At 39.7% G+C, this 142,098-nt stretch overlaps 1 protein-coding gene across 3 annotated transcripts; it reads left to right on the forward strand.

Moving 5' to 3' along the window:
- Window positions 1-15,737: 15,737 nt before the first annotated feature.
- LOC122809384 (immunity-related GTPase family Q protein-like) lies at window positions 15,738-121,602 on the forward strand. 3 transcript variants are annotated; one of them, XM_044080843.1, is made up of 4 exons: window positions 15,738-15,818; window positions 46,571-47,223; window positions 75,535-76,185; window positions 119,225-121,602. In XM_044080843.1, exons 2-4 carry the CDS (start codon window positions 46,574-46,576, stop codon window positions 120,417-120,419), a joined length of 2,496 nt encoding a protein of 831 aa, XP_043936778.1. In that variant the 5' UTR covers window positions 15,738-15,818; window positions 46,571-46,573; the 3' UTR covers window positions 120,420-121,602. The 3 variants fall into 3 exon arrangements, with proteins under 3 accessions (XP_043936778.1, XP_043936779.1, XP_043936777.1); XM_044080844.1 differs by lacking the exon at window positions 15,738-15,818 and adding an exon at window positions 15,826-15,923; XM_044080842.1 differs by lacking the exon at window positions 15,738-15,818 and adding an exon at window positions 39,773-39,858.
- The last annotated feature ends 20,496 nt before the right edge of the window (window positions 121,603-142,098 follow it).

Below are 142,098 nucleotides of genomic sequence, written 5' to 3' on the forward strand. Positions count from 1 at the left end.
GATTGGTATCTGTCAGAAAGGTAACTAGAGAACCAATTTAGGGTTGGGGTGAGACACCTAGGTAATTAAGTTTAGAGAGTAAAATGGGGTGAGAAATTGTATCAAATGCCTTTGAAAGGTTGCGGAAGAGTGAACAGGCGATCAGACCTGAATCGCATGCTCAGTTTACTGTATCCAAAAAGGAGATGAGGGCTGTATTTGTGCTATGGCCTGGTCTAAAGCCATGTTGGGTAGGGATGAGTAGGTAGAGATGGGGGAGAGAATGGCTATTGGCTGGAAGTTTGAGATGTCGGAATTTTTGCCACCTTTGTGCAGAGGCAGAATGTAAGCTTATTTCCAGATATTGGGTACGTAAGACTCTTGGATTGATCTATTCATTAGTATACTAATGGGGTATGCTATGGAATCAGCAGTTATTTTTAGGAATTCAGCAGGTAGGTTGTCAGGAGCACAGGAGCAGGGTTTGAGTTTATGAAGCAGCTTCTTTATGGTGCTTGTGCGTATGGGACTAAGAGAAAAAGATGGTGGTGGGGATGGCTTCGAATAAGTAGTACATTGGTCTGGTGAGTTTAGGTTTGAAGAGGGGAAAGTAGTGGTCAGCTTCGCAATGGTGTCAATAAAATATGTGTTGAAGCAAGAGGCTATATCTGAGGGTGTTTTATCAGGGTATGGGCAGGGATTGGAGTTAGACCCTGGTTAAATAAGAAAATGTATTGTTCCCCAGAATTTCTGATCGTTTAGTCTATGCTGGTTTTGTAGCTTATGGTGATAGTGTTTTTTATGTTTCATAACCTGTCTTTTGGCTTGATTACGTAGTTGTTTGTATTGTACCAGGTCAGCTGGGTTTTTGTGTTTTTGCCATGTTCTCCAAGCTTTTTCTCTAGAGGACATGATTTGCTTTGTGGGTTTTGTGAGCCAAGTTGCGTGGTTAGTCTTGACTCTCTTTATTCTGGGTGGTGCTACCTCATCTAGGTTTTTGAGAAATGTTGAATTAAATAATTCAACTGCTTCATGTAGGGGAAAGTTATGTAATGGAGTCCAGTTAGTATGATATAAGATTTCATTTAGTGGCTCTGGAGAGAAATTGGACAGGTCTCTTATTAGTTTTAAGTGATGATTACCGGTCGTTGAAGTAGTTTTGGAGATGGCGAAGGTAGGTGGTCACTGATAGTGTTTGATAAAGTTGCAAAAGTGGAGAATTTATTTGGGTCAGACACAAGGATCCAATCTAAGGATGAGCCTTGTTTCATTTGATTGTTGGGCCTGGTTATATCAGAAATTAGTTGTGTGTAATTGTATAGGTTGATATTTGTTTGGAGGTTTTGACTAGTAATATTTGTCCAATTTATATTTACATCCCCTAGTATGATAGTTTCATTTTGAATATGTTTGGATGACCAGGCTAGAATCTCTTCTAGAATGGGAATGTTATCACCTGGGGGAATGTATAAAACTATGATGCATAGGGTTTTGTGGTTATTTAGGTTTAATATTGTAACTAAGAGTTCAGCAGGGAAGAAATGTGGAATGGGTTTTGAGTAGGGAACTATTGTATAGCTACTTGGGTATATTAAGGCAACACCACCCGCCCTTTTTGTGTGGTCTGTCGTTTCTAAGGCATGAATAGTTGGGGGGTAGGAATTCTGTATTATTTATGCATGGCTTCAGCCATGTCTCTATCATAGCTGTGAAATCAGGTCTGTTTAGGTGTAACCATGCATGGAAGTGGGGAATTTTGTTTCTAATGCTTTGTATATTAATGGTAGTAAAGTTTAGAGATTTGGTGGGATTTGGTTGGTATTTTTCTTCCTGCTTACTATCTAATATTGTTCTCTGCATATGACAGTCAAACAGCATGTCCTTGTATTTTAAATCCAGTATGTTCAGTGCCAGTGTCAGGCTTTCACCACTCTTTATCTTAAAGGATACTTCTACACATCAGTCTTTATCATTCCACCTCTAGTGCTCCTACTAGTCTGAAAGATATTTCCCACCTGTGTTCTACGTATTTCTGTGTAGAATTTCACTGTCCTGTCTAGAGTCTTTGAGATGTGATTTCTCAGCCAGTCATCTAACATCTTTTGTTAGATTATGTGTCCTTTTTAATTGTATTTGACGCTATCCTTGCTTTAATTCTCACTCTCTCTTTTGTAGTATACATCCTGTAGAAATGAATACAGTGTTCCTAGTGGGAGTTTCAAAAGCAAGTAATGAAGTAACAGTATCAGATGATAACTGAGTATCTGACATTGTGAAAGATGCCATAAATGCTGTCACCATCAATACTTTGGGGGACACTAATTCACTTACACCTAATAATATAAAGTAGAGACTAAAATCTTCTCCTATTCTATGTTATTAATGTTGACTCACATGTAAGTAAATGATACGAATGTCACTAGATCAGTGAAAGTGACAATGGATGGATAAAAGCCATATCACATTCACTGTTTGCTGAGGTACCCTTCCCACAACATTCTGTAATAACCTCAACTTAAGTCTAAGAGCATGAAAGGAGCCCTCACCATTTCAAAAGAAAAGAAACTTGTTACCTCAGTTGCAGAATAATGGTACTGCAGTTGGTAATATTAATAATGTTCTAAAATACAGTGATCATTACTAGAAGCTTCAAGCAACTTTTTAAATAGGTTTTGTTGTTAACATTTAAAACAATTCTCTCATAATTACCTTTTGACTTTATCTGAAAAGCACTATGGAAATATAAGTAATGCCCTAGCAAGACATGTTTTTATTCATAATATGGATAGTCATAGGCTGTGAAAAAAACTTGAAAACATATTTATGTACTCAGTCATGTTAAGTCAATGAATGCAAAAGTGCCTTAATGTAAAGAAGAAGAGGTAACAGGTTGTGAAGTGGCATCATTTTGAATTTGGGCACTATCACAAACAGGTTTAGGAAAGAAAGATCCAGAAATAGTCTGCAATCATTTTCTATCTTTGGCACTAGGAAAATCTTTGAATAAAACCTTTTCCCCACCTGTGAAGGAAGAACTGATTCTATCACTCCTTGGGACAGCACATGATGAAGAACAGGTGGAAACAAAAGCATCTGGTCTGCAGAATGAGGAATGACCCTCTGGAAAGGAGAAATTTCCTTCCACTGCCATCTGTAACCCCTATGAATGATTTTCAGAACCCATTTGACTGTAACAATCTGTTGCCAAACAGAAAAATGGTGATCAAGACTTTCTGGAAGAGAAACGGGGCCATGGTGGGAGGAGGTCACAAGATCTCTTGAACAGTCATTTAGACTTGTTGGACTGTCCTTGGTTTGGGGGGAGGGGGTTGAGATTTCTTTTTGGAACCTCCTTGCCACTTCTTAAACGTCTGTTTACCTGGATTCTGTTGAGGCTGTTTATTCTATTTTTACTAAAACTGGATGAGGAGAAAGAAAACCCCTTGGACAATTTGGAAAAGGAGGGCTAAAGATTCCCTATATCGGCGTTCCTCTTTCTTCACACTTTGTGATCACCTCCACAGCAGAGTGGCCAAACACTAAATTTCTATCCAAGGAAGAAGTTTTTACATCACCCGGGAGTTTTTGAGAATGCAGCCAAACAAACATTCTTAAAACAGTACCAGTGGCCATAGTCCTGGAAGAAGTATTAACAGAGTCATATACACACACACACACAGCAAACAATGAGTAGTGACTTGTGCAAGAGAAGAAACTAAGTTATTTAAAGCAGATTTTTTACAAGAAGAAACAGTAGATAAATTATTCCTCATACTTCCACAATTTGTCAAAACAAACTTTAACGTAATGAGCCTGACAATTTAAAATTCTGAAAATCAAAGTTGCAGAAATGTACACCTTTTTTCTATACCTGTCAATAATTTTCCCATCCTTATTAGAAAGAGTAGGATTGGAATTAACTAAGTGCTTTGCAGCAGTGGAGTCAACTATGGCTATACGTGCTGAGTCAGATTTGGGAATAGTGTCTAAAAATTTAAAAGACTGATGAACTTTATACATCATATCAATATTTTTTAGGAACAGCTGGCTGACTATCAGGAAAATTGCAGACAGTAAGACACACATCCTCTAAAGCAGACAGAACAGACAGAACAGGAGGAATGGGTGTAGGTTCTAGAAAATCTTAATGTAACAAATCATACTATTTTCTGAAGTACTAAGAAACCTCAGTGTTCTCCCACTGAAAACATTTGGACATTCTAGCAACAGTCTCAGTGAAAGAGAAACCCCCAGAGGGAGAATCAGAAAACGAACTGTCCTGTGAGTCTGACTCAGTAGTCTGAGGACAAAATCCTGACTTCATCCTTGTATCTTCAAGGTTTAGATTCAGAATCTTGAATCTCATCAGGGAAAGATGAATCCCTCTTTCTTTTACCAGAAACTACTTTACAAGAAGAATCAATAGAATAAATTAAACCCTGAGCAAGGAAGCAACACAAAGGTAAATGGCAAAAATGGATTAAATATAGAGAAGGCAAGAACTGAAACAGAAAAAGAGAACGGCAGGAAAGGGAGAATGAAGAAAAGAAAAGTAGAGTAGATAAGAGAATTACAAGCATGCTAAGGAAAAATGTGATCGCTCAAAAAAGAAAGTGAGGAACTGATATAAAAAGGAAGGGGAGGGTACTGTGGAAAGTAAAAAACAATAAGAGTAATCGAGTGTATATGGGATGAAGAAAAGTGGGTATATATAAATAATTTGCAGGGCGTGAACATATGAATGTGAACACATGAACATATGCTCAAGAAGAGAAAATTTCAGTGATACATGGAGGATATAAGGGTAAAATAGGAAAAATACTTATAAAATAATAGGTGGGACGAGAGCTGATTATAATACAATATAAGGGACTCCATGTGAATGAGCAAACAGGAACAAAGTACTAATGGAATGGAAATATAAACAATAGGACTGGAAAAAAAGTAATTGTAAAAGGCTAAACTGTCACGAAAATCATGCATGTGCTATACAGAATCTAGCCTGCTGTTTGTTAAAAAAATATATAATGTTAATCTATCATGACAGTTTAGCCTTTTTAGGTTGTAACTTTTTAATGCACAGTGTTTTTTTTCACAAACTGAAATATAAACACAATTTCTCCACAGAAAATATGTCTCAGTTAGTTTACATTACCTTTAAACTTACAGGGGAAAAAAGTGTTCCATTTAAAAGAACAGTCCACAGGCTTGAGACAGTCCATTAAAACACAACATTCCTAGGTTCATAGGTTCATAGGTTCATACTAGGCTATCTGCCCTAGGGCATTTATAAGCCTAGCCAGAATGTGTTTGGCTTTCGCCACCCATTTTAAATTTATTTTGCTATGCCCTTTTTCGAGGTTAGTATACTGTGCCTCTATCTAACAGTGACACAGAAGTGATACCCGGGGTAAACCTACGATCTCCCATCCACTCATCAAGATTCCTCTTGAAGAGAGTCAATGAGGGACTCTGCCTAACCTGGACTGGGATTTTATTCCAGAGTGAAGGGAGCCTCTGGGTTATGAATCTGTCCCTCCAGCATGTCCTATTTATTTCAGTGCTGAGGTTCAAGTCTCTCGGTAGCGTAGCTCGATGGGATTTGGATTTTCTGAGGTGCAGCATGTCCATTAATTCGGGTTGGACATGGCTTTATACGTCAGGCACAGATCTCCTCTGAACAGGCGGTATGCCACTGAGTAGAGCTGGAGTTTCTTTAACCGGGCAGCATATGGCATCTGTTTGAGCCCTTTGATCCTCTTGGTGAGGTACTTTTGGGGTCTTTCCAGTTGCTGCAGGTGTCTGGTAAGGTACATCCCAAAAGGGGCATTGTACTCAATTATGGGCCTGATGAGGGATGAGTAAAGAGGCACGATGACCTCCCTGATCTAGATGTGAATCCCTTCATGATTAGGTGGGCTATATAAAATGTTTTTCTAACCACTTTGGCCACGTGGTTGTCAAATGAGAGATTGCTATCAACTTGGGTCCCCAGGTCCCTAATTACTTCTTCTGTACTTAATGGATTTCCACCTATGTGGTAATTTGTGGGCACTTTGTTTTGCCAAAGGGGATGACTATACACTTTTGGCATTTAGCTTGAGGCCATGGCTCTGGCACCAGTTGTCTGTTTCTATGAGGCCCTTTTGGAGGATGCTTGTGTCGGCTGGAGAGTCGATTATGGCACCCAGTTTGCAGTCATCTGCGAACTTGGTCAGCCACAGTCCTTCCGTGTTGGCCTGTACCTCCGAGAAATATATACCGAACAAGAGAGGTCCCAGGACTGAGCCTTGTGGGACACCACTTGTAACTGGTTTGGAGTCTGACATGGCTCCAGCAATTCTAACCATGTGGGTTCTGTCCTTGAGCCAGTTTGCAATCCATCTAGTGACATAGGGGTTTATATTTAAGCTGGTGAGCTTATCTATAATGCCAGTGGGGTATTGTATCAAAGGCTTTTGCGAGGTCCAGGTAGGCTGTGTGGACCACCTTCCCCTCGTCAATGGCCTTGGTGACTGTTTCAAAGAAATCAACCAGGTTTAAGAGGCAGGATCTGCCCTTAACAAAGCCGAACTGGGTAGGATCCAGTGTTTGTAGGTCCCCAATATCTTTATTTATGAGGTCCATGATGATCCTTTCCATAGCTTTGCAGACCAAGCTAGTCAGGCTTATGGGGCGATAGTTTCCAGGATCCGTTGAGGCACCACCTTTATGGAGAGGGACCACTGTTGCTGTACGCCACTCTTTGGGCACATATCCTGTAGTAAGGCTATCTTTAAAATAACTTTCCTGAAAAAAATAATAAGACTATAATAAATGTAATAGAATTTAAGTTTTTGTTCTCCAAAGGGAACTTATGTGCCTGGAAAAGGAAAACAGAAGCCAAATGTCAATCCTCAAATGCCTGAGAGAAGTGCAATGTTTGGCAGCAGTAAAGCTCTGAAGGGCTCTGCACTCAGATGTGTTTTTTAGTCAGCTCAGCTCAAGCTGCCTGATGGTTTGGACATGTTTAAGGTGCCCTGGACCTTTGGAAGCTGGCTAGCTGTTATATCCTTGTCAGGATATAACCCATATAGTAAGGCTACTGCAGCAGTGATCAATGTGAAGAATATAACAAGATAAGGAAAGGCAGACAACAGAATGGAGACTGAAGAGAAAACAAAACAAGGTAAAATACTGGACACAAATCGCAAGGTAGATGGAATAAAAGGTTGGGTCACATAACAGAGGAATACCAATTAGAGAGACATTTACAATGGGAATATTTTGGTATAGTAAACACATATAAAAACATACAGAAAAAACTGTAACAGAGAAGGAAACACTGTGATTCATATAAGCAATAGATCTTAGGGATTGTTAAGAGTAATAAAGACATGGTTACGTTTAGGGGAGAATATGTGGAAGGTAAAACAAAGGAGAAAGTTGGAAAGAGAAATAAAGAAACAAATAAGGCAATAAGAATGAGATAAACTCATATAACTCACAAAAGTAGGAATGAAGGCCTGTTGATTTAAAATATCCTTCTTACATAAATATTTTTATACACTAGAAAGACTAGCAAAACACTAGAATTAGAAGAAATAATTAAAAAAAAAATGATGGATGAAATAGAAAAAGCAGAGAGTGAAAAAGCAGGGTAAATGAGAAGGAAGCAACACAAAGGTAAATGGCAAAAATGGATTAAATATAGAGAAGGCAAGAACTGAAACAGAAAAAGAGAACGGCAGGAAAGGGAGAATGAAGAAAAGAAAAGTAGAGTAGATAAGAGAATTACAAGCATGCTAAGGAAAAATGTGATCGCTCAAAAAAGAAAGCGAGGAACTGATATAAAAAGGAAGGGGAGGGTAGTGTGGAAAGTAAAAAACAATAAGAGTAATCGAGTGTATATGGGATGAAGAAAAGTGGGTATATATAAATAATTTGCAGGGCGTGAACATATGAATGTGAACACATGAACATATGCTCAAGAAGAGAAAATTTCAGTGATACATGGAGGATATAAGGGTAAAATAGGAAAAATACTTATAAAATAATAGGTGGGACGAGAACTGATTATAATACAATATAAGGGCCTCCATGTGAATGAGCAAACAGGAACAAAGTACTAATGGAATGGAAATATAAACAATAGGACTGGAAAAAAAGTAATTGTAAAAGGCTAAACTGTCACGAAAATCATGCATGTGCTATACAGACTCTAGCCTGCTGTTTGTTAAAAAAAAAATATAATGTTAATCTATCGTGACAGTTTAGCCTTTTTAGGTTGTAACTTTTTAATGCACAGTGTTTGAGCTTAACTAGACACATACTGAGTATTAGTGGCAGATATACTACATGTTTATATTGGCTCCAATGTTATAATATTCATCAATTTTAAATGGGGTCCTGTTTACACTTTTTTTTTCCTTGGGTTTGCAGACCTGAACAAATATCACTGCTGTGAGCATGAGCAGCTGTTTTTTTTCCACGACCACAATAAATCATTTCAAAACTTTTCCCACCTTTAATGTGAGCTATAACCTGTACAATTCAATTGAAAAACAAACAAATCTGTTAGGGGAAAAACATAAAAAATTAGAATAAGCTGGTTGCATAAGTGTGCACACCCTTAAACTAATACTTTGTTGAAGCAACTTTTGATTTAATTACAGCATTCAGTCTTCTTGGGTACACACCTGCCATTAATTAAACAGATCCCAAATAAAGTTCAGCTGTCCTGGTAGGATTTTCCTGACATTTACTCAGTTGCCTGCTACAGCAAAGGCCATGGTTTGCAGAGAGCTTACAAAGTATGAAAGGGATCTCATTGTTGAAACGTATCAGTCAGGAGAAATGTACAAAAAAATTTCTACAGCATTGGATATACCATGGAACACAGTGAAGACAGTCATCAAAAAATGGAGAAAATATGGGACAACAGTAACATTGCAAAGAACTAGGCATCCCTCCAAAATTGATGAAAAGGCAAGATGAAAATTAGTCAGGGAGTCTGCCAAGACACCTACAACAACACTGAAGGAGCTGCAAAAATTTCTGGCAAGTACAAATTGTGTACTACATGTGACAATAATCTCTTGTATTCTCCATATGTCTAGACTATGGGGTAGGGTTGGAAGACAAAGCCTTTTCTTACACAGAAAAACATCCAGACCCATCTAAAATTTGCAAAACAATACATCGTCTCCAAAATGCATGTGGGAAAATGTGTTATGGTTTGATGAGACCAAGGTTGAACTTTTTGGCCACAATTCCAAAAGGTATGTTTGGTGCAAAAACAACACTTCGCATCACAAAAAGAACACCATCACCACGGTGAAGCATGGTGGTGGAAGTATTATGCTTTGAAGTTGCTTTTCTTCACTTAGTCAAGGTGAAGGGAATTATGAACAGTTTTAAATACCATTCACTTTTGGCTCAAAACCTTCAGGCATCTGCTAGAAAGCAGAAGATGAAGAGGAATTTCACCTCTCAACACGACAATGACCTCAAGCATACATCCACATCAACAAAAGAATGGCTTCACCAGAAGAAAATTAAAGTTTTGGAATGGCCCAGCCAGAGCCCAGACCAAAATCCAATAGTAAATCTGTGGGGTGACCTGAAGAGGGCTGTGCACAAGAGATACCCTTGCAATCTGACAGATTTGGAGCACTTTTGCAAGGAAGAGTGGGCAAAAATTGCCAAGTCAAGATGTGCCATGCTGATAGACTCCTACCCAAGAAGACTGAATGCTGTAATTAAATCAAAAGGTGCTTCAACAAAGTATTAGTTTAAGGGCATGCACAGTTATGCAACCAGCTTATTGTATGCTTTTTATTTTTTATATTTTTCCCCTAACAGATTTGTTTGCTTTTCAATTGAATTGTACAGGTTATAGGTCACATTAAAAGTGGGAAAAGTTTTGAAATGATTTATTGTGGACTCATTTTTTTAATATCACATAAAATTGGCATTTTAAAAGGGTTGTGTACACTTTTTATATCTACTATGTATATACATATATATATATATATATATATATATATATATATATATATATATATATATATATATATATATATATATATTCTCAAGTGTTTGGTAGTTTTTATTTAGGATTTGTTTTTTGTAGTACATTTTCTTAAGTAATATGCATTGTTTTTAGCCCAACAAAATGTAGTGTTATATATTGTTATTTAACGTTTAATTTTTAGTTGCTTTTCCCACTTGACACACAAACCTGAAGAAGTTCTAATACATGAAAGTGATCTATGTTAAAAATGTTTCTGCATGTTGGTAGAAAAGATTTCTAAGGAATTTTGAAGACTTGTGTTAACTTTTTCCTTTTTTTTAATACTACAATGAAATGCTTTCAAAAAGTTTTAGCAATTATTAATGTGAAATTTTTAGTCTAATTTTAGTTTAGTTTAGATTAGTTTAGTTTAGTTTAGTTTAGTTTAGTTTAGTTTAGTTTAGTTTAGTTTAAAGGGACAATCCCAGTGTTGGAAATTCGGGTCCACGTTAAAGCTCACAAAAGCAACACCCACTTTAACTACGTCATGTTTAATTCCACCCACAGTGTCAACTTACTGAGAATATCCTGTAAATCAGCAGTTCCTCTCCACTTTTAGTTCCCTGTGTGAACTACAGTTTGGTTCTGTGTTCCTATTAGATTTAAAATAGCCATGCATTTGAAAGTTTACTACTTTTGTCCTGCCCTTTTCTGCACCATCCTTTTTATTCATATCCTCTCGTATGAAGTACTGCCATTACCAACTTCTAAATTATCCTGAGACGTCTGTGTTTTTTTTCTTTGCCGATATTGCCTGTAACCTGTTTTATTACATAAATGGGTAAAGTTGTAAGTAAAAGAGTATACCTTTACCAAGCAGTTAAAATGAATAATACCAGAACAAATGCTAACAAAGTAGCAGCGATCAAGTATACTTAAAATCACTGGCGTGTTTCTGTGTAATTTTGCCATGACAACGCTTGCAGGTCAAACCACGGAGGCAAGGACTAGCTAGTGTATTAACTCTTATAAAAAAAATAAGTCTGAAGCATTGTTATCAGCAAGTTAATGTACCAGTGTTTTAGTGCATCTAACTTCTCAACTTCTATGCTACACAATTTCAGATAAAGCCAGAAATACTTAACGTGAGAAAAGGTCTAAACTCTGTCAGTTTTTAAACAATAGTCCAATTCACTTAAAACTGTTACATTGGGTTTTGCTTCAACTTACTCTTTATGAGCAACAAGACAAGTGAAAGTCTATTATCTGGCATAATACCAGAAAAAAATCAAACATTTAGAAGGGCTTGGTAAATGTTAAAATGAAGATGCAAAAATCTGGATAACTTTTGGGAGAAACAGCTTTAATTAGTTACCGTTACCACAATCGCATTAACTTAAACAGATGCTCCAGAAAACAGCACTCCTGAGGAGTGGCAACCTCTGAGAGACATATCTGTCTCTCCAGCAGGTCCTATTTATGTCACAGGCCAGGTTAAGCTTCCTGGGACAAGTGACCCTTATCCCATTTATCTTGTGGATGTGCAGCATTTCTGTTAGGTGTGGGTATGAGATTGTTGTGTAGGCCAGACACAGACCTCCTCTAAGTAGTCTGTATACTACTGAGTACAGTGACAGTGTCTTCAGTCTGTCAATGTATGACGTGGTGGAGACCATGTCATTTTCTTAGTTAGACATCTCTGAGGTCTCTCAAGTGGCTGCAGGTGCCAGCTAAGGTACATACAAAGGGAGCATTGTACTTGAGTATTGGCCTGATGAGGGGTGAGTACAGGGGAGTTATGACCTGTTTCACTCTTGAGGCAATGCCTTTGCTAATGATGTGAGCAACATAGAATGCCTTTCTCACCATAGTAGACACACTGTGGTCAAAGTTTAGGCTACAGTCAACTTGTTTTCCCAATTCTCTCACTACAGAGTTGTTAATGTAGGGTATATTTATTTATATGATAGCCTGCAGGGATATGATTTTTACAGAATGGGATAATGCATTTTTTAGCACTGAGTTTGAGTCCACAGCTTTGGCACCAATCATTCATTTGTGTAAATCCCTCTTGAAGTATACTACATTGTTTGGGGATTAAATGATTGCACCTAATTTGCTGTCATCAGCAAACTTAGTCAGCCACAGCTGGTCTATTTTGGCATGACCTTCTGAGAAGTATATTCCAAACAATAGAGGGTCCAGCACTGAACCTTGTGGAACTACACTGCTGACAGGTCTGCTGGCCAAGGTAAAGTCCCCAACTTTGACTAAGTATGATCTGAAGGAGAGCCAGTTAGCGACCCACCTGACAACATAAGGGTTGATATTCAACTGGTAGAGTTTATCAATGATGTCCGAATGTGGGACTGTGTCGAAGGCCTTTGTTTATTTAAGGTAGGCTGTATGCACAATTTCCTTTTTTATGGCTCTAGGGATGTTTTTGAAGAAGTCTACCAGGTTTAACAGCCATGACCTGTCTTTGACAAAACCAAAATTGTCGGATCAAGGGTTTGGAGATCACCTATGTCCTTATTTATAGGGTCCATGATGATTTGTTCCATGGCCTTACAGATAAGGCTAGTTAAGCTTATGGGTCTGTAGTTTCTGTTGTTTGAGTCACACTTTTAATATTCTTGTCAAGTGGCATATGACAAATGGAAAAAAAAAATCTTACTGGTAAAACTAGCAATAAAGGGTCAGTGACACGAATGCTGTTAGGAGCATACAAATACCTCCAGCATGCCAGTGTAGGAGTGTGTGCATGTATAGATCCACCAACACACCACATATATAGGTGTGGGTACGTCTATATATACATAAGAAAAGACACACACAAATTCATAGACAGATTTGTGTGTGTGTGTGTGTGTGTGTGTGTGTGTGTGTGTGTGTGTGTGTGTGTGTGTGTGTGTGTGTGTGTGTGTGTGTGTGTGTGTAGTGGATCTATGATGACATAAAGATATACAGCAAATACATTTTAAACAAAGCAATGCATATGATAAACACATAATGACACATGACAAATGTATTTAGTTATTTAAATTATCTCTTTCCATCTTGATAAGGGGTAAGTGGTCTCATCAACACAGCCATCTGAGTCACAAAACAAGCAAGTTTGAGAAAAGTTATGAGAATTCCAGTATTAACAGTGAAAGTATACCACTAAAACAATTAGGTGCACTGCATACAAAGTTTTAATAAAATACATGCATTGCTACATATCCAGCATATACAAATTTGACAGACATTCAGGAATGCATTGAATTGCAAGCCGGTCAGTAAGACATAGCAAGGCAATGGTTTTACAACCACATGAATATAAACTTCAGTTACATATTGCATGCATACTTATGCGCACACATAGGGAAATATAGAGACTACATTTGCCTCAACTTTCAAATGGTGACTGCAGTCAAATATTCAGGGACAGAATGAAAGATCCAAACAGTTTATTGTAGCGCAGGGAAAAAAAAATTGAGTTGGATAGAATCACTATTATACAGACAGTTGCTGTGTGATTCCTGAAAGGTGTCAGCTAATGGGAAAATACTTTTAGTAAAAGTAACAAGATTCAGTTTCAGTGTTGTCTGACATTATTCTTATTGAAATGTTATGAGATTATATTCTTCTATTAGGACATTTGCAACTCAGTGGGTTTGTTTCCAAGAATCCAAATGTTCAAAGCAATGCTATCTGTGAACTGAGGGTAAACTATTGTATAAATATATGTCGGCATGAGTACATGCACTAATAAGCAACACTATTGCTGAACATATGAAAAATAATGATCTGTAAAGGGAAAGAAAAGCATGTTGCAACAAGCATGAAAAAAAAATACAATTGCCCAGTCTGGGATAATCATTCCACTAAGTTTTACAAAAATAAGCGCATCCTAAAGATGTAATTTCAGTGCTGCAAAGGATGCAGAATTGAGTGTGACTAGATCAACTAATCTAATAGCCTATGGACGGGGGAAGGGAAATACAAAAGAACAAACAGTAAAGTCTTAGCATTTCCTAATAACAACCAAACCACACTGAAGTTTGTGACATCTATCCTACAGTATGCCAACAACCTTCTTTGAAAATCCTACCTCTGTGTAAATATATGACTTACACTGCACTAAAAGATAAACAAAGTACTCTAGCAAGTAACTGATATTAGAAACAAAATAATGCTCCTTTGAAAGTATTGCATTACTGCTGTGTTTCCTATAGTAGCAGCAGCAGTAGTTAGGTCATTAAATGCCTGAAAGGCTACTTTTCTCAATGGGTAAATGCACAGATTAAACTAATGAATGGGAGACATTGAGACTGTCGTCAGTAGAACTGCAATTTGAGATGGAATTTGGCTAACACCTTCCTTCGCAATCTTCCCCCAACCCCCTCAGCCAAAAGTGAGCATGCTCAGCAAGGCAAACCCAAAATGTAAACAAAGGCTGAATCAAAACAAAAAATCCCTGGGATTGTCCCTTTAACATATCCTGGAATCACAGAGCTTGAAGTAGGGCAGCACTGTGTCAAATATCACACTGGTGTATGGGGGAAGGGGTCTTTAGCAAGTAAACATGTTAATTATCTTTTACAACACATATTTCACTCCCATGCTTGGAATGATGAATTTCTACACTTTGTTTTTTCATCTACTGTTTGGATCGCTTGTTTGTGTGTTTTTTATAAAGAAGATTCGACTTGAACTAGCTTGGGCTTCCCTACTTTCATTAGTGGATTTTTACTGTGGAAAGTTTTTAAAGAAAGTATTTCTACCACAGTATGGTTTTTATTAGGCTCCTGAACTCTACGGAATCAGATCTTCCACACACGGAAGTTTCCTCATATGTTTAAGGAACAATCAAGCAAGTTTGTATGTAAAGTGGAAGAAAAGAAGAGAATAGAAGAACACAGATACCAGAAGGGAATCTACAAAGTCAGCAATAACCAGAGGTCAGCACTGAGCTTGGATACTACCGCTGTATACTACCACTGTAAGGCAGAAACCTAAACCATTGAGCCAATATACTCCCCATTATCTTCAATGACAGTGATGTCAGCTTTTTTATGGGAGTCCAGTGGGTGGCACTGTGGTGTAAAAATTAGAATTGCATTCTCTTAATATGTTACATCTGCACATGAGATAAGTCTAATTGTTCACTACACTGAACAGCTGATAAAAGCTCAAAAAGTGCTTCTAGTGATCAATGTAAAATAAGACTTCTGCTCATTTAAACAAACCAACAAACAAAAATGATGAAGTAATATTTTAAACATCCTTTAACTTCTGAGATGTGGAAAGAAAGATTGCAATGTTGTATAGCAGATGAAAACAACAAACCATGTTTTGCAATTAACTGTATGCCCTGGTTGCCCACTGCATGACTATGGCCAAGTCATTTAATTTATCTGGCACTATTTCGTAGAGATCAGATATAAAAGCTGATAATTAGACCTGTAACCCTGGGAGCTAATGAGAGCTGTAGCCCTGGGATGAAATATATCACTCTTCAATCACATGCTATATAGCTGTAAGTGCTCCAGTATTTCAGGGTCATAGCACAGGTTAGCATGACCATTTGAAAAGTTAAACAAAACCGTTTATTTTTGCTCTCACATCCTAAATGATAAGGAGACTACTGAATCTCTTTCAGAGTCTATACAGCTAAGAAAAGTAAATTATTAAATGAATACATCTAAGTGTGACAGAGAACACAGTCATAACATAAAGTGGTTAACTATAGTGTTATCCCTTTAAGGGGTGGAGTCAACACAGAGCAAGGAACTCATCTTGAAGTGTAGCAATCACTGGTGCAGACAACAACTGAACAAGGCAGAGAGCTGTTATACTGGTAAGAAAGGCAGTATTACTTAAAAGGCTTCAGACGCAGTTGTTTATATTCTGCTTCAGGAAAAACGATGGTCATGTAGCACTCCTTTGTGGCATATTGTTGATAGTAAGTAGGCATATTTTAGAAGAAAGGTATTGTTAAGAAGGAAGGCAGTGTTTTTCTGTGAAGTTGAAACTGCATGGAGAGCTCTTTTATTTGCATATGTTGAATTGTTTTGGAACGCTGACGGTAGGCCTTTTGATTGCACTCTGGTTTTATATATGCTGTCATTCCATCCCTGTTATTCTTTGCTCAGAGAAGTGGCCTTTAGTGTATGTAGTACATTACCAGGCCCTGCTACTAATCTGTAGAACTACACGATCATGTAGAAGGTTTGCTTTATTATGGATTAGTTTAAATTTCCTGGCAACAAACACTCACACATTTGAAGGAAGGAAAGTCATAATGGGTTCTGTTTACCATTGTTTTCGTAAACTGAGAAGTGAGCTGGTGTCTAAGGTGTTAGTGTAAGAGTTGTTTCCCATATTGTAAAGAAAGGGATTTTTAATTAATGAAAAAGATTGATTAATAAAGCAGGGCTGTATTCTCCTGGATTATATGTACATTAATGTGCCTGGAAGAAGGAAAGTATAACATCTATCTCATTTATCCATAAATGTGTGAAGTGCAATAATTTAAGATGACCGATTTTTGTACCAGACTTTATAGTTTGATATTCATAATGAGGATTTGTAATTGTAATTTAACATTATTAGAGTGTAGACATGTTTTTCAGGGAGGGGTATACATTGTTTCGGGTTCACAACTCCTACAAGTTATTTTGTTTGTAAATTTGTAGTGCCTCACATACTATAATATCCACTGTTCTGCATTGTGCTGGTGTTATAAATGCTGTGACAAATCATGGAACCCTGTGCCACACAAAATCAGGAAGTACATCCTGTATCTCAGAATGCAGCACTGTGTCACATGCACTTTAATGGAATATGTAAATTTTTAATCTCATAAGAATCATAGACCATTAAACATAGATGGTATATCACATGTTATTGCTAATAGTCAAAAATATGACCTTATTTTACAGATCAATATGGTATGCCTCTCATGAAATGATAGAGCTATCTGTACTCCAATTACCCTGTTTGCTGTCTGGATTTTCTTTCACCCTGTTGTGCTCAAAAGACATCACCAAAGCAGTGTATCCAGAGTTGCTTCTCACACCCTGTCAACCAAACAGCCCTTATCAAAGAGGGATTTCTCCCATCCCCACCCAGCATATCTTCCATCAGGGTATATAGTGCATTTCCCCACTTATGTCATACCTTAAACAAGTGATATACTGCTGTTTCCTCTATGCCGACCATGTGTCTCAAGAAACTAAAAAACACTGATAAACTCCCAACATCCATTTTGTTTTTTGAAGCATCCAAGTAATACAGATTAGTAAGTTACCACTACCCAAAAAAAATATTCTATTATAAAAGATGACCTAAGTTTAATAAAAAAACTTCTGTCACTTTGGCTTACCAGCTAAAGTGAAAATGTACATTATTTTTAAAATCATTTCATAGATTCATAGGTGTTTACTAGGCTAACAACCACAAGGGACTTTTTAAGCCTAGCCATGCATCCTAAGTCTCTGACAAGTTCTGGTACCCTAGATAAGTGTAAGTAGGGGCTTGGGAGATGAGACTTTTACAAGCAGAGGCCTGGGAGATGAACCATTTACAGGTTGCCTGTGTCCATTAGAGACATAGGTGCCAAACCATGGATGAATTTCCTGTTACCCATCCAATTGTCCAAGTTACATTTGAATTGGGTTAGGGAGGAACTCTGCTTCATATGGATGGGGAGCCTATTCTAGAGATGGGGTAGTCTCTGGGATACATACCTACCTCTCCAACAGGTCCAATGTATATCACAGGCAGGGCTTTAGTCTTTAGAATGAGTCATTCTGGTGCTGTTTGTTTAGTGGATATGCAGGAGGTCCATCACAGTGGGGTCTGACAATGCCCTGTACGCCAGGCATAGTTCACCCCTCAACAGCCTGTAGGAGATAGAGTACAGGGATAGGGCCTTGAGGTGGTCTGCATAGGACATTTAAGTTGCTCTCTGTATTCTTTTAGTGAAGAACTTCTGTGGACGTTCCAATTGTTGGAAATGCCTGGTTAGGTACATGCCAAAGTGAGCATTGTACTTAGTGATAGGTCTGATGAATGCTGAATACAGTAGAACAATGGCTACCTTGGTTCCTTTACTAAACCATACAGATATATAATTGATGCTCTTCTTATTGATCACTGCTGCAGTAGCCTTAACTATTTGGGTTATGTCCTGCCAAGGATATAACAACTTACCAGCTTCCAAAGCTACAGGACACCTTCCGCCAAGGATCTAACAAGTTACCAGCTTCTAAAGCTACAGGGCACCTTCCACACAGCGAAACTGTCGAACAGCGTGAGATGAGGTGACTTCTCCTTCTTCTTTCAGCTTTTCCCAGTTAGAGGTCGCCCCAGCAGAACACCAGTCCGCAGAACGATTGGTAGTAGAGTTTTACAGTTTCAAGTTGCCAGCCCAGCGCCCAACCTTCCACAGAAGGCACACACATCCACAAACTCACATCTAGGGAAAATTTAGACTGTCCAATCCACCTACAGCATGTCTTTGGGATGTGGGAGGAAACTGGAGCACCCACAGGAAACCCATGCAACCGCAGGGAGGACATGCAGACTCCACACAGAAGGCACCCCAGCCGAGAATCGAACTGGAAAACCTCTTGCTGTAAGGCAGCAATGCTAACTGCTGCACCACCACTGCAACCCCTTGAGATGAGCTGACTAAAAGACAGGTTTGAGCACAAAGCCTTAAAAGCTTTATTGCTGCAGAAGAGCATGCTCCTCTGAGGCTTTTGAGGATCAGTGGTTGGCTTGTTGCTTTCCTTTGTTAGGCAGATAAGTTTCCCTTGGGGAAAAACTTCCATTTTTTTTTTTTTATATTTACTAATGTTTTATTACTTTCCTCTTCATGAAGGTTATTTTAAATTTAAATTGTTGTGTTTTAGCAGTCTATCTCAAGACTGTAACATGCTTTTCAGGGAGCACTCATTTTTTTCTGTCTGTTTTAAAGTAGTGTAAACTAAATGGTAACATATTTTCTGTGGAGAAATTGTGTTTACTTTTCCATTGTGGGGCTGCCATAATGTTTGAAAGTGATTTTTACTGTTTTTTTGTTCTGTCAAAAAAGTAACTTCCGTGGACCATAGTTTTACCGGCATTTGCTGCTTGTCTTCCCCAGGAAAGAGGCACCATTTTCGGCTTCACCGTGAAGCAGGTTGTCAGTCCCACTGTTGATCCTTTTTGCAGCCACAAAAAGAAGAAGTTAAGCAAACAGCCTTTGTCACCCCAGCAGGCTAGCAAATTTCCTTAGCCCCAGGTGGGAGACTCTGCTGTGGCCGTTTGTTGTATCTCAGACCACTTATCTTTTACCCCCAATTCCTTCTGGTGTATCACCCACAGCTACTATGGACTGGGGGTTACCACATCCTCTGCAGTTGTTGGAGTCCCCTCAGTGGGCAAGTGAGAGCCACTTTTGTCGATCCAGGGAGAGGGATCAAGGAAAGTTTCCCTGTTTATATCAGAATGATATACCCATTCCTGGGGAAGTAGCGTCTTCCATTAATAACATGGTTGGCCCCATTTTGCCTGTCAAAAAGAGTCAGAAAACCAAACCTGTATCTACTCCTTTTCCAGTTTTTTGTATAGGAGTAGTTTACTGGGACTGGCTCGAGGTTTAATTTAGGCTATCAATTCCTCTTGTAGAGTAGTTTCCGGTAACAGAGGGGTGTCTCTCTTCCTGAAGAGATTCAAGATTTTGGACCTAAACAGGAAGAAGACGCAGGGACAATTCAAGGTTTTGTACTAGGATTTCTGATTCAGACTGATTCAGAAGAGAAGTCGTTTCTGATTCTTCCTCTGGGGTGTCCTGTTTCTCTGATGCTATTGCTAGAGTGTCCCAGTGTTTTCAATGGGAGTACACCGATGTTTCTCAGTCCCTCAGAAAGTAGTATGAGTTGTTACAGAAGGACTTTCCAGAACCTACATCTATTCTTCTTGTCCTGTGTGTTTTAGAGGATGTGTGTGTTACTGCCTACAATTTTCCTGATAGCCAGCTGTCCCTAAAAGGCAGCTAAATGTATAGTTTCTCAGTCTTTTAAATGTTTATATACTATTTCCAAACATGGCCCAGCAGCTGTAGCCTTAGTTGACTCCACTGCTGCTAAGCATTTAGTTAATTCCAATCATACTTTAATAAGTGTGCTAAATTTATTGATAGTTATGGGGTGAAAAGTAAATACTTCTGCAACTTTGAATTTCAGAATTTTAAATTGTCAGGCTCATATGTTAAAGTTTGTTCTGACGGATTGTGGAAGTTTGAGGAATGTTTTGTCTGCACTTTCTTCTTGTGAAGAACAACTACTTTAAATAACTTACTTTCTTCTAATGCACAAGTCACTACTCATTGTTTGCAGTGTGTATATGATTTACTTGATACTTCCTCCAGGGCTGTGACCACTGGTACTGGTTTAAGGAAGTTTGCTTGGCTGCATTCTCAGAATCTCCTAGATGATTTAAAAAATGACATTTTAATTTCTCCCTTACGCAGAGATTTTGTGCTTGGACCCTCTGCTGCAGAAGTGATCAAAAATGTGATGAAAGGGACAATCTTATCTAGGATATCTCTAATTTTCAGCCTTCCTTTTCCAAATTGTCCAAGGGATTTTATTTCTCCTCATCCAATTATGGCAAAAAAACAGAACAAATAATCTCAACAGAATTCTAACAGATGTTTAAGAAGTAACAAGGGTGTTCCAAAAAAAAAAGTGTCAACCTCCCTTTGACAGTCCAACACATCTGAATGACTATTCAAGAGGTCTTGTGACCCCATCCCACCCTGGCCCCTATTCTCTTCCAGAAAGTCTGAGTCTCCATTTTTCTTTTTGACAACAAATTGTTTCAGACAATTGGGTTCTGAACATCATTCATCAGGGTTACAGATGGCAGTGGTAGGAAATTCCTTCTTTCTAGGGGGTCATTCCTCATCCTGTAGATCAGACTTTTTTGTTTCCTTGTGTTCTTCATCACATGCTGTCCCAAGGAATAATAGAAAAGTCCCTCCTTCCCAGGTGAGGAAGGGGTTTTATTCAAGGATATTAGTGCCAAAAATATGGTAACACTATACTTAAAAGATGCATACCATCACATCCCTATTCATCTAGACTTCAGGGATCGTTTAAGGTTTTCTGTATCTGAATCACATTATCAGTTCTCTGTCTTACCCTTTGGACTATCCACTGCATCAAGAAAGTGTCTGGCTCCAATTATAGCTCACTGCAGGCTACAGGGTATCCACAGTTTTCCATAGTTAGACAACTTACTTATCTTTGCAGAGTCTTTTTTCAAAATGCCAGTAGTCTCTCTTGGGTAAGAGATCTCGTGCACCAGCTGGAATTCCAAGAGAACAATCAAAAGTCTTGATTCCCTTACACAGGATTGTGTTCCTGGGATGTCACCTAGACACGTCAGTTCAAACAGCCTTTCTTCCACAGGAAAATTAGATCTGTTTCTAAGGTTTTTCACTTAGACTTCGATCACTGCAAGGGAATACCTTAGGATTTTGGGTCGAGTAGCACCTATGATTCTCATGATACCTCTGGCAAGACACTACCTGAGAAAGATACAGTGGTGTCTGAAATCTGTTTGGTCCCAGCATCAACACCATTTATCTTTTTAGATCCCAGTACTGGGGTTTGTCAGAAGAGAAATATTTTGCTGGAGACAACAGATATCCTTTCAGTCCAGATCTCCCCTTCTCCATCCCCGCTCCAAAGCAGTCAAGTCACCACAGATGCTTCAGACTTTGCTTGCGGATCAGTTTTCTGAATGATGAAATTGCAGGGGAGTGTAGGACACCAAGGACAGATGCAAGCACATAAATACATGCCCCTTAGCCTTTTAGCACACAAAATCTGGCCAAAGCCTGACATAATGGGGGGACAAAGGCCCCAAAATAGAAACAAATTGCAAATATTGCTCTTTATTTGTTTATGTATGTATGTATGTATGTAACATTTGTTTACTAGGGAAGTCTGACTTGGAACAAAGCCAATTTTCAGCAGAGGCCCAGGGGAAAACATTCCAGACACGTCTTTGAAACATGGGAGGAAACCGGAGCACCCAGAGGAAACCCACACGAATGCAGGGAGGACATGCAGACTCCACAATGAAGGCACCCGAGCTGAAAATCAAACCAGACAACCTCTTGTTGTGAGGCGACAATGCTACTGCTGCACCACTGTGACATCCATAAATTTAGAAAGTTGCTAGAGTAACAGAATTTCTGTTAGCATGCAGTTTTCTAAAGGATATGACATTTGAAACTTGAATTTATGTCATTATTTAGTGACTTCAAATTAGATCATCTCAGTAATTTGCCAGAAAACCACAAATCGTATGAGGAAAAAATCTGGATGTTCTGCAGAAATCTGGACAGGTTAGAGGTATGCTTAAATATCAAGGAGATGCTTGCCCTGATCAAGACACTCAACTCTCTGAACCAGCTTTGGTTCCCCGGGACCCCTTCAAGGGATTACAGGCAGTACCACAGTCATGTGGTACATCAACAAGCAAAGGGGAAACAGGTTGAACCACCTATGAAGACTAGCCATGTTAGCTTGGGTATAGCTTCACAGCACAGTCTCACTCTACAGGCATCCTACATTCTGTCAGAGCAAACTTGTGTGTCAGACACGCTGAGCAGGACCAGGACAGACCCTCACAAATGGTAACTAGATTGGGGGTCTTCCAGGATTTTATCTCTGTGGAGTTCTTAAAGTGTAGATCTCTTTGGGTCCTGTCTGAACACTCAACTGGCAAAATTCTGTCCCATGACTCCATGCAAGAAGGCCTGGAAGACCATTGCATTTTCTTTTCTTTGGACAGGAATGTTTCTGTATGTCTTTTCCCCCTTTCCACAAATATCCAACATATTTCTGAAGATTCCCCCAAGATCATTGTGGTGACTCCTTCTTGCCCAGGCAACAGTGGCCCTCCCTTCTTTTGGAAATGGCCAGAGGCAATTACCACAAGCTTCCTCACAGAATGGATTTACTCACAGAAGAACAGGAGTGCTTTATACACCCTGACATCAAACATAATTTGGGTGACACAGTGGTGCAGCAGTTGGCGTCATTGACTCACTGCAAGAGGTTGGTTCCCCAGTTCAGTTCTTGGCTGGGGTGCCTTCTGTGTGGAGTCTGCATTTCCTCCCTGCATTCATGTGGGTTTCCTTCATGTGCTCTGGTTTCCTCCCACATTCTAAAGACATGCGTCTGGAGCATTTCTCCCCGGGCCTCCACTGAAAATGAGCTCTGTCCCAGTTGGACTTTCCCCGTAAACAAATGTTAAATAAATACATTTTCAGTTGACTACTTGGATGATAGTGTCTTAATTCCTTTGAGGCACCTGTTTTCTCAGGATGTGCAGCAGGTACTAATGGAGACAAGAAAGCCTGCTACTAGAAAATCATACATTTGCAAATGGAAAAGGTACCAAAAAATAACCAGCACCCATTCAGAGCTAGTTGTTGTCTGGTTTTACACTATTTGTGTGAGTTACTATCCTACAGCCTTTCCTTTTCCTCTGTCAAGGTTTATTTATTGGCCATTTCAGCATGTCTGCCCATGTCTCTTCTTTCAAGGCAGTCTCATGACAGAATGTTCTTGAAAGGGGTTTTGCATAAGAGACTTCCATGTAGACTGATGGCTCCTCCTTGGAATCTTAATTTTGTGTTAGAGAAGCTAACACTTGTTCCATTTGAACCGAATAGTCTGGCTGACATGAGGTTCTTAACATGAAAAACAATTTTACTGATTGTTCTGACCGCTGGAAGAAGGGCATCTGAGTTGCAAGCTCTTATGGTGAGTCAACCCTACCTCATTTAACACAGGAACAGTTTCTTTGAGAACCAATCCTTCTTTTATGCCTAAAGTAGTATCTGAGTTTACTTTCAGCCACACTATCCATCTTCCCATTTTCTTTCCTGAACCTAAAAATGAGGCAGAAAGGGTACTCATTACCTTTTATGTCCACAGTCAACACACGTGCTATCATGACAGAATTAAATCTTTCAGATCTTCAGATTCATAGGATTATAGGATCATAAGAAGTTACTAGGCTAGTTGCCCTGAGGTCCTTACAAGCCTAACCAAGAATTTAGCACATGTTCTGACAAGTCAGCACTCAATGCCGCTGTCCAGCAGGGACACAGGTGGAATCCCAGGGGTGTATTTTCTGTTCCCTGTCTAGTTATCCAGGTTGCGTTTAAAAAGGATTAATAAGGTACTCTGCTTGACGTGAAAAGGGAGTCTGTTCCACAGAAGGGGGAGTCTCTGGGACACAAATCTGTCCCGACAACAAGTCCTATTGATGTCACAGACCAAGCTGAGGTCACGCATGTGGGTTATTCAAGCGGAGCTTGACATGCAGATATGCAGCAGTCCCATCAAGACAGGGTCAGAGATTGCTTTGTATGCCAGACAGAGATCACCTCTGAGGAGTCTGTATGAGGCTAAAGGCCCTGTTCCTCTACTCAGTCTATCTGTGTAGGGTAGATGTCTGAGAACCCGGATTCTCCTGGTGAGAAACCTCTGTGGTCTCTCCAGCTGCTGCATGTGCATTGTAATGTGAATGCCAAAAAGGACATTGTACTCAGTAATGGGTCTTATAAGGGAAGAATACAGGGGTGTTATGACCTCCTTGTCCCTGGATGAGATACTGTTACTAATGAGGTGGGCCATGTAGAAAGCTTTCCATACAACGGAGGCATTATGGTGGTCAAAAGTCAGTTTGTTATCAACCTGGGTGCCCAAGTCCCTCACGACTGATTGCGTGCTTAGGACCTTGTTATTAATGGGATAATTTATGGGGACGTCACTCTCCCCAAAGAGGATGATAATGTATTTTTTTTGGCATTCAGTTTGAGGCCATGTTTCTGGCTCCAGTCGTTTGTTTGGGTGAGGCCCTCTTGGAGGATGTCCACATCACTAGGGGAATTGATGACAGCACCCATCTTGCAGTCATCTGCAAAATTGGTCAGCCATAGCCCACTGGTTTTGGCCTGCACCTCAGAAAAGTATATCCTAAACAACAGAGGCCCCAAGACCGATCCCTGGGGTACACAGCTCGTCATCGCCCTATTTTGACTAGCTTAATTGTTCATTTCTTGTGAAGGTAAATAGAAGGGACAGCCTGTGTCAAAATAGACTATTTCCAAATGTTCTCCAGAAAATGCATATTGATGCAAAACTTATTGCTATTACCTTTTGTTATAGTCACCATAACAAATCTATTCCAGGTAGGATCAAGGCCCAATGTACCAGCGCCTTGACTTCATCTATGGATTTTTGGAAAGGGTTGGATTCCTGAAGTGTTCTACAAGCTGCTAGTTGGTCCTCTGTACTTATTTTTACAAAGCACTATAAGCTTGATTCCTTCTCTAGGTCTATATCAAGTTTTGCTAGGACCATTCTCCATAGGCTCCTGGACCCTTCTCCTTCCTCCTCCCAAATATAGTTAGCTATGGTAATCTACTCATGGGATCCGTACAGATGCTCGACTGCATCTTTCACCGAATCCCAATTTGGTGAGCATACTTGCACGAAAGTGCTGTTCACCGAAGCAGCACTTTCGCATAAGTATGCTTGTTGTTCCGGTCGTACTACGGTGCGGTAAGGGAAAATTCCCTTTTCCCCACTGTAGTGCGACCTCGGAGTGAGAATATTAAAGTGGGGGGGTGCAGCCTCCCACATGGGGGGGTGCAGGGGGGCTTGCCCCCTGCATTCAAGTAGATTTTGTTTTTTTTGTTTTTTTTAACATACTTTAACGAAAGCGCTTTTTCGATGAAAGCGCTTTCGTTAAAGTGTGTTCGGTGGTAATGGATTCGGGCTTTTGATCTTTCAATCAAAGTCCTAGATCCCTACTCATATGTCTTAGGCTACTGCAGCAGTGATCAGTATGAAGAACAAAGTACAGTTAAACTTACCCTAACAGTAGATGTTCAGATGATCAGTGCTTCAGGAGCTGCTTCCTCACTCCGCCCTCCCTTGTTTTTTATGCCAAGGTATGGACATTTATTTATTTTTTTTTTGTTATTCTTAGCATTGTCCTTTCAGGGTTCAGCCTCCCTCTCTCTGCTGGCAGGAAAGCTCTGACAGTTTGGGAGCATGGACAGTTCTTAAAGTTTTGAAAGCTGTCCAGCTATTGTATCTTTGGCAGGATATAACCCATATAGCTAAGGATACTGCAGCAGTGATCATTCGAACATCTACTGTTAAGGTAAGTTCAACTTAACACAGCTGTACTATTTTAAGCTTAACAATATTTTCCTTTCCCAGTTTTTGAATTTTTATTTACTTATTTGTTTATCTTCATATTTTTCATATTTATTTTCATTTATCTATTCCATTTATTAACCAGGCTAGCTCAATTGAGCAACAGTCCATTTTCAGCAGAGGCCTGAGGAGAAAATGCAGGATGGATAGAGCACATAGTACATAATACAGTTTAGGATCAAGTATAACAATACATAGTGAGCATATGTAACAGACAGATACATTATACAGGGTGCATAGTAAAGTACAGAGTACATTTTGGTTCAAATAGGTACGCATAGTACATTTAGGAATTGGGCAAATATTCATCTTGTAAGTGATTTAAGAGTACAAAAACTATGATAGGCAGCAAAGCTGGGTAGTATTTTCTATTTGAATTGAATTTTATAGTAGGTCTCAATTAAGCATAACTCTAGTAGCATATTTTTCTAGGTGCAAGCTGCAGTCTTATATGACATTGACATCTGATAACTTCCTATACAGATGTGGTGTTTTCACACCGACATAGAATGTGTGGCACATCATTTTTTTACACCTCTGATTGGGGGGGGGTTGAGAAATATAACAGCCTGTTCTCTAAATCACCAATCATGTTTATCATACAGTGTTACCTGTGCAGTGTTTTGATGCACTATACTACACCATCCCACATCACTGTGTACCACACATAAAATAGTGTGAAAACAGCGCAGTATTTTAAGTATAGTATCTTTATATACTAATAGAGTATTCTCAGCTCCATACCACAAAGTAACTGTAACATATGCCCATATGTCTATCTGTTAAGTATACAAATGAGGCTTGTCAGCTTTTTCAGGTATCTGTATAGTTGCATACTATGCTATACTTACTCTTGTGACATGCTGTATCATATAGCACAATACAATACTATCTGTATAGTTCTGCTCTCCATACCATACCAACCCATTCAAGGCCATACCACAAATACCACTGTATGTTATATCACCATTACAGTGCATATGTAGATAGATACTACTAGAGGAATAAGGTCTATTTCATCTGTCCAGTTATTACAGCTAGCATCCTACTCTCTCATTCCACCTGTTTCTTCATTTCTGTCTTTTGGACAGTGTAGTGGCTTAGTGCAAAGAGAAAAGATCTTTGTCTTGCATCTTCAAGGTCTAGGGTTCCATTCTAATTACTTGTCACTAACTGTGTGTGTGTGTGTGTGTGTGTGTGTGTGTGTGTGTGTGTGTGTGTGTGTGTGTGTGTGTGTGTGTGTGTGTGTGTGTGTGTGTGTGCCTGTTGCATTTAACCATGCTCTGCTTATGACCTCTGGCCTGGCTTGTAGCTGTAAAAACTTCAGAAGGACCAGTTCACTTCTCCAATTAACAGGCAAATGGATGAACAAACACAGAAATAAAAATTCTCAGTCTGTCTTAAATAAGTCAATGGATATGTTCTGACCTCTCCCCCTTCCAGAAGCTAGTTCCAGCTATCCACAGCCCTTTACAAGAAGGGTTTTCATACATATGAACAAAAGCTACTCCCTTCTAGATGTAGATAATGTCCTCTCCTTTACAGTTTTGTGAAACCATATCATGTCATCTGCAGTAAATTAAAAACCCAGGTTGTCTAGCATCTCCTCATACACCATTCCCTTTATTTAAGTAGCCAACCTGTTAGACGCTTCCTATTCATGCTCTGTCAGTTTTGTTTGTGCACCTTTTCCTGTATGGTCACCACAAATGGACATAGTACTTCAGTTGTAAATTCACCAGTGGTTTCTAGCATCAATTCTCTGTCCCAGGAGTCTATTAATTTTGTTATACACCCCAACATTCCTTTGGCCTTGTGTATTACTTCTTTGATTTGTCCTGGTGACTCACTGCCACAGTGACTATTACCCCCAGTTCTTCTTTTCTGGCCAGTAGACTGAACTCTGATTGCCTCATATCTCATGCTAATTTTCTGGATTATTGCTTTCCAGATTGGAACATCTTGCATATGCTGATATCAGAAATCATGCGCCATTTCTCAGCTCATGTTGTGTGCCCTAAAATTACTTTTCATGCTACCTTCTCATCCTGCACTGTTAACCCTCAGTCTGATGTCATCCACACATAGGTTCAATCTGTTCTTCACCTTTATGCTTATGTCTGACACACAAATACTGAAAAGAGCAGGTCCACCCACATTACAGAACAATTCATGTCCTTTTCTTTACATAGCAAATTCCTTCCCATCATAGGTTCATAGGTAGGTACTAGGCTATTGGCCCTAGGGCCTATATAAGCCTAGCCAAACAGTACCCTGGCTTTTGCCACCCAAGAAAATTATTTTCCTGTGCCCCTGTCAAGCAGAGCCACAGAAGTGATCACCAGGGTGAATTTCCTATCTCCCATCCAATCATCAAGATTTTTCTTGAAGAGTGCTAATGAGGAGCTTTGTTTGATACAGATAGGTAGTTTGTTCCAGAATATGGGAAGCCTCTGGGACAGGAATCTATCCCTCTAGCATGTTCTGTTTATTGTGGTGTCAAGGTATAGGTCCCTAGAGCGTGTATCTCAGAGGGATTGGGATTTCTTTAACTGGAGCATGTCCTACAGCTCTGGGTTTGACATAGCTTTATATGTTAGGCAGAGATTGCCTCTGAGTAGGCGATATGCGACAGAGTAAAGCTGGAGTTTTTTGAGACTGTCTGCGTAGGGCATCTGTTTGAGGCCGGTAATCCTCTTTGTGAGGTATTTCTGCGGCCTTTCCAGTTGTTGTAGATGTCTTGTGAGGTACAAACCAAAAGGGGCGTTGTACTCTATAATGGGTCTATTGAGTGATGAGTAGAGGGGAACAATGACCTCTTTTTTCCTGGATGAGAAACCTTTTGTGATGAGGTGTGCCATGTAGAAGGATTTCCTGACTACTGTGGTGATGTGATTATCAAAGGAGAGACTACTGTCCACCTGTGTCCCAAGGTCTCTTATCCACACTTTCAGTGTTAAGTAGACTACTGCCTATGTGGTAGTTCATGGGTACAGAGTTTTTACCAAAAGGGATGACAATGCACTTTTTGGCATTAATCTTGAGGCCATGGCTTTGACACCAGGCATCTGTCTCAGTGAGGCCCTTTTGTAGGATGTCCACATCGTTAGGAGTTTTGATTATGGCTCCTAGTTTGCAGTAATCTGCGAACTTCGTTAGCCAAAGACATTCTGTGTTAGCCTGTACTTCAAAGAAGTAGATACCAAACAGGAGAGGACCTAGGACTGAACCCTGTGGTACTCCACTTGTCACTGGTCTGAAGTTGGATTTAGAGTCTGCTGCTTTCACAGTGTGGGTTCTGTCAGTGAGCCAGTTGGCAACCCATCTTGTGACATAGGGATTTATACCTAGTTTAGTGAGTTTATCTATAATTCCAGAGTGGGGGATGGTGTCGAAAGCCTTGGCAAGATCTAGATAGGCTGTGTGAACCACCTTACCCTCATCTACGGCTTTGGTGACCGCTTCAAAGAAGTCTGTCAGGTTTAGGAGACATGATCTGCATTTTACAAACCCGGACTGGGTAGGGTCTAGAGTTTGGAGATTATCAATGTCATTGTTTATAAGTTCCATGATGCCATAGCCTTGCAGACCAGGCTCATCAGGCTAATGTGGCGGTAGTTCCCAGGGTCCGTGGTGGCTCCCCCTTTGTGGAGTGGGATAACCGTTGCTGTGCGCCATTCAGTGGGCACAAAGCCTGAGGTGAGGCTATGATTGAACATGGTACTTAGGTGGGGTGCCAGTTCGTTCTGATTTGATCTAACTTCCAGACATTTCTCTATCACATGTATCAGTCTTTCTCTGACCCAGTCCCATAACTTCCCATTAGCCTTCTGAGTAGAATGAAAATTAAAGCCTTGCTGAAATTCAGGTAAACTATATCTGTCAGATTACCCTCTGCTGACCTACTCTATAATCTAGTTGTAGAACTGGATCATTGCATGTTAGTTTGACACATTTTTGCAGTCACAAAACGTAGTTTTCTTTCAAATAATTAGTTAGCCTTTCCCTCAAAATCTGCTGTATGCTTTTCCCACTACTGAGGTCTAGGTAGCTAGTCTGTAATGCCCAAGGATGCTTTCACAGTCCCTTCGTTATGTAAGGGCACCATGGTGGCTTGTACCTCTCCAGAGTTCCTTTCAGAAATATTCTAAATGTTCCAGGGATCTTTTATTCATAGATTCATAGGTGTGTACTAGGCTAATGGCTCTGGGGCCTTTACAAGCCTAGTCCAAAGAAGTGCCCTGGCATTGTGCTGCCCGTCGTTAGTTCCCAGTGCCTCTATCAATTAGAGCCACTGGAGTGATTGCCAGGGTGAATTTTCTATTTCCCATCCACTGATCAAGACTTCTGTTGAAGAGGGCTAGTGAGCTGTTCTGCTTGACTTGTATGGGATGTCTATTCCAGAGCATGGGCAGTCTCTGGGTTATGAACCTGTCCCTCCAGCATGTTCTGTTGATTGTGGTAATGAGGTTGAGGTCTCTGGAGCGTGTGGTGCAGAGGGATTGGGATTTCATTAGATGTAGCATTTCTAACAGAGCTGGGTCAGGCATGGCTTTGTAAGTCAAGCAGAGATGGCCTCTTAGTAGATGATATGAGACATAGAATAGCTGGAGTTTTTTAAGTCTGTCCATATAGGACACATGTTTAAGGCCTAGGATACTCTTTGTGGGGTACTTTTGTGGCCTCTCCAGCTGTTGCACGTGTCTAGTGAGGTACATGCCAAATGGGGCATTATACTCTAATAAGGGAAGAGTAGAGAGAAATGATGACCTCTTTCTTCCTGGATGCAAAATCCTTGGTAATGAGATGTGCCACACAGAAGGACTTTCTGACCACAGTGGCAATGAGATGGTCGAAGGAGAGGTTTCTGTCAACCTGTGTCCTCAGATCTCTTATAACACCTTCAGTGTTTAGTGGGGTCCCATCGAAGTGGTAATAGGTGGGAACTGAGTTTTTCCCAAAGGGGATGATGACACATTTTTTGGCATTAAGCTTAAGGCCATGGTTTCGACACCAGTCATTGGTCTCAGTCAGGCCTTTCTGTAGGATGTCTGCATCACTTGGGGAGTTAATAATGGCTCCTAGCTTGCAGTTGTCTGCAAATTTGGTCAGCCAGAGTCCCTCTGTGTTGGCCTGGACTTCTGGGAAGTAGATGCCAAACAGGAGAGGACCCAGAACCGATCCCTGTCAGGCTCCACTCGTGACTGGTCGGCAGTCTGACTTGGAGTTCGCTACTTTCACACTGTGGGTTCTATCAGTGAGCCAATTTGCAACCCACCTAACGATACAGGGGTTGATGCCTAGTTTGGTGAGTTTATCAATAATTCCTGAGTGAGGAACGGTATCAAAGGCCTTGGCCAGATTGAGGTAGGCTGTATGAATTGCCTTACCTTCATCCGCCGCTCTGGTGACTGACTCAACAAAGTCAACCAGGTTGAGCAGGCATGATCTACCTTTCACAAAACTAAATTGCGTGAGATCAAGAGTTTGGAGATTCCCTATATCCTTGTTAATTAGGTCCATGATGATGCGCTCCATAGCCTTACATATCAGACTCATTAGGCTAATGGGGCGATAATTTCCAGGGTCTGTAGTCGCTCCTCCTTTATGGAGAGGGATTGGTAGGGACAAAGCCTGAGGTGAGGCTGTGAGTAAACAGAGCACACAGATGTGGTGCCAGTTCACTTCATAATTCATGTAGAACACAGCCAGGGATATTGTTGGGTCACGTGGAAGCTGTATTCTTTGCCTTAGACAATGCAGCTTTAACCTGTGCTGCAGTAATGCAGGGTGCCTGGCATTCTTCCGGTATTGAGATTGGTCCTTTGGGGGTGGTTAAAGTTGGCACTGAATCTGTCGGTCAGTATGTTGGCAATATCTGTTGGCTCAGTATAGGATGTACCATTGTGCAGTAACTCAAAGCAAATCTGGATATTGCCATGGAGATTCTTGATATAACTAAAGAAGGCTCTGTGGTTGTTTTTAGTGTCTGTCGCAGTTCTGCCTTCATAGCTGGCTTTGGACGTTTTGATGAGAGATCTCAACTTTTTGTTGAGGCTAATAAGGGAATTTTTCCAGTCTTGAGACTTCACCTTTTTCTGCAACAGTTTCTTCCTTCTGTTGTAGAGTTTATTAATGGCAGGGGACCAACAGACTGACTTCCTTTTTTTGTAGGAGAGCATCTTGGTTCTGTTGGGTATTGCTAATTCCATGCATTTATGTATGTGTTCATACAGTGCATTGGTGTATGATTTGGCAGTCATGAATCTGTTTTCCATTGGCATGGGTGCCGTGAAGTAGCCACTTCTGTTTTTAGGAGTCCAAAGTCAGCTTTGGAGAAGTTTTTCATGGTGGATACCTTTGCGGGGGTTGTGAGTGAGATGTGGATTTCCGTGGTGATTAGTTTGTGGTCGGATCTAACCAGGGAGGAATTGACTATTGGTGTACAGCAATGGTTGCCCACATTAGTAATAACCAGGTCAAGGATGTTGCTTCCTCTAGTGGGGGTAGGAATGAGCTTGTCCAGGGCATTGGAACTGATGAATTCCAGGAAGAGTTGGGCCAGTGCATTGGTGCTTGAGTAGTTTTCCCAGTTGATGGAGGGGTATTTGAAGTCTCCTAGTATGAGAGTGTCGGGTTGGACCTTGATAGATTCCAGGGTGCTTAGGAACGTAGAGTGACATGGCTGGGGACCTATAGCAGGCTATGTCCTGGATTGCAGTCTTACCCAATGTTAGTTGTACCTGAAGTATCTCAGATGCATTATGCTGGGCAACTAGTCTAGAGGTGTGCATATCCTTTATGAATATGGAGACACCACTGCCTTTGGAGCTTCAGTCCATGTTTCAGGGCATAAAGGTGTGGAATGAGTTATAGCCTGGTAGTGCAGGGATGCTTTCTGCCACTTTAAACCAGGTCTCCATTACAGCACAAATGTTGATGTTCTCCATTTTGAGGAGTGCTTTGAGCAAGTGCATCTTGAGATTTAGACTTCTAGCGTTGAGCAGCATGACCCTCAGACTGCATTTATTTATAGCTCTTACAGTGGTAATTTGGTCCTTGGAACACCGCCTAAAAAAGGCACTATAGGGGTGGCAAGAGCATTAGCCAGTACCTGGAAACCCAGGGGTGACAGATGCACGCCACCTCTGGCAAAGCATCGAGGTCTGTCAATCATGTCATCCCAGAAACTTAGCCAATTGTTGAAGTCAATAATTTTTTGTTTGTACTGCTGTATCATTCTGGGTGACATTAGAATACTGCTCAGGGCTAGTGTCGTACCCACCTGGGCCACATAATCCGAGAGCTCCACCGTTTCTTTTTTCATGTAGTCCAGGAAGGTGCATCTTAGGTCATTCACACCCACATGGACAATGACAGAGTCATACTTGTACTTGTTGTGGAGTGACCTGAGTGCATGTGTTATGTGTCAGATTCTGGCACCTGATAGAGAGCTGACTGTTACCTTCTCCTTATTCAACCTAGTGAGTGGGACATCTGTGTGTCTCACTATTGAGTCACCTATGATTAGAGTATTGGGCAAGGTGTTTAGCCTTAGGGGCTTAGGTTGAGGGGCACACTGTGGAGGTGAGCTATGTGTTCTGTGGTTTGTGCTGTGTTGAGAAGATCCTTCAGCAACAAACCTGTCAACACGTAGTGCATGAAGTAGGGAGAAAGCCAAAAACAGTGGGGAGACAATGGCCCAAAACTAGAGACAGATTTTAAATACTGTTTTTATAAACTTAGAAATTTGCTAGAATCTCATGTTTTTGAATTAGCATGCATTTTCTGAAGGATATGAAGTCTGCATCTTAAACATCTCACTATTCAGTGACCCCAGTCTTCAATGATTTGCAAGAATCCCACACATTTTATGAAGAACAGACCAAAAATATGACACAAAAATCTGTACAGTCTATGAACTTCTGCACGTTTGAGAGGAATGCTCAGCACCCCCTGGACACTTCAGCGTTCTGAGATTTTGAAACTTGTGCTACGATATCCTACATATACTGTGTTATACCACACTTTCATGTATTAATTCCTATGTTTAGATAGATTGCACACATACACTTTGTTTTGAAGTCTGTCTGTGATCATTCCATTATTTTGGGAAGTTGCTATTAAGCACTGTTTCCAGCTCCCTTTTATTAACTCATGGTTAATCCCTATTAACCATGAGGACTACTCCACCTCTGCAAGATTCTTGTCCACAATGGATCTCTTGATTATCTCATACCCATTCAAGTTCATTTTAGTTCTACGGTTGCCAAGATGTGAATGTTTGGTCTTTTCATCTCATTCTTAATTACATCGTTTACCTTGATTCATAGGTATTACATTCCAAATTCCAGTGGTTTATATTTCTTTGTAGCACTGAACTTTCCTTTCATGTGTGAACAGCTTGGCAGAGGGGCATCCTTTTAGCTTTCATCCAACCATGTCATAAATATTAGCACTTCTCGTACTTGTCATCTGCTGTTCCCCCAGTAGTACATTGGATATCTTCAGACCTGGGGGGGGGGGGGGTTCATCATCTAGTGCCAGTATGATGTCTATAGGTGCTTTTGTCCTTAAAGTTTTCTTGGTAAAAGTATTGGAATGGACTGCCAGTATCTTCTCCACTAGACCACATTTGGCCTAAACTCTGCCATGGCCTGTCCATATTGGGTGTCCATACATGTTGTAGCTCATAACTTCCCTGAGATACACAAGCTGTTTCACCATGACAAGTCAATAATAAAGAAGGACTTTTGGCTGTTATCATTCCATGCCATGTTATACCATAACATACTATGTCATCTCTTACATATATCATGTATACTATCTGTAATGTACTGTGCCATGCTATATCACACCATAGATATCATACAGTGCCATATCACCTAGCATATTATTTGCTTGTTCTACTATATTGTATCAGACAGTTAGTATCACAGCAGACCACATCATGTCACGTCATGCCATCTTCCTCAATACAGAAAAGTCAAGAGGCCATCATGTTGTGTTTGTTTAATTGTTTTCCACATTTTTACCAGCTTTCAATATTTTCACATTATATCACCGTTTCTCTATGTATTAAACATATTGCATTAATAAAGCAAATATACGAAAGCATTAATAGCACCATTTCTATAAAACCCTTTTAGTAAGACAACCTGTAAAAGTTCCCCTCCCCTTTATCATAGCACTCCTTTTCACTTTTCAAGTCTTTTTTACAACTACTGATATTCAGTTTATTGTATTTTCGTTTCCCTCATCTACATCTTATCCCTTAACTACTTTCCTAGTTTATGATCATTTTCCTTTTTCTATTTGTCACTTCTTCTGTGCCTTTTTTTTGTTCTGCTCAACCATCTTTTTTAACATTCTTACCTGATTTATCCATCCATTCTCCATTCCTTAGTCCCACCGTATTCATCCACACTTTTGCCCCCACTTTTGTGTGTTCCACTATGTTCCCTTCTTTTGGCACTCTTGCTGTTTTCTTCCTAACTTTCTCAACCATTAACTGTAATTATAAAATGTCGTCTGTGGTCTCAGTTTGTGGTCTCAACTCCAAGCAGACATAACTGCCACAAATCTGTAATTTCCCTCTGAAATATCTGTCAAAATTCTCCCAACCATTTCCCATAGCTATATAATTTTGTGACATTCTCACCACATATGTAATTGATCTGCATTTGTCATATGACACTGCCAGCAACATGATGGTTGAGGTCACCCCTCCTTTTGTACCCTTACTGGAGCCCTGTACCATCCATGCTCCAATCTGATATAAATATCTCCAAATGGACTCTCACTGTTTAAGAATCTCACCGTGCTCAGCACTTAGAGATGGTCTTCATCCTGCTCCCTAGACTCTCTTAGCCATGCTTTCCACAACCTCCACATTTCCATCTGTACTATTCTTTTTCCCAAACTCTTGTATATTTTCCATATCCTAGTTTTCTGTGTCTTTGCCAACCTCTTAATATTTTTCCTTTGTCTTTTGGTTTCTGCCTTTATACTTCTTTACCTTTCATCTAGCATCCTTCTTTTCCATCATTGTCTGTATCTTTTCTATGAATTTTCATAATGATTCCTCCATTGAAATATTCAGTCCCCTTATCATAGACAAAAGTGTTTGCTAAATTTCTTCAAAAGAGGCCGAAACTCCACCAACCTCTATTTTCAAGTCCTTATTTACACCAGTGCTTTTCTTCCATCATTCCCTCAGTTTCTTTTCTATTTCCTGTGGGATTCCCCTCTCAGAATATACCTAATTGTTTCTCTATCCATATAGGAACCAAAAAAAGTGGTGCTTTTTTTTTTTTTGCTGTGAAGTCGAGGTATTTTCTTTTGTTCCTTTGTAGTGTTTTATACCAGTGCATATTACCAGAAGGAATTTGCATTTCTATCCATATATCTTTTGTAGGGTTTATGCTGAGAAAACTCTTCACTGCCCTTTCAGTCCCTCATCTGATTTGTTGGTGCACACTTGTACATTTCCTTTTATGTCCCTCTTCCCATCAAATCCATTCTCCTCCTTTAGGTACTTACTCCTTTAATTCCTAAGCTAGATTTATCTCTGTTATATACTTTTTGAAATCCACTGTTCACCATCCTCCTAACTTTATTTCCACTCTCAATCTGTCTTTCACTGTTTGGCCTCTTTTCCCTCTCCATGTAAACCTAATCCCTGCTGAAACTCCTTTATCATTTTGTGTGTGTGTGTGTGTGTGTGTGTGTGTGTGTGTGTGTGTGTGTGTGTGTGTGTGTGTGTGTGTGTGTGTGTGTGTGTGTGTGTGTTTGTTTCCTCATATAAATTACATGAGGAAAAAAAATAAGGAACCTCACCAGACTAATTCATCCACTTATCCAACATTATGCCCATACTCCCCTCAGCTCCTTCTAGTTTCTCCTCCTGGCGTGTTCTACTTCCCAGAAAACCTTTATGTCCAAATACTTCTCTCCTTCCTGTGTTTCTTTCAGTTCTACTGCCCCACCCTCCTTATTCCCTACACTTATTACTACTGACATTTCGAGATAATCTCATCCTGCTTTATGTCTGAATGCTCGGAAATTTTGAAAAGTCTGTGAGAGTTATTTTTCTACATCCTCTAGCACATAGCCTCAAATGTCCGCATGATAGGTGGGTGTAGTTGAGTACAAGGCTTGCAGGCATAGTGGGATTTTAGCATCTCACCAAGTCAGGGTGGTTGTCATGGATGTTGGTACCATAACTGTCAACCCCTTTTCTCAAGAGTAAGGGACAGAGCCAAAAGTAATTGGGAAGAGGGTAAAAATCAGGAACAATTTTTAAATATTACTCTAGTTCACTAAAGTTAATAGAACAATGAGTTTTGCATCAATATGCATTTTCTGGACAACAAGAAGTATGAAACTATATCTGGCATTTTTGACTGACTGTAATCATTGATTTACTAGAAAATCAACAATATTATGAGAGAGAGGAGAAAAATCTGATGAAGAATCAGGCATGTTTTGCAAAATTAGGAAGAATTGAGAGTTATCGCCACAAGAGATATGCTCCCTGTTCCCCCCATCCTCATCAAATTCCCTTTGACCCTATTTATTTGATGGTGTTGGCTGACAATAGCATACCTCTCATCTGTAACCTTTTGATGAAATTTTCCAACTTTGAGTCTTAAAAATTCAGTGTTTTATGCTGTTCCATGTTGGCAGGGTTCATATACTGCAAATTAAATTATATAAATGCACAGAAGGAACAGGAACAAAAAAAAATAAGAAAATAAAACAAGGTAATGTGATAAGCACTTTCATCTCTACTGTAAGTTACACATGACTGGAGATGTCACCAGATGATGTCTCCATGACTTTCAATGCTTTTAAATATTCTCTAATCACATGCCCAATATCATGTGACCAGGCTTATTTCTATTATTTAAATCCTGAAAAAAATGTGTTTTTTTTTTTTTTACTTAAACCCTTCCCCCTGCGTGCATCTGAACTGATTTGTCACTTATACTCTAAATAATCAAAAAATTCTTCTTTCCTTCCCCCTAAAATTTTCACCAATTCTTTCTAATGCAAAAAATCAAATTTCTTAAAACTTTTACAGTTTTTGTCTGCTTGCATAAAGCATTCAAAACATTACTTTTCTTCTATATTGTGTACAGATGTTCATAAATTCTTTTAATTTTCTAGTAGTTTTTCCCACATAGAAAGATTCACAGGAATTACACGTTGCAGTGTACAGTACAAATGATGAATCATAATTAAAGTAAGCTTTACTACCATCGGTTCTTTTGGCGTTCTCATAAAAAAAATTATACCTGCATAAATAAATCTACACATGCTGCACTTTGTGCAAGCATAGATACTTCCCTTTTTACTGCTGCCTTATTATCAACAAATATTTTTTTGTTTTAATAAACCTTTTAAATTACACTTTTTGTTATATATAAAAAGAGGTTCTTCACCTACCATTCTAAATAACTGTGGATGTCCTGATAACATTTTTCATTTATCTCTAACAGCATTTTGTTATCTCATCAGTGCCTACACTTTGTAATATACATATAAATTTTCCAATCCTTCACTTCACCTTCTTCTTCATTTTCTCTCTGTATTGTGTATACTATGAATTTAGCTGGATGTAAGTCTATGTATTGTTTTTTTAAATGTGGAGCTTTTCTCCCCGGGTCTCTGCTGAAAATGGATATGTATCCAGTCAGACTAACCTGGTAAACAAATGTAAAATAAAAATAAAAATAAAATTGTTTTCATTCGAAATCATATTCTATTCAATGGACACCCCTTGACAAATCATCTTACTTCCAAAATGCATGTTATCTGACTATCTGTCTTCAAACATTGCATTCTGCTTTTCATGTTCTTCTGTCCACTGTTCTTTTGATGTGTAGGACGCATGCTACCATAATGTGAAACAGAATTTCTCACTGCATTTTTGTAATCTGTTCTAGTTTCAGTTTTTCTTCCATTCTTACAAATCTTAGTATCCAAAAATTTAATAGAATCCGGATTTTTGTAACTTATAAAATTTAAGAATTCAATAGTACTATTTAAATCATTAATAACATTATTTGCATCTATTTCAGAACCACTCCATATTAAAAAAAGCTTGGTAGACATTCATTGTTAAGATTATTTTTAACCAATATCCGTAGTAAATGCTACTGAATAATTCTGAGTGATATAAATGTATCAAAAGAGCTTCCTAGCTAAAGTATTAGTAATTACCTTGAATCCAAACTGGCTTGGATCAAGAGTCTGTAGGTTACCTATATCCATGCTGTGAGTTTCCTAGCTAAAGTATTTGCAAGTGTTCCACATTTTGCTCATTTGTTCCACATTGTGAGAGGTAGTGTTCAAAATTTTGGAGATGGAAGGTTGAGAGCTATGAGCAGTGGAATGTATGCATTTTTATTTTGAGAGCTATGAGCAATGGACCCATATGCATTTTATTTATGTACAGTGAGAAGAGCAATACCTGTAACTTAAATGTACCTCTGTTCATTTAGACAGTTGCAGTGGAATGATGTGGACTTTTTTAATCCAGGATAAACAACTGTGAACTTTGAAAACAGCAGTTTTAAGTGCTTAATGGTGAGTTTGCAGAGTGTTATAAAAGTGAAGTTGTATAATTTTTCAATTTTTAACCACTGAGACAGTTTCGCCTTCTTGCCCTATAATTTTGGGATTGTTATCATAGCATGATACTAAGTTACCCAACATGATTAACACATTAATGGTGAGTTTGCAGAGTGTTATAAAAGTGAAGTTGTATAATTTTTCAATTTTTAACCACTGAGACAGTTTCGCCTTCTTGCCCTATAATTTTGGGATTGTTATCATAGCATGATACTAAGTTACCCAACATGATTAACACATGGATACATGTAGTGGGGTAAGAAGCCAGTTACAGGCATTAGTGAGAAATATGGTAACAGCATTATCAAAATTACATTAACATGTGCATGTTTTAAGACCTATGCAAAGAAAGTTTGTTATAGTTTGTGGAAAACAACCAAATGCATTTTTTCTTATTACAAATTGTATTTTATTCTCTTTAATCTAACCTTGTCTAAATGTATAAGGGGGCCGCAATCAGTGCTATCTAATCAACATGTTCATGCTACAGACTTGTATGTTCATGGGCACTTACTATACTCTTGATCTGTATGGATCTTGAGAAGCTTAGCCTTACATTTCCATGGTAGTTTTTATCCCTTATAGTTTGTTTACCTTTTTGTATATTTTGTGTACAAATAACTGAGAGGTGGACAGAAAAGGATATGATGGACATTTACATGTTGCACCTATCCATGAGGAAAAAGAATACTAAACCAGGGATGAATTTGCAGCTACCCATCCATTCATCCAAATTACATTTTAATAGAGTAAGAGAAGTACTTTACTTTATGTGGGGTAGAAGATGATTCCATAGAAGTGGAATTCTCTGTGATACATATCTATCCTTCTAACATATTGTATTTATGTTTCAGAAGAAACTGAGATCCCATAAGCAGTTGTTTATGCCACAACTGGGCTTTCAAATATGTTACAGGTCTGACAGGATAGGGTCTGTTAAGGCTGTATGTGCAAGGTAGATGTTACCCTTCTCAGTAACTTGTATGATACTGAGAAGAGGGACAATTGAGATAGTTCACATAGAGGGACATTGAGATAGTTCACATAGTTCTTATGATTTAGGACCTTGATTTTCTTAGTGAGGATAGTTTGTCATTGTTCCATGTGTGACAAATGTTTGGACAAGTACATACCGATGGGGGCATTATACTCAATTATTGGCCTAATGAGTGTAGAGTGAGTTGAATGATTACATCCTTGGATCTGGACACAATACCTTTAGATAAAAGCTGTACAATGAAAAAGGACTACCTTACAGTAATGGATATGTGGTGATCAAAGGACAGCTCATGTATGACATAGGATCCCAGATCCTTGACTAAGTGAACAATTTTCAGGGGTATGTTGTTAATGTACTAGTTTTAAGAAGAGTTATGCTTGCTAAAGGATACAGTTACACATTTCTTGGCATTTAGTCTTAGTCCCTGTTTTTAACACCACCTGTTTGTTTGGGACAGGCCCTGTTGGAGGATTGTGGTGTCCTCTTCGGAGTTTATGATGGCACCAAGTTTGCTGTCACCTGCAAACTTGATCAGTGACACACCATTAACATTTGACCATAGAGAAGTAAATACCAAAGAAGAGTGACCCAAGGACTGAACCCTGGGGTATACCACTAGTGACTGGTCTTTTGGAGGAGGTCGAGCCACCCAGCCTTATTTCCTGGGTTCTATTTGTGAGCCAGTTTGCTATCCAGTGAGTAACGTAGGAATTAGCATTTAGGGCAGATTTTATCTACGATACTGGAGTGTGTGATGGTTTTGAATGCTTTTGCATGATCTAGATATTCATTGTGTACTGATCTGTCCTCTGCCATTGCTACAGTAACTTTTTGAAAGAAGGCAACAGGTTAAGTATTCAGGATCTAATCTTGATGAATCCAAACTGGCTTGGATCAAGAGTCTGTAGGTTACCTATATCCTTATTTGTTACATAGCCTTACAGATGAGGCTGGTCAGGCTTAAGCATCTATAATTACCCATGTCATAGAAGCCCCACCTTTGTGCAAGGGAATGTCTGTTACTGTCCTCCATTCATCCAGCAGAAATCCTGTTCTGAGACTGATAATGAATACCCTGTCTAGGTGTCTGACAAGTCATGGTTCAATCTGAACACTAGGCAGCTTGGTGTGGGGTCTAGCCCCATACATATAGTGTCCTTGGCCTTGGATAGCACCTTGAGGACATGCTGTTAGGAGGTTTGGGGGAGTGTTGATATGTGAGTATGTAATCTGAAAATATTAGAGGGGAGAGAGAGGTGAAGTGTGAGCAAAGTTTGTCTAATAGTAGATTGTCAATGTTCTCTGGGTCCAAGCATGTGATATCATTTTACTATTAACTCTGCACAATTCTAGGCATTATTTCTGAGGTAGATAAAGAAGGCTTTGTAGTTAACCATCACCTGCGTGGCTATTTATACCTTGTATCTGGCTTTGGTTGATTTGATCAGAGTCCAGAGTACCTTAGCATTTTTGGTTTCTTAAGAGGTGAATGTATTTTTTTGCATGCAATGAGTTGTTTTTATTTTATTGTAGTACCTGTTTATATTAGGGTTCTACCATAGGGGTTATTTTTTAACTTGCATTGTATTTATTTCTGAGTTGGACAGGTGTGCCTGTGCAGCTATTTACATGTGCATAGAATTTGGCAGAAATGCCTACAGCTGTTTATGTGGAATCTTTATCAAGATGGAAGGGGCTTTTGAGTTTAGCCAGATCATCGTTCAGTTTTAGTCAGTCTTTGCCTAATGTCTGAATACTGAGGTACTGGAAGTTGCTTCATGCTTCAGTGTTATGGTGAGTGTGAACGATTTCCGGTTTGATTTGACTATGGAGTAGGTTACAATTGGTGGGGAGCAATGCTGCTCCATGTTGGACAATCCTAGATTCTGTCACCCCGTGGTTGGCGATGTGGACTAATTGGTCCAAAAGGTTTGTATTGATGAATTCCAAAAATTTCTGGGCATATGTGTTTGAGGATATATGTATAAATCTGCCAGTTTATGGCCGGGGGTAGTTTAAGTCTTCTGGGAGAAGAGTGTTTGACTTGCTATATAGAGACTCCCTACTAGTTAGGTAGGAGGTGTTGGCCAAAGATGACTAGAGGCATAAGTAGTTTTGTTAATAGTAAATTGGACACAGAAGAATTCCAGAATGTTATCTTCTCTAATGAATCTGGAGGTGAAATGTTTTGTTAAGAATATGGAGACATTGCTGTCTTTTGAGCCTGTGTCTAATGTGATAAGTCTGAAGGCGTGATAGGCATTGATACCCTGCAGTGATGGAGTGTTTTTATTGATCTTGAACCAGGTCTCTGTGATGCATATATCAATATTTTCCAGGGTAAAGAATACTTCTAAGGAGTAGATTTTTTGTTAAGGCTCACAATTTTGAGCAGGAGTACTTTAATGTTATCCAGATTCTGATTTGTTATGTTAGAAGCTTTAGAAGACTGACATTGCTTAAAAAGGATACTATGGGAGTAGATAAGGATTTAGCCAATATATTGGATTGTGTGTAGGTTTGCCTTATGGGCTTTTGAACTGAGTCAATGTGACCCTCAGATGTATGGTTTATGGAGGGTGCTGCCTGTATTGTGTGCATGTGAGGTTGCTGAGAATGCTTGTTTCTTTTTATGAGGTCTTAGTGGTTTAGGAAGGTTACTTAACACCCCCAGAATATGAAGGTCTGTGTGTTTAGTGGTTGGTCTAAGCTGTGTTTACTTTTGGTGTGGTACTGACAGCCTGCTTGTTATTTGCTGTGGCTTTGTCTGAAAGGTTTGCTTCCAATAGCATTGTATAAGTACATCTCTCTCACACTGTATCCACTGATTTTTTTAAATAATAAGTGGTTTTCTGTATTTTATATGAATCGATTGCTATGTTGCCTGAATATGCCCATTTCAACCAGGATGGCCACAGAGACCGCTGAAAAATACTTATCCATGGTTCCGTGTTTTTGCTAAAGTGTGATGTAGGGGAGGTTTGGAATTAATTTACTGGAGGTACTATTTGTCTAAAACAATCTAAGTCTACATATGAAGAGAGATATGCTACCTAGTACAAACCAGAGTCTCTTTGTTCAACTGCTGACTACTTAAAGTACAATAGGAATTGGTGGAATAGGTTGTATATAGAGAAGGTTAAGGCTTTAAATGCCTGCGTCTTTACATTGCAGTGTGACACACCACTGTGAGATGGGCAGTGTTGAACTACAGAACCTTGTTATAACACAGAAAATAAGCAACATAAAATTCAGTAGAGCACACTAACCAATAGCAAGTCACTTGAATTTAGCCTCCATAGCAAGTAACTCCGACAACTAACATGGGAACGTCCTTCAGCCACTAGCAGAAACCCGTAAACTAGTTTCAACAAAAAACTCCCAATTTAACCACTCATTCAGTTAGCCAAGAATGATATATAGTGGTGGTTTGCTACTGGCTACTACTGCAACTACACTGAAACAGGAATCCATGTCCATTTGCTCCTTATCTCACCAGAAGCAAATAGTAGCACTAATCTCAGGCTGCTTCCTGAGAAGCAGATTACAGGCTGTTTGATGAACAGGAGTCTTATCCTAAATGTTCCTCAGGTCTGTAGGCTTCATAACTTTCTCTTGATGGATATTATAGCTAGCACGGTTTACTATCAAAATATCGAAAATAAAAAAAAAATGGTACTAAACAGCGAATTGTTTTGCCGAAAGTACAAATAACCAAATGGCCCTATTGTCGAAAAACAGCTGTTAATGTTGAAAATGTCGACAATGACATTTTACGGCATTAATAACAATGCCACCCTTGCTGTAACTCTCTAATCCCTACACTTAACATACCATTTATGCAGGGGGGCAATCCCCCCTGCACCCCCTTAACTTAATATTCCAACTCTGAGATCGCACTACAGTGAGGAAAGGGATGTATTTCCCTTACCGCACTGTACCACGATCCCTGTACATAATCGAACATTATATTTGCAAATGCACAGTCCATTCGCAAATATAACATTCGCTCATGTAACCTGCACACATATGAAGTATTCGAACATCTGTAGTTCGAATACTTCATAGCCATGCAAGTGCACGGCGGCATTTGAATAGTAAACAGCTAGCACATACAGCAGCTTAGTGCAAGAGATCTAAGCTGCACAATGGTCCAAAATCAGACCAGTCAGGGAAGACCCATTCAAACTGCCCAATCAGAAACGATCAGGAATCAATGTCTCTGTGCTTCTTATCTCATGGGAGCAAAACAGAATCACTAATCCCAAGCTGATTCCTCAGGTATGGTTTGTAGGCTAAAAGTGATTGGAAGGTTTTCCCAGATGTTTCTTAGAACATGAGAGGTGTTAGCCCTCAGGAAGTATGTTCTTTCACACATCAGGGCATTGTCTTTGGAACCACTTACTAGAATGGCCAAGTAAAGGGATGGTATGACTGAGAGAGGGGAGAAGGTGTGACTGGGAGGGGAGGAGGAGGTCGCTGCATCATCCTGCCTAGTGACCTGTTTGACTATTATCCAGCTTTGGAGGTGGTGGATTTGTATGAACAACTGCAGAATGAGAAAAAGGTAATGCTTAAGATTTCCTTTACTTAAGGAGAAAACCTGTGTAAGAGAGAGAATGTTAAATGTCTAAGTAACTCCAGAGGTTGAGATGGTTGACGTGACCAGTAGATTTCAGAACTGTAGCTGCAACGAAAAAAGTCTAATCAACAAAAATGAAATGGGGTATGAAAGCTTTAAGGAATGATTTTTTGTTGAAAAAGGATGGCACAATTGTATTAGCCTGTCATAAAAGGTAAGACATGCATTAGAATTACATATATAATTCTTATGAGGGTACTAAAACACAAGGCATTTAAAGATGTGCCAATCCCTTTGGAGCAGAAGGATGAAGCCCTGATTGTGACACCAGTGACTTGTGTTTGAGTGGCACAGGTACTGGAGGGGACAGCCCGGGGAAGATGAGAGTGAATGGCCACTGCTGGCTCGTCCATCCTGGGATGAGGAAGGTGGCTCTGCTTCACCACGTGGGTGACCCCGAGTGGAAGGGAACCATTTAGTGATGCACCTATGGAGCATGACATTGGCAAGCACACATTGTCATAAACAATATTAGCATGTACACAGCAACCCAGGCTTTGTGTGTGTGTGTGTGTGTGTGTGTGTGTGTGTGTGTGTGTGTGTGTGTGTGTGTGTGTGTGTGTGTGTGTGTGTGTGTGTGTGTTGGGGGAGATATGCACTTTTCCCTGAGATGGTAGGCAGCATTAGTGGAGCTTAGGAGAACTACCAGTGGGAAATAGTTCCAAGGGTAGGCTGCTCCACATGACCAACTAGCTGACCCACTCAATGCCACCCCATTCTTGCTGGGAATGGGCTGATGGAACTCTTAAAGAAGTAATAGGTAGGCCATAGGGTTGTTGCATAACTCAAGGATACCTGGCTCTTGCCCATGGAAGAAATGAGTGATTGGGTGCAGGTTGTTAAGCCATCGGACAAGGTCTTGTAGAAAACATACAAAAAGCTGTTAGGACATCTGGGTTATCTGAGATGGAAAAATCAATCATACGAGTTAAAGCCATTCTGTTTGTCTGTCAAATTCAATTGTTACCTGCACTGGCTGTAGTCATATTCATGTTTTCACTCTATTGCATTGTGTCTTTTTTCAGATCATGGAAAATCCAGGCATATCCGATGAACATTCTGCAGATGAGCAAGGCAGAGGAAGAGGCAGCACAGAATGGGTCGCCGTAAATGTTGCTGTAATTGGAGAATCAGGCTCAGGCAGAACTTCTCTCATTAACTGCTTGAGAAGACTTGATGACAGCTTTAATACAAGTAGCATAGTTAAGGATAGTGACAACACAACTGAGCCTCTGTTATATCGACATTCAGCCTACAACGACCTTCATTTCTGGCTCTTGCCAGAAATCCGCGTAGCTTCTGAAGCACCAGCTTACCTGAAACAAGTTCACTTTGAACAGTACCACTTCTTTATAATCGTTTTCCATCAGATCTTACACGAGATACATGCTACACTTGCTGCCTTACTTGAGAAAGCACAGAAGCCTGTCGTTTTCGTGAAGACAAACATAGATGTGGATCTTAGAAAGGCAAAAGAGAGTACCATGCTGGAATATAATGAGGAAATGTACATAAAAGAGAAGAAAAAAGAGTATTCCGACTTTCTAGGAATGCAGGGAGTGAATTCATCACAGGTTTATGTCGTTGCTAATATAGAAAGAAAGAAATTTGATCTTCCATATTTGCAGGCATTTTTGGAAGAGGGCAGCATACCAAAATCTGTAACAAAATCAGACAGGTAAAGTATTACCTGTGTGTGTGTGTGTGTGTGTGTGTGTGTGTGTGTGTGTGTGTGTGTGTGTGTGTGTGTGTGTGTGTGTCTCTTCTGTCCTACCATTCTCCATCCTTTCTACCAGCTATGGAATGCATAAGTTTTGTTATTTATTTACTTAATATCTATCTATCTATCTGTCTATCTGTCTATCTGTCTATCTGTCTGTCTATCTGTCTATCTGTCTGTCTGTCTATCTGTCTATCTGTCTATCTGTCTATCTGTCTATCTATCTATCTGTCTATCAATCTGTCGGTTACACTAATGGTAGATAATAATACTGTCTACATATACCTTCTCCACATAATATAAAGATCTAGTTGTTACTTCAGCACATGATTTTAAATGATAGGGATATAAAGAAAAATAAAGACTTCTAGGGAAATAAGAACTAGAATGTTATTGCACTTCTGTTGGCCATAGTATAGATTGGATTCAGACTGGCTGAATCCCGTTCTGTTTGAGGATTAAGCACTTAAAGTCAGGACATCTTCTTTTGGAGAAAGCCCCCTTATATCCTCCTGGCAGGAGCATACAACAGGACTATCTAATTGAAGATTACTGGTTCAGGACTCAATTTGAGCTATTTCATTGGTGCAGGGCTCACTTTGAGCTTTTTCATTGGTTTCTTTGTATTGGCTGCTTTGCTCTTGTATTATATTTAAGGACCTTGTTTGCACATGTTGGCACTTGTCTTAGAAAGGCTCCAGAGAGTTAGGCAATCAGCTGCTGCTCCTCTGATCATACAAAACCATCTGAGAACCGTGAGCGCTAAGTTTCAGTTTTACTACTGCATTTGTTGCATTTGACTATGTTTCACACCAACTGCTGATTTCACTTATTTAAGAAAAGGTCTATTCTGCTGTTTTATTATGTTGCTATATTTAATTTAGGAAAAAACTGTGCTGCCTTTTACTCTGTTGCCTATTTAATTTAAGAAAAAAAAACAAAGTATTCAGCTTTTTTGTGTTGTTGCACTTCCTTTGGCCATAGCATAGATTGGATTCAGACTAGCTAAATTCAATTCTGATTGAGGATGGAGCACTAAAAATCAGGACATCTTTTGGAGAACCCCCCCTCCCCCGTACCCTCATGGTAGGAGCATGCAGTAAGACTGTCTAATTGAAGGTTACTGGTGCAGGGCTGAGTTTGAGCTATTTCATTGGTGCAGGACTCGGAGCTTTTTCATTGGTTTCTTTGTATTAGCTGCTTTGCTGTTGTTTGTGCATAGAGCACCATCACGCAACACTGCCAGAGGGTTATAGACACAAAAGTACCAATAGACCTATTTTCCTCTTAGAAGCAGCTGCTGTCTACCAGAGCAGTACTTAAACAGCTCTCAGCTGTTCAGTGAACCACCCAGCAGCAATTTTACCTCTTACTCATCAACATCAGACCTATAGATCACATTTTTTTATAGCCCTTCTACTGCACACCCCATAGGTTAGGCCCCTAAAATAGTCCCTTACCAGATACCCCCATTTTTTTCTCTTTATCTATGGAGATACTTGGTTCAAGCCTCGCATTATGGACTTTCAGTTTCCCTCTGTTTCTCCTGCTAGCTTGGTTGACATGTTTTTTTTTTTTTGAGGCAGTGCAGCAACTGTCTCATGTACACTGACAACCCTTTACTCCTAAATCACAGTCACACTAAACAGGTTGTCAGCTCACACACCATGGCTCCTCCTCATAATATGCACCCAACATGTAAACCTTCATATACAGAAGTACTCTCCAGAAACCTACCTAAACACCAGAGACCTCCAAAACACAAACATGCTATACCTAATACTACACCCCAAGCACCCAACACACCCTTGGTCTGTCAATGCCAGCTAAGGCCAAAGCCCACATTATCAGTAGTGACAGAGTCTCATTTTCCCTTTCCAAAAAAAAAAAAAAAAAAAACACCTGCATGGGCCTAGAAACATACCCAGCTGCTTGCTGCTAACTTTAAGTATCACTAAGCCTCTCCTAAACATCTTGAATCAAAAGTCTGCCACAGAATATGTAATTGAATAATGGAGAAATGCCACAGATGTCCCCACCATAGTGGTGTATCCTCTGCTGACCAAGATAACTATGGCCTATCAGTCTCTGTATCTTTAGCTGCAAAACAATGGCACAAATTATTGTAGAGCAAATCAGTAAGGGTTTGCAAATTCTGCAGATGCTAGACCCTTTAAAATTCTGCTTTGTCGAAGGTAAATAATGCCTTCTTAATCTTATTGGCTTATTCAAAAAGAAAAGTCATCAAAGCCATAGATGAAGGGCCTCCCATCTGCTTTTCTTATCTATACTTGGCCAAAGTATCTGACACCATTACCCGGTTTGGCATTCAAATAAGCTAACCCACCTAAATGTCAGCCCCTTTGTAATCTGCTGGATTGCTAATTCTACCTACCAGGCTATAAAACAAAACACACTAGATTGGGGAAAATGGTATCCTGTTCAAAAAGCAAAATGTAAATAGTGATGTCCTTCAAGGTTCTGTCTCATGCCCTCTCCTGTTTAGAATCTGTTTCTCTGAGGTACAGGTACATGCTAATATTCTTTAGTTAAGTAAATTCACAAATGACTGCAAACTAGAAGTAATTCTAAACTGCCTTCAAATTCATTAATACTACAAAAATGCTTTTCTCATGCTAATAATGAGTACTGTAATCTTAGTCTCACCCCAGTTTTACATTAAGAAGGTTTGTGGTCTGCACTGTAGTGGCAGAACAGGTAGCTTACATCCTAAGTTGGGAACTGCTGATTGAGGGCTCAGTGTCTGTTATTCTAAAAGTGTATTAATTCTGGTTTAAGCACTTGGGCTTGAGGCCAGTTATTTTACATTAAGAGGGTTCGTGTTCTGCACTCTTGTGGGAGGAGAGGCTGGACTCTGTCCTTCTGAGCTGGGAATTTCTGGTTAAAGGCTTATAGTGCCTGCATATTTGAACTGCTTCTTACTGAAATTGGTACGCCTTGTTTGCTGTAGCATAGACTAGATCTAGGCCTGCTGAATCTAGCTTTGTTTGTATAACTTGAGCACTAATCCAGGCATTCTTTAAAGTATTCAGTTGTATTTATTACTGCTTGGTAGTAACTTGATTAAAGTGTAGCTATCATTTCTAAGTCTTTTGGATTAAGCACTTGGGCTTCAGACCAGTTGTTTTACATTAGGAAGGTTTGTGGCTTGCACTGTGGTGGCAGGACAGGTAGCTTACATCCTTCTAAGTTGGGAACTGCTGATTGAGAGCTCAGTGTCTGTTATTCTAAAAGTGTATTAGTTCTGGTTTAAGCACTTGGGCTTCAGGCCAGTTATTTTACATTAAGAAGGATCGCGGTCTGCACTCTTGTGGGAGGAGAGGCTGCACTCTGCCCTTCTGAGCTGGGAATTTCTGGTTAAAGGCTTATAGTGCCTGCATATTCTAACTGTTTCTGACTGAAATCGGTACACCTTGTTTGCTGTAGCATAGACTAGATCCAGGCCTGCTGAATCTAGCTTTGTTTGTATGCTTGTTGTTTGTTTATTTCCCTGAAACGCTAATTCCACCTAAAACGCGGCCTTTTAGCACTTCTGTGGATCCCTAGTGATATCTGCATTGCTTACTGTACTTATTTCCTTGTTTCACTTGAAAGAAAGTTACTGCTTGTCGTTTTTTGCATTTAAGTTACCTGTAACACATTGCATTTAAGTTACCTGGCACTTGCTCACTAAAGCAATTATATAAGTCAGCTCTAAAAAATTAAAAGCACTACACCCTCACAAACTCCCCTTGAGTACCTTGTTCCCCATTGGCCCTTTTTTCAATTATAAAGGAATTCCCAATACTATTCTAGCATGTCCAAAGGTCAGTTGTCAATCTCCTCTCCGGTACAGCTGGTGAATCTGGGAATCTTGAGGCAATGTTACAACTGCCTCATGTACACAGACAACCCTCTCCTCCTCCCAACAAATTCCAACACATGTGAGAGATGCAACCATATAGCCAAACTGGAGGCTAAGCTCTCTCAACTCAGTACTGGCGTAACCAGTCAGGAGGAGAAGGAAACCACACTCACTACAATTCCAGTCTCACATAGACCTACCACGACAACAAACCAAACACATAAACACACAAAAACATACTCGGAGGCTCTAAATAAAAATCTGCCTAAGCAGCAGAGACCTCCAAAGCAGACACCCAAGCAACCTCTACCCCAAGACAAAACACGTGCAACACATAGCTCACAAAGCCAGTGTGCCGAACAGTCACAGCCCTTAAGGCTAAACAACACACCTGATACACTTGTAATAGGTGACTCTATCGTCAGGCACACTGACGTCCCGCTCACCAGGCTGAACAAAGAGAAGGTCATGGTGAGCTACCTGTCGGGCGCTAGGATCCGCCACATAACACAAGCACTCAGGTCACTCCAAGGCAAGTACAAATATGACTCGGTCATTGTCCATGCTGGTGTGAATGACCTGAGACGTACCTCCCTGGACTACATGAAAAGAGACATAGAGGAGCTCTCTGAGCATGTAGCCCAGGCCGGTATGACCCTGACCTTGAGTAGCATCTTACCCTCACCAAGAATAATGCCACAATATGAAGACAAGATGATCAATTTCAACAATGGCTTAAGTATTGGTGTCATTCAAAGGGGATCCAATGCATGGGATGACATGCTCGACAAGCCACGATGCTTCGCTAGGGACGGCTTGCACCTGTCACCCCTGGGCTTTCGGATATTGGCAAAGGCTCTTGCTACCCCCATAGTGCCTTTTTTAGGCAAGGCTCAAAAGACAAACCCACCTCCATAGGTATCACAAGGGATAAGAAACTAAGAGTAATGCTACTCAACGCCAGAAGTCTAAACTTCAAGATGCATGCACTCGAAACTCTCCTTAGCATGGAGAACATCGATATCTGTGCAGTAACAGAAACCTGGTTCAAGGCTCCCGAGAGCACCCTGGCACTACCAGGTTATACCTCATACCATGCTTTTTGGCCCCAAAACTTGGACCAAACCACAAAAGGAGGGGGAGTATCAATATTCGTCAAAGATACCCACACCTCCAGGTTGGTGGCACAGCACAAAGCATCAGAGACTATCCATGTGCAACTAACAGTGGGTAAAACTGCCTTCCAGTTTATAGCCTGCTACAGACCACCCTCCCAAACACAGGAACCCCACTCGGCCTTCCTGAGAATACTGGAAAATATGAAGGTCTCTCCAAACACCATTATATTGGGTGACTTAAACTACCCAAACATAGACTGGGAGCATTACTCTAGCTCCAACACCCTAGCCCAAAGGTTCCTAGAATTTATAAACTCAAATGCTATGGAACAACTTGTTACCACTCCCACAAGAGGGGAAAACATACTGGACCTGATCATCACCAACATGGGGACACTATGCTCCAGACCAGAAGTGTATCCCTCACTGTTAAGATCAGACCATAAACTAATCTCACTGGATATTCACATCCCGACCCCACCCCCTGCCCAGAAAACCACAGTGAAAAACTTCTCTAAAGCAAATTTCACACACCTCAAAACCGAGGCAGAATCCTTCAAAGCCCCCGGGCCTGTGGAAAATATGGCCCAGACCGCAGAATACTTTATAAACGCATTCTATGAACACCTTCAGGAATGCATGGATCATGCAATCCCAAATAAAACCAAGACCCAATCCTCCAAAGGCAGACGTCCTGTCTGGTGGACTCTAGCCATAAACAAACTATACAATAGAAGGAGGAAGCTACTACATGATAGAGCAAAATCCCAAAAAAGGAAGGCATCTCTGATTAGTATTAGCAAAAAACTACGGGCACTCATAAAATCGTCTAAGGCCAGCTTCGAGAGTAAAATTGCACAGGACACTAAGGATAATCACAAGGCTTTCTTTAGTTATGTTAGGAACCTGGGTGGGAATTCCCAGATATGCTCAGAATTAGTCCAAAATGACAAAAAATACACCGAGCCCACAGACATTGCCAACATCCTAGCTGACAGGTTTAGTGCAAACCCCCCCCCCTCCCCACCAAAAGGGCAAATATCTATCCCAACAGAGTGCTGCCCCCCTGACATCTCAGGTGCTCAGGAAAGAGCCGCCCTCTCCAAAGCAAAAAACACGGCATCAATGGGACCAGATGGTGTCCCGGGCTGTGTCCTACATGAACTCCAAGAAGAGCTAAACCCAAACATAAAACTACTGTTCAATCTTAGCCTTACTACAGGATATGTACCCAAAGAGTGGCGTACAGCAACGGTGGTCCCTCTCCACAAAGGTGGTGCCTCAACGGATCCTGGAAACTATCGCCCCATAAGCCTGACTAGCTTGGTCTGCAAAGCTATGGAAAGGATCATCATGGACCTCATAAATAAAGATATTGGGGACCTACAGACACTGGATCCTACCCAGTTTGGCTTTGTTAAGGGCAGATCCTGCCTCTTAAACCTGGTCGATTTCTTTGAAACAGTCACCAAGGCCATTGACGAGGGGAAGGTGGTCCACACAGCCTACCTGGACCTCGCAAAAGCCTTCGATACAATACCCCACTCGGGTATTATAGATAAGCTCACCAGCTTAAATATAAACCCCTATGTCACTAGATGGGTTGCAAACTGGCTCAAGGACAGAACCCACATGGTTAGAATTGCTGGAGCCATGTCAGACTCCAAACCAGTTACAAGTGGCATCCCACAAGGCTCAGTCCTGGGACCTCTCTTGTTCGGTATATATTTCTCTGCGGTACAGGCCAACACGGAAGGACTGTGGCTGACCAAGTTCGCAGATGACTGCAAACTGGGCGCCATAATCAACTCTCCAGCCGACACAAGCATCCTCCAAAAGGGCCTCATAGAAACAGACAACTGGTGCCAGAGCCATGGCCTCAAGCTAAATGCCAAAAAGTGTATAGTCATCCCGTTTGGCAAAAACAAAGTGCCCACAAATTACCACATAGGTGGTAATCCATTAAGTACAGAAGAAGTCATTAGGGACCTGGAGACCCAAGTTGATAGCAATCTCTCATTTGACAACCACGTGGCCAAAGTGGTTAGAAAAACATTTTATATAGCCCACCTAATCATGAAGGGATTCACATCTAGATCAGGGGAGGTCATCGTGCCTCTTTACTCATCCCTCATCAGGCCCATAATTGAGTACAATGCCCCTTTTGGGATGTACCTTACCAGACACCTGCAGCAACTGGAAAGACCCCAAAAGTACCTCACCAAGAGGATCAAAGGGCTCAAACAGATGCCATATGCTGCCCGGTTAAAGAAACTCCAGCTCTACTCAGTGGCATACCGCCTGCTCAGAGGCGATCTGTGCCTGACGTATAAAGCCATGTCCAACCTGGAATTAATGGACATGCTGCACCTCAGAAAATCCAAATCTCATCGAGCTACGCGCTCGAGAGACTTGAACCTCAGCACTGAAATAAATAGGACATGCTGGAGGGACAGATTCATAACCCAGAGGCTCCCTTCACTCTGGAATAAAATCCCAGTCCAGGTTAGGCAGAGTCCCACATTGACTCTCTTCAAGAGGAATCTTGATGAGTGGATGGGAGATCGTAGGTTTACCCCGGCTATCACTTCTGTGTCACTGTTAGACAGAGGCACAATATAGTAACCTCAAAAAAAGGCATAGCAAAATTAATTTAAAATGGGTGGTGAAAGCCAAACACACTCTGGCTAGGCTTATAAATGCCCTAGGGCAGATAGCCTAGTATGAACCTATGAACCTGTGAACCAAGGTGACTACTGTACAAAGAAGTCTGGTATAATCTCACATCTGATAAGGCTAATGCAGAGTATCACATTATTGGAATTCATCTTAATACTGGCACTGTGATTTAGGGTTTCAGAAAAACTAAAATGCTACCAATACCACAGAAAGTTAAACTTCTGATAAGCTCTCAAATAATTACATTACTTCATATGGTATCTTTCTTTTTCTTTGCCAGATGTCTAATACAGTGAACCTCCACCTATAACCCCAGTCTACTTTGTAAATAACCTGTCTTCACATATTCAGGACAAGATTATACTGCTAACCACAAATAACCACAGAACACAACTAACCACAGATGTTCTTCATGTTTCACTGTTGCAGTCATCAAACTTGGGTTATCTGCCTGCAGGTAGCCCTCAGTCGGCCTGAATACCAGAGTCTTGGGATTTCTGTGTCGGTTGCTGTTGCCTCTTCCATGGCGTCAGGTAATCAGGGGTATAATACATGCAGCCGATGCCATTACATCAGTCTTTCTTGCCGAGAAGGAGCCCGAAGCAGAAGCAGTTCACAAGTGCCAGTCGGCTGCTACATGAAATTTTTGTTTTTTTCAAGTTTCAGACCTGAAGTCTTCTAAAGCTAAGTACCCCGTTGGGGATTCTTTTTTCTTGATCTAACCAATGTCAGAAAAAATTAACAGTTGTCTTGCCTGTGGAAAGCAAATACCTCACAGAGATTTTCATTCTTACTGCATCTCCTGTTTAGGCCCAGACCACGATGTCCCTCGCTGTCAGTTTTGTGCCTTGATTAACGCCCGAGCCATTCATCGTCGGGCTATTTTTGTAGCCAAAGTCTTTCGCTCTCCTTCTCTGTATTCCAAAATGGCTTCGGTAAGCCATCCAACTACCGATCTTCTGAAAAAGCACAAAGATGGAGACAGACAGCATAGGTCAAAAACTGCCAATGACGCTTCTGCTAAGCTAGTCACCAATCCGCCGGTACTCAGTGAGGCGCCTTTGCAGCCCCTGATGCCCACTTCTGCAGATTCGCAGGCCTCTGCTGAGACCCATTTGGAGTCCGTAATGCCGTGAGATGCTTCTTCGACTATGGAACCTGCAGATGTCTCTACCTTGGATGGGTCCAGAAACGCTGTGCAGGCACCAGCTTCTGAGGGTGTATTCCGACCTACCAATATTCATATTAAACTGACAACTTCATTTCCAACTAAAACTACCGAGTTTCTCAGGCCCAGAGTTCTCACTATGCCTAGAAAACCAATGTCCAAAGTGCATGCTCAAGCTCCCATGCCACAAAAACAAATGCTTAGAATGGCTGAAGACCTTATTACTCTAATTAGGGGAAGCCAGCCTTCCCCTGCCAAAAGACAAAGAACTGAATTTCCTTCTGATTCTACAGACCAGGAGTCTGATGACTCTGACCCTTCTGATTACCAGAACATACCCTTATCTACCTATGAGGACTCAGATGCAGAGGAATCCATTCCCTCTGCCTCCCCTCCAGAGAATTTTTCTTTTGGTGAAACCTTGCATTCCTTAAGAGAGTATTTCCGCTGGGAATACCAGGACTATCCTCAGTCCAAAAAGAGACTCAGGGAATTTTTAGATTTGCCTCAGCACAGGCCTCTAGCTATACTCCCTGTCCTGGATATTGTAGATTGTCTTCTTGTAGTCCATTCTTACTCCTGACACCTTAACACTAGCTCCTAGAAAACCTGACAGGTACTACAGAGTACCTGACTCTCACAAATTTCTCTTTAAGAATCCTACTGCAGATCCAGAGATCATTTCCCAGGGACCTAAAGGCATTAAGGCTACTACGGCCAAAAACCCTACACCTTCAGACAGGGATTCTAGAGCTTTAGACAGATGGGTTAAGAAGGTATATACCTCTGCAACTGTTGCCATCAGGGCTTTGAATTGCCAGTTTCACATGTTGAAGTACCAGAAACATATTATGGAACTAATTAAACAAAAAATGGTGTTGCTTCCAGATGGTGCAGAAAATAAAGATTTACAAGTTAATGCATTCTGCAAACCAAGTTAGTAAACATACTTTGCAGTATGGGTTTGATGCCTTAGAAGCATCTTGCAGGGCTGCTGTCACTGGGTCGGTACTAAAAAGGCATGCTTGGCTAAAGGAACAAGTCTTGCCTGATCATGTCAAAGCAAAATTACTAGATGCTCCATTAAATCAGGAGCATTTGTTTGGCACAAAGGCAGAAGAAGTTCTTAAAAAGATGGAAGAAAAAGCTAACTCTATGCAAACCATCAAAAGATTTCTTACAGGTGCAGCCATCTAGATTCAGTAGGCATTGGCCTTCAAAAAATGGCTCAAGTCCCTCTCAGGCCTTCTCAGTCCAAACCCAGGGGAAACAGACCACCAAGACTACAGTCTCGGGGTATGCAGAGATCTTAACACTGGAGTGTTTCTACCTCAAAACCAGGGAGTGGTAAGCCACCCCCATATGGAAAAAGTTCACAGTGACTTTCCAGTTATCCTTCCCAGCCATGCCCAAGTACTTGCGCCCCTGGAGGAAAACTCGCCATTTATGCAAAAAACTGGATGTCCATTACTCAGGACCGATGGGTTCTAAACATTGTATCCCAGGGATACAAATTCTACTTCCACTCACTGCCAACTTCAAGCGGGTTACCAGACCTTCCTCCAAACCAGTGGGCAGAGGCTAAAAAGCAAGTACTTTCCCTTCTCCATATCAGGGCTATTCAACCTGTTCCAGTAGAACAAAGGGGACAGGGTTTCTACTCCAGACTGTTCCTGGTGCCCAGAAAAGAGGGCTCTTGGTGCCCTATCCTGGATCTATCTATTCTCAACACCTTTCTGGTGGTTCCAAAATTCAAAATGCTCATACTGCAACAGCTTCTTCCTATGCTAGCCAAGGATGCCTGGTTAGTCAACCTAGACTTAAAAGTAGCGTATCTGCACATCCCCATAAGGTTGTCTTGCAGATAATATCTATGTTTCATGGCAGGCTCTATGCACCATCAGTTGTCTGCACTTCCCTTTGGCTTATCTACTGCGCCCAGAGTATTCACAAAATGCCTGGCTTCAGCCATTGCATACTGCAGGCAGAGAAATATTCTAATCTACCCATACTTGGACAATTGCCTGATTCAGGCAGATAGTCAGGAATTGCTACTTCAGCACCTGGCATTTGTAAAAGGACTTCTAACTTCACTGGGATACACCATCAACAAAAGGAAATCACAACTGGTGCCCAGCCAACAAATTGCATTCCTGGGAGCAAGCTTGAACACAACTTCCCGATGGCATTCCTCACTCCAACTAATGGCCAACAAAACCCAGCTATCTGCAAGGAAAATACTGCAAGCCCTAGGGTTCATGGCCTCATGCATTCTGCTAATTTCATATGCAAGACTGCATATGAGGAAACTTCAGTGGTACTTAAAAAGTCTCTGGTGTCAACATTCACAGGACCTGAAAACAGTGATTCCTATTATACCTTGTCTAAGGGCAGAGTTCCTTTGGTGGGCAGAAGCATGCAACCACAACAAGGGACTTCATTTCACTCAACCCATCGCTGCCCAAACCCTGACAACAGATGCATCAGACTATGCATGGGGGGCTCACATGGCAGGAAAATGCATTCAAGGCAAATGGAGCCCAGAACAAATTCCCCTGCATAGCAATCAAAAAGAGATGCCAGCTGTGCGGAATGCTCTGACAGTCTTCAAATACCTTATCCTTCCAGGACAGCTCCTGATAAAGACAGACAACACCACAGTTACGCGGTACATAAACAAGCAGGGCGGAACTCATTCTTACCCACTCTGCAAATTAGCCATGGCTCTGTGGAACACAGCCTTGAGTATCCAAGTGCACCTACAAGCTCAATTCCTGCCAGGCAAGCAAAATTCACTGGCAGACAACTTAAGCAGAAATCTACAGGACCCTCACGAGTGGAAACCGGACCCAAACTCATTCAAACTTCTAATCCAGAGGTGGTGGACCTATTTGCCTCCCCCCAAAGCCACCTATTGAGCATATTTTGCACCAGGAACCCTCACAGCAGAGCCTGGAAAGTGGATGCCCTATCCTTTACATGCGGAAAAACTCTCAATTTATGCCTTTCCTCCTCTGCCCCTCCTCTCAAGAGTACTACTCAAGATCAAACAGGAAAGGCCAAGGGCAATCCTTATTGCACCAGACTGGCCACGCCAACACTGGTACCCACTCCTACAGAGTCTGACAGCAGTGCCACCCTGGCACCTACATCAGACACCTTCCCTGCTGTCTCAGCAGGAGGGACAGATTTTGCATCCACAGCTGCAAACCCTAAACCTTGCAGCCTGGCTTATTCCCTAAATGCACCACCAGTATCCCTCAGCAAACAGGAGCTGAACGTCATCCTTGAGGCCAGAAGGCCTAGTACTAGGAAATCCTATGCTGAAAAGCAGAAAAGATATTGTTCTTTGAGTCAGTCTCAAGGAAAGAACACAGCTGTGCCCAACCTACCTCAAATCCTTGATTACCTAGCAGGGCTGCTCCACAGAGGCCTATCCTTCTCATCCGTTAAGATTCATGGCTCTGTCATCTCAGCTAATTATAATACTGAGCCACCTCTCTTTTCTCACCATCTCATCAAACAGTACCTGAGAGGAGCTAACAATTTTAGGCCCCCTAGGAGAGCTTCCACCTCTACCTGGGACCTTAACTTTGTACTGGAGAACCTCACACTTCCCCCCTTTGAACCTGCTGCTTCAGCAGAGTTAAAATTCCTACTTCTAGCTATTACTTCAGCAAAAACAGTGTCTAAGTTACAGGCACTAATGGCGGTGGAGCTTTTCATTATTTTCCATGCTGACAGGGTTTCCCTCAGGACTAACCCTTCCTTCATGCCCAAGGTGGTATCCAGTGTGGCTCTAAACCAATCCATCCATTTGCCAACCTTTTTCCCTAATCCTCAGAATAAAGGGAAAAGGATCTTGCATTCCATGGACGTGCACAGACAGCTCAGGTTCTACCTTGACAGGACTAAGCCTTTCAGAAAAGCTGACCAGCTGCTAGTCAGCTTTGCTACAGGGGCAGAGGGTAAGGCCATTTCAATGCAAACCATTTCCAAATGGATAGCACACTGCATCCATGTCTGCCACAAGCACCATGAAAAACCTACCCAAATGGGGATCAGAACTCATTCCACTAGAGCTACTTCAACCTCTACAGCATTTCTCATGGGAGTCCCTACCAGGGACATTCTGGAAGCTGCAACCTGGAGTTCTGTACATACCTTCACCAAGCATTACCACTTATCTATTTTTTCTAAATCCAGAGCTGGATTTGCTACAGCCGTCTTACAAGGCCTGCTAGCCAGCCCTAACACCTCCTGACTGCCTCCACCCTTCCTCAGCTTTGGGAATCGACCCAAGTGTGATGACTGCAACAGTAAAACATGAAGAACATAGTGCAGTTGTGTACACTTACCATAAATGTAGATGTTTGAGTGTATTTACTGTTGCAGTCCTGGTTTCCCTCCCTCCATCCCCCTGGCTTTCTATATCCTTTCTACCTATCCTCTTTATGGCCATCTTTTATGGCAGGGGTATTTACTTTTCACTGGAGGTGTTTCACACCAAGTAATAGCTTCCTATTTTGGGGGCTCCTGACATCTGGGACAAGAAAGACCGATGTAATGGCATCGGCTGCATGTTTTATACCCTTGACGACCTATCTCATGGAAGAGGTGACAGCAACCGACACAGAAATCCCAAGACTCTGGTATTCAGGCCGACTGAGGGCTACCTGCAGGCAGATAACCCAAGTGTGATGACTGCAACAGTGAATACACTCGAACATCTACATTTATGGTAAGTGTACACAACTGTACTTTTTCTTTTCTGTTGATGAGAATCACAAACATGAGAATCTCTCACAGGCAGTGTAAAACTAATTTCTTCTTACTCCATGTTTAGGGCTAGTCCTAGAAAATGCATTTTTAATAGATATTTTTTTAACTGTACAGAACAAAATAACCTAACACAATTACCCAAAAATAAAGAAATTCCACTCACTGTTTCTACTCGCATTATATCTTCTGGGAGGAACTCTTTTCTGTATAGCATTTCTGCTCCATAAGAAATAAATTGAAAATTAAACAATTCCCACCATTTTAATGTTTTTTTCATCTTTATATTTCTTTTGCTTTATTTTTTACTGACCTTTTTCTTGCTTTCATTCAGTTTTAAACACTGTAAGCACCTGTGTTACATTCTTGTACTGTCATCACTGTTTATACTAAAATATCTAACTACTGATTCCTGTGTGTTTGACGATGATGACGATCCTTGTGTTTTTATTACTAATGTACAAGACTTTTTACTGTACTGTCTCCTGGGCTTTGCCTGAAAATGGTCCACCGTGATCAGTTCTCTACCTTGGTTAATAGATTCAAAATAAAATTAAACAAACAGACAACAAGCTGTCCTGAAGTCAGCATATCTCCAGTATTGTCGGAACATCCTTCTGCCTCTCTCGTCTCATCTGTCATGTGTTCTCCCAATCTTAATCTATCTTAAGTCCTCTTTACTCTACTCAACCCTCATCCACCACATCATAGAATGCAATGCTCCATTTGGCATGCATAACCTCTAAGCAACTCTCCCAACTGTAAAGAACCTAGTGTTTTATCACCAAAAAGATCCAAGGTTTAAATAACTGCTCTTTTTGGATAATCGGAAAGCCATGCCATTATTTCTATAGCCTATAGACTTCTGTGAGGTGATCTGTGCCTTACCTTTTGGAGCTATGTCAAACTCTTCTCCTGCAACCTCCTTTTCCTGAGAAAGCAAAAACTTCTCTGTTGATAACTATTTCAAAGACTCAGTTCTATGTCAAAATATCAACAAGTTCTGATTCAGGGACAAATCACCCCCACTACCTCAGTCACCTGTGAAACAAGCTTTACATTCATATAAGACAGTGTAAAACTGTAGTAATATTCAGACTTCATTTACACAATGGATGGGATTACATAAATCCAACCCAGGAGCCACTAACTATTGTACTAATTTCTATGCCAAACTAAACATTATCCTGTCTCGATCCTCCCTGTTCCTTCTTGGCTTCTTCTTCCTACCCTTTTATCCAACTTCTCCCTATTTTCCCTTTCCTCTAGCATAATCTGAGTTGTATTCTATCTGTATCTCACAATTAAACTCTACCTCCTACCATCATCTTAAGAACTATTAATGCACCTTCATGGGTTCTTCTTCTGTGGTACTGTTAGCTAAGTGTCTAATAGTTGGCACATCACTGGCTTAATGTAAACTTATGATCCTAAAAATGGTTATAGAATTTGTACTGCATAGGGTACAGTCACAGAATAAAAAAATAAAAACAATTGTTTGGTTATTCTCATTTCCTATTCCTGGGTAAGGGATTGAAATAATTATGTGGTGCAGACTGATTCATTTTTTGGATGCCAGTGGCTGACATTTGGCTGCCCGTAATAGAGTTGTGACAGGATCATAACTGACATTGCCAGTGTGAACCCATTGAATGAGGTGCACCTGGACTTCAGCAGTGCTTTTGACATTATGTCACAGATGAGGATGTTGGAGTTGCTAAGGGACCAAGAAGCATGACTAAGACTGATACGGTAGATAGAAAAGTGGTAGACAACCCTGAATCAGAAGATGGTAAAGACGGTGTTATATGCTGAGACACTTGTAATCAGTAGGATGCAGCATGGCATTCTGTTGTGATGAGTCCTGTTTACAACATTTATAGTTGATGTACTTCGAGGAGTGGTGAGCGGGATCAGTCTGCTTGCCAAGTACATTAAACCTAGTGCAACATTCAAGGGCAATCGGGTCATCTACTTCCAATGATACATGCTAAAGGTAATAGGGTAGGGAGATAGATGATAGTATTTACAGACAAGAAGTGCAAGTTTATTCAGTCTGTGGGCAAGCATGGGAGGTTAATTATAGCCTAGGAGACCTTCATCATCACCTCGAAAATCATAGGTTCGTAGGTAAGTACTAGGCTAGCTGTTCTTGTCGGCTGTTTTAAGCCTAGCCAGTTTCCCTTTTTGTGCTCTTATTAACCTGTCTTATTTGCTTATAGATTGGCCTTACTCATCCCATGGTCAATAATTATATATTTTCCATAATAAGAATAACTGAGATCATACCATATATAATTTGAAGGGGGGAACCTATGCATGAGATAAATCATTTAGGAGTTGCCTCGGACCATTATTAGTATAGGTGGCAGTACTGGGATCAATTTTCAGTTTCTCATCAGTGGATCCAAGTTATACTTCAATATAGACAGAGATGAAGTTTGTTTTATGTGGATGGAGAGTCTTTTCCAGAACAGCAGTATCGTCTGTGAGATACTCCTATTCCTCCAAACCATTCTGTTGATGTTGCAGTAGAGGTTTAGACCCTATAATGAGTATTTCTGATGCAAATGGACTTCCTGATGTGCAATAAATACATTAGTAATGGGTCAGAGGATGCCTTGTATGCCAGGCACAGGTCACCTCTTAGCAGTCTGTAGGATACCAACTATAGCAACACGGCTTTGAGTCAGTCCATTTAGGACATGTTGTTTACGCCTTGTATCCTTTTAGTAAAGTACCTCTGTGAGTGTTGCAGTTGTTGCATGTGTCTGGACAGATACATGCCAAATGGGGCATTATATTCAATAACTGGACTAATGAGGGCTGAGTAAACTGGGGCAATGCCATCCCTAGATCTAGACACAATCCCTTTGTTTATAAGCTGTGGAATATCGAAGGACTTTCTTACAACAATGGACACATGTTGCACAAAGTTTAGTCACTGTCCACAAAAGTTCCTAAATCGTGAACAACTGGGTCAACTCTTGGGAGAGTATTGTTATTGTGATAGTTTCCTGAGATAGAGGACTTCCCAAAGGATACAATAATACATTTTTTGGCATTTATTTTAAGTCCATGATTTTGGCACCCTAATCAGTCATATAACACCAGCTGAGTGGCTCGTGGTAAGGGCTGATAGAATGTTGGGTTGCATGGTGAGAGGGATGGATTTCAGAGAACCAAGTTTACCAGTTGCTTCACTGACTGCCTAAAGTTCACATTTCACATTGACTACATTTTGTAAGAAACAGATCAGAAGGGTTAGTCAGCAAACTGTTGCTGTCTAGGACCCTCAGTGACCCTGGTCTGTTTTGGTACAAGCAGCACCCCACAGGGAGGAGGAGCATATCCTGTAGGCATGGTGTTGATGTGAAAGGGAGATAGGGAAGTACCGGTGATGCATAAAATGTTGTGTTAACTCTTCAGAAAGGCATTTATCTTTGTCCATTCACTAAACAGATCTAATAGCTATGGGCTATAGAAAAATGTATGTGGTGATCAGCTTTAGCTGTTTCTGTGGAACTCATGAAAGTGGTCAAGGAGTTGTTCCTTTGCCATCACTAAGCAGCTGTCCTTGGTGAGTAGAACATTTCTCTAGTTGTCCCTGCCACAAGGCTTGGAGTCCTGAGATGACAGTCTTGATTTCTACTTTGCTTGGGCCAGTAAGCTGCTTCAGAAGGTTGTTTCAGATCATCTCAGGTCATGCTAATGGATTATCTCCTGAAGTATAGTCTCCTGTAAAGACAGTAGCATGACTATAGGCTTGTGTATACTACTGATTTTACTTCCTTAAAATCATATATGAAGGGCTCGGGACAGATGCAGGTTCACTGACCTATTAAAATGTTGTAACTTAGATTACAAATTTCACATCTAAAATAATTCAGATGTTTTAATAAGTAATTCATAACCACGTGCACCCTGAATAATTAGAAATGTATGCATTTGCAGTACAGCACAAGTGCTAGACATGGACCCAATACTACACGTACTGGAAGCCATATCTTTACTCTTAACACTGTCTCCTAGCTAGGTTTCCCAAAGAACTCCCAGTATACTATAACCCCCCCTTTCTTTGGCAAAAAATGCTGTATAATACATTTTCAATAAAGACAAATATATTTGGTTCAAAAGTATACATTTTGAAAAACTTCAGACTTTATACTTGTTTCACTATACCACATTAATACGATAATAAATTGTTTACCATTTTGTGGATTCAGTGTCCTTTTCTAACTAAAAAGGCCTAGACAGACCACCTAGTCTTTAATGGAACCAGATTCCTTTATTGCTTTTTTCCACAAAATACATTTTTATCATTTTCTAACAGACAGTCTTTTAGAAATGTAGGAGGATGTTTTTCATGACTAAAACATTTGGGTGGGTTGCTGCTCTGTGGCATAGAGGTATAAAGCCCAGACTATGCCGTGAGTGACCTAAGTTTAATTAGTTACCCAGGTGTCTGTGGGAGCTGGCAGGGGAGCATGGGACTGACCAGCTGCTGCTGCTTGCTCGCCCTTCCAGGGGAAGGGAGGTAACTCTTACCAAGGGTAGATGAGTTCATGGAGGACTCTTGGGCAGAAACAGATAGGTCATAGAGCTCTCACCTGCCCAGGAATTCTCAGCTCCCATGACCGCAAAATAATAGTCCAATTGGTTGTAGGTGGAGGAGCCACTGGGATTAGCTCTGCAGGGATAATAAAAAAACAGATGCGTGAAAAACTGGCATAATAGAAGATTATGAAAAGTAATATGTCTTTATTACGAAATAAGTAATAAATAAGTGCTTTCTGTCACAATGAACACTGGTATGGTTCTTCACTATCTTTGTCACCACAGGTACAGGTACATGTTTATCAGCTGCAAATATTAGAGAATCTCCTTGTTGCTAAATGAAATGTCTGCTTTTTTTTTTTTTGACTCACAGATTGGTTTCAGTCTTTCGGAATCTTATTCTAATGTGACCAACATATTTATTAGCAGATGATCAATGACCAGAGTATAAGAAACAGGTCACAAGTGGCTCTTGATTATGTATGTTCTCCATTTAAGAATATAATTGTAATCTCTCATGTGAAACTTATCATTAGGTGCAAAATCTTTCCACGTTGCATGCTTAATGAGTCATTTTATGATTCCACAGTTTTCTCTGACTTTTTGCTTTCAAGTCTGGCAGAAGCAAGTCAAAGGTTATTCTCAGTATCTGCAATTTAAGCATGTATCCTGGAGACAAAGCAATCATCAGGAGTAATTTAGCAGGTGGACATGTATGATGTCGGTTTTGTGTCTACATTCTCACCTTTGACTTTTCCTGCAGAATCTGTACAGCTAAGGAAGCATGGAATGGTACAGTACGTGCATGCGGAATTCCATTTCTCTTGACATAATTTACAGATTCCACACTGGTAAAACAATATCTATTATCAGACACAAGCATTTCTGAAGAACCATTTATGTGCTGACTGGTCTCAAGTTTATCAACAGTATTCAGCATATATATTCTTTGTCTCTATATGAGCATCTATGGAAACCAGCAACAGTTTTCAAAGAAGTGGGCCAGCATTTAGTTATTAACTTATCTACTATTTGTCTGTCTGTATATCTGTATCTGTCTTTGCTGACCAGGTAGGTCGGCCTTTCTTGGGATCTTTTCAGCCATGCCAAGCACAGTTACAATACAGTGTGTAAGATTAGTCTTCAGTCATAACAACAACATACAGATTCTACAAATGTCAAACATAAGTACAGAAAAATTGCATTGTAAGTTTTGCTGTACAAGATAACTTCATAGTAGCAGAATATTATACATAGATGATGACATTTCAGACATTAGCTAAAACTGTCATATGCCAGGCAACTGCTGTGCCCAACTCTCAGTGAAAAAGTACCCTAGCAGAAAGAGACAGAGAGAAGTAAAGAAACTAAAAGAGTAGCAGCAGATCAGATAGTGCAGGGATTGAAAAGACTTAAGGAGAAGAAAAGAACCTAGGTTAAAGTGAGTGTAAGCTCTTGACTCTTGCTAGTACTATGAGATCAGTCAAGAGTGCAGGAATATGTAGAAGACTTGTTTAGCCTGTGCCTCTGAAGCAACTGCATTTACAGTTGTGTTTTAGATGAGATTTTACTTATTCTCTGAATTATTTGTGGTCATTGTAACATACATAGTAACATCTCAGCATCGTGACATGCAAACTATACCATGGCTTTCAAGCCATGAAAGTATTGTACAGATGTTTGTATGTATTTATTTACTTGCATTTGTTACCTTTATCTAAAGACCATTTTCTGCCACGAGCTGAGCCGTAAGGTAACAACACATTGCAGTTTATGCAATTAAAGTATGGCATTACAACAACATTGTCAAACTGTATTTGTGAGAAGTACAGCTTTGCAGATGATTATACATAAAGCAGATAAACTTATAAAAAGACCTTCGGCTTTTCCCGGTTAGGGGTCGCCACAGCGGAACTCCGGTCTGCTCATGATTGGCAGTGGATTTTTACAGTGCTGAGTTGCCAGCCTGACTCCCAACCTTCAACGAAGGCATATCCATTCACACTCGCACCTACCTGCATGTCTTTAACATCACTCAACCGCGGGAAGGACATGCAGACTCCACACAGAAGGCACTCCAGCCGAGAATCGAACGGGAGAACCTCTTGCTGTGAGGCGACAATGATATATATATATATATATATATATATATATATATATATATATATATATATATATATATATATATATATATATATATATATATATATATATATATATTATATATATATATAAAGATATATGTATGATCACCATTAGATTGGGTTACTCACTGAGACTTCATCAGAATCATTTAACTTTCTTCACCAGCACATTTAAATACTATAATTAATTAACTAATTAGGTTGTTAAAAAATTTTAAAGGTACCATGTTCACAAACTATTATCGCACTTAAACGGACAGCTAATAATTTTTACAACAAAATATATATATATAAAAATGTATAAAATTTCCCTTAATGTAAACATCCATAAAAATATATACATATTTTCAGACCATACTCCATTATAACCATCTTTTACTTCAAACAATAGCCCTGTTATTTAATATGGGCATCAAAGAGATGTTTTCATTTAGACCAGGTACATGTGTGGCATATAATGAAAACATCTATTTGATGCCCATAGTTAATTAATTGTAGTGTTTAAATGTGCTAGTGAAGAGTGTTAAATGATTCTGATGAAGTCCCAATGAGGGGGAGTGAAAGCACTAAATCCGTTTTAATATGTATAATAAATTTGGATTATTTTAAGTTTTAAGTCATACCGGTCCTGCTGACTACAGTGTATCATTTCTATGGATTGTTTGTGCAACCTGGTCGCTGTGTTCGCTTGTGTGTCATTTTGGGGATTTTATATTGCAGACATAAGAAAAAGGATATATTTTATATGCCAAAATTATTAGTCATGGTCAAATATTATATCTCTGTATGTATGCGCAATAGAGCCAAGATGTCAGTGAGAGAACTGTTCACCTGTTTGAGAACTTTCCAATGATATATGACAAAAGGGATGGTGGCATACTGCGGTTTTGTGATATTGAAAAGCTTTGCAAATTATCCATATAATAGCATCACAATATTTAAAACAACATTAATATACAAAACTGTGTAGGTCAGATGACAAATACAGTGGTAACATTGTGAGCCTAATAGTTTGTATGAGATGGCAGCGCTTGTTCACATGTAGGTCACACATCTTTTATTGAAATTAATGCAGTGATGAAAATTATAGGTAATAGTCATAACTGCTTTACCAAAAAAAGCATTTATATCCAAGAGTGTTTTCAGATAACCCACTATGTTTTAATGTTATTTGTTTACAAACACCCCTGCTTGCATACACGATCAATAACATGACAGCATCTCATTCCATTTCTGCATTATTAATGTAAACCTAGAACTATCTCACATTGTTCATAACTTTTTTGTAAACACTCCTTAATAACTGCAGTTCTGTACATCCCAGGTTGACCATTTCACAATTTCATGTGAGCTTGCTGTGACACCTTACTGCCTTTGTTTTATATATGCATCTGTACTAGGCATTAGAAATTAGACATAGAAAATACTGTCGACTATACTAGTTTCATGAATACAGGGAGGTCTTCTGTAAAGGAAAGTATACTCTTCAGGATGCACAGGAACTCTGCTTTCCTGATGAATAGTTCTTGTAGGAAGCAATAAGTTAATATAAAATGGTATATTCTACCACTGTACACAGCACCGGTAAGGTCACAGCTGGAGTACTACATCCTGTTCTGAAGGTTGTAGACCAGAAGACATCAAGCTGTTACAGTGTGCAGGGATAGCTGCTAAGAATGTAATAAGAATGGGGTGATGTGAAAAATTCCTCTAAATGAAATTTAAAGGTCATGCTGCTAAATGCTAGCAGGCTTAGCATGAAACTGCACTCATTGCAAGCATTCCTTACCCTGGAGGATGTTGACATTTGTGCAGCCACTGAAACCTGGTTCATAGCTGTGAAGTGCATCGCAGCCTTACCAGGTTACTCATCCTAACATACTTTCAGACCCAAAACGGAGGACTAAAAAGCCAAAGGAGGTAGAGTTTCAATGTTTATCAAAGATGTACACACCTCCAGGCTCATCAAATAGTATGATGCACAGGAGACACTTCAAGTGCAGTTAACTGTTGACAAAACACCTATTCAAATCATAGCTAGCTACAGACCCCCAATCATGACTCAGGACGCCCGGTCCACCTATTTGGACTTGCTTGAATCCATCAAGATTCAACCCGCTACCCAGATCCTGGGTGACTTTAACTACCCAACCACAGAGTGGAAGACCTATTCTAGCCCAAACATGAATTCCCAGAGATTCCTCAACTTTGTCAGTACCAATGCATTGGATCATCTGGTTGACATCCCCATGAGAGGTGAAAATATCCTAGACCTGGGACTAACCAACTTGAGTAGCCACTGCAGCACCCCTACAGTGTCATCCTTTTTGGTAAGATCTGACCATAAACCAATCACTTTTGAAGTCACCATCTCCCCTGACCCCCCTGCCCCCTTGTCAGAGTCAAACAAAAAAACTTTTCCAAAGCTGACTACAGTCTCTTGAGAGCAGGTATAAGCAGCTTCACAGCCACCGTCCCTTCAGTTGGAACTAGCACTAATATCCAAGCCTACTCCAAAAAACTATATGAGCACCTACATAGCTGTATGGACTCAGCAGTACCTGACTGGACCAAATCATCTTCCTCAAGGAAGAGTAAACCTGTCTGGTGGACAGCAGCAATAAGTAAACTCTGTAAGGTCACTGGTGAAATCCTCTAAGGCTAACTTCGAGTCCAAATTGGCAACATCAGCTAAGGGCAATCACAAGACCTTCTTCACATACTTCTGCAATCTCAAAGGTAACACCCACATCTGCTCTGAACTGGTGGTCAAAAACACCACATACACAAAAGCCATAGATATCGCCAACCTGCTGGCACACAGGGTCAGTGAAAACTTCATCCCCCTGTCCCCCAATCAGTAAACCAGGATATCTCCAGCACCTGCTCCCTTCTTCTCATCACCAGGGAGTAGGTCTTTAATGCCCTCTCAAAGGCAAGAAATACAGTCTCCATGGGACCTGACAGCATCCGTGGCTGTGTCCTACATGAACTCAGGCACAATCTCTCAGCCCCATTAGACACCCTATTCAACCAAAGCCTGAGCATCGGCTTTGTCCCAGCAAAATGGAGAACAGCTACTGTCATCCCTCCACACAAAGGTGGAGTGTCCACTGACCCAGGCAGTTATAGGCCTGCCAACCTAACTAGCCTGATCTTCAAGGCCATGGGATGCATCATCATGGACCTTATAAACAAGGGCATTAGCAACCTCCAGACACTTGACCCCACACAGTTTGGTTTTGTCAAAGGGAGATCATGCCTGTTAAACTTGGTCAACTTCTTCGAAACAGTCACCAAAGCCATGGATGAGGGGAAGACGGTGCACACTGCCTACCTTGACCTAACTAAAGCTTTCGACACTGTTCCCCACTCGGGCATAATAGATTAACTCTACTAGCTAGGCATCAAACCCATATGTTACCAGATGGGTAGCTAATCAGCTCACTGATAGAACCCACTCATTCAAAATAGGGGAAGCCACCTCTAGTAGTAGACCCGTAATGAGCGGTGTACCCCAAGGATTGGTTTTGGGCCTGTACTGTTTGCGATATACTTTTCTGAGGTGCAAGTCAAAACCAGTAGTCTTTGTCTGACCAAGTCTGCAGATGACTGCAAGTTGGGCTCTTGTCTTAAATTCCCCTAGTGATGAGAACATCCTCCAAGAGGGCCTAACCCAAACTAATGACTAGTGCCAGAAGCATGGCCTCAAACTGAAAGCCAAGAAATGCATCATTATCCCCTTTGGGGAAAATGGTGTCCCCACTAATTATCACAGTAAATAGCAATGTACTAAGCATGCAGTCAGTCATGAGGGACTTGGATACCCAGGTTGATAGCAGCCTGACTTTTGACCACCATGTTCCCTCCATTGTACAAAGGCTTTCTACATGGCCCACCTCATAAGTAAGGGTATTTCATCCAGGAACAAGGAGGTCATAACATTCCAGTACTCCTCCCTTATCAAACCCATTATCTAGTACATTTCCCCCTTTGACATGTACCTTGCCAAGCACATGCAGCAGCTGGAGAGACCACAGAGGTTCCTGACCATGAAAATCCAGGGTCTCAAACACCTATCCTATACAGATAGGCTAAAATCCTGTCCCTCTACTCAGTCTCGTACAGATTGCTCAGAGGTGACCTGTGTCTGGCATACAAGGCCATCTCAGGCCCAGCCTTGATGGAGTTGCTGCATATCCGTAAGTCAAACTCCACTTGCGCAACCTGCATGCAAGGCCTCAACCTGGTCTGTGACATTAATAGAACTTGCTGGTGGGATAGATTTGTGTCCCAAAGACCCCCCCCTCTGTGGAATAGACTCCCTCTCCAATGTCAAGCAGAGTACCTCACTAGCCCTCTTTTTAAGAGGAACCTGGACGACTGGATGGAAAACAGAAAATACACCCCTGGGATCCCACTTGTGTCCCTGCTGGACAGGGGAAACAGATGCTGACTTTGTGGGAACAAAGGTGAAGTTCTTGGCTAGGCTTATAAGGGCCTCCAGGCCAATAGCCTAGTATCATCCTATGAACCTATGTATAAAGGCTGTAGACAATGGGTATGTACAGTTCACAGTGAAGAAAGCTGGGTAGTATGATGTACACCTACCCGTTCAGTGAGGTGGGGTGAAGTTTAGAAGGAAGCATACACGAGGACAGAATGGGACTTTTGTGACAGACCAGAAATAAATTCAAGTCAACCTTGTGAAAGTACTTTTCATGGAGAATGTGATTTAGGTATTGGAATGGCATGTCATACACTTGGATTAAATATACTTTAATAGCAATATTCAAGGGACCTGTGGAAGACTGAAGATAGGTGTGGGATAGAGGCAGCTACATAGGTGATACCTGCAACACTGTAATGGACTTGTTGGGCAATTATTGCTTCCCTCTCAACTTCTTCTTATGTTTATAACAACTTATAAGCCTGGCTTTCATGATAAGGTGCATAATTGTTAGCAAACAATTTATGATTTCACTATGTTTTTGAAGTATGGAGTTTTGTTGGCATATTATCTTTCTTTAAACAGCACACAGAAACTTTGTTTGTTCTTTGCATCGTACAGTTCGCCTGCAACATCCAGTTTGCATATAGTTCCAAATCATTTTGTATCCATCCATCTTGAAGCCACTTGCCCTGGTAAAGGTCACAGTGTGACAAGCTTTTTGATATCCATAGCAGCAGTCCACAGATCATCCTGTGAGAGTTGCAGGTTTGACCAGGTAACTTGAGAGAGAGAATCTCTCCATCATGTACAGGGTCTGCTCAAAAGTCTCCTTTGTGTGGGCCATGCATGATGCACCAATGGAAGATGCCTGAGGGCATTCTGACTAGGTGCCCAAACCACCCCAGCTGACTTCTTTCAATGCCAAGGAACAGCAGCTGTACTCGTAGCTCCTACCATATTTCCAGATTTCTCAGTCTGTCATAGAAAGTGACATCAGCAACCCTGTGAAGGAACTGCTTGCACCCCCATACCATCTATATACCATCTGTTTCCTCCCCATACCATCTAAGTACTGTATGTTCAGTTATTACCCAAAGCTCAGGATGAGAACAAAAACTGAATGGTAAGAGCTCCATCCTGTGACATAAGCTCTTTCTCCACCACAACTACATTGTTTAGTGCCTTCAGTCCTACCATCACTGCTACATCTGAGCAGAGGTCAGTCTCCAAATCCACAATTCCTCCATTTATGAACAAGATCCAAAGAGACCTGCAGAAAGCATTCCATAATGGCATTTGACTGGCAGTTACTGGCTTTTATCCCAGCTGCTTCATGCTCCGCAATGAACTGCAGCAACACATGTTGGAGATTATAGTCATTTAAGACTCACAGGACATCATTCTCTGCTTATAACAAAGATGTGTGTGAGCTGCACATCCTCAGATTGGATGATGTATAAAACTTCACATTGGCTTAATATGTTGCCAATGAAAATCCCAAACAGGAGGGAAGACAGTATGTACCTTATGAGGGGATCTCTGTCCGCCTTAAATGAATTCAACTTAAAATCAAGAATGTGGATGTGGCTCTCATTCTTGAAATGTAGGTACTTAATGACACTAAGCAGGGCTCTTGGCCCCCCTACTCTTCTAGTAATTCCCATAAGTCTTTTCAGGGTGCTTAGTCCTGTGCCATTTCCAGGTCCCCAAGACACATGTGGGCCATTCTGGCAAGCACTAACGACCTCTGCAATATATTTGCAAGAGCAAAGAGTTAATCTGCTCTTCCATGGCAGAATGGAATCTGCATTGCTGATGTTAAATTAGAGAGTTGTCTGTCCGACAGATTTTCTTTTCCAGCATCCTGGCATGTACTTCACCTGGAAAACAGCATCATGCATCATCTATAACTGTAATGTTCCCACCTATCCCACCCACATTTTTTAATGGTTACTACAGTCTGTTTTCCACTCCAAAGGCACTGTATGCACCTTCTACGCAACACTGAAAAAGTACACTAGCCACAATATCCTAATAATATCCACCACCTTCAGCATTTTCAGATGGATCTCATCCATTTATGTCACCTTGCCAATACTGAACTGTTTAACTGCTTCAGTGACTCCATCCATGGACATTAACCTGGTCCTGTCAGTTGCTTCTGGCACTGACCCTTCAAAGAAAGGCATGTGTATTGGGTTCAGAAATTCCTCACAGTGTTACTGCCACTTCCAGATCATGTCCCCAACTGTCAACTCTGTTCTGCACTCCTGCTGAGAGCACTCAGGGCAATGCTTTCCAGTGCATTTCCTAATGGTTTGCCACAACAATTTTAAGGCCAGATGAATAAAGTCCTTCACTACCTGTGACTTCACTTCAGTGACTACTACAGCTGCTGCCATCCTGGTCTGTTTGTATATCTTGGTCCCCCCCCCCCCCCCACATAGACTAGCATTGCATAGAGCGTATGTTTCTTTAACTTGATTGCTTCCTTCACTGTTTATGTTCTGCAAATCTAAGGTTACTGCTATGATAATCATGTGATCTCTTAGTCACAATTCCTTGATGGCACCAAGGCCACTGCAGTCATGAACAGCAGCATCCATTAAGACACCACATCCTTGTCATCCCCTGCTGTATGAGAGAAGTTGTGTAAGGTGAGAATTGAACTCCTCCTTTCCCTAATAAGTGCATTCCAAAGATATCTTCACTACACATCTGTGTCTGTTATTCCTGCTGTGGCCATCAGGCCCAACTCACCACTAAGTGATGACTTGCCATTTCAGCACCTCTTTATTTTACCTAAGTGTTCAGAACCTAGAGCCTCAGGTCTGATGACACAGCTGCAGTCAATCAGTGATCTTTGTCCTAAGGTGCTCTAGTACCACATACACTTGTGAGTCTCCTTGTGTTTGAACTTAGTGTTTATTACTTGCAATCCCTAACAGGCCCAGAAGTCAAAAAACGGATCATCACTCAGAATCACATTAAGCAAACCATGCCTCCTAGTCACACCCCTTCAGACATCTCCATCATTTACATAATCACTGATAAAGTCAAGCATCACTCCCTGTCACTAAGAAGGCCAAATGCTCCAAATAGCTGTTTGATGCATATGCAGAAACATCAGTTTGCATGTATGAAATGAACTCATTGAAAAGTATTGCACCCGCAGCCACTTCCCTTGCTTCTGACATTGTTCTGCTCACAACAGATGTCTGTATCTAACTCTTCCGCTGTGATAGTCTTATTTTATGGTCTCTTAGCAAATATTTTTAAATCAAATATGGTATAATTCAGAAGTGCCCATGACAGCAATACAGGAAGCATAGTTTCTGAAAAATGATGGGTAAAGCCAGATGTTGTGTAGCAATTTCAGCTTTATGTTAAGAAGAGAAAATGATGGTGCCAGTTGTTGTGTAACCGCATGCAGTTTCATTGCTTTTCTGTTCGTGATTTTATTTTATTTTTTTTTAACTCTTCTCATTTCTGTTCTAATTTTTCAGCATCACAAAAGAGACTGATGATTTCGTAATATTGTGCTGTGGTAGTGTAAAGTCAGATGCTGTTTCTGAAGCAGTAGCCAGTCACCCATCTGAAAACATTGATGTTTCCATAGCCGTACTGGGGAAACCTGGCTCGGGTAAATCTGCACTGATTAATGGAATACGAGGCCTGAGTGAGGAAGACAAAGGAGCAGCTGTGATTGGGGTTGAAGGGAAAGTGCAGGATCCTTTGGTGTACAAGCATCCCATGTTTCCTGGACTTCGTCTGTATGAAATACAAGTGCCCGAAGATTGTGTACCCCTTTCACAACACACTGAGCAATGCATCAGCAGTGCTGACATTGTCATGGTTGTCACTGGTGATGGTTTTACTAGTGACTATGCTGCCTTTGTGAAGGCGATCCACATCACTAACAAGAAAGTATACTTTGTCAAGACCAAAGTTGACAATGAGATTCACACTTTGAAACGTAAAGAACGGTGCTTGTTTGATCAACAGGAGGCTCTGAAGGAAATCCAAGAACATTGTTTATGTGACTTGCAAGCTTTTTCCCTAGATGACCCAAAGCTCTTTCTTTTGTCAAGCTTTGAACCAGACAAATTTGATTTTCATCGGCTACTGGATACACTTTTGCAGGATATTAAAGAAAGGTATAGACAGCTTGTATTTCTGATTCTCCCAAAGAATAATGGTTTCATGTTGCTCTCTGGCCTGTTAAACTTAACATACCGGTGCTGCATGAAAGAACAGTGGGAAGAGATGGTGGGGTATACAAGTGTGAGGATTGCTCAGGCATTACTGAAAAGTAGCCAGATGGCTGCACAAGTGATTTGCTCCTACTTAATTTATTAAGCAGGTAAACCCACTGAGATTATAGAACCCCTTTTCAGGGGTGACTGGGTAGCACAATGAAATTGTCTTACTGTGGGTCACAGGGTGTGTGCTGATTAGGAGAGGTGATATTCCAATATCTGTTTTCAGCTTTGCAGCCTAATGCCTTAAAGATTTGTTCTACTTTTATATAACTTCTATTGAGGATCCATCTACAACCTATTTTCCCATTTTGCACTTGGGATCTGGGTATCCCTTCAACAGTGTCGATCATCTATAGCCAGGTATTTAACCTTAAAAAAGGACCGAGACAAATCAGAGGAGTTTACAAGAGGACAACTAAAGCGACTGCATGAAACATGTATGATAACAGACTTGAGGGCAGTAACATCTTTATTTGAAAGCTTCATGATTCACTGAGCTATAGTGATAGTGACATGCATTGTGCTGAAAAACGTCTTTTTCTTTTGGCTACTCTCGTTAGGGGTTGCAGTAGTAGATCATCGGTTTCTATTTCTTCCTGTCCTTTGCATCTTGCTGTGTCACACCAACCTCCTGCATGTCCTTTCTTGCCACATTCATAAACCTTATCTTAGGCCTTCCTCTTTTCTTCTTACCTGGCAGCTCCGTTCTTAGCATCCTTCTCCCAATATACCCAGAATCCCTCCTTAGCACATGTCCAAACCAACACAATCTTGCCTCTCTGGCTTTGTCTCCAAACCGTCCAACCTTTATTTATTTTATTTATTTATTTTACATTTGTTGACCGGGATAGTCTAACTGGATTTATGTCAATTTTCAGTAGTGTCCCAGGGAGATAAGCTCCAAGAGATTACTAGACTAATAACATACAGGTACTAATTGTTATACAGTTAAATACTACAAATTTTAAACAGTTCAGAAACCTGAGCTGACCCTCTAATATACTCATTTGTAATCCTGTCCATCCTTATTACACCCAATGCAATGCAAACTGCACTGAAAAACATTTCTGTGAAAAAGCATTTCACTGAATTATGCAAGTCCCTTTAAAAGATTTGCTGTGAAGCTGGAGTTGATTAGTTTAGTTAGGGAAGTATTCTGGCCTCTTGGCATTGGAGTCCTGACTGCATCACTTGTACCAGATGTGATTTGGTTAACCCCAGACTGGATGAATGGCTGAGAGGATGGAAGTGACTGTCTCAAAGCCAGTTTATTCATTCTTTGAGGGGCTACCTTCACCACAGTGCTAAACAGAGATTCAGATCTGAGATGCAGCATACAGAGGTAAATGCAAAAAACCCGTACCAGAACACTGTGGCTTATTCATGCAATGGAGCCATCACATGCTAAAACTGCACCTGCTGGCAGAGAATGCTAATAGAAATCCCTCCCCTAAATTGCTCTGAACCACGACTGATAGTTTCTTATTGTTGTCACCTTTCACTCATTACAGTTACAGACATGAGTCTGTCACTGCAGAGCAGTAACCAATAACAAGGGAAGGAGTTGTAGAAGGGGTCAAATGCCACAGGAATCCTGGGATGTAATGGCACAAGAAAAAGGCTGAATAAAAGTGTGTGTGTGTGTGTGTGTGTGTGTGTGTGTGTGTGTGTGTGTGTGTGTGTGTGTGTGTGTGTGTGTGTGTATATATGTATATATATATATATATATATATATATATATATATATATATATATATATATATATATATATATAATATTCCTTTTCATTGTACAGATGGTGATCAACTCACAGAATGTCAAACACAAGCCATCACGTCACAATCCACTGACTAAGAAGGAGCAAGGAGACCTGGACCCCCCCCCACCCTGGAGGACCCATTTAAAACCTAATGTAAAATTTCACTGAATCAGGTTTCAGTGGTTTATGTTCAACATTCCTAAGCCATTCAAATACATATAGACTCGTTTCTCTACACTTGTTGAGTGTTATGTACAAATTTAAATGTGTCTATTTCTATTCCCCAGTTTGGAACTACAAAGTTGCTTTTGGTATTATAAATCACTTCTAGTGCAATTTCTATTGGTATGCTGGAAGTGACTGCAAATGTTTAAGCTTTTCTTTTTTTTTCTCAGTGGTTGTATAACCACTGAGTTAGAGTATGCAAGTAAGGTAACATGGCATGGGAGGTTGAACCCCAGCAGAAAACAAATGTATCTTATAAAGATGAAGGTTTAACCAAATTGACTTGTCCATCTTAAGTTTCAGTAAGATTAGACTCAATAAAATGTGGGAAAGTCTCTCTCACACACACAAAGAAAAAAGCCATGAGCCTGTGCATTGTAACTGTATGTTTCACAAGATTTCTAATGTCTTGAAACAAAAGCTTTGCCCAAGAAAGACATCAGAGTGATATGGTATTTGCCCATTTTTAAACCAGTATGGGCAGAGTCAGCAAGATTGATACGTTAGTACAGAATAATTGAGAATAAGGCAATAAGGGATCCAGCTTACTTTGTCATTTGCTTCCACAAATCTGAGAATCTCAGATACTCCTGCAGCACTTGCAACAGAATTCTAGGTACCATTCTACATTTAAAAAATATGTCAAACTTCCCAATTCAAATAGCACATACATTTATAATAAATATATGAAATGGTGAACTATGGTGAACTTTTGCATGAATCTGAACTTAAGTATATAACAATATTTTACTCGTTTCCACACCTCTTTCCATTCAGTCTGACCAAAACAGAGAAGTCCTCCCAGTATTAAAAGTGAGCAGACACTTCAGGCAGTTAAAAAGCTTAAAGGGTCTAATATGCTTGAGTTATCATTTTCTGGTATCTTAAGTGCCCCTCAAATCATCCCAATTAAAAGTATTCATGCTAGTTATTACCTATTGATTAGAAAGAGTATGAATATATTACTAATCAAACATGCTTTTATATGTTGTGTGTGTATATTTTTTAAAGAAATTCCAAATCCAGATGTACAAATTGAAAACTGACTTAACCTGCCTCTATATTGGCCCCAAATGTAAAACCAGTGATGGTAAACAGCCAGGTTAACTGGGTGAGTTGCAGACTTTGGCCTTTGAAATGTGTACCACCTTCTGTATGTTACAGAAAGAAGGAAAGCCTGATACTTTCTATATAGAAGTGAAAGACTGTATCCCTACCAACCTGTCTGGCTCAGGGATACTTTAGATAAAACGAACTTTGCTTGTACTTGGGTACAGAAAAGGTGTTCAAAACTATTTTAGTGGTAAACAGTAACATATTTTTTTATTGGGTTGGTCTCATAATGCTGCTGTGCCATTATCCTTTCAGTGATATAAATGGTCTGAGGTTCACAATTTAAAAACACTTTAAACAGCCTGAGAAGGAAGGTCAATGTATCTGCCACACAGTTTGACTAATTCTAAATCAGACTATCTGAAAGTAAACCCATTCTTAGAGGCTTGTTTGGCTTTAAAAACTCAGAGATGACATTCATAAGTTTAGCAAGTTGCCATACCTCTCAAAAGTCCAGAATTTCACATAATGTCAGCATTCTTTCCTCATATTTTTGGTCTGTCCTTCATAAAAATTGTGGTTTTCTAGCCAGTCGTTGAGGATTGCAGACTGCAGTCACTAAATAATGACAGATATTTGAGTTTCAGGTTTTACATCATTAAGAAAATGCATGGTAATGCAAAATCTATTATTCTATCAATTTTCTAAATTTCTACCAGCAATATTTACAAATTGTCCTTGATTCTGGGCTTTTGTCTCTGTTGAATGACCAGTGGAGACAGAGATTGCAAGTTATCACTGGTGTATTGAACACACAACATGGATTCCACAGCATGCACATTCAATATAGCCATTCCCACTAGCTTCCTTAACTACAGTGGCTGTCAAGGTACAAAACAACCGAGCATACTGTTCTACATCCTCCCTCTTTAACTTGATTCCTTATTTCAATATACATAAATACATGGACATGTTTGTTTAATATTTACAAAATAAAGCTGTCCAAATACCAGTGAAATGACCAGTAGTCCATCAATAATCCACTTTATTAGAAAACAGACACAGGAGCAACTACCATAAGCGCTTTCGTCTTAGGCACAAGACTTCATCAGATACTCCTTCCTTATTTTACTTATCTTTTATACAAACACCAATTAATTATCATTCACAATTAACCATTTAAAGCAACATCACCAAAAATAGTAAAATGTCATCATAAAACGAATATTTTAGGAAATAGTAGCTAAATCTTAATACTATGTTGAAATTTTAAAACCTCAAAATATATATATATATATATATGTATATATATGTATATATATATATATATATATATATATATATATATGTATATATATATATATATATATATATATATATATATATATATATATGTGTGTATATATATATATATATAGTCACCTACTAATAATATTCCTAAGTATTTAATCTAAAAAAACCTTAAATCTAAATAAATAAAAACATTTTTTATTATTATTAAAATAAATACTTAATCAAATGTGCAACTATGCAAACATGTAAACAAGTTAAATAATCACACTATGGAAGCTTTTTGTATCAAAACTGGTTTAACAGAAATATATTCATTTAACCCTGGTGGTACATTAGACCTTAACCTGAGTTGCAATACCAGTTATTTATTGAGTAACATATTTTTATAATCACCACCCCCTATGTAATTTCTAACTACATCAGTAATACCAAATTTATATCCACTAAAAGTGCTACGGTAAATAGAATGTTTATATAACACACTAGAATCTTTCTTATTTTTTACATCGTAACAGTGTTTGTAAATTCTATCCTTGAATGCCCTTTCAGTTTTACCCACATAGTGTGCGGGGCATTCATTACATACAGCCAAATATACTAACATCTTTGTACTGCAGTTACCTCTGCAGAATCTAACAACACTACCCAGGCCATTTTCTAATTTAATACTACCTTCTTTCAAAATATTAGAACGCTGTTTACAACACCCACAAGGAACTGTGCCCTTACCATCATATTTATTCCGAGGCATATTTACCTCAAAAATTTTTTTAAGACTAAAACCTGTCTTAAAAGAAAAGGAAGGTGTTTGCCCAACAGATTCAAACAATTCCCTGTGGGTTTTTAGTAAACTCCAGTTATCCCTCAGTATTTTCATGAAAGTCTCAGAGAAGTCATTGTGTTCTATGACACAGGCCCTTTGATATTTATTAGTATTTTCCATCACCATGTTGTTATTACTGTTAATCATGTTAACTTTATCATTCAAGGGCTTACCTAAAAGTGGTATATATTTATGACCCCAACCTCTGTAAACCTCCCCCAATACCCTATCGATAAATACTTCAGGGTATCCCCTCTGTATAAACATCAATTTTAGTTTTCTGAACTCCTGCTCTAAATCCATAAAATCTGATGTCATACGAGCAATACGGACTCCTTGCCCTTTAATTAAGCTTTTTTTCATAAACATGGGATGGTTACTGGAGAAATGTAAATAACTATTACACCAAGTAGGCTTTCTGTAAATTTTAGACTTAAAACCAGTATCTGTTTGTGAAATAGTAATGTCCAAATAGTTAATAACCCTCTTATCCCATGTATGTGGCGTGGCAATGGGGGCAAATTGTGCCCCTGTTTATGCAAATTTAGTTATGTTAGAATGGGAAAACAGATTTGTTTTTCCTAGTATGTACATGGGGAACATCCGCCTTTATGTCAGATTTTTGGATGATATTTTCATTTTATGGAAAGGTGAAGAAGGTAGTGTTAAAGATTTTCTTGAGTACTTCAATTATAGCACCCCCTTCCTTAGATTTACATATACATGGGATAAGAGGGTTATTAACTATTTGGACATTACTATTTCACAAACAGATATTGGTTTTAAGTCTAAAATTTACAGAAAGCCTACTTGGTGTAATAGTTATTTACATTTCTCCAGTAACCATCCCATGTTTATGAAAAAAAGCTTAATTAAAGGGCAAGGAGTCCGTATTGCTCGTATGACATCAGATTTTATGGATTTAGAGCAGGAGTTCAGAAAACTAAAATTGATGTTTATAGAGAGGGGATACCCTGAAGTATTTATCGATAGGGTATTGGGGGAGGTTTACAGAGGTTGGGGTCATAAATATATACCACTTTTAGGTAAGCCCTTGAATGATAAAGTTAACATGATTAACAGTAATAACAACATGGTGATGGAAAATACTAATAAATATCAAAGGGCCTGTGTCATAGAACACAATGACTTCTCTGAGACTTTCATGAAAATACTGAGGGATAACTGGAGTTTACTAAAAATCCACAGGGAATTGTTTGAATCTGTTAGGCAAACACCTTCCTTTTCTTTTAAGACAGGTTTTAGTCTTAAAAAAATTTTTGAGGTAAATATGCCTCGGAATAAATATGATGGTAAGGGCACAGTTCCTTGTGGGTGTTGTAAACAGTGTTCTAATATTTTGAAAGAAGGTAGTATTAAATTAGAAAATGGCCTGGGTAGTGTTGTTAGATTCTGCAGAGGTAACTGCAGTACAAAGATCTTAGTATATTTGGCTGTATGTAATGAATGCCCCGCATACTATGTGGGTAAAACTGAAAGGGCATTCAAGGATAGAATTTACGAACACTATTGCGATGTAAAAAATAAGAAAGATTCTAGTGTGTTATATAAATATTCTATTTACTGTAGCACTTTTAGTGGATATAAATTTGGTATTATTGATGTAGTTAGAAATTACATAGGGGGTGGTGATTATAAAAATATGTTACTCAATAAAGAACTGGTATGGCAACTCAGGTTAAGGTCTAATGTACCACCAGGGTTAAATGAATATATTTCTGTTAAACCAGTTTTGATACAAAAAGCTTCCATAGTGTGATTATTTAACTTGTTTACATGTTTGCATAGTTGCACATTTGATTAAGTATTTATTTTAATAATAATAAAAAATGTTCTTATTTATTTATATTTAATGTTTTTTTAGATTAAATACTTAGGAATATTATTAGTAGGTGACTATATATATATATATATATATATATATATATATATATATTTTTTTTTTTTTTTGAGGTTTTAAAATTTCAACATAGTATTAAGATTTAGCTACTATTTCCTAAAATATTCGTTTTATGATGACATTTTACTATTTTTGGTGATGTTGCTTTAAATGGTTAATTGTGAATGATAATTAATTGGTGTTTGTATAAAAGATAAGTAAAATAAGGAAGGAGTATCTGATGAAGTCTTGTGCCTAAGACGAAAGCACTTATGGTAGTTGCTCCTGTGTCTGTTTTCCAATAAAGTGGATTATTGATGGACTACTGGTCATTTCACTGGTATTTGGACAGCTTTATTTTGTATTCTTGGTTGGACTTTGGTTTCACTCATTTATAGTATTTCGTATTTGTTTAATATTTACTTTAAACACATTCCAGAATTAAACATGATATTAAAAATTTAACATAGCCCATCCGATTTCAAGTCCAATTCACTGCAGACTCTTCTGCCCGTGTCACATGCAGATTTTGATTTGAATTAAAAACAGGAATTGTCTTTAGAATTTTATTTGGTACTGAATTATTAGTTTATGTTTCAAAACAGTTTGAATAAGGCAGTTTGTTTTCTTGAAGCTGATTGGTTGGTAATCCACTCAAAGAACTAGAATCACCAGTATACACAGTCTGTTGTGGCTTTGGCTCTGGGACAGGCAAAATGTGTCTGCGATTTCTTCTGTAGTCTACTCCTTCAGGCTGAATTATATCGGACCTTGGTTCAGTAGAAATGTCCCTCTCAATTCTGACACGATCATGACCTTTTGAAGTCTGTATTCTGACAACTTAACCTTGTAACAATGGTACTGGTTTTGTCATAGAATAACTTGTGTGAGTGATTTTTTTTGATAGTCAAGTTTTAACTCTTTGAAGTCAGCATTAACAGCTGTTTGCTGATTGGAAGAGTTGTTTGTGTTTGTCTTGACATCACTCCTTGAGCTGGTGAACCAAGTGTCTGGTCACGAGGAATGTTTAGAAGATTTAGCAAATTGAGGAATACATCCGTTCCATTTCTTTTGGACTTTTCCATTAGATGCTTTGTACTACAGACTACATGTTTGGCCAGACCATTAGCTTCTGGGTAATCTGGACTGCTGGTTGCATGAGTAAAGTCCCAAGATATGGCAAATTATTTAAACCATTGACTAGTGAACTGTGCACCGTTATCTGAGAAGATTTATGTGGACTTCGATGGACCAAGAAGTGCCTCTTTAGTTTTGCAATTACTGTACTAGATGTCAAATCACATAGTAAGTCAATCTCAAACCATGCAGGGTATGAATCAACTAGTACCAGGTAATTTTGACTGTTCTATTCAAAAATATCTCCTGCTACTGTTGACCATGGTAAATCAGGGATTGGGTATAGGTGAAGAGGCTCTTTTTGTTGATGTGGTTTGTTAGTGTTGCAAACTGAACATGAAAATGTCTCTCTTTCAATATCTTTGGACACTGAGGGCCATAACACAATGTCTCTTTCCCTACTTTTAGTTGATTTAGTGTCTGGGTGGTCACTGTGCAGAATTTGTATATAGTTCTTTAGCAATGATTTAGGAACTACTACTTTTGGGCCTTTCATAATGATACCATCTTCCACTATGAGCTCATCCGTGAATGGGAAATACTGTTGAATTTCAAGTGGCAAACTTGTTTGATGTGTTGGCCAACCTTTTTTGAAGAATTGGGTCTATTGCAGTGTCATTGTTTAACTCATCAAGTCGTGACAATGAAATGTGCTCGACTTCCATGACTTCAAAATCAGCTGTTTATTTTCGTGTTGTTTTGTCATCTTTCTGGGTGTGCATGACAAGGCATCAGCAAGATACATGTTTGCCTTTTGTGTAGACAATGGTAAAATTGTATTTTTGTAGCTTTAACATCATGCTTTACAGTCTTGCTGGGGCTGCCTGTATCAGCTTGTTCCCAATCGTTACTAGTGGCTGGTGATCTGTTTCAATCTGGATTGGCCTTTCTTATATATAGTCATTGAATTTGGAGCATGCAAACACAACAGCAAGAAGTTCTTTTTCTATTTCGGCATAGTGCATCTCTGTTTAAGTCAGGGTACGGGATGAATATGCAACTGGAATGCCCTTCTGAAGACATGCTCCACCCAGTCCATACTGAGAAGTGTCATAGGTGAGTGTCACAGGCTTATGGACATCATAGTATCTCTGTGTGGGAGGACTGGCAATTCCCTTTTTTAAAGTATCAAATGCCTTTTGGTGCTGTTCAAACCAAGATCATTTTATGTCTTTACATATCGGCTCACGCAGTGGTGCAGAAAGTTCACTAAGGTTTAGGATGAACTTTCCCAAATAATTAGTTATACCCAAAAAATGCTTTAAGGATGTAACATTCTCCGGAACTGGCATTTCAGTGATTGCTCTTATCTTTAACAGATCTGGCTGCAGCCCTGAAGTTATGAACATGTGACCAACATATTTGGCATCTTTCAGTTTAAGTTTGTATTTTAAAAGGCTTTTACTTGAAGTTGACCTTACATGCACAGTCTAGAACTTTCCTGAGATTTCTATTATGTTCCTTTTTATCATTGCCTCCAACAATAATGTCACCCACAGTAATGGCACAAGGGTATCCAGCAAATATCTGTTCCATGCCATGCTGGAATACCTCACTGGCGGAACTGATTCCAAATGGCATTCTCAAAAACATGCATCTCCCAAATGGTGTGCTGAATGTTGTTAATAAATAAGATATGTGATCCAGCAAAATCTGGCAAAAGGAGTTCTTTGCATCTAAAACTGAGAAAACAGTCAAATTTGGCATTAGTGCTGCTACCTTCTCTACTGTGCACATTGGATGATGAAGACATTTAAGAGTTTTATTCAAGTCTCTAGGATCAGTTTATATCCGAATGTCATCTGAGCTTTTCTTGTGGGCTGCCACCATAGATGATATCCATTCAGGAGGCTCTGCTACAGGAGTAAGAACACCTAAATTCACCACTCTGTCTTAAGTCTGCTTTTGCTTTACTTTGCATTGCTACAGGGGTCTTACGTGCAGGTCTAATGACTGGGTTTATTTTGTGGTTCATCTTCATGGAATATGTAACTGGAAGCTTACCAAGTTCATCTTTAAAGATGATGGAATATTTTTTAAAGATATTTTGTGAAAAGCTGACATTTTTGTTTGTATTAAGATGGTGCGCTTCTAAAAAGCTGACATTTTCTTTGTACTAAGATGGTGCACTTCTGAAAAGCTGACATTTTTGTTTGTACTAAGATGGTGCACTTCTTTATTAAGCAAACTCTGTCCCATTCTCAAGCTGCCTTCTAGGCCTAGTAATGACTGTACGTCTCCCTGATTACATAGATTTGTAAATCATTGCGGTTACCTGCAGAATTGCAAGAAAGCACTACAGTGGCGTCTGTCTGAATTTCTTTGCCACTGTTAGCAACTAATTTTGTGCTCCTTGCTAAGTCAAGGTTCTCTCCAGCTTTTACTTTTGCATACGCTGCTGCTGACATGATATTACATTTGAATCTGTTGTCTACTTTAAGCTCTACTGATTTCCCATTAATTTGTACAGTGTAAAATATTTCACTCTTTGCTGACAAATGAGAGTCCACGGTGTCAACTGTTTCGCTGACCAGAGAAACACCGTCAACATAAAAAGTTTCATCACTGCCATCTGGGTTTGCTACAGTCTCAATTTGATCCACTGCTCTGTTGGATAAATTTTATAATGAGTCTGTGTTGATCTGCAGAACTTTTTGAAATGATTCCACTTTTTGTATTTGTGACACTGTTGGCCATAGACTAAGCATTTTTCTCATTTAGTTTCGTAAGTGCCCCCACAATTGTGACAATTAAGAATGGCAGGTGGTGCAGCATAGCTCCTCAAATTACACTTAATGAGGCCATATTTTCTTAATTTTTTGTTGCACACTGTCAACATTCACAGCAGCAGGTATGGCAAACATACTAGTATGTTTTTCTGTGAGTTCATGTATCTGGCAAATTTCAATAGCTTCCTCAATGTTAGTTAACTATCACGTAGTAGAATTTTTCTTACCATATCATTATTAATGCCACATACAGTGTGGTCTTTTATTAAATCGCTTTGTAGATCCCCAAATCTGCATGATGTTCTTCATTCCACATTGCTGCAGTCCTAACTATTGGGTAGTCCGCTGTCCAGTCGGCCCGAATACCAAAGTATATGGCTGACGTCGGTCAGGGCGCATTAGACTGACGTCAGTACGTCAGGGTACTAATGCGCATGACCGACGTCATATCCTCAGTCTTTTTTGCCGCATGGTCCGATGCAGAAGCAATTTTGCGAGTGCAGGTTGGCGTTCTGAAAGTTTCTGAAGTCAGAGTTTCAGACCGAATCAAAGTTGGCTAAGTACCCCGTTGGGGAATATTTTGGTTTTTCTTGCCTCAGTATTTAACGGATGTCAGAAAAAGTGAATAACTGCATTTCTTGTGGGAAACAGATACCTCATAGGGATTACCATACTTTGTGTATACCTTGTTTAGGGCCTGAGCACGGCGTTGTTGGATGCCGCTCTTGTGCTAGATTTAACAAACGCACTATTAAGAGAAGGTTAGACTGTGCCAGGTTAGTTTTGGGAAGCGTTGTAATTATAAAATGCCGTCGGAGGCTCCGGCGCTTCGCCAAAAGCGCAAGGACAAAGCAGCAAAGCCTAGAGTGGAAGAACCGACAGTCCCAGGCGTCGGATCTTTAGAAGGCTCAGTGGAGCCGGAGGTTTTGCCAGGTGTTTCTTTGGAGTCTCAGGGAGAGACTTTACTGTTACAGGATGTATCCTCGCAGGAAGTAGGCCAGGCTGAGGGGCTTCTCAGGTGGCTGTTCTTCCCTCTCTTCCTAAGGTGGTTAGAGCCTCCCTTCTGTTTCCAAGGCTTCTTTGAGAGGCAGGCCAAGTTTAACTTCAGTGGGGGTTTCTCCTAGTGCTTCAGGGTCTTTGCCTAAGAAACATATGCTTAAAATGGCAGAGGATTTGATTACTATGATTAGAGGTTCTATGCCCCTCCTGATAAGAGGCCTAGGGTGGAACCTGAGTTTGAGAGTTTTGAGCAATGTTCGAGGCTTCTGAGTCTTCGGCTGAAGACTTGCAGGAGTATCCTCCTTATTCTGATTCTGATGTGGATGATTCTACTCCTTCAGCTTCTCCTCCTGAGGATTTTTCATTTTCAGAGACTCTGCATTCCATGAGGGAGCATTTTAAATGGGAAGGTCAAGATTTCTCTGATTCCAGGAAGAGGCTTAGGAATTCTTGTTTTACCCCAGCATAGGCCTTTAGCTATACCTCCTGTTCTGAATGTGGTGGAAGATGTTTTGCAGAGGCTTCCCTCAATCCTGATTCTTTGCCTCCTGCCCCAGTTAAACCGGATAGGTACTATAGGGTGCCTGAAGCTCATAAGTATCTTTTTAAGAGTCCTAGGGCAGACCCGGAAACTGTCTCTCAGGGGCCTAAAGGTGTGAAGGCCTCTGTTGTTAAAAATCCTGTTCCTCCTGATAAAGAGGCAAGGGCTTTGGATAGATGGGGAAAGAAAGTGTATACTTCTTCCACTTTAGCCATGAGGGCGTTGAATTGTCAGTTTCATATGTTAAAATATCAGAATTATCTCCTTTCACAATTGAAATCTAAGGTGGATGCTCTGGCAGAAGGTATTGAGTGTAAAGAGTTGCAGGATTTAGTTCATGTGTCTGAACAGGTGGGTAAACATTCCTTGCAATGTGGTTTTGATGCTGTGCAGGCCTCCTCGAGGGTGGCTGCCACTGGTTCTGTTCTTCGTAGGCATGCCTGGTTGAGAGATCAGAATTTAGCTGAGCATGTTAAAACAAGGATTTTGGATGCTCCTTTGCAGTCTGATGTGTTGTTTGGTTCGCCTGTGGAAGCAGTCTTAAAGAAAATGGAGGACAAGGCTAAGTCTATGCAAACTGTTAAGGATTTTTGCAGGTGCAGCCTCCAAGTTTAGTAGAAATTGGCCTACTAAGGGATGGACTTATCCTGCTTATGATTCCCAGTCTAGGGGTAGGTCTAGGCGTGGTAGGGGCAGAGCTCAAGGTTCTTTTAGGCCTAGGACAGGGAGTTCCCCTGCTCAGACTTCTGGTGAGGGCAGGGGTCAGTCCTTTCGTAAGCAGACCCAATGACCTGCCTTTTCAGCTGCCAGTACATTCTCGCCTGGCAGCACCTTTGGGAGGAAGGCTGTCTCTTTTCAAAGAAAATTGGGATTTAATTACCCAAGACAGATGGGTTCTGGATATCATTCACCACGGTTACAGGTTTTATTTCCATACCATGCCTCCTTTCAAAGGCATGCCAGACATTCCTCCTCTACAAAGACAAGAGGCTCACAAGCAAATTTCTCTGTTGCTCCACATAGGGGCCATTCAGCCAGTTCCTGTGCCAGAAAGGGGCCTAGGATTTTATTCTCGCCTGTTCCTAGTACCGAAGAAGGGGAACACGTGGAGGCCAATTTTGGATTTATCTATCCTCAACACTTATCTGGACATTCCCAAGTTCAAAATGTTGGCGTTACAACAGCTTTTACCTCTGCTGGGCAAGGATCACTGGATGGTAACTTTAGATCTCAAGGAAGCTTACCTTCATGTGCCTATAAGACTAAGTTGCAGGAAGTATCTGCGTTTCGAGCTGGAAATTCTCATTATCAGTTCTCTGCATTGCCCTTTGGCTTATCCACTGCGCCCAGAGTATTCACAAAGGTTCTGGCTCCAGTGATAGCTTACTTCAGGCTAAAAGGAATTCAAATCTATCCTTACTTGGACGACTGCCTGATTCTAGCTCAAGAAAAGGAAGACCTTCTACAGCATTTGGATTATGTCATAGCAGTGCTAAGATGCCTAGGGTATTCTGTGAGCGAAATAAAGTCCAGTCTAGTACCCTCTCAAGACATGTGCTTTCTGGGTGTGAGACTGAATACAGCAGCCCAGATGGCCTTTTAACCCCGGACAAACAAAAGAATCTTTCCAGTTACTTCCATCAACTATCTCTTCAGTCCGGGCTGACTGCAAGGACAGTCCTTCAAGCCTTAGGGTTCATGGCATCTTGTATTCTGGTGCTTCCCAATGCCAAACTGCATATGAGGAAGCTGCAATGGTATCTCAAAATGTATGGACACAGCACTGCCAGGATTTGGACACTGTCATTCAAATAATACCTTGCATTCAAAAGGAATTTTTGTGGTGGGCTCAGGAATGTCACCTAAACAAGGGACTCTCTGTGACCCGGCCAGAGGCGAGTCAGATTCTAATGACAGATGCCTCAGACATTGCTTGGGAGCTCATCTAAATGGAAAGTGGATACAAGACAAGTGGCCTGCCAGACTACAGCATCTACATATCAACATGAAAGAGATGTTAGCAGTCCAGTTTGCATTAATGGCTTTCAAGGAGTTACTTCTTCCAGGGCAGGTGTTGATTCTAACAGACAACACAACTGTCATGTGGTACATCAACAAACAAGGGGAACACATTCTTACCCATTGTGCAGGCAAGCAATGATTTTATGGGAGACTGCGCTCAGCTTGCAGCTAACTCTTCAGGCAAGGTTTCTGCCGGGAGCACAGAACTCCTTAGCAGATGTGTTAAGCAGACAAATCATGGATCCCCACGAGTGGAAACTGGATCTTCATGTATTTCAAAAATTGACAGTGTCATGGGAACTCCAGACATAGATCTGTTCGCTTCTCCACTAAACCACCAGCTGCCAAAGTTTTGCACAAAGAGGTTTCATCACACAGCTTGGAAAGTGGATGCTCTTTCTTTCAGTTGGAAAAATCTTCATGTGTATGCTTTTCCACCTCTGCCTCTTCTCCCAAAGGTGCTTCTAAAGGTCAGACAAGACAAGCCAAGGATGATTTTAATAGCTCCAGATTGGCCTCGGCAGCACTGGTACCCATTACTGAGGAGTCTGGTAAGGAAGCCTCCATGGCCTTTACCCTTGATTCCACACCTGTTGTCTCAGAGGGACGGTCACCTGCTCAATGTCAAGCTTCAATCTCTTCATCTAACAGCCTGGCATATTCTGTTTTGAAAGACAGCAGGTCTCAACTTCCTCAACAAGTTTTAAATGTGATTATGGAAGCCAGAAGACCTAGTACAAGGAAAGTGTACATGGGAAAATGGAAGAGATTTTTATTTTGGAGTGCAGCAAACAATTTGGAGATTTCTGAGCCTAATTTGAGTGTGGCTCTTCAATATCTTACTGAGTTATTGGACAAAGGTTTGTCTTTCTCTTCCATTAAGATTCATGCTGCAGCAATTTCAGCTCACTATGATTGTGACCCACCATTGTTTTCGCATCCTTTGTTCAAGCAATTTCTTAGAGGGGCAAAGAATATAAGACCCCCACGTAGAGCTCCTACTCCTGCTTGGGATCTCAATTTTGTGTTGGAGAAACTTACTCTACAACCTTTTGAGCCTCGGCTACTGCTGAATTGAAATATTTGTCATGGAAGACTGCTTTTTTGTTGGCCATTACTTCTGCAAGAAGGGTTTCTGAGTTGCAGGCCCTTATGGCGGTAGAGCCTTTTTGATTTTTCATAAGGATAGGGTATCTTTACGTACTAATCCTTCCTTTATGCCTAAGGTGGTTTCTAGTGTGGCTTTAAACCAAACTATTCATTTGCCTACTTTTTATGCAGATCCCCAAAATAAAGGGGAAAAGATTTTGCACACTTTAGATGTACACAGGCAATTGCGTTATTATTTGAGCAGGACTAAGGATTTTAGGCAGTCTCAGCAGTTGTTTGTTTCTTTTGCTTTGGGTTCATAGGGCAAGCCTGTGTCAAAACAAACTATTTCTAGGTGGATTGGGTTTTGCATTGCATTTTGTTATTCCCATCATGGCAAGGAGATTCCAGCTGGAATTAGGCCTCATTCCACTAGGGCTACTGCCACTTCTCGGCATTTCTAAGGGGTGGCCACTAAGGATATTTTGGAGGCAGCTACTTGGAGTTCAGTGCATACTTTCTCTAAGCATTATCACCTTCCTCTCTACTCTAAGTCTAGGGCTGGTTTTGCCACAGCTATTTTGCAAGGCATGTTGTCAGTTCCTGCTTCCTTATGATTTGCCAGCCTCCCTTACCTCTGCTTTGGGATTCTACCCAATAGTTAGGACTGCAGCAATGTGGAATGAAGAACATAGTACAGTTTTGTACCTACCATAAATGTAGATGTTCGAGGATCCACATTGCTGCAGTCCAATTTACCCTCCCTCCTTCCCCTCTGTGTTTAAGGGTGGTTGTGTAGGTGAGGTTATATTCTGGTAATTTTGTATATATTGTACATATTTTTGGTGCAGGTATGCTTGGAATTTTTGGTTTTGGCCTTAGCTTTTCAGGGTCTTCTGACATCTGGGGCAAGAAAAGACTGAGGATATGACGTCGGTCATGCGCATTAGTACCCTGACGTACTGACGTCAGTCTAATGCGCCCTGACCGACGTCAGCCATATACTTTGGTATTCGGGCCGACTGGACAGCGGACTACCCAATAGTTAGGACTGCAGCAATGTGGATCCTCGAACATCTACATTTATGGTAGGTACAAAACTGTACTTTTTTGCTTTATTTTTAAGTCCATAACAATTGCTTCTATAGTTGCACCAGGCTTTTGTTTTCTCATATTGAATTTATGTCTCTCCATCATTATATTCATCTGGTGGGTTACACAGTTCTTGGAATTTATGCTTTAAACATTCTGGATCTTCACGGCTTTCAGTTTAAGCAATGAGACAGCAGTTTTCTTCCTCTCCTGCATAAACAGCAGGTGCGTATACAAAAGTACGTTCTCACTCAATAGCCTCTGAGCCTGCCAAATTGAGAAGTGCAAATGCTTGTGTGCATGCATCTCTGAATGTGCAGCTGCTATGAAAATATTATAGTCTTGCACCAATTCTCTGCAACATTACCATCAAACCTAACACTTCGGGTATACAAAATCTGTCTGCTAAGCTGTCAATGTATATTCATTTACCTTTTGCACTTCGGTCACTTGTTACACTTGGATTATATTTAGTTGGTGTCCCACTTCTGACAACATGTTAAATGACCAGTGGGGACAGAGATTGCAAGTTATCAGCGGTTTATTTTAAGTACAATGTGGATTACACAGCATGCACTTTCATGACTTGCACATAACTAAACTTACTTAATACCACCCTCCCCATGTGCTTCCTCAACTACAGTGGCTGTCAAGGTACAAAATAACAGTGCATAGTCACTGTTCTACAGTCCCACATATTATTTTTGACTTTGTCCAGAATTCTTGCAATAAGAGGTTGAGAGGTGTACAAGCTACTTTAGAGAAATTCTGTAGATTGTCTCTGTGACTAAATGTAAAATCCTGGATAGGCAGCACTCATCTTCATGATAGCAAGGTATGGCTATGATATGTAGAGGGATCTTACCCTACATTTTAATGCGTGACCTGACTGCTTCAATAGCTCAGATTAGCCTCCATTTTAGGGTTTCTGGAAATGTATGTTCCTGTGTTTTTGGTGACCTGGTACCCATTTAAAAAAAAAAGGTTTGAAAAGTCTTTACAGAAACAGTAGTAGTTCAGTAGAAGCGCAAGTTTCCTCATATTGATTTTATAATGGGAAACTACCTGAAAGGCGTGAAGGTCTTTAAAACACACAGGATGCTACAGATAGGGCACTGTAATTGCAGCACAGCATTGTCAGCAATAAAAATACTTAAAATTAGAACTCTTCCACTTCCACATCCTTTACCATGTGGCTCTGCTCCTTAAGGCTGATTAAAGACTCCAAGTGTAGATTAAAAGCAGCAAAGACAGAGGGAAACCCTGACTAATATCATCACTGAGCCTAGTTGAAGAAGAAGCATAACCATTTTAACTAATGTTTTAATTAATATTTTGCTTTGTATTCCAGCTGTGTACCTGATACAAAGAATGAGTCTTTGACTGGTATGGAGAAGTTTCTGGGGGGGCCCATCTTTAGATGTGACCATCTAATTGAAGTACATCAAGATATCCACTGATTGCTGCTCTGCTTACTTCCAGTCTGTTTGCATTTCTAAAGGTCACTTAGATGGAGGATGGACCTGAGAATGGAATGTACACTGGTTCTGGTTATTGCGTTCTGTTGCAGACAGGGATGGTATGCCAAGATTTTCAGTAATACCCGAGTTTCCAAGTTAAATGGTATATACATGCCTTCCACCCAGACTGTATCCCCAATTATCAGGATCATGTGGCACCTTGAGAGGTATGCTGCCATGTAGAAAGGCTTAGTGAATCTAATGAGGTTATTATTAATAGCTCTTTTAGAATCTCTCACTTTACTGTCCGCACCCAGTCAAAACCTTATAGAACCCTGTTTGTAGCCCAGCTTCAGATTTACTCTGCAAATCACTAATCTGACTGTTTTGATTAGTGCATCTGAGACATTTCAGGTGAATGTGCCACACATCTATAGGCCTGTTAGCTCACAGTTCGTATAATTATCATGGTTTTAGTGATGTAATACAGCTAAGCAGTGTGACAAAATTAGCAAGGAAGGTTGTGAAATGCTTGGCAGAACAGGAAAAAGCATCATCAATACAGGAAAACGTAATTTTTTATTCCTCTGTGTAGGCAGTTGGTAAGATCTACAGTATCATGTGCCCTTCTGTAATTCTCATCTCAGTAAGGAAGTGGACAAGAAAAGGCAGCTCAGAAGTGGGAAAGAAAAGAGATGTGCAGTATCTGCACCAAACATTATTTCAAAATAGCAGCAGAATTTGATGTACCTAATTTTGAAGAGAGGTAGCAGAGGGAACTTCAGCAAAACATTTATGCACCTAATGGGAATCCACAGATCTAAATGTGACCAAATTGAGGACATGATTTGAAAATACCAACTGCAGTGATCAGTGAATGTATCAGGGGAGATTGAGAAAGTGTTATTCCAAAAAAAGGCTTCATGGTTGCCTGAAACAGCCTTGCTGTTTTTGACCTTGTTAGATCTTCAGGAGCGGAATTCATGAAAACACAAGGCAGGCATAAGACAGTTCTTAAAAGTGGCGAGTTAAAAATAAGCAGTTTGTTACACGGAATATTTTAGTTAATCTTTTGGGGAGAAAGGCCACATGGTCCTTTGTCTCCAATCAACACCAATGTTTGTTTGTGTAGACTGTTTACTATTGTTTGTTTATCAGTCAGGAGGACACTCTCAGTATCTTTACACTTAATAGTCAGTTGGAGAACTAGTTTCTGGTTCCTCTGTATTCTGAACACAGACTGCCTCATTGGTGTTTATCCTCTGGTACAAGGACTTCAGACACATCATTTGGGGCATAAACATGATGTTCAGCAAGGACAGTACACTGAGTTCTTCATCTTTATTCATCTTTGTGGATCAGCCTTATAGTTGTATAACTTTTACTGATATGTTGTACTTTTTACAGCAGTAAAGACCCATCTCACTCCCACCAGTCCCAGTTTTAACCACCCATTAGATATGATCTGGGTTACTTTTCTGTGCCCATATATAATTCTAAAAGTAAATATATAACCTGACTTAGGATTTGGAGAAGAAGATGTATAGTAATGCTAACCAGAAACATCAACCTTGAAACATTAAACTGAGAGATGCTCACTTCCATGGTTCAAAGTAGATACAACTCGAGAAGACACAAGCAGAAGATGGGCTTGAGGAAAGGACAATGTGCATGACCTGGCCTTTTCATTCATGAATGGATGGGAAGGCTCTGTAGAAGTGAGGGAGTCCATACACAGAAGAGAGGTGTCATTATTTATTCTGTTTATGTCAGATCAGGAAGGTGGTGAACAACAAATTCTGAGGTCTGTGACCTTAAGAGGGAAGTTTGTCGTCTATTGAGGAACAGGGTAAGAAACAATATAAGGCTGAGACAGTGGATGGCATCACTTGAGAGCTTTTGTGTGTGTGCATGTGTGCGTGTGTGTGTGTTAAGGTATAAGCACTGATGTCAATGAAGAATAGTCAGGCTGAGAAGGAATACAATAGGAAGAGGCAGCTGGTTTGGTAGAAGCAGGAATTAAACATTTTATAAGGTAAATTAAGGGGGGGTGTAAGCTAAAAAGGGGATGTGAAGCAGAAAGTGGCTGGCACATGAAGAAGATGAGTTGAAGGCAAGTAGGGTCATGCTGAAGGAAAAGGCAGATTTCAAAAACCTGGCTCTGGTAGCTGAAAACAGACAATTAAGTTTTGTTATATACTTAATGAACACTGAAGTAGTGCTAGATACTGGGATAGTGAAAGCAAAGGGGGAAAAGCATGGAAATAGAGGGAAGCCAAAGGTTATAAATATATTCTTCCTCTCAGATTTAACAAATGAGGCCACTTGTGTTTAGTATTCTTATGTTTGCCAGCTCAGAATTCAGTGATGGCTGCAGGGATGAAAGGTACTATGTTAGAGCTCCTCTTTTTCAACAGAAGCTGCTGCAGTTTGGGTTTCCCTGTGCTTCTTTGACTCATCTTCTTATTAGTCATGCTTCATTGATTTTTGAATAATGATAGAAATAACTTAAAAAAACACACACATGGGAGGTTTGGATCCTGCAATCCACTAACCTGTATGTACCAGCTGCATGGTCACATTACAATGTAGAAAAGTGAGAAAAAAAAATATTTCCTGCATACAAGTCAACATGGTTTAAATAAAAGAAAAGCCACCTGACAAAAGTTAGTTCATCAAAGTGTAGCTGTGCACTGCATTTGGGGATTTCACTTTTTCAATTGTGTAGTGAACGTTGAGTTAATATAATCTTTCTTTCTTATATATATATATATATATATATATATATATATATATATATATATATCTGTCTATCTATCCATCTGTCTGGCTGTCAATCAATCTATGTCAATCTGCCTGTCTCTCTTAGTCTCTATCAGTCATGTATTTTGAGGGCTTGGCACTATTAGACAGTGGCCATTTACAATGTGGACCCAAGCAGAATGTTTTCACAAGAAATCATGGAGATAGGAGGAACTATAAGGATGTACAATATGCACACAGTAAAATACAGGGATGGTACCAGAAAAAAAGATAATGTGGTCCAATATGATGTAACTAGGTAAATCACACTATAATGGTCATACTATAAAAAGTATGTGGCTTATTATAGAAAAAACAGTCAGCAGTAGTTGCTTCTACACAAATATATAGTCACATGTAAGGCAAATCAAGATACTCAACCTGTTCAAAAATGCCAGTCAAAGTATAGAATGGAATGAAATTGTGAAACTTACTTGAGATCAATAGGCTACATAATTGTATGCTAGCATTATTAATTTAAACAGTTTAAGTCGTTAGTAGGGGGATATTAGGTCAGAGTCCCTGTGAGACAATCAAGCTAGCACAGATATGGAAAGCCAAAAGAAAGGCTACTATCCTTGAACAACTAAGACTAGAATTAAGTCCAGTTGCAGTGAAAACAGCTCCACTTAAAGGGCCAGTGTTAATATATGATAACATATAGTGGTTTAAGAGTTATGTAAAGCCACAGTTTGTACAATTATTGCTGCTCTGTATCCAGATTTTAAGTAAATAGAAAAAAAAAAAAAAACAAGAATAGTTTGGGACACTGCAAGTATATGGTCAGCAATAGAGTTCCAGGCTTTGGGAAGGGTGCGACTTCACGTAATGATCTGTATCTGAGTTAACTTGTTGACTTGGGAATGCCTAGAAAGGTTATTCTAGTTTCTGTCAAGGTTCTTGTGTGTTTCTTCCAGTTTATAAGGAAAGTTAAAACAAGTCAGCATTTTTGGGCAAAACTACCTGATAAAGTAACATCCCTGTTTTCAGTGTTCAGACATTCTTGGGGATTTGTAAAGGTTAACACAATGTGTATACCTTCAGGTAACTTTTCTGAATTCAAGAATGGCCCCGCCAGATTGTATTTGCTGTCTATTCATTCAGAAATGTTATTCAAAATGTACACATAGTGTACACCTTGTGGTAACCTTTATGAATTCCTCCATCAGGGTTTTTGTAGCTTGGCAGGAATGAGAAGACAGGTGCGTGCCATATGAAAACTTAACCACCCTGTTGCATGCTTTTGAGATACTATCTGCTGTCATTTGACATTATTATTATTAAACCATACAGCAATTTGGTGGTTAACACAACTTGCTTTCTTTCAGGTGTGAGCTGATGTTTAATTTTATACAGTGCCTCCAGTTTTTTACTTATATTTTATCACGACATATACAGGAATTTGGAAGGACAGTTTGTATTATCTTTAAGATGCCCAGATACTTGCAGCTTTGTATACCTAAAGAGGCCCATTAGACATTTGAAGACAAGTTATGTTGGCACTTACTCTGCAGGCTACATTAGTTTCCCAAATGGAATGACCTTGGTTATGACCTAATTTTACAGCTCTCTATTATCATTTAACCAGAGGTAGAGAGTCTTTAAACTAGCTTGGAATGTGTGGACCAGGTTATGGTTAGGGAGCTCCACAGTAGGTTGGTCTTGGCATAGTTTGTCAATGAAATCTTGTCAATGTTATAACCCATGTTACTTGTAAATAAGGAAAAAGAGGAATGATCTGAGGCTAGATCTGTGGGGAATAGCTACTTTTGTATCACAGGAGGATAAATAACTATTCTGCCACATAAATTATGAAGTTTACTGACTTAAGTACCTTTCAAACCAGCACAGAAAACCCTTATCTGAATGATACTTTCTAGGAGTTGTGAGCGGTGAATCAGGCCAAAGGTATTGGATAGAGTAAGCAATATCACTTCTGTGAAAAGTCCCTGCTCTGTACTGGAAATTATGTAATTATTCAATCTGGCTATAGCTGTTTCTTTGCTGTGAGCCGCTGTAAAGATATGCTACAGAGGAAGTAGGATGTTGTGGTGATTATGAAGTTGTGTATGAACAACTTTATCCATCACTTTGGAAAGAGGGGTAAAAAAGTTAATTAGTCTAGAAGTCTCAGTATTAGTGTGGTCACCACCAGTACATTTAAAAAAATATTGTTTCTTTTCCAAATGTTGGGGGGTGGTGCCTTACCATATATATTTCTGGTTATGACTGGATTAAATGGATGGGGAATGTAATGAAGCCAGAGGGTATTTTTCAACAGAGTCTGATCCATGGTTCTGGTTTGATGATCAGACACATACCAACAGCAATATTAGTTGACTGTAGGATACAAGGTGGGTGGCTTATGAATTCCAAGATAACACTATTAAGTTGTAGGCTGTTGGCTGATAAATCCTTGTTTGTTAGGGATGGAAGTGAAAGCAAATGATATTGGCAGTTTCATGATGTTTTTTCAAGATGGAACAGTTTAATGTAAAATGTTTGGTTTTGCCTGTTAAGACATTAATTACACTCCAGAATTTAGAGGGGTTGGAGAAATTGTTACTTTGTAGTATGTTAAAATAATTTTGTTTAGTAAGTCTATAATCTGTTCATAGGATTATAGGAATTTACTAGTCTAACAGCCATAGAGCCTTTTTAAGCCTAGCTATTCATGCCCCAGTTGTCAGTGCCCATGGGCTAGAATGGCTTTAGTATATGCCTGTGCCTTAGACCATCTGCAAAATGCCATTGTCCATAAGGGCTATAGGCAACAATCTAGGAATGAATTTGTCATTTCCCATCCATTGGTCCAAACTGGGTTTGAATATGCTTAGGGAAAAGCTCTGTTTCACATAAATAGGGAGTCTGTTCCAGAGAAGGGGTAATCTCTGAGACACATACCTGTCCCTCCAACAGGTTTTGCTTATGTCACAAGCAAGGTTTATATCAATAGATCGGGTAATTCTAGTGCTGTTTGTTTTGTGAATGTGTAGCAGATCCATTAGAACTGGATAGGAAAATTCCTTGTAGGTTAGGCATAGATCACCCCAAGTAGTCTGTAGGAGACTGAGTACAGAGACAGGACCTTGAAGACGGCCACATAGGAAATATTATGTACACCCTGTATTCTTTTAGTGAGGAACCTTTGTTGCCACTCCAGCTGTTGCAAATTCTTGGTCAGGTACATGATTAAGGGTGCACTGTACTCAATTATCAGTCTAATGAGGGCTGAGTATATCGGGACTATGGAGTATATTAGGACTATGATCTACTTAGATCTGGATGCCATGCCTTACTTATAAGTTGTGCCATATAGAAGGATTTGCTCACTACCATGGGCAAATGGTGATCAAGGTTCAGGTTACTGTTAACCTGAGTTTCCAAGTAACTTACCACTGGGATCAGCTCTTAAGGAAGTGTTATCAATGTTGTAATTTGCAGGGGTGGTCATCTTCCCAAAGGGTAGGGTTATGAGTTTTTTTGCTTTGAGTTTTAGCCTCGATTCTGGCACCAGTTATTTTGTCTAGCTCAGATCTTCCTGGACGATATCTACATCTTTGGGGAATTCGATGTTTGCACACAGCTTGCAGCTCTCAGCAACTCTGGTCAGCCAGAACCCCTCTACATTTGCCTTGACCTCAGAGAAGTATATTCCAAACAGGAGAGATCCCAGTACTGAGTCCTTTTGGACACCACTAGTAACATGCCTCTTGATGGAGGTGAATTCCCCCATCCTGACTTCATGTGTCCTATCTGTGAGCCATTTGGCTATCCATCAGGTGACATAGAGATTTAGGCCTAAATTTATGAGTTTGTTACTAATACCTAAGTGAAGTATTGCCAGGTAAAGGTAGGCTGTATGTACTATTTTACCACATCCATGGCTCTAATGGCCTGCCCTTGACGAAACCAAACTGGGATAGGTCCAGTGTTTGAAGATTTCCTGTGTCTATATCAGTTCCACAATAATTCTTTCCATGGCTTTGCATGTAATACTAGTCAAACTTATGCATCTGTAGATCCCTAGGACTGTTGATAGTCGACCTTTTTTGTAGAGGGATGATGGTTGCAGTCCTTCATTCCCTAGGGATGAACCCTGTCTGGAGGCTGTGGTCAAACAGAGATTCTAGTGGGCCTAACAAATCATGTTTCAAGCTAAGCTATTTGGGCGGCATCCTGGGATAATATCTGTACCTATTGATGCAATGTTTTTAGCTATGAAGAGTGCAGTGAGGACCTGTTTTTTTTTGTAATAGTTGGTGGAGAAATAATAGAGGGTATTTCCTGGGGGAAACTAGAGCTAAATTTATTAGCCAACAAATTTGCTATATCCTCCAGTTCAGTATTTACAGTTTCATTTACTAATAGTTTGGTATATTGTTGGTTGTTCCTTTTAAGGTTGCATACATAATTAAAAAATGCAATATGGTGATCCTTAGCCTGGGAGGCTATTTTTGACTTGAAGTTGGCGTTATTGGTGCACTTGATTAGTCTCCGAGTTGCTTGTTGAGACTGATGAGGGAGGTTTTTTTTTTCTTTTTTATCTTTTAGGCATTTTTTGTAGTTGTTGTACAACTACCAAGGGCCTCTGGAGTGTGTCCTAAGTTTGTTTTGGTTTGGTACTACTGTTTCAGTACAGTTATTTGCATGCTTGTACAGGGTTTCCATAAACACTTCCACATAGGCCACCATGTTCTCTGAATTTGGGGAAGCTTGGAATTTAGATATACCTTTACTTAATAGGAGGTAGTTTGCCTCGGAAAAGTTTTTAAAGATTCTGGAGTTTGATGGGAGTTCAGCCTTTATATTTATTTTATGCGTTACTGCTTTGTGAGCTGATCTGACCAGTGAGGACATTGCACAAAGGAGGTACAATGTTCCCATATATTTGTCAGTACAACATCCATGATATTTGCACCCCTAGCAGGTGTGCAGACTAGCTGTTCCATGGTGTTTGCCTTGACAAAATTAAGACGTCTTTACGCATGCAGATTAGTAGTTGTGTATGTATCTCAGCTTATGGATGGATAGCTGAAATCACCCATGAATATGGTGTTGGGTTGAATTCTGAGTGACTCCAATGCATTCAAGTATGTGGTATGGTTATCCTGGGTCATAGACAGGGACCTCTAGCTAGCAAGGATATGGTATTGGACTTTACCTAAGGCTCAAGCTTGTCATTTTGTTTGACCAATCTTAAGGTGTGCTTACTTTTTCTGTAGATTGATACACTTCCACCTTTTGTCCCTTTTTGTGCGGTGGCTGGTCTAAATGTGTGGAAGGCATTATAGCCTTGTACTGCTGAGGCGCCTTCCATGGCTTTAAATCATGTCTCACTGATACACAGATATCAGTACTCTCCAGGGTGTGGAACTGCTTCCAGGGAGTGGAGCTTCTTGTTGAGACTCCTAGCATCAAGCAGTAACACCTTTAGTTTTTATCTTGTGTACAATTTACTATGTTGAAAGGTTTATCAGTTTTGCATTGCCTAAAAAAGGCATTATGGGGTGGATAATGTTTTGACCAATATCCGAAAGCCTAGTGGGGACAGCTGCAGACCATCCCTGGGTATGGCCTGTCAATCATGTTCTCCCAAGCTGACAGATTTCAGACCCCCTTAGAATGACACCAGTATCTAAGCCAATTGTAAAAGTTAATCATCTCCTGTTTATATTGTGGTATCATCCCTGGAGAAGGGAGAATGCTGCCCACTGCTAAGCTCATACCTGCCTTGGGCACACAATCTGAAAGCTCCATAGTGTCTCTCTCTTCATATAGTCCAGGGAGGTACATCTCAGGTCATTAACACCCACATGGACTGTGATAGATTCATACTGGTACTTGTGGTTCAATGTCTTGAGTATGTGTGATCTGGCAGATCTTTGCCCCTGATAAGCAACTGACCCTGTCTCCATGCTCAGCCTGGTGAGGGGGGACATCAGTGTGTCTCAGTGTGTCTCACAATAGAGTCTGCAATGACCAATGTATATTAGGTTGTATGGCAGTTTGCCTTAAGGACTTAGAGGCTGAGACACTTTGAGATGTGGTTGTATGTGTCTTAGGGAGTGTAGTCTTTGTAGTGTTTGGGAGGTTGCTGAGGACAGCATATGGTCTTTGAGGTCTGGGTATGTTGCATTCAATAGCCTCAGCATATGTGAGTTAGTTTCTGATGCATAGCAGGTGTGGTGTTTGTGTGTTGCTGGCAACCTGTTTGGAGATAACAGTGTCTATATGTCAGAGCTTTGCCTCCACATTCATAGTGTAATTACATCTCTCACATACTGTGCCAGTCTGCTTTAGGTGGTTGTCAGTAAACATGAGACAATTGCTACATTGTATCAAGATGCCCATTTCCACCAGGATGGCTACAGAGACAGTAGGAAAGTGCACATCCATGACTGTGGAGCCTCTTTTTGTGTCCTGTAAGGAGTTTAGAGTTATTGGGCTGTGAGGAGAGGTCCAGGATTGATCTAAAACAACATTCTTGGGATAATCCTTCTCAGCAGGCAAACTAACTTCTCTAAACTCTGCTAGATACTTAAGAAAATACCATAGGAAGTTTAATATGGAAAATTACAACTCTAGGTTTCTGCTTCTATACACAGCACTACAAACCACTGCTGCACAGCTCAGCACAGGTTATAAGAGATTAGTTAGAGAGGAATCCAATCAGTACACAGTAAACATGTAGTATAAGCGTATATATAAGGCTCAGATCCTCCAGCAATTCACAGTTCTCTCGCTATTGTGAGTGATACTACAAGACTGAGGTTCACAGTCTAAGTAAACTACAAACAGAAAAAATACAGTAGAAATGCAGTAAATGAGGCTCAGATCCTGCAGCAAATCACAATTCTCCCACTACTGTGAGGGGTACTACAAGAGGGCAGTCTCATACTAAGCTATAAATGCAAATAATTGACTTTTGGTTGAAAAAAGGAACACTTTAGAAAAGGACAATAACACCATTCAGATTAACACACTGAATATTGTAGTGTGCATTACCTGAAATCGGATTATATGAAACAAAGCTAACTCAAGCTTTGAGTCTAATGGGAGTGCCTTATCAGTTTGAGCTATCAGTGTCCCATAGAAATCATACTGGGAGGGGCTTGCAAACTGTAATTTACAGTAGGGGTGGGTACCTAAAAAGGCACCAAGTTTAAAAGCACAAGAGCTGGGTGGGTGGCTGGGAAAAAAATCTAGAAATCAACACAGTCAAACAGCAGTTTTAAACTCATAGCTCTTGTAGTACTAAGGAATAATGTAGCCAAACAGGAGGCCTCAAGATTCAGACTCACAACTGTCACCTGTGTTTGCACTTCAAACCAGAACACTACCTGACAAGCTAACAATCTGATAAAGGTTGCATTACTGCCAATAAGAGATTATTTTTTCTTTTCACATCCCTTAGCTTCATACAGTCTCCTGGTTGAGTCCCACTTTTTCATAACCTTCAAACAGAGCTGGTGTCCAGGGTATTGTTTGTCTCCTGTTCCTATGTTTCTCTGAAGGACATATTTATTAACAAGCTTAAGGGTGTGTCTTTGAAGACTTCAGCTGTAAGATTAGAGGAGAGAAGAAGTTAACTGAACAGAGTTCGTGTGCAGCAGATGCTACAGGGAAGTTTTGTAAATTTCTTGCAGTTTTTGTAAGTGGTGTAGAAGAGGAGTGTAATTGCTTTCAGGTTGTCTTTGGTGATGAGTAATCACTAATGGTATAAATAAGTGTACTGCTGAGTGAGAAGTGACTATGAAAGCTAGTGAAATTCCAGAGAAGTTTGTTAGCTGTGCCTGTCATTGTCGTGAGCATATGAATGCTTTCAGAGTATCCAAGTACGACAATCTCCCAACACTGTTACTACCGGTTTACCAAGAAATGGTAGGAAATTATTATCGATATGAATTTACAAACCTTGAAAACTACAGTTAAGTAAATGTCATACTGTGTTACAGTTATGCTACATAAAGGCTACAGAGACACTTTCCACCCCCTTTTTTACTTTGACCAAAATAAATAGCCTTTCATTCTAAAGTAAAGGTTAATTACTTAACAAGGAATAAGGTATTCATAAATATTGCATGTATTCATGTCAACTCGCCAAAGGCAGTTTTGGCAAAAGTAAACATGTTCACTAAAACTGCCTTCACTGAACATCCTAAGGAAAGTTTATTTTGCAGGAGGGCAAACCTCTCTTCACCTCACATATGAGGGGTCACTTATTTAAACCCACCCCTGGACTTGGTTCTGGGGTCACACAATAGTGGGGAAAAAGGTAGCCTCCACTGTCGTTGAATGTAGTTTTGGCGAACTTACTTTGATCATTTTATGTTCACTGAAACTGTCTTCAGTGACCTGACGTACTCCCATATTGTACATCACAGCATACAAGCTCTGTGTATACCACTGCTTGTACATGTTCTTGTACACTGGGGTGATTCAAAAACTGAACAGCATCCAAATGAACTCACGGTACAAGTAGTAGTGGGAATATGCATCATACATAAACTATTACCAGTTACTGTGTTGACTCAGATAGGTGACTAGTGACACCATTACCGTGGCACAAACCATTTATGTGGTGGAACATTCTTGTTGCTCGCTTAGTAAAGAACTGAAGAGCTGCTGTACATGCAACTTTGTGTGTGTTAGTTGACTTGTAAGTGTATATCCTACATGCAATACTAGAGTTGTTCTTCGATTATCTAGCTAAGTACATTAGCACAAGTTAGAAGATTAGTCTTGAAACAAGGAGACAGAACACAAACTGACTGTGGATTTGGTACATGCTTTTACTTGAATGTGTATATGCGCACCATTTACTGTGAAAACAAGTCACTTTTTGCTTTGTTCTGACTTGTAATCACAGTCTGGCTGGCCTCCGTGTGACATACCTTTTTTTGCACAAATGGTGTCTATAGGACATAGCAGATATTAGAATTCATTAGCACTGTTATGTCAGTTGCATGTGTTGGGCTTCCAAACTCCATAGTAATGGCAATGGGCCATTTATAACTGTTTCAGAGTCTATTGCCATGATTGTGGAACTTGTTTAATTTGAATGTTGCTATAGTGAAGGAATCTGGTACCGTATTGGCTTCCAGTGTTGGGTGCTCTGTTACATCACCCAATGTTTGGGACCATAGATGGTTCAAATAATGAGGTGCTGGGCCTAGTATGCTGTCTCGATGGGGCACTGATGATGTACTATATATTTTTGTGATATATGCATAACTTTATTGCTTTCTGCTTATTTTATTGCACAGCCATGTTGTGCTCAGCACAGCATGAGAGTGACAAGGCCATCAGGGACATTGTGTATGATTTTGATGTGGTTAGACCACACTTGCGCCTACATAAATTTTAGCCCATGTGACATGCTGTACTCCGATTATTCTGCATTATACTTAGTACCTGGACTCTTCCATGTGTACACTTTTGTGTATGCAACCACTCCTAGGAGTTGGGCCATCTTTGGTATGTGCTTCTTTCTGTGCATCATGTATGCAGTTTCATACATACTTTATGAATCCCAGCAACAAAGTGGATGAGAGTAGATTATATACAAAAACTGCTACCCATGCAGCTCATTTTCCTGTGTTTTTTTCTATAGGTAGTATAGCCAGGTATTAGCAGCTCACTGTCTGTCATGTGTGGTGTGAACCAGGTCTCCAGTATTGCTAAAAATGAGGTAGGTTTTAGATCAAATAATCAAGCCTGCATTTTGTAGTATTATTACAGAAGCCTCAGCAATTAAATGGACTAACCTAGCCCACCAAGAGCTGTATTAACCATTATCCATGAAGCACTTACATATGCTTTCTTTTAGTTTTGTTTTGGAGCCCTTCACGGTTTCTTGATTGTGTATGTCACTTGTGTAAGTTGTTCCAAACAGATGGGCCAGTTTTGGAGAAAGCTCACTTATCTGTAGCGAGGCTAACAAGAGGTCTGACCAGTAGTGTTACCTCATTGAAATTTCTTCTTAGGGAGTAGGCCATTTTCCTCATGTTTCTGTAATAATTATTCATTATATAAAAGAGAACAGTTTTGTAGTTTACTAATTTGGAATGGAGGATATTTAGAAATAGGGTTGTTCTTGTGCTTAAGTAGAACTAATGACATTTTTCTAATACCATACAGTGATGTTTATGGAATTCAGCCAGCAATACAAAGTAGCAAGTTTTATATTTTGTGGTTTGTAGAAAGTGGGAATTGCTACAGGAATGAGTTGAAATTAGTGGGAGCACATATTCTAGGTTTGGTATAAGCACATTTCTTACCACGTCTAAATGTGCTACTAATGAGAACAGGAGTCAACATATTTAGCAAAATTTTAGCAGTGAAGGAAACTTAGTCACCATTACTTCTGTGTGGGGGTTTAAATGACAAAGATGATACCTAGGTACCTTTGTTACCTGACCTTTGCATATCTCTCAGCTGTCAAGATTTTCTCAGAATGTACAGATTTTTGTCTAATAGGTTTGCTGTGTTCGTCATAAAATGTGCGGGTTTCTGGCAAATCACTGAGTATTGAAGTCACTAAATAGTGACATACATTTGGGTTTCCGACTTCATACCCTTTTGAAAATGCATGTTAACGCAAAACCTGTTATTCTAGTAATGTTCTGTATGCTTATAAGAGCAATAGTCAAAATCAGTCCCTATTTTTGGGCCTTTGTCCCACCATTATTTTAGACTTTGTCCAGATTTCTTGAACTAAGAGGTTGAAAGGTATGCATTTGGATTTTTTTTTTTGGGGGGGGGGGGGGCTTAAGTATGAAGGGGGTATTTCAGTTAGTTTTTGTATAGGGTCAAACAACATCATACAGGTTTGTTGTAATTTTTGAATAATCTGTTTGTAAGGGTTTAGCTCCATAAGTTATCAAAAGAAGAAAGCTGGCTGTGTGCATGTTGATATTTTGTGAGGGCAGGCGAGTGGTGATCTCAGTTATGAAATGAGAAAACAGTATCTCAGTCCTACTTAAAAAAAAAAAAAAAAAAACTACATAAACACTAAAAAACACCAAAAATAACTGCCTCACCTAAATCAAACCTCTGCTTTTATCCAAGCCTAGCCTTAGTTTAACAAAAAATAATAAATACAGTTATTTACACAGGAATTCAAAATGGTGATTGAAGTCCTGTGTTACTGGAGAAGAAAGTGTTAAATTTAATAAAACAAATGCTTCTTTCTAGTCTTGGATATTATTATTTTTTGTAATTTGTTTTTCGTAGCTCATCAGTTTGTTTTTTCAGTTATTTAAAAATGTACTATAGCAAGCCAGTTTGGAAATGTCATTAACACTAAAAGGAACCAAATCCTTGACAGCTAAACTGAATAAGGCTAAACTAGTAAGAAAACATAACTAAACTATAAAATTGGCATAGCTGAGTACAATCTTCACAAAAATAATGCCATAAATTTATGTAAAACTACAGACAGAAAAGTTAAACATCACCTAAAAGCTAGACTAGAAACCGTCCCGTAAGATAGTTCATTCTTGGAAAGCTAAGAAAAATATGTAAAACTCTACTCAATACACAACTTATACAAATAACACAGCTAACGTACTCTATTGAAATTAGTGAGAAACAATAATTCAAAATAAAACATGAAAAGGGAGGCTACATGGAATATGTGGGAATCTCCTTAATGTGATATATGAATTATCTGTTGTTGTAAGGTGAGGGAACTCAGTTTCATGACTTGTGGCTTCAGTGCTCAATTATGAAATTCATGCCCCAATCTTACCATACTAGAGTTTCCACACATCACACTCCAGGCTCTCACATATACTATATGCACATTTTTATACCATTAGCACTCCTTCGTAAAGCTATAAGATCCAAGTTTAAATGAGAGTTTAATGCCAGCCTGCATTAGCTGGTGAAGTGTTTAAGTAGTTGACTGAGCCAGCTTTTCCTATATACATGGTTTGTGATCCGACAGCTCCGCAGTGGTGCAGTCACCTACCATTTCAGGCTTCCCAGCAACAACATACAGCAGAGATTATCAGTTGTACAAGGCTTCCTGTCACAAGTGTGGCACCTGAAAAACAGGTCCTGTAACTCTTAAAAAAAAAAAAAAAAAAAAAAAAAAGTGTGATAGGAAAAAAAAACACATTTCAGAACAGACTGTTACACTATTAACACGTTTGCTTTATCCCCCTGCACCTAACAGTATGGAGGGCTATTCTCATACACCCATTATACATATGTATACTAATTCCAAGATTGTTGAACTTCAGAGAAGGGGGAATACTGAATCATCTGATTGGTATATATTCTCCTCCATTTGTGTTTGGAATTCTGGTGTTACAAAGATTGCAGTTACAGTACTCAGAATTTCAACAAGAAAACAAGTACTTGTAAAAAAGAGAATTTCAGCAGACATGCATCACATACACCCTTACAACCTGCAGCTTGCAGATGCAGTACAGTTAGCATCTCTCATTTCAATGATATACCCATGTGCAATAGCAATTTAGACATCAGGCTGTGCCCTAAGCACTAACTAGTGGTTATGCACACTGTCAAATAGGGAGATGCACAGGCAGATTAGTTACATGAGGTATCATACAGGGCAAAGCTTACAACCCTGTTTAATGGCCAAGTCGCACTGATAGCTATTGCTTTCCTAGCTGCTTCTAGCAATTGAGATTTATGAATTGTAACTATTGCACTGTGCATGAATACAATGAGTAATTGTTAAATATTTAACAGAGATGTGTATTTATGAGAAATAAACTCGACAACTTCAAGTGAGATATAAATGTTTATCAAATAATGTCACCTACCTGCTAGCAGACACTAGTCCAGGTGTTGCCCCAGATCACATGACACACAAAAAGCCTGGATATTTAATGAAGATTTTTGGCAAACCTATGCTGGGTGGAGGTAGGGGGCAAGATTTGCTAGGAAGATATGAAACTGGGAGAGTGATAATAAAGGCTGGGGGTTTCAGGGGACCAAGCCTTCGGTATGGAAGGTGTGGGAGGGCTTTGAGTCTCACAAAAAAGATATTTTCTTTTCCATTTATAGTTTGCTGCTTGTTTATCATACCGTTTGGTGCCAGTAAAGTAGGCAATGTCAACTGTCAATGATTAGTTATAAGTAACACAGAAATACTGTCAAGTGAAGAGAGGAAGGGTGCAGGAGTTAAAATGAAGACACTTGGAAGAATGGAAAAGTGATAAAGAAAGAGACAGACAGGGACACGGGATAGTGAAAAGGGACAAGACACAACAGTCACCTTGGGTGGCTCCTGGTGTACTCAAGAAAATAATACCTTAATGGCCCTTAAGTTACATAGCTTATCTTTTGACTCTGGGGTGCCACTGCACAAAACAGGTCTGTGAATGAGCTTGATGGCTCTGGACTGGTCATTCTCAATTTCATCATGATGACAGTGATAGAAATAATTACGCAGGACAGACTGGATGGTTTTCTTGCACCCATTGACCTGGTAGAAATCTATAGCACATCTTCATACATTGAAAGTCTTGTAGATTTCATTCTGTAACCAGGTCACAGTTGCAGTACATAAAGAGATTACAGTCATTGTAGAAAACCTGGACATCAGTGATATCTAAGACAAAGTCCACGGCAGAAGGTTGTTATGAAAGGACAAGAACATGAAAGTGGAACAAGCGTTAGTAATGTGAAAAAGGGAGTGGCCGATGGACTGGAGGAAGGGGATAGTTGTTGTCTGAGAAGTTGGTAAATGACAGAATGTTACCCATAACCAGTTCTTTTAGTAACATTTTATTTGCCATCATGTAGAATGTGAAAAATGGTTTCAAAGATGTTTGTTGATGCAAAGATTAATGTAGTTGAGAAGAGAGATGCTATCAGCCACTGACAGTGATGACTGATAGAGAGTGTTTGTGCGTGCGTGTGTTTGGCTGCACAGCAAGCAGGTAAACCTAGTGAAGAGAGTTGCCATGCCCTTACTTTATGCAGTTCTTGTAAAGATGTGCCAGGAAAATGCTTGCAGTTTTGGAGGCCTTGGAGGAAAACAAGTCATCACACTACTTAAGAATACGGAGAGGGAGACTACTGTAATGGTCAGGGGGATACATATACATACACTGTCAACGTGCATTTAGAAAATAATTAAATATGACAGGTAAGCTCAGTAAGTGCTGAGAATGTTGGAGAGGAAGGGCTTAAGGACTGGCTGATGGCAGAATCCCATATAAGTGAACGTATGTATACATAAACAGATGGGATGTGATATGGGCCATCATACTGTCAAGGGTCAGGTAGGTAGGTTGGTGATAAAATGGAAAGAAAAGGGAGGAAGATTAAAGTTAAACTAGAAGAAATGCTTTTGATGAAGAAGGTGTTTAGGCATGGGGAATACATGATCAGTGGCTGACTGCAAATTACAGAAGGCACTCGGGAATCTGGGATTTGGAAAAGAGGGGTTGTGTTATAGATTAATATAGCCTAGCTATCAAATGTCAGCTGAACTGTTATTCAATGGACTTCTTTAAGATTTGTTCTTTTTTTTTTGATTTTACAAATATCTTCATCTAACTTTACAGAATGTATGTTTCTATAAAGACCATGTTGCAGGAATGTTGTCTTCCTTAGAAACTATAGGATTATAGAACAGTGGCAACTATAAAAGGCAACCAGAGTCACTATTTGTAAACATTGGGTTAGAGATGTTGTACTGTCAATCTAAATGCAGGTCATGGAACTGCAATTTACATATGGGTTACATAGCAATCATAGGAATCATACCTTCAAAAAAAAAACAAAAAAAAACTCAGGAACATTGTCAACATTGCAAGACTGCATTTTCAACATGCTGCTAACTATCTCATTGGCTCAATAGTTAAGGCTTCTACTTCATATTCTCAGGTTTTGGGGTTCAGTCATACCTCTCAACTGTCCAGATTTTCACAGAATGTCCAGATTTTGCCTTATTTTTTTTTTTTTTGGTCCATTCCTCCTAAAATTTGTGGTTTTCTGGCAAATCACTAAGGAATGAAGTCACTAAATAATAACTTGCATTTTAGTGTAACCACCAGGAAACAAAGAAACTATAATCCACCGCGAAAAACCAAGAACCAATGCACCACGAAACCTTAAAACTTTTATTTTACAAACAGAATCTTTTCTCCTAGCGCGTCAACTAGCAAATAGCCTTTACAGAGTAACATCACTACTAAAATTAACTCCTTTTATACAAAACAATTTAAACAATCATCAAATTAATAAATCAAGTAACAGTTTTAGAGCAAATTAAGTCTAATTTTTTGTGTGAAGATAGCATCAAGAATTGTTTGAGAAAGAAAGAATCAATTTATATGTTAAAATATAATACACTCCAGCCAAAAGGTATGAATAAGGAGTGTAACTGGAAAATTTTCTTATAGAGAATGTTTTATATAAATGTTTTTTTTTAATTTTTTACTTAATTAATTGATTGCATTATTGTATAATAATTGCATTGGTTTCTGGTTTTTCGTGGTGGATTATAACTTGTATTTCAGTTTCAGACCTCATATCCTTCAGAAAATCTATGCAAATAAAAATATATTATTCTAGCAACTTTCTAAGTTTTTAAGAGGAATAATTAAAATCTGTTCCTATTTTTGCGCCTTTATTCCCACCTTATTTTAGGCTTTGTGCAAAGAGGTAGAAAGGTATGAGTTCAGTCAGAGATCCTGCCACCATCTATCTGAAGTCTGCAAGCTGTTTCTGTAGCTGCATGACTTACTCATGATACTGCTGTTTTCTCTCACCTCCTAAAACATACTAATTGACTGGCTACACTAAATTTTATATTTTCCCTTGCTGTTATGGTTGAAAAGGGTCTAGGAAGGACCAGATGTTCATCGTGTTTCACTGTTGCAGTCATTTCACTTGGGTTATCCTGCTGGCAGGCGACCCACAGACGGCCCGAGTTCCAAAGTCTTGGTCCGGCATTGGTTGCTGTCGCTCTTCCCTGACGTCAGTGCGACAGGGGTATAAAAGTTGCAACCAATGCCATTTTCTTCAGTCTTTTCTTGCCGCACGGTGCCCGAAGCATAAGCAGTTCGCAAGTGCCGGTCGGCCGACTCCTGAGATTTTCAAAATCGAATTTCAGAACCAAAGTCTTCAATAAAGCTAAGTACCCCGTATTTCTTGTGGGAAGCAAATACCTCATAAGGACTTTCACTCTTACTGTATTCCTTGCCTAGGCCCTGACCATGACGTTACTAGTTGTCGGTTTTGTGCTAGATTCAATAAACGGACTATTAAACATCTGTTTGATTTTGCTCTACATTACTTTGGCCGAAGGTTTAATTACGTAATGCCGTCGGAACAACCGATAACCGCAATTTATAAAAAACGCAAAGACAAAGAAAAGGACAGGCATCCGAGGTCCAAAATCGACGACGAAGCCTCTTCTAGGCCAGTCGCCGGTTCTCAGTGAGGCGCTTTCGCAGCCCCTGACACCCGCTACCTCAGAGCCACAGGCCGTAACCGACAGCCACGTGGAGATACCGAGGCCTGTGGAAACTGAAGGTATTGGGCCTACAGAAACTATACCCTCAGATGGGTCCGGAAGGCATCGGCTTCTGAGGGTGTTTTCAGACCTTCACAGCTTACAATTAAGCCCACTACAGCAGCAAAGGCAAAGTCAAAAGCACCATTAAAGACAAGGAAACAAGTACAGCATTCTCCAGAACAGTCATCCATGCCAAAGAAACAGATGCTTAAAATGGCCGAAAACCTAATTATCTTAATCAGGGGTTCCCATTCCCCCCCCCTGACAGAAGGCCTAGGCAGGATACTGATTATGACTTCTCTGACTAGGTTTCCATTTCCTCTGATTCCTCTTCTGATCAGGGATATTTTCTCCCTCCCTATGAGGACTCTGATGCAGAAGAGTCCATACCTTCAGCCTCTCCGCCTGAGGATTATTCTTTTGGGAAAACCCTGCACACCATGAGGGAGCATTTCCATTGGGAGAGCCAGGATTATTCTGAATCCAAGAAAAGGCTCAGAGATTTCCTTTTATTGCCTCAGCACAGGCCCCTGGCTATCCCCCCTGTGCTTGATATTGTAGATGATGTTTTTTCTGAATCCAGTCTGTCTCCAGATTCTTTACCCCCTGCAGCAGTAAAGCCAGACAGGTACTACAGGGTCCCTGACTCTCATAAATTTCTTTACAAAAACCCCGCTGCAGACCCAGAAACAATTTCCAGGGTCCTAAAGTGGTTAAGGCTTCTACTGCTAAAAATCCTGTCCCCTCGGATAGGGATTCAAGAGCTCTGGACAGATGGGGGAAGAAAGTTTACACTTCTGCTACTTTAGCTGTAAGAGCTTTAAATTGTCAGTTTCACATGTTTAAATACCAACAGTACCTCATGTCTTTGTTAAAGCAGAAAATGGTTTAAAATACAGAAGGTTCTTACAGTAAAGAAATGCAGGATTTATTGCATGCAATTGAACAAGTGGGAAAGCATACTCTGCAATGTGGTTTTGATTCATTAGAGGCTTCTTGTAGAGCCGCAGTTACAGGCTCTGTTATTTGAAGGCATGCTTGGTTGAAAGAACAAAATTTACCTGACCATGTTAAAGTAAAATTATTGGATGCTCCATTACAGCATGATACTTTGTTTGGTGTTAAGGCAGAAGAGGTGTTAAAGAAAACGGAGGATAAAGCAAAGTCAATGCAGACAGTGAAAGATTTCTTACAGGTTCAACCACCTAGATTTAGCAGAAACTGGTCTTCAAAAAATTGGTCCTTTCCAGTGTCAGACAGGCCACAAAGAGGCAGATACAGACGTCCAAGAGGCAGATAACAGCCCCAAGGCTCCTACAGACCTAAGCAATGGGGTGCTTCCACCCCCAAAGGAGGGGAGGACAAATCACAACCTTATAGGAAACAGTCCCAATGACTTCCCTCTACAAATGCCAAGCACTTACCTCTTGACAGCACCCCTAGGGGGGAAGCTAGCACTTTTCTCAAAAAATTGGCACATGATCACCCAGGACCAATGGGTGCTGAATATTGTTTCTCAGGGTTACAGGTTCCACTTCCACATGCTTCCAAAACCAAAAGGTATGCCAAACCTGCCACAAAACCAATGGGCAGAGGCACAAAAACAGATTGCTGCTCTTATGGACATGTGAGCTATTCAAAAAGTTCCACAGCAAGAAAAGGGACAAGGATTTTGCTCAAGACTTTTCTTAGTACCCAGAAAGGTCAAAGCCTGGAGACCAGTACTGGACCTGTCAATTCTAAATATTTTCCTGGATGTTCCAAAATTTAAAATGTTAACACTACAGCAACTTCTGCCCATGCTGGGCAAGAAGGCTTGGCTAGTTACTTTGGACCTCAAGGAGGCATACCTGCATGGCCCAATCAGACAGTCTTGCAGAAGATACCTCAGATTCATAGCAGGCTCAATGCATTACGAATTCTCTGCACTGCCCTTGGCTTATCTACTATGCCCAGGGTCTTTACAAAATGCCTGGCACCAGTAATTGCATTTTGCAGACAAAAAGGAATTCAAATATATCCCTACTTGGATGACTGCCTTATTCAAGCAGAGAGCAAGGACATTCTTCTAAAGCATCTGGCGTTTGTAAAAAGATTGCTAATTTGCCTAGGGTACACAGTAAACGAAAAGAAATCAAAACTAGTGCCCTCTCAAGAGATAATATTCGTGGGTGCAAGCTTAAATACAACTGCCCAGATGCCATCATCATGCCAGACAAACAAAGGCAACTGACTCATTACTTTCAAATGATGGCAACAAAAACCCAGCTCCCTGCAAGAAAAATTCTGCAGGCCCTGGGCTTCATGGCATCCTGCATTCTACTAATTCCATATGCAAAACTGCACATGAGGAAACTACAATGGTACCTAAAAAGTGTTTGGACACAGCATTGTCACAGTCTGGAGACAATCATAACCTTAATTCCCTGCCTAAAACAGGAGTTTCGATGGTCGACCCAGGCCTGTCACCACAACAAGGGACAGCCTTTCACTCTACCCACAGCCAGGCAGACAATAACAACAGATGCATCAGATTATGCCTGGGGGGCACATATGGCAGGAAAATGTATTCAGGGCACGTGGACCAAGGAACAAATGCATCTCCACATCAATCAAAAAGAGATGCTAGCTGTACAGAATGCCCTGACAGCTTTCAAGGACCTAATACATCCAGAACAACTATTAATAAAGACGGACAATACCACAGTTATGTGGTACATAAACAAGCAAGGGGGGGCACTCATTCTTACCCCCTATGCAGACAAGCCATGACTTTGTGGAACACAGCACGTACATATGCAGGCACAATTCCTGCCAGGAACAAAAAATACACCGGCAGACGAACTAAGCAGAAATCTCATGGATCCTCACGAATGGTAGCTCAATCCACAAGTATTCAGCATGATAACAAGGAAATGGGGATGCCCAGACATAGATCTCTTTGCCTCCCCTCACAATTACCAAATACGGAAATTTTGCACAAGGACTATCACCCTCAAGCATGGAAAGTGGATGCTCTTTCATTCAGCTGGAAAAGCCTGACAGTCTATGCCTTCCCTCCGATGCCTATTCTCACCAAAGTGTTACCAAAAGTCAGACAAGAAAGGCCAAGAATGATCCTGATTGCACCAGACTGGCCACACCAGCACTGGTACCCAATCCTAAAGAATTTGTCTCAAGGCCCACCTTGGATTCTACTTAATGCCTCATCTTCTGACACAACAAGATAATCAGATTCTGCACAGTCAACTCAGAACCTTAAACCTGCCAGCATGGCAGATAATGTAGCCACTCAGACTGCACCTCTCTCTAAAGCTGTTATGGATGTCATTTTAGAAGCCAGGAGGCCCAGCACTAGGAAATCTTATGCAGAAAAATTGAAGAGATTCTGTGCTTGGAACCGGGCACAAGGGCTCGAACCACTGGTCCCTAATATACCTCAGATTTCACAATACCTAACTGAGATGTTGGACAAAGGCTTATCTTTCTCATCTATTAAAATCCATGCCTCTGCCATTTCAGCTCATTACAATATGGAACCTCCTATTTTTTCACATCCTCTGCTACGACAGTACCTCAGAGGGGCAAAAAATATAAGACCCCCAAGGAGAGCACCAGTACCTACTTGGGACCTCAATTTTGTTTTAGAAAAACTAACACTACCTCCTTTTGAACCAGCCAGCACAGCTGATCTAAAATTCTTGTCATGGAAAACTGCTCTGCTCCTAGCAATAACTTCTGCAAGAAGAGTCTCAGAGTTACAGGCATTAATGGCTGTGGAACCTTTCCTCATTTTTCATCAGGACAGGGTGTCTCTCAGGACAAACTCAACATTCATGCCAAAGGTGGTCTCCAATGTGGCCTTAAATCAAACCATTAATTTGCCTACTTTTTACCCAAATCCCCAGAATAAATGGGAGATACTTCTGCATGCCTTGGATATACATAGACAGCTACGATTCTATTTGGACAAAACAAAAGCTTTCAGAAAAACTGAGCAACTGTTTGTAGCATATACTGCAGGATCACAAGGAAAGCCTATTTCAAAGCAGACAATCTCAAAATGGATAGGATACTGCATCCGCTTCTGTTATGCACAACATGGAAAATCAGTGCCTAAGGGCATTAGGCCTCATTCTACCAGAGCAGCAGCCACTTCAGCAGCTTTCTTCATTGGAGTACCAACCAAAGACATTTTAGAAGCTGCAACCTGGAGCTCAGTGCACACTTTCACCAAGCACTACCACTTACCCCTCTACTCTAAATCCAGAGCAGGCTTTGCCACTGCAGTTCTGCAGGGCTTGTTAGCCTCTCCAAATCCAATTTAGACCCAGCCACCCAACCTCAGCTTTGGGATTCTACCCAAGTGTAATGACTGCAACAGTGAAACATGATGAACATAGTACAGTTGTGTACCGTACCTACCATAAATGTAGATGTTCGAGTGTATTCACTGTTGCAGTCCAGGTTACCCACCCACCATCCCCCTTTTCCATTGCTGGGACTTTTCTGTACTACTCATCTCTATGCTACCTATGTGTTGTATTTGCTTATAGATGAAAGAAATGTTTATAGTTATATATGCATGCTTGTTGGCATAATTTTATCTTTCCAGCCTTCCTATCTGGGGGCACCTGACATCTGGGGCAAGAAAAACTGAAGAAAATGGCGTCGGTTGCAACTTTTATACCCCTGTCGCACTGACGTCAGGGAAGAGGCGACAGCAACCGACGCCGGACCAAGACTTTGGAACTTGGGCTGACTGCGGGTCGCCTGCCAGCAGGGTAACTCAAGTGTAATGACTGCAACAGTGAATACACTCGAACATCTACATTTATGGTAGGTACACAAATGTACTTTTCCTCATCTATTTATCAGAAAAAATATATTTACTAGAATTAATTGTAACTAAAACTGATTCTATGCTAAATATGATTTGTTGCAATAATGGTGGATTTTTTTTTAATATTCTGTCCAAAATCTTGCATCCTAGGATGTTAGGAGAGGGAAGAAACATCTGGAGATCTCAGCAATCCACCGGCAGAAATTAGTAGTAGTCCAGGATGCCTCTTCCTAACATTTCCTTCTGTTGGCTAGATAGTGCAAAGTAATGCCTGCTACACTGAACCAATTAAGGTGCACATTTTGTTTCACCTACAATGCTCACCTGAATTACTTTGTATTTTTTAATAGGTTTTCACTCTCCAGTGTCCATTTTACAGAGACTGCACTTATGAGCTTTCTACAAGTAGTGCTCCTGCATTAGGGATCAGTGCCTGGGATTGATGAACTGGTGTCACACACTCACTCTTGTATCTCTCCCCACGCAGCTTCTGCAGTGCTAATTGTCCAGTGTATGTAATGAGAAGGGTAGTCAGGGCCATAAAATGTACACGGCAGAGGCAGATATACAGTACCTGTGGTCTAGAATCTGTGATTAGTCTTGACAGGGTGGATAAGAATCATTTTGCTTAAATTGCTGTTATTCTTTGTTTCCTAGGGCTTGTTTGAACAGCTTTGACATCATCAGTGATGAAGAGATTGAAGAGATAAGGGCTGCTTATCACACTGGTGGACTTTCAGCATTTGTGTCCAAGATACAGTCCAGCCTGGATGCCCTGCATGAAACTAGACTAGATATTGCCATTACTGGAGAACCGGGCTGTGGAAAATCCACTTTCATCAATGCCCTGAGGGGGCTGGATGATGAAGATGAGGCAGCAGCCAAAATAGGTATTACAGAAACAACAGTGGAACCAACAGAATATCCATATCTTCGATATCCCAACATTAGCCTTTGGGATCTCCCAGGTATAGGAGCTCCAAACTTTGCAGCAGATGCTTACCTTCAGAAAATAAACTTTGGACATTATGATTTCTTCTTTATTCTTGCATCAGATTGTTTTAAGGAAAATCATGTGATCCTTGCCAAAGAAATAGAGGCAAGGGGTAAGAATGTCTATTTTATACGCACAAAAATTGACATTGACATACAGACAGAAAAAAGAAAAGGGGACCTGGATGAAATGGATGAAAAGGAAGTGTTGGACAAGATCAGGCAAAATTGTATCCAAAAGTCTGAGAAAGAAAATTTCCACCCAGAGATTTTTCTCTTATCCAGTTTTGAGCTGAGTAAATATGATTTCCAGCTCTTTGAAGAAACACTAGTAAAACATCTCACAGGATACAAAAAGCGTATATTCTTGATGTCCCTGCCTAACATTTCAAGAGAGATAATATGCAAGAAGAAGGAACACCTCCAAGAAGAGGCATGGAAGATAGCTGCCATTTCCAGTCTGGTTGCAGCAGTACCTATTCCAGGCCTCTCAGTGGCTTGTGATGTCTATGTTTTGACTAAGTACTTGGCTGCCTACCAGGTGGCCTTTGGCCTTGATAATCAGTCACTTTCAAAGTTAGCTGAGAAAGTGCAGCTACCCATCGAGGACCTCAAGGATCAAATAAAAAGCCCATTTGGCAGTGAGGTAACAAATGAACTGGTAGTGCATCTGGTGAAAAATGGTTCAGGTGTAGGATTCATCTTTGCTGATCTTCTGTACAAAAGGTTTCCCTTCCTGGGGTCAGTCACTGCTGGGAGTATCTCTTACAGGACCACATATGCTGTTCTAACTCAGTCCCTGGATGACCTTGCTTCAGATTCCCAGAAAGTGCTAATGAAAGCACTTGAGAATAAATGAAGTGGCAGAAAAAATACAGTTTATACAGTGCATGTAAAACAATAAGCTTTTTGTGCATAAAAAAATCTGCCATCCTCAGTGGATACTGTATTCAGATCCAGAACTGTTTGTTTTTTAACTTCCACATCCCTTCTAAGAGTGTTCACCTTTCATTTATATATAAACATGCCACCTCCATTACTATTTATAGATTTTTTTTAAACATTTAAATGTTTTCATTTTGTGAGTCAGAAGAGCAATCTCATAGACATATTGCATGTCCTGATGAGTGTTCACTGCTTTGTTTGACTAATTAAGAGTCTCTTGAAGGGTCCACTCATGTAAGATTCTGTAAACTATTGTCTCACACCAGACTTCATATTCACACAAGCACTAGGTACTCCTATTTAAAACTTACCTGGTGAAAAGATGGCAGAATGGGTTTGGAGCATTGGAACACATATAGCTTCTTCTTGTAGCATGCTTGTTACATATATATTTTTTAACAAGTAGGCATGCACAGTAATCTTTTTTTTGCAGCTAAGGTTTCAGTGTTTCATGTGCCTTCACCTCATTACTGCATATGCATATTTCAGCATAAGCATGTATGTTCTATGAAAATGTATCCAAGGCCTTTGAGCAGCTTGAGCTATGTGTTTTCCTTGGTGTACATGTAGTTTCACTGGTAAGTACTAGGCTAGCTGTCTTTTGGCCATTTTAGTCCTAGCCAATTCTCCTTAGTAAGAATTAAACCCTATACCTCGTCTATGAGGTAAACATCTTAACCATTACACTAACCCCTAACCCCTCTGTATGACTATGGTACTCTTCTGGTGTTTCCCAGTACACTCAAATATGTGTGGCTTTTACCTTGTAGTAGTGGCCCAGTAACCCTAGTTTACTTTTACAATGTGATCATTTCTTTTCCAAGTGAAGACTTAAGTCCCACAGCCCTTTGCACCTGCCAGGCAAGTAAATGCTGATAGACATGTTGGATTTCCCTACTTTCCAGTTAATCAGCTATTCACTGATATGCCAGATGAAAGCAATGTCTAGCCCAGCATTTAGCCTTACTAGTGTCCTAATTTTCCATTACTTTACAGTTCAGAGGCACTCCTGAATAAACTTAAGAGAGAAAGAGGAGTGTGTGTGTGTGTGTGTGTGTGTGTGTGTGTGTGTGTGTGTGTGTGTGTGTGTGTGTGTGTGTGTGTGTGTGTGTGTGTGTGTGTGTGTGTGTGTGTGTGTGTGTGTAGATATATATATATATATATATATATATATATATATATATATATATATATATATATATATATATTTATGGTTCCCATTCACATTGCCAAAAGTACAGTTCTCCGAACTACATTTTGCCTAGACCTTAACTCCGAATTTACAATTCTCTGAAATGGCACTTTGCAATCGCATTGCAGTATTTATGAACAAATATACTGTTGTCACTGTAGTGCAATCTTGGAGTTAGTATATATAATTAGCAAGGGGTGTGGGAGGCACAGCCCCCCACATGGGGGTGCAGGGGGCTTGCACCCCTGCAAAAAATTAGAGAAAATTAGTTAATGTCGTTTAACTGTTTTCTGTTTCGGCACAGTGCCATTTTGGAGAAGTGTAAATTCGGAATTATTGTCTCGGCAAAGTGTCGTTCGGAGAACTATACTTTCGGCAATGTGAATGTTATCCATATATATATATATATATATATATATATATATATATATGTGTGTGTGTGTGTGTGTGTGTGTGTGTGTGTGTGTGTGTCCACAAGTGTGCACCAGAGAGAGAGAGAGAGAGAGAGAAAGCTTGAAAGCAAAAGAATGTGTGTCAAACTAGATGACTTGAACTTGTATTGAGTGCTTTTGTTTCTCCTAAATGAACACTGGTTCTGTTATATCATTCAGAGACAGCCTCCACTTTTAGGACAAATGATAACCCATTCTTCTGTGTTTCCAGGCTCTATGTCTCTCTCCCCCTCTCTCTATCTGTCACATATACATACTCATATACATGAGGATGCACTGAGTAATAATAACTGGGTTTTGCCCCTCAGTGATACAGCATTGCCTCCAAAAGCTACACTTTAACATGACTCAGTGGATTACAATTGGGACTGTATGACTTGTTTCTACCAGTTGTGCCCCAGTCATCACCAAAGTGAGCATGCATGTGCACACGCGCATGTGCGTGCACACACAAACACACTCACGTGCGTGCACACACACACACACACACACACACACACACACACACACACACACACATTGCATTTCCCTGAGATTTGTTGCTAAGTTTTTGGGCATCTGAGCTGCAAACAAAGTTCCTTCTCTCCCTGTTTATAAAAGTGCTTCTTTTAGCTAGTGGGAAAGAAATGATGAACTCCTGTCTGCCTTTTTAAACAGAAATGGATATTAAAGCACTGTTTTAACTTTGATAACTAATTAACTCTTGAAAAGGGTCTTCTATTAGTTTAAAAACTGAAGTAATTGTAAAACCTATGTTGGTCACCTCTGTATACAAGTTTACTCTTTTGTGTTGATTGCCATGTTGTTAGTTGTGTGAAATGGCACACATTTCTGCATTAGAGCTCTGGAAGTTTGGTATTCAGTTCCATAAAAAGCTCAATTTTGTAATGATTTGGGTTTAACTGGTAGAAACAAGTCATACAATCACAACTGTAATCACCCAGGTCAAATTAGTGTAGCTTTTGGAGGCAATGCCCTTAAAATGACCCAGATGACCTGGGTTTAAGTAGCAGGAAGCTGAAGGGGCTTGATGACGAATGATAAAAATGAGTAAACACAGCTGGTTTACCCATCTTGGGAGGGGAGGGACAGCCCAGTTCACTTTAGGAGTGGCATTTAGTGGAGGCAGGTGTTACAACGTGCAGTGCAAAAGGCAGTGGCTTCAGCTCCCACAAGGCTGTGTGCACAGTAGCTGCATTTCAGCTCACACATGGATTTATAAATTAACCATTGTGGAAGTACTATGGGGGCTCACATACGTCAAACTGCCACAGTGTTGGCCTGGGGAAAAATAATTCTTTCATGGCTGCCATGATGACAGCCATCCATTACTTACCTCTTGCCTCAGCACTGAGCTGCCTTTGATGGACACACTGTAAGGCTGACTTTGTCTGCAGAAAGGTAGTCACCCCAGGGTGATGTGGGGGTGCAAATGGCTGAGGTATTAATGGTGAAAGAATGGGCATGTAAATGATGGGAGCTTGATGGAAGGACTTGATGATCGGCAAGTATGAAAAGCAAAAATAACGTAAAATAATGTAGCTGCTACATACTCTAGACAAAATGTAGAACATAAAAAGGATCTGTAGACTACTGCACTTTCTATCTTCTTAAGGTAACATTTTCTGTACTGAAGACTGTACCACATACCCTCTCCTATTTATTAAATGTGTAAGTGTTTGCTTTTTTCATAAAAAAAGTTTCTGTTGATATATAAAACTCATCTGCTAGTGTCTGTATTTTTTATGGTAATTACAAAGTCTCCTCAACATATCTTACACTTGAAAAACTTGTACTTTGGTTAAACTTATTATACTCATCGGTAACTCAAGATTTTCTGTGATCTTATTGTTTTTTGTTGATATTTATTTTTTTCCTTTTCTCTGTTCCTGTACTGTTTCAGGTCATGCCTGAAAAATGGTTATTAGCTTGATTTTGGTTAACCAAAATAAAGTAAATAAAGGACTGAGTTTAATTATTCCCTTGATAAGTGCATTGGAGTAGTTTCTTAGCATATAACTGAAATAAAATGGATGCCTCAGTTTTTTAAGGTGGTGTACCATAAACTGAAAACGTAACTGTAATTTTATCAGTCTAATGTCCATTCTGGTGGTGAGTATTGCAGTAACGTGGACACAACCCACACCATAAAGAGAGATGACCAGACCAGTAAAGTCCATGTAGTCTAGACTAGCATTACAAGATTCCAGCACAATAGTATTAGGTGACGGATCTATATCATATGAGCGAACCCCACAAATTGTGAACGCTCATAATATCGAGTGTGCCGGACCTCAAACTTCCTATTGTGAGGGGCTGTGCACCCCACACCCCGCTAAATATATATTCCATCTCCGAGATCGCACTACACTGAGGAAAGGGGAAATATCCCATTCTTCACTATACTACAATCTCAGAAAAAGCACTTCGAGGTATGGTACATTCAATATTATGAGCGTTCGCAATTTCTGCAATTCGCTCTTATGATATAGACCTGTAGGTGACACCTGAAAAAATATTAACAGTTAACGTGTAGTAATATTTAGATAACCTAGTCTGATATGTACTGACCATGTTGCTTTGGCATTATGTTTTGCTATCCAGTTATAAGTGCAGTGCTCGGAGCATGACTGCTCACTGACTCGCATATTGATGAGTAACTGTTTACTAAAATTAACTGACCAGAGTAGTGTATTGCTGAATCTGACACAGCCTGGTAACTGAAGCACATTTCTGCAAGGGAAGAGTCACCACTGCATCTTGTCCTCCCCCTATCTGCTTCTTACAAATTACAACTTTGCCATCACACAACCTAGGAGTTTATCCTCTTGTATGGAACTGTGTCCTCAGATTTGTAATATTTAAGTAGCAGGTATACAGGAGGCTCATGGTGGGGGGGGGGGGGTTGCCTGTCTCAAAAGTAAATTTAACTTGTATGGCTGTGTACTGCTCTGGTAAGTTTGTCTGCTGAACAGTAGTTTACAATTGTGTGAGCTGTAAAGATTACATACCTGTAGGCCGGTTTCACTTGATAAGCAGTGTCATATCAAACCAAGTGATGGAAAGAGTTATCCTACAGATAACTCAGGAACAGATGATTGGGTTCTAAGCGCCTAAACCTAACCTGTCTAAATCACCTGTTACCGGAAACTGAAAGCTGTAATTGTTAGACACAGCAGGACTGCTATTTGTGCAAGACCATTGGGTGTTTTAATGGGGAGTTTCTCCTTTCCCCAGAGCTCTGCAACCATGTGGTTAGTATATGTAAACTGGAGAGTGTTGAAAACTCATATCGGCGCATGGGGCTTGGCCCCTGCAAAATGCTTATTTTTTGTTTTGTAGATTGGTTTTAGGGTAACTGTGTTCTTGATCTGTTGTGATCAAGTAGTGTTTTGATTGATTTTGTATCAGTCTTTAGTTCAATTGAAGGAATGCTCAGTGTTTATCAGGCTACAGTGTCTAATTGTTTTGAGGGTCCTCTGGCAGTATCAGTGGCGGCTGGTGATTTCAAATCAAAGGTGGGCTACAGGAGACAGCTGAATGGGTGGGGCAAATGAGAAGGGGTGTGGCCAACCAGAAAGGGGAGGAGGTATGCTCAAAACCACAAAAACTGGAGCTTTAATTAGATACACTGCCCTGGGTGCCATACTGTCATTCTGAAAGTCCAGTCAAGACAAAATGAAGTGTAGAAGAAAAAAAAATATTTCAATGCATTGGCTGCATGACAGCTTACTTAACATCTAGATAAAAACAAAAAGGTTGTGAGGCATGAAAAAATAAATGACTTTTTAAATACATTACTGGAATGCCAGTCAAAATCAAGTATAAGAAAAACAAGCAGCACTCCACTCAAACCACTTCTCTTTGCACTGCAATTCTAATTATAATTCATATTCAGCTTTATAAAAGTTCCACATAACATGCTGAAAGTAGCAATCTCTGTGATACCCCCACTTGTAAAAATATTTCTTATCCAAAAAAGACCTGCTGCCTGACAACAATTATCTATTTGTTTTATGGGGAAAACATGATCAAAAGTAAAAAATGAACAGCAAACAAGAAACAAGCTCAAGGAAAATTGTTTAAAGGATTACTGCACATGTTATGGACCACACATTATAGATTGGCATTCTGTTTAGTTAACGGGTAAAGCCTTCAAAGGTTACTGCAAGTCTCCAACAAAGGTAATGAGATTCTTAAAATACTGTAATCCTGCCCTTTATTACAATTACTGTCATATGCATTTCAATACCCAAGGCTTATACATTATCTAGTTATGTAAGTATTCTCTGCAGGGCAACCACAAAAAGGCTTTCAATGTTGGTAATTCTTTAACAGTATGCTTATTAAAGCTTACTTGCATCTTACAATCTCAGACAAGTTTATCTGATGGTCATTAAAGCATTGCTACTTAAACACAGAGCAACAGACACTTTCTGAATAATAAGAAGCATAAATCAACAGTATAAAAATGACAGAAAACCAGAACATTCTGCAAAATCAAGCAAAGACAGATAAAAAGCCACTGTAGTACTTGTGTCTACCTTGGATGGGGGATACTCTGCACACTTACACTGCATAACTGCTCCGTGCCTTGCTTGGACACATCCAGAGTCACTACATGGGGGGAGTGGGGTGCAACAAATATGTCACAATTTGAAATGTCTCTGGCTGACTGTGATGGCCCTGCCACATTTGTCATACCTCTCAACCTCAGAGCAAGAAATCTGGACAAAGCCATACATAGAAGTGGGACAAAGGCCCAAAAATAAGGACAATATTTAAATATTGCTCTTATAAACTTTCTAATAGAATAGTAGGTCTTGCATTAGTATGAATTTTTTGAAGGGTATGAAATCTGAAACTCAAATGTCTGTCATTATTTTCTAACTTTAATCTTTAATGAGTTGTCACTAATTTTCCAGAAAACTACAATTTTATAAAAAATGGACCAAAAATGTGATGCAAAAATATAAAATAGCCATACAATACAGCTGGGAACCTATCAAAGAAGGGATACTTTTTTAATATTAGTACTGTTAACTTGAGCAGCTGACAAAATAAATGACTCTACATGCATTTCTGAAATAAAAGTAATCTATAACTCTGATTATTACAGTTACTTATTAATTGTAAACCCTCTACGTTTTCTTCTAAAATTGCCATTTTGCAGAGGGATAATTAGAGGGAGAGCAACATTTTGAGCCAAAATCGGGGACAGTTGAGAGGTTTGGATATGCCTAATTCTATAAAGCAATTTATTTGCATGTACCTCTCAAACTGTTAATGCTGGAAATCTGGACAAGGCCAAATATATTGGGGGAACATACAAACAGTACTAAAAATTGCTCTTGTATAAACTTAGTTGATAGAATAACAGGTCTTGCTTTAGCATGCATTTTTCTGAAGGTTATGAAGTCTGAAACTCAATGTCTGTCATTATTTAGTGACTTAATTCCTAAATGATTTGCCAGAAAACCACAAATTTTATGAGGAACAAACTAAAAATAAGAAGCAAAAATCATTCTGTGAAAATCTGGACAGTTGAGATGTATAGTTCAGCCGGGGCTGTCTTTGAGTTTGCTACCCTTCCCCCTCACAAAATCATGGTTGAATAGAGCCTCCCCCCTGCAGCCATTCCACTGTCCCATTACTTGGCTATTTTGCCCTATTTACCATAAACACTGTAATGTGCATACTGCTTTACTTCTAGGATGATTTGGATTTCATTTGAAAGTTTTATTTTGCATTTTACAGCACAAACACTAAGATATCTGCTAAACAAAGCAATGCAGTCTCACAATTAAAATAGACTTAGCATTAAAACTTCTCTGCCCTTGAAACTCACATTCATTAAAACAGCATTGAAATCCACATTCAAAGAAAATACATTTGGCTAGTATAAAGATTAACTTTGGGCTTATTTCAAATGATAGGCCCCTTGCACACAAAACATACATGTGTTGTGTGAATCCAGCTAAAAATGCCAGCACACAGATCAATCAAATTAGCTACTTTCAGGATGAAACCATTAATATCACACCAGCAGCAGCTTAATTAACTGATAGCTTTTTTATACAAATCTAATACAGGTGCTTTAAGCATCACAAGTTGCATAAGTCTGTTCCTGTATTCAGGTGCCTTATCTCACTAACTTGTCTGGTAGAAGTGCACTGCATACACTCCGGTTTCCTAACCTGTGAAGAATTTGGCATACAAAATAAACCACAGTTTTCCAAAAGAGCCCTTATTATGATCCTTACTAGTAAAGCGTCATCATAAAATATTATTGATTAACCTATAACACTTTCTCAATAAAACATTTACATGAACATCATATTTTAATTTTTTATCTGCTAATACCCCCGAAATCTCTGATACTGTTAACACTGAGCAGAAACGAGTTGCCAATAGAATATGGGTAAGCATTGTTTTTGGTACCAAGATGCAACACAAAATATTTGTTGGCATTAAACTTCATATTCAGTTTAGAGGTATTAGATTCTGGTGTTGCATTTGTTTTCATTTGTATTTAGTCTAGGATGACTGTAATTACTTCAGTGTTATCAAATACTAGAATAAGTTCTTGAAAATGAGAAGCCTGCATGATTATGATTTAGAATAGCTACATCTCCTACATGTTTTTATGTCCAGTCTTGCCTATTTATGTTATAATCTAGTGTGATGTTGTCATTATCCTTGATAGCTGGTATTAGACAAGTTTTTTTTTCATATTAAGTGCAGTCTTTTCTGTAGCTATGAAGGAGAAGTATACTTTGAAAGGAAAGCAGAACAGGTTGTGGTATTTAACTCTAGAAGGCAAAATATATCTGCAGGCTTAGGTTCTTCAGTTATACTACACATCTAAATATGGTGCCACCTACAATCAGAACAGAAATCCACCAGGAGGAGGACTACAAGCAATATCTGTGTGTTAAAGCAGAGCATGACAGTGTTTCTGTCAAGGTCATACAAAAAACTACAGGCCAACCAAAGACTAATGCATGGTAACCAAATATCCCCTCACCCACCCCTTCCCTACACACATTCATCTTTGGGGGAAAAAATAAAAATATACCTTAAAAAGAGTCATTTGCCAACAGCTACATGCTTGCTAAGGTGTTTAAAATCTTAGACATCTTTCTTGTGTATGTTAGCCAAGTCTGTACGCATGTCTCTGTACAGATAAGAGATTGATTATAAATTTTATATGCATTTACAGTGCAGAGCAGACACCTACCTCAGTTTAATTCTGTTAAAAAGGTGACTGTCACTGTTCATCAAGAAGAAAGTTAAGTCTCTCTCTGTCACTCGGTGACTGCTAAGCAATCCACCAGCAGCAAGGCAAGGCAACACCAACACTGCAGGCAAGTAAGCCAAGAAAAACAAAGTTGTTTGTTTCTTTAACTAGTTTTACTAACCGCACAACCGGTCCGAGCTCCGTAACACACGTAATCAAAGTACTGTACTGTGCTACAGGCTATTACTACTGATCTGATTGTTTCTCACTCTCTTTTCTGAGAAGAGAGTGAGAACCAATCAGTAGCCATCCAGCCATCCATGTCACGTACATGACTGCGGATGTGGCAGTCCAACCACCCTTCTATTTTTTTGTGCGGTTAAACCACCTATTCTTCTGGGCATCACACTGATGTCTTCTCATTAATCTGGACTGTTTTGCCAGCAGTCTGGCACATTTAAAGAAGAAAGTAAATGCTAAATTAAAAAAAACCCGGAACTCGACGAGCATGCGCAGTTCGAGTTGCGGGACTTTGCGAGTTGGTCGGACTCAAGTCGCTAGAGCAGTGGAGCACAAGAATAAAACAAATATTTAAATACACTGCTTTAGTGAATATAAAATAAATGTTCAAACTCTTTTTTGCTGGGAGGGCAGCAGTCCTGCAGTCCGATGGCATGAGCCGCCACTGGTCAGTATGCATATACTGCAAAGCAGTGTGTTACTTTCTCCTCCTTTTTAATAAACTATGATCTAATTAAGCATTAGTGGTGAGGCTCAAATCCAATGGGCTTATATGTAAATGAAAGCAATAATGGCTAAGCAGGCAGTACCATAAATAAACACAAATAAACCAAAGCAAACACAATTAATCATGTTACAAACCCTTCACTACAATTATACCCGCTACACATACAATCATACTGCATTTCGGTTTCAAATTATCTCGTGGGCATGCTAAGGCAATTAATATGCTTTTGTGTTAAAGAAACTGTACATACCTAAAGGTACACATTTTTCTTTCTTTCTTTCTTTCCTCAGTTCTATTCAGTTCAGGATAGCAGCAAAGCTGGATTATATCTTTGTACCCATTTGGCACAAAGCAAAAAAAACAGTACAAGACAGGATGTCAATCACTGTCAATGGAGATGTGAACACACACACGGTATGCATGCCTGCCTGCATGTAAACAATTTGGAGGATCACCAGTTCACCTATGGCATGACTTTGGGATGTAGAAGTAAAGCAGGCACACTCAAAAGAAAAAAATAGATACAGGTTAAACATTCAAACTCTACAGACAAGGCTTCCCCACCAAGGACTTATCAACTGATTTAATCTAAAGAACCAAATGCTGTTAGGCAACACTGCTAACCAATGTTTCCTTGTGCTTGCCTACACATCTAACTAGTAATTTTATATTTAAACGTCATTTAAAATGTGCCCGGGTTTCATTTATTATTTAGTCCTCATGGCCGTGGGCTTATAACGCATACTCTCACTTTACTTGTTTAAAAAGCTATGATCTAGGCAGACATCAGAGGTGAAGGTCAAGAAAAGGTGAGTATCTGAATAATATTTTATAAAAAAAAAATGCAATAAAGACAGGATCATAAGGGGCTTACTATTACATTTAGCTTGGACTTTTTTAATAAATAAAGTAAAAAGTGCCACCAGATCTGTTAAGATTTATTCAGTCTTTTTTAAGCTGTATGACTTAGCAAGAAATGCATGTTTAGCACAGTAGAAATATCTTTCCTGGCCTATATCTTGTACCCTCTTCCATTGTAACAAATGTCACAAAAGAACAGATCCCAAAAGAGCTTTATTGTGACCAGCCAAGAAGACTTATGACACCTGAGCCTCATAATAAAGCTGTTTTCGTATTCTTGTTCTCAATGTTTTATTTATGGCCTTCGTAGTTGTTTACCTTTCCATGCAGCCATTTGCCCCCCTCATTCATTTTCCAGCTTCTTCTCAACACTTACTGCATTATTTGGATTCGAATTGCCACAAGTTACATTTTAGATTTCACTTTTGCAAATTACTCTTTAAATGTTTGGGTGTTATGTATGTAAGACAGCTACTTTATTTACCACTTATTTCTGATTTTTTTATTGTTTGATAATTTAGTGAAACACTAGGAGAACCTTCTCCTTCTGTTCCTGTCTCCCCACACTCTAGTTACAAGCTGGGATTTTTTTCTCTTGAGATTTGGGTTGATTTTCATTGTCCTTTGCCTTTATAGTTTTTTTTTTCCTAATTAGCCACCACAACTTGTATTTATGTGATGGTGGGAAGTTGATTACTCATGATGGCAGTCATGATAGGAGTTGCAGTGTTGTTCTGATCATGAGCCAAAACCGTGTGATATTTTTTACTTCTTTTGATTCCAAGCAAAGGCAAAGGGGACCATATTCAACTTTGGAAAAAAGAAAAACAATTTTATTGAAATCTTAAAATTTGACTTGCTTCATGTATCCATAAATATTAACATTAATGTATAACAGCCACACACCACGTTTTGACATATTTACAAATTAATGAAGCAGTTGTCATCCTTGTTAACACTTTTTACCCTTGTCTATTCATTTGCATTTTTCATTTTACTTGCATCTTTTTTTTTTTTAATCTTTATCATTTCTCACCAACCATCCATTCTCCATCAACATTTTGAACACAATTGTGTAGTTACTGATCCCACATGCTCCATTTAAATGTATGAAATATACTCCGTCCTTTACTTAGCAACCCTACCTCCAACTGTTTTATTCCCTTCACAATACTGAATATGTTTTCTAAGGCTAGCTTAATATTTGATTTTCTTTTTCTTATTATAGTCTTTAGGCTGCTAATATGATTAAACGTACTAAAGCCTTGCTAAAGCTTGATATTTCAAACCCCAACTCCAACTTAGCAACATCACTTCATTAGTTACACCAATCTGTTCACACAGGATTTGCTGCAGAGCATTCTCTAAGGCATCTTTAAACTGAGGCGTTTCTGCACACTCCCAACATCTACATTCCAGAATTTCCACTTTTATTCTGTTCACATCTCCAATAGCTAATCTCCACCTAGGGGAAAGTCCTTTGTAACCTACTAGGGTTGTAAAACTACTTAAGTAGACACCTCCTTATGAATATCCTAAACTGTACAGATTGTGTCTCATACTTGGGAGCCTTGCAAACTTCTCCCCACTGACCTTTTGTAATTTGTCAATTTAATCTATTCTCCAGGTCCATCCTAAGGAATTCCTCAAATTGATTTTTAAAATTATCATGCAAGATTTTATACACTCTAATAATTATCCCTTTTTAATAGCCTTTTCTGTTTCCTGATTGTACTACGAAATTCCACCAATGCTGTCCATTCACATACCACTCCACTTTCATTTTAATATGGAAGACTGTCTCTAACCTGTATTTCAAAAATTGATTCCCATTCTGTCACTTTGCCCCCTGAATTATCTGTTTCCAGTACCTTGGTTCCTTAGCTAACTTCCTCCAGTTGCTTCCAGCCATCTCGTACCTACTATCTATACCCCACATATGGGAACCCTATTGGTAAAATCTCCTTTCTCCGTTTCTTCAATATACTGTTTGCCAGCTTGTAAATATAATGTTCTACATGAGTATTCCAATTTTCACCCAAAGCCTGCTCCTAGAAAGTCAGTTTCAAGTTCTGACTTGCATCTTCATCATCATCATCATCTTTTTCCACTTTGGTCTATGCCTTTCTGCTTGGACTGCATAGATTGGCTTCAATTACATCTCAGTGTAAAATACCTGTTCAAACCAGAGCCCCACTCTGTAGAAAGAATCATCTTAGCCCACTTAACCTTTGATCTTGTCCTTTTCCAGACAAATTTCTTCAATTCCTTATAAATTGCCTACCGCAATTTATTATCTGGTTGGTAAAAATATGTGTGGTTAACACGTAAAACCAAAGGACCAAAAACATCTTTACTGCTTGTATCTTGTATTTTAATCTGTGGTGAAAAACTTCCAGTCTCTTACTTTTTGAATGATCCTCTGCCTAGTTTCCTCCCTTATTTATTTTGATGTTTCTAGTGAGTCCTTTTTTAATCCACACTTCTAGATACTTCATTTTATCATGCCCCGGAGATATGGGTCCTGCTGCACTAACTCATATGTGGGCACATAGTTTAGAACTATAGCTTTTATTTTATCGGCATTTATTTTATATTCAAAAAAAATTATTTAAAACTGCCTTAAGAACGGAAACCAGAAGCATTTTTTCTGGCTTCTGATACAATATAACATTGTCAGCACACAGAACTGTCTTTTCCTGGCCTCCACTACAGTCATACCCTTGTGAACCCCTTATTTTCTGTGCCAGTGATTTTACAAATACGGCAAAGAGCAATAGGGAGGGAGGGAGGACACCCCTGCCTACTTCCAATAGTCCGACTCAATCTATCCAAAAGAAGCCCCCCCCGCCCACATACACACACACACACACACACACACACACACACACTTGTATACTTGCTTCCAATCCATAATAAGTTCTAATTATTAGTTCAGCTGTTACATTGGGAAAAACCTCAGCCATTGCCCACCCATAAAGTTCCAGCAGACCCTGTGAAAAGCTTTCTCTTTTTGAATCATCAGTATTCTATTATAGTCAATTGTTCTTCTACCTCTACAAACCCACTCTGATCATGATCTATTGATTTTGATAACACTTGCTCTTCTCATAACTAATGTAAAGACCAATAACCACAAAAGAAGGCATCCACAGGAATTCCACCAACGAGTTTATTAACATTAAGTGCTTTTATCCGCCAAATAGCTGGACTTCTTCAGAACTAATATAAACATAAACACGTTATAACTGTGATTTAGTTTTTAAATTAGTTTGTACAGTGCAGGGTCTACAGGGTCCCTTCCCTCCTTAGGTAGAAGTGCTGCTATCACTTTCTTCCAAGTTGCAAGTTCTCTCTCCCCCTTCTAGTAAATAATTTCTTCCATCTCTCTCTCTCTATTAAACTCTTTCCACTTCATTTCCTTGTTTCAATAGGTATCCCATGTGATCCTAGGGATTTGTCTGTAGCGTGAGGACACATCACCATTTTTATTTCTTCCCCATCTATCTTGATTAATTGTTAAGCTTCTTGCTCTCCCAACTCCAACATGTCCAAGTTTGCCACGAACATTTCCAACTCATTTGCTTTTTAGAGATTTTCATAAAATATTTGGAAAACTTCTCCCTTATTGCTTTGTGGTAGTTTGTCATCTTCCTAAATGCAAGTTCCCTCAGCTGCACTACTGTTCTATCCGCTCCTCTACACAAAGTTGTTTTATACTCTGCGATTACTGTCATAAAATAACTGCTTGAGTGCTACTTTTCTAAGCTTACATATAGTATCCAAATATTCTGTGGTACTCCCCTAACACGTCTTTACTGTTCTTCCTCTGATTGACTATCACAGTCTTGAACCACATAATCCTGAGACCAGAATATTGAATGACCAAGATGTCTAAAAATCTCAAATACCAAGTCTCCCTACCACTGTGAACCCAGGAATCAGTGCTAACATGGGTCCTGAAGGAGTGTGGACCCAGAAATAAGTGCTAACATGGTTCCAGCAGGGGGCTAGCCCAGGAGTTTGATATTATGGTCTTCATCATTTTGGTCTTTCAATATCATGATCACAGGATTATGGGTTTCAAGATTGTGAAAGTAAATTTCTTTCTCTTGGTCAGTAAGATTCCCCTGTTTATCCCACACTGCTTTAACCTTTGCCAGCCTAAGTATTTGTTGGCTTTCTCCCGTATTTCTCTTTTATGTATTTCTATCATGATTTTAAAGTCCACTTTAATTGCTTCCAGTCCACTGGCATCCCTTCTAGAAAGGTTACTATTTTCCCCCATAAATTCATGAGTCTTGCCTGTTACCCATTCCTTGAACTCTTCACTTTTCAATGCCAATGCTCATCTTCCCCACTCCATGTACAGTTTGCTGTGGCAAGACTAACCCTTCCACCATATGAGCCAGAATTCTCTGCAGACTTAAAGTTTGTGACATGGAAACCCCTATTCTTGGTATCTTTGACTTCTGCCAGATAGATTTGTTAATCACAGACATTGCAAGTCAACCATCCATACCAAGGATTCTACAGAAAAAATGGTTTCTTTGAAGATCAGCCCATCATCTATGCCCAGAGTTGTGACCGAGTCAAACTTTAGTGAATCTGTTGAACTTCCTGTCTTCTGCATGAACTATTCTAAATATGTCAACATTCGCTTAAATTGTGGGGTGATTGCTTCATTTATTTCAGAAAGGCGTGTGCCGCACCTATTGGAAGTTGGAGTACAAACTCTAAAGAGCTCCACTGATGGGAATGAGCTAAATAAGAATTTCTGTTGCACTGAATGGATATCAACAGTCAGCTGATGTGTTTTCTGAAAGACATTAGATAAATGTGTTATCCTTTTCTATGGACATATCTGCATGTGTCTCATAGGAGACAGGCTAATACTGAGCATTCTTGACAGCGTAATTGAATGTATTGCACAAAGCAGTTTACCATAAAGAAAGCATATGTCAGCTGAATGTACAGAGAACACTTCATGCTGACATGACTGTTTTTTTAATCACGGAAAAAATTGCAGCTCTAAGTTTACAAAGAGAGAACAGGTTCAAACTTAAAGTGGTGTCTTTTGTGCTGGATAAAAGGAAATCTAGTAAGAGAAAGTGAGGACTACCTAGTAAAAGTGAGGAATACATGACAAAGGCTTTGTATGAGGATACTTTGGATTGTGAAACTGCTTAATGAAAATAAACTGATAACTGAGTGTCTGATTGCTTGAATCAATCAGAAAGATTACCTCTCTCTCTCTCTCTCTCTATATATATATATATATATATATATATATATATATATATATACACATACATACATAAATATATATTTAGGGTATTACACCTGTGAAAGTAGAATTAGATCATTAGTAGGTGCATCTTGGAGTGTACATTCCTTTGCCTTCCTGTTCTGATCTGTGTCGTAGCATCTACAAGTTTCTATAAGCTTTAACAGGTAAGTAATAACTTATTCATGCAATACTTTGTTAATAAATTCCTACATTTACCTTGTCAAACAGTATAAGTGGGTCATGATTTATTACAATCAAGTCACTCATTGAGGATGGGGATGGGGGGTGGTGTTGGTGTGGTAGAAAAAAATGCATGCCAAGTCTACCCAGCAGGGTGTGGCAGAAGAAAAAGGGAAATACAAAATCTGTAAAACAACAGCAGCCCACCTGTAAGAACCAAAAGGAAAATGAACCTCAGACAAGACAGACCTGGTGAAGAATGAATATCTAAAAACAAAAAAGAAAGTAAATTAGATTCAAATATGGGATCTAAAACAAGAGATCTGGGCAGAGAAAGGTTTAAAACAGCAAAAGCCTGTAAACAACTGTAATGGGTACTTACGTATTATCGCAACCAGATTTTTTCGGCAGTGCTGGTTACTTCTGTTTAGATCAAGTAGTAGCAATACAATGTTATGAAGGTTAGATACATGTCTTCTGTAATGTTTTTGTAGTTTTATGAAGGTTTATCATTGAAACGGCTGAAAAAACTAAAGTCGGAAAAGTAAGGTTTGAAAAATATGCTTCCCCTTTACCACCAGCATATCGTGTCAGTTTAAGCAAGTCCCATTCTACTTCCAAGGCATTCCTTTGACATGCTGCCGGTCAGTGAAGGAAAGAGATCTGTTTTTAAACCTTTACTATTCTTTTCACAGCTGATTCAATGGTAAACCTAAGACTACAGAAACACTACAGAAAATCTTGTTTCGGTATAACCTTCACGATGCTTTCATACATCCAAAAAGAACAAGGTAATGCTGAGAGAGTATCCTTCGCCACAAGAACTGCAAGTAAAAAAATAAAAAACATTCCACAGTACGAAAGCACCTCATCTGCTGTTTAAAGTCCGTTTGTGTGCGATATCATACGCTAACTGCCACACTCATCTCATCCGGGAAAGAACTGAAGAAGGAAAACTACATAGCTGACCCTACTTCCCAAAATGATTCAATATTTGGAAAATATATTGTGGTGAATAATTCAACGATATAAACCATAAAAATTAAGTCATGTTGATTGCAAGCACAGTCATTCCAGAAAAGGAAACCTACACAAAAGCAAGCCAAAGATCATCTGAGGAATGTCATAACTCTAGCAGCCTACAGATATCCTTAGATTTCTGAGCATCTTAATAGCAAGCACCTAATGTGCTGTTTAAACTCTGCTTGTATGCAATATCTCATCCACTAACTACCACAATCCTTTCAGAACCAACATACATACACACGTAACCACTGCGATCACAGAATTCAACGCTTGACGTCTTTAAAGGAAGCTTCCCACAAATGTTAAAAATTATAAGTCCTAACATTTTTAAAACCATCACTGATATCCTGGCAGACTTTCTGACAGTGTACCCTTCCATCTTACACTTCACTGATGCCGTTTCAGTACAAATCAACACAGTTAAAAGACGACGCAAAATCTGGTTGCGATAATAGGTAAGTACCCTGTAATGTTTTAAAACAAATATGTAACTGAAGTTGTCTTTGATATTCAAAAGGTCAACAAAGAGAAGCAAAAGTGAAGTAAGAGGGACAGCATCTGTGAAAACTCTGCAAAACTCAGGCGAAGACAGAAGGCAAGTAGTGGGACTCAAATAAGAAAAGCACAAGGCAGATAAGGAATAAACTCTTCAGTCTCCCTATAGAGAAAGAACGGCCAAATGTTCTCTAAGATTTTCAAGATAAATGGCACTCTTTTAGAATATATACAGACAAATAACAGAAGGGTGCAGGGAATAGAAAATGTTTAACCAGACATTCAGAGGAAATAACTAGTATGTAAACTGCTGAAAAGGAGATGAAATAAAAATTGGTGGAACAGCAATAAGAATCTCAACAAATGACACAGAAACTAGCTAAACTTGAAACTAGACCATGCATACACAACTTCAGGTTTACACCAGTACCAGAATAAACTGAAGGAAAGGACTGCAAAGATTTTGAGACAATGCCTGAGCACATGGACTGGATGTTGCCTTGCTGATATTAAAATAGAAGTAGCAATTAGAGTAAATATTCCTAATCTGAAACAGAGAAATCAGTGGAGAACTATATTGATTAAGCTGCAAATACACCATCTAAGAGAGACTTGTTATTTTTATTTTGTAAATTAAAAGAACAGTTTAAAAGATGGAGAGACAATGTTTCATAAGTGCTTTTTTCCTTTCCATAAGACTCTACAGAGAACTGAAGCCTCATTTCAAGTTATTATATCCTGCAGTACTCTGAGTCTATGCAGTTGGATTATAAACCTACAGAGGCCCTCAACAAGGACAAGATGAATTTGTGAAGACAAAACAAAATCTGGAGGAAGGAGAAGGTGGCAAGGAAATGAGCAACCAGTCAATGGGCGTAGAAAAATAAACTATGGACACCTCAAAGAAGTGATTTCCTACAAATCCCTTTCCTCTTTTTCGAAAAGAGAATGACTGAAACAAAGGAGATGAAACAGTATCCAAAACAATGAGATATTCATTTAAAAAGCAAAACAATGGAGACACCGACTGAGGACAGTACTTAAAAAGGATACATGTTTATATGGAAAAATATGTGATATAATCAAAATGTGAGTTGCATTCTAATTGATACATTAAAACCACTGAAATCAGTAAGTCCTAGACAATAATAACTATTTGGTTAAAACAAATGTAGTAAGTATTATGTCTGAAGTGTAGGGCGGCCACAGTGGTGCAGCTGTTAGCGTTGCCACCTTACAGCAAGAGGTTCTCCGGTTTGATCCTCGACTGGGGTGCCTTCTGTGTGGAGTCTGCATGTCCTCCCTGTGGTCATGTGGGTTTCCTCCGGGTGCTCCGGTTTCCTCCCACATCCCAAAGACATGCTGTAGGTGGATTGGACACTCTAAATTGGCCCTAGGTGTGAGTGTGTGCATGTGTGTGCCTTCTGTTGAAGGTTGGGTACCAGGCTGGCAACTTGACACCGTAAAACTCCACTGCCAATCATGAGCGGACAGTTGATCTGCTGTGGCGACCCCTAACTGGGAAAAGCCGAAAGACGAAGAAGATTATTTCTGAAGTGTAATTTACAAATGAAGGTTTATATCTAACTGAAAGGGGAGTTATACTGCTTGCAGTCTGATAATATGGTTTGCAGTTTGAAAACAAGAGACTTTTAAGTTGCTTTTAATAAAGGTGCTATGGCAATGGAGAGGAAAGGGAAAATAAATAATTGACTGATGAATGAAAAAAGGAAATCAATGTATTACATGATGGAAACCAATGCAAAATATTGTATACAGCTAGTTCTGGTAATGTAAGCACTCAGTCTTGGAAATACCGGCAAAATTAATGAGACAAGTGGGTTGACTGAAAGTAGGCTACAGAGCAAGATTCACAAAAACTTTGCCCTGAAAACTGGAGGAAGATGTTTAAATGCAAGGAAATAAATGTATAGACAAGGCTGTTTAGTATAATTAAATAAATGTGTAGGTTGTTTAGTATAATTAAAATGTAAATTGTGTACACTGGAAGATGTTTAAAAACATTGAGATTAGTAACTACCACTGAGAAAGTAATTACTTTATTTCTTTTTTTTGGTTAAAGCCACATTTGTTATTAAGCTTGAGAATAGAAAATTCTCAGTCTGCAGACTGTCCAGTGTCTGGTGCTGTTGGAATGCAACTTGCTTCACTTAACAAGCTGTGCTAGATTGCTATAGAGTGGGCAGGTGAAGTCATTGTGCCTGGTTAGTTAAGCTTAACCTTTTAAAATAGCTACAACTTTTGAAATATCTAATGAAAGATAAATAAGATATGTTAAAAATATATAATTGATGCAAGAATTAACAGCCCATAGAAATAAAATTGAAAGAATGTAAACAGCTTGGCCATGTAGGAGCACAACTATAGAGGGACAGCTTCAGAAATATAATGCTGTAGACAAATGAACTGAACAGTGAAAAGAGATAGTCTGATTAAATAGGATTGAAGATTTACACTACAGTTTGTACGCAGCATTAGCTGTATTGCTTTGCAAAGATTATTTGTAAAGTTCATATGCCCCCTTATTTCTTGGGATGTAAGGAGATTGTATGTTCTTAAAAGTGAGCAGGTTCAGCTGGAACAGTATTACACAAAAGGATACATAATGACACAAAAAAGTAATAGGACCAGTTAGGAACAGAAATAAAAAATATAAGTAGAATACAATATAAGCTTTACTATGGCACAATCTGACTTGCTAGTTTGGAATGTTAATGAACTGGTTGACAGGAAAAGACAGGAGAAGATAATATTAATTTATATTTACAATTGTAATGCACATGTAATGTTAATGCTAAAGCACCTGAAGCATAAAGAACATGTATGCTTTGTAATGAAAATGGGAAGACGAGGGTTCTTTGCTGAAATAGAAGGAGAACAAAATAAATGGGCCTTAATATTAAGTAAAAAGGATACAGGAATAAAGACTGAGAAACAAATGAAGGACAGGCAATAAAGATTGATAGTGGTGTGAGGTTGTTGGCAGAGTATAGAAATTAAACCATATATCCTATATACTCCACCAAAAACAGTGCAACAAGATATAAATAATATTATGGAAGAGGTTATAGCCTTTTATCAATGATGTATGGTAGTAGGAGATTGGAACACTATAGGAAATCAGGACAATGTCACTGGAAGGCCAGGATATCATAGAATACTTACAGAGGAGAGATACTTAGAGAATATATTTTTGCATACTGATATAATCAAAATACGAGAGAATTAAATGAAATATAGTTCTTGGGCAACATTACATAGATGTTACTTACTGAAAGAATACCATAATCTGGCTTGAATCATGAAAATGCATCATGTGATAGTGTAAAACCATGCGCATATACAAATTAAGCTTTGTAAGCAAATAAAAGTATATTGTGAAAAACATTGCATTTTCCTGTATTTCTTCTGAAAAGAAAATTGAATAATTGCTGCAAAGATAAAATTACAGATGTAATGTTATTAAATTTGAACCTAACCAGTAAAGAACTTGCAAAGAATTTGGATAATTGTCAACTGAAGATTAGAATTTTTTTTAAACAAGAAACATCTTTATTAAATTATCACATATGACACAGGCAATCATACATTTAAATAAATGAAAACAAACTACATTGATATAATTTTAGTTGCAAACATTATACATCACAAACCATATTGCCATAACTGTAGTTGAAATATTATACATCACTTATAATCTATCCAGTCATTATTAGTTAAACATTACATAGCTCATTCAAATTATGTCTTCTTTTAAACCTTGTTGCTCCTCTGTATGTATTATTCCCACAATTTCCATTTTTTTCCTATGTAATTTGCTTCTACACTTTTCTAAACATCCCAATTCCAGTCATTTTATCTCTTTTACTATATGTTCTACCTCTAGTAAAGTTGGTTTAGACTTTGATTTCGATTTTCTAGTAATTGCTTTTTTTGGCAGCCACCATAATTAGACTCAGCAAGATATTACTATGTCTAGGCAATTCTGATTCTGTATCAAAGCTCAAAAATTCCTTAGTTACACCAATTTGCTCACCAAGTATCTCTGACAGAGCAGTCTGCAGGGGATCTTTAAAGTCTGCCAACTC

Source organism: Protopterus annectens, chromosome 8.part0 (assembly GCF_019279795.1).
Source record: "Protopterus annectens isolate FY-2018-M chromosome 8.part0, PAN1.0, whole genome shotgun sequence".
NCBI lineage: Eukaryota > Metazoa > Chordata > Ceratodontiformes > Protopteridae > Protopterus > Protopterus annectens.

Excerpts from the sequence above, each read along its gene's own strand:
- LOC122809384 (XM_044080842.1), top strand. Across the intron at positions 47,224-75,534 it reads TCTGTAACAAAATCAGACAG|CATCACAAAAGAGACTGATG; the intron begins GTAAAGTATTAC and ends CTAATTTTTCAG. Across the intron at positions 76,186-119,224 it reads TTGCAGGATATTAAAGAAAG|GGCTTGTTTGAACAGCTTTG; the intron begins GTATAGACAGCT and ends TTTGTTTCCTAG.